This window comes from Pristis pectinata, chromosome 8 (assembly GCF_009764475.1).
Source record: "Pristis pectinata isolate sPriPec2 chromosome 8, sPriPec2.1.pri, whole genome shotgun sequence".
Taxonomy (NCBI): Eukaryota; Metazoa; Chordata; class Chondrichthyes; order Rhinopristiformes; family Pristidae; genus Pristis; species Pristis pectinata.
This window is the reverse complement of record NC_067412.1, coordinates 5,818,938-5,963,116: the sequence shown is the minus strand read 5'-3', so window position 1 is coordinate 5,963,116 and position 144,179 is coordinate 5,818,938. Positions and strand designations below refer to the sequence as shown.

At 47.3% G+C, this 144,179-nt stretch overlaps 1 protein-coding gene across 1 annotated transcript; it reads right to left on the bottom strand.

The window, feature by feature from the left end:
* Positions 1–37,469: 37,469 nt before the first annotated feature.
* LOC127573083 (extracellular serine/threonine protein kinase FAM20C-like) lies at positions 37,470–139,876 on the bottom strand. The gene is made up of 10 exons (XM_052020929.1): positions 138,483–139,876; positions 130,845–131,017; positions 108,859–108,937; positions 62,897–62,989; positions 61,904–62,019; positions 58,905–59,085; positions 57,450–57,559; positions 53,946–54,027; positions 39,257–39,316; positions 37,470–38,317 (listed from the first exon to the last, which is right to left on the bottom strand). Exons 1-10 carry the CDS (start codon positions 138,920–138,922, stop codon positions 38,065–38,067), a joined length of 1,587 nt encoding a protein of 528 aa, XP_051876889.1. The 5' UTR covers positions 138,923–139,876; the 3' UTR covers positions 37,470–38,064.
* Positions 139,877–144,179: the final 4,303 nt, after the last annotated feature.

Genomic DNA, 144,179 nt, shown 5'->3' with positions numbered 1-144,179 from the left:
TTATCCTGATGACATCCCACCGCTGCTCTCTCGTGCAATCAACTGCTCAGCAATAACTAATTCTGACCCAAGATAGCTGAAGCGTTAATGCATGCCTGGTATCCCATTACACAGACATTTGTTGAAGGTTTACTCAAAGTCACAGGGGTCTGAGATGTTGCCACTTAAAACAAGACTTTCAGAGGACTAGAGTTCTCCTTTTCCAAAACTCACTTGCTGGCCTATATTAGTAAGTGTCACTTTTGAATTTGTTCCCTTATGATCAGTTCCTTTAATTTGCTAGTTATCCACATAAAATAGTTGGAATTTGAGTCAAATTCCCTGCCCACTTCCGAAGGTAGGATTTGGATTTATCTGTGGCACAGCAGGTAAAGCAGCTGCCTCACAGCTCCAGCAACCCCAGTTCGATCCTGACCTCGGGCGCTGTCTCTGTGTGGAGTTTGCATGTTCTCCTTGTGACCGCGTGGGTTTCCCCTGGGTGCTCCGGTTTCCTCCCACATCCCAAAGGCGTGCAGGGTGGTAGTTTAATTGGCTACTGTAATTTGCCACTAGCATGTGGGGGAGTCTGAGGGCAGTTGATGGGAATGAAAAATAAATTGATAGAGAATAAAAAATGGGATAAATGAAGGATTAGTGTAAATGGGTGGTCGGCACAGACTCGGTGGGCTGAAGGGCCTGTTTCTGTGCTGTACATCTCCATGACTCTACTATGTTTCCAATTGAATGGCCTTGCCATGTGTTGTTGGACTGGGACTTCAAGAAGTTTCAGTCAGCCTTAATAACAAATGGCTGATATATTCCTGGTTCAAGTTGCTCAAATCCTCTGTGTTTTCTTTAAGGTGCCACTTTAATGTTGTACACCTGAGTGTTTTCATATCATATTCCTGGTCAACCTATATACGTCCTGGTCAACCAACACCTCCTCCCTCGCCGAGAAGGCACAGCAGCATCTCCACTTCCTACGGCGGCTGAAGAGAGCAAACCTGCCTCCCCCACCCTCACCACATTCTACAGGGGTACCATTGAGAGTGTCCTGACCAGCTGCATCTCTGCCTGGTACAGTAACTGTAACACCTCAGACCACAAGACTCTGCAGAGAATTGCGAGCACATCATTGGAGTACCTCTTCCCTCTATCCTGGACATCTATAACACACGACGCACACGCAAGGTCTGCAGAATCATAGATGACCCCTCTCATCCCTCCCACAACCTATTTGTCCCACTGCCGTCTGGCAAGCAGTACCGGAGCATCCGGGCCAGAACTACTAGACTGTGCAACAGCTTTTTCCCCCAAGCTGTCAGGCTCCTGAATACCCTGGAGGCAGTCTCAGACAAATGCCGCGTCAAAAGTCCTGGTTTGCACAACGGCGCATAAGAACTTTGGCTGCCGCTGAACATGTTTATACACTTAGTGCAATACACTGAGTTCTGTATTTTCTTTGTCCAGCTTGGTTTTGCACTAACCTTACACTAATTTTGTATCCTGTATATACCATTTTTTGCACTATTTGTACTTGGACAATTTTTCTGTCTGCATTTATTGTATGTCCTCTGTTCTATGTGTGTCCTCTGTTGTGTGAGTCTGTGGGAAACGACATTTCGTTCCTCCATGTGTTTTTCTAGCATATGGGGGAATGACAATAAAGTATAACTTGAACTTGAACTTGATATTTAACTCAATTATATGTGGCATAATTGTTCCTGTGGGGCACTTGCTGGTTCCACCTTAAGATGTGCATTCTTTACAATGACACCCCTAAAGTTCTGGATTAGAAAGCAGTCTTAACTTACTTTTGCCTACTCCTTGACTTCTTTTAATTTGCTCCATCTGTTTACATTGACTTTACAAGTGCTACTTGTTCTGACACAGTAGTCAAAACCAACTCTTCATCTTTGCTTCCTTTGCACTGAGAAGTCCAGCCAGATTATCTCACTTGGAAGTTTATCCAGTGCCAACTGCACCATATTCTGAGAGTCCCTGATGTTTGGAGTTTGCCTGCCTCCTTTGTCCTTCTTATGGGCAGCTATTTGTCTTCGCCATTGACTTAACCATAGTCCTGAGTTTTGTAATGCACTGCAGTTTGCAAAATGGTATAACCTCATTCCCACTCATCTTGTGAGTAATAGCTCGACTTCCAGAACATAGACCAGTCAAGCTTTCCAACATTCCTTTCTTCTTTGATCTTTGTGCTAATGTTAGCATTCATTTCCTTCCCACTGTCAGCTGTGGCAGAAGATGCAGACGTTGCAGGGGACCGCTAGCCAAAGGCCATTGGGCTATTCTGCAAGATGAAGTGCTCATTGTGTGAGCTGGGGGATTATCTAATCCCTCTGTGATTTGCTGCTCTCATCGGAACAAAAGAACTACAACACAGAAGAGTGCTGCTTGGGATGATAGTTCAGAGCGGGTGCCGATAGTTTCTTTAAAATAGAACATAGAACAGTACAGCACAGAAAAGGCCCTTCGGTCCACAATGTTGTGCTGACGTAGCTATTCCCTCCTACCTACAGAATGCCCATATCCCACTATTTTCCTCTCATTCATGTGCCCATCCAAGCCCCTCTTAAAAGCCCCCAGTGAATTTGCCTCCACCACCCTATCAGGCAACGCATTCCAGTCATCCACCACTCCCTTAGTAAAAAACTTACCCCTCACATCTCCTCTGAGCCTACCCCCTCTCACTTTAAATTCATGCCCTTCTTATTCCATTACAGTTCAATGGGTTGTAACGTTGTCAATTATGGCAAACTGAAGGGAAAGACTTGCATTTCTATAGCACCTTTCACACCAAATACTTTCCCTGAATTGCAGGAAGTTTCAATTTTAAAAGTGCTGCAGTCAGTTTGCACACTGCAATATCCCACAAGCAGCAGAGTTTTTTTCGTGTATTAAAACCAGCAAATGCTGGAAACACTCAGCAGGTCAGGCAGCATCTGTGGACAGAGACACAGTTAACGTTTCAGGTCTGTTTTTATTTCAGATTTCCAGCATCTGCAGTTTTTTTTATTTGTGGACATTGGTTAAAGGATAAATATTGACCAGGACACCAGGTCTCTTGCTGATCAGGATCTTGTGGTGTTTTCTTATACACCCAGCTGAGAAAGCAGGGGCGACTTTGGTTTAGTATCTCATTGAATCAGACAGCACAGAAACAGGCCCTTCAGCCCACCATGTTTGTGTTGAACATCAAGTACCCACTTACCAGCACTGGACTCATAGCCTTCTTTGCCTTGGCAATTCAGGTGCTCGTCTAGGTGCTTCTTATATGTTGTGAGAGTCTCTGCCTCCACCACCCCGTCAGTCAGTGTGTTTCAAACTCCGACCACCTTGGGTGAAGAAGTTTCTCCTCAGTTCCCCTCTAAACTTGTACCCCTTACTGTAAACCAATGCCCTCTAGATCTAGACACCTTTGCTAAGCGGAACAGTTTCCTGCTACTTACATGATCTTTGCCCTCAATAATTTTGTGCATCTCCATCAGGTACCTCCTCAGTTTATTCCATTCCAAGGGAAATAATCCCAGCCGATGCAGTCTCTCTGAAAGTCAGATCAGTATAAGGATTTCATCTTAACTGGGCACCATAATTTGTTATTTACCCAAAAAAAGCTCGAAAAGTGTGAAATCAGGCCATATTGTTTGAAATATCTCTGTCTGTGATTTATTGGCTTGTTCATCAGTTTATTTTGGGATTGGTGTCATGGAAATTTGCCACCATATTTATTGCATTTTCTGTGGCTTTGGCCCTGAACGGACTCTCTTCCTTCATTGTTTGACTTCCCCGGCATTTATTTTTAATCAAGGGCTTCAATAATAAACTGGAGTCTACACTTTGAAATGATAGATTTTATCTCCAGTTAAAATATACATCGACATCAGCACAGTTCAAAAGCGATGACTTGATTGGAGGAATAATCACTTTTAAGATATGCAGCCTTATTATTGGGGATTGGAGGTAAGGTCATGTCTTCTCTTTGTGTTTATTCTAAATAGTCCTATATTTATAGGTATCGCTTTTTGTTTCTTGAATCTGATTCAGATGACAGTAATGCCCAGTGAGAGAACAGAATGAAGCCATTGTCTGAGTATGAGTTATAAGAATACAAAGCACATAAAGATCTGTAGCCTGGGATGAGGCACTGAAATCATGCCAAGGGCTGTAAATGCATGAATCAGGAGTGTGGTGGAACGATTTCCATTTGCTTCGATGAGCACAGTTCCAACAAGACACGGTGCTGCAGCCAGTAGATCCACTGCCTCACAGCTCCAGAGAACCGGGTTCAATCCTGACCTCGGGTGTTGTCTGTGTGGAGTTTGAACATTGTCCCTGTGAGTTTCTTCCGGGTGCTCCGGTTTCCTCCCACATTGCAAAGACGTGTGGGTTGGTAAGTTAATTGGCCGATGTAACTTGCTCCGAGTGTGTACATTGTGTACATGAGTGGTAGAATCTTGGGGGGGGGGGGGGCGGGTGGTGTTGATGGAGGGAATAAAATAGGATTAGTGTAGGGTATTGGTATTGGTTTATTATTGTCACTTGTACCGAGGCACAGTGAAAAACTTGTCTTGCCTACCGTTCGTACAGGTCAATTCATTACGCAGTGCATTGAGGTAGTACAGGGTAAAAACAATAACAGAATACAGAGTAAAGTGTCACAGCTATAGGGAAGTGCATTGCAGGTAGACAATAAGATGCAAGGTCAAACAAGTCCATCTCATTGTATAAGGGAACCGTTCAATAGTCTTATCACAGTGGGATAGAAGCTGTCCTTAAGCCTGGTGGTACGTGCCCTCAGGCTCCTGTATCTTCTGCCTGATGGGAGAGGAGAGAAGAGAGAATGACCCGGGTGGGTGGGGTCTTCGATTATGCTGGCTGCTCCAGGCTAGTTGGGCTAAAGATTTGTTTCCACGTTCTATGCTTCTGTGTCTCTAAGACACCAGAAGGCCAACACCATCCAGGACAAAGCAGCCCGCTTGATTGACACCCCGTCCACCACCTACACATTCAATCACTCCACTCCCAGTGCACTGTGACTACAGTGTGTACCATCTACAGATTGCCAAGGCTACTCCAGCAGTGCCTCTCAAAGCTCCTTGGACCTTAACCTCCAAGACGGACAAGGGCAATTCCCCTTTGCTTCCTGAATGTATGATTACAGCTGGCAGAACATTTAGACTGCATGTTGCATGTGGATTAGTTTAACATCTCATCTAAAAGACACTCCCACCATGTGGTGGGACACTCCCTCAATACTTCAATGCGATGTCAACCAGTAGTGTAGCAGCAAGCATGACGCTATTACGGCGCCAGTGACCCCGGTTCAATTCCAGCCGCTGTCAGTAAGGAGTTTGTACGTTCTCCCCGTGACTGCGTGGGTTTCCTCCGGGTGCTCCGGTTTCCTCCCACATTCCAAAGACGTACGGGTTAGTCGGCTAACATGGGTGTAATTGGGCGGTGGGGGCTTGTTGGGCCGGAAGGGCCTGTTACCGTGCTGTATAAATAAAAGTTTTTGAAAGTTTTAATTCTCTGGAGGGGGGCTTGAACTTCTGCCCGATGGGTTAGTGCGCAGATCCTGAGCTACAGGCTACTATTCCAGGCTCTGTAGTCTGATGCTCTCCAATCACGAGAGTGAAGAACACTTTGTGGGAAGGCCAGCAGCCTGCTTTAATTAGCTGACAGACACTGGTGGGGCTTTTGTGGCAATTAACTCTGGCCCCTGAGGTCAATTGAATCTGGTCACAGATGCTGATTACTCAGAGGACCGTGAATCCGAGCAGAAGGTGGTGATGTTGTTCTTGTACAGCGAGGCTTTGACTTGAGCTATCCCATTGCCCGGGATTGTGACCCCTCCTTTGCTGTGTCCTTGCTGATAGATTCAGGAAAAGGCTCAATACAATGCACAGAGGGCAGCCTACTTGGACTGTGCTACTGATGTCTGAGTGCAGTTTGCATGTTCCTCCAAGTTTCCTCCAATATCCCAAAGTCGATAGGTTTGTGTAACATACCCCTAGTGCGTGGGTAGTGGAATCTGTGGGAGTTGATGGGAATGTGGGGAGAATAAAAACATTTGGATTAGCGGAAGAGGGTGGGTAACGGTTGATGTGGACTTGGTGGTCTGAAGGGGTTGTTTCCCTGTTGTATGTCTCTATGATGGCATGCCTCTGCACCTCCAGATTAGAAAAGGAAGCTCTCCATTTCCCTTCTGTTAATATGGACTGTGTTACTGATGCCTGTATAAAGCTTCAGGGAGGCAATTACAGATTCCCTCCCCAAAGCCCATTTTGGAGAGCACGTCCATCATCTCTGTGTGTGATATTCTGTCAAAGGCCACCTCCTGGTCCAAAGCGACCAGGAAACGGTCCACCTCACTGTCACACCTGTAGATGATCACATCCCTGAGCAGTGCATGCCATCTTCTCATTACTTCCATCGGGGAGGAGGTACAGGAGCCTGAAGACCCACACTCAACGATTCAGGAACAGCTTCTTCCCCTCCGCCATCAGATTTCTGAACGGTCCATGAACCCATGAACGCTACCTCGTTATTCCCTTTCTTTGCACTATTTATTTATTTTTGTAATTTATAGATTTTATGTCTCTGCACTGTACTGCTGCCGCAAAACAACACATTTCACGTCATATGTCAGTGATAATAAACCTGATACTAATTTTGATTCTGCAAGGCTGTCAGAGACCTTCCTGTTGAGCATGGCACAGGTCTAGTCCTGGTGGGTCAAAGCAGTTTTGACTCACTTGGCAATGGCCTTTGGACAGAATCTTGTAATCCACATTTAACAAGAGATAGGTGGCCATTTTTTAAAAAAAAACTTTATTTGTACAGTACGGTAACAGGACCTTCCAGCCCAACGAGTCCTCGCCGCCCATTTTAAACCTATATTATCCTACCATAGGTCTTTAGAATATGGGAGGAAACCAGAGCACCTGGAGGAAACCCACGCAGACACGGGGAGAACTTACAAACTCCTGACAGACATTGACGGGAATCGAACCCCGAATGCTGGTGTTGTAATAGCGTCATGCAACACTACTCTTGCCTTCTGCTTCTAGATGAGGTCAGCTCGGAAAGTTGTACAACATTAAAGATGCCATATAAATGCAAGTCTCTGTTGTTGTCAGTACACACTGTGAGCACTGATGCCTTTAACTCACACCAGGGTACAATAGAGAAAGCCCCAGTAAAAACAACTGAAAGAAATCCAGAGGTGGAAAGTTTTCCTGAACTTTTAATAGAAGTGTACCCATTTGCTTTAGTTAAAAAAAATTTAGTTCCTACAGATGTGCAGATCTGGGTAATGGAACTGAAACCTCGTCACAATATTCACCCTGGTGATGTTTGCTGGTTTTGTAGGTCAACATAATAAACAATCACATCTTAAAGTGATTTAAACCTTGGACTGGTAATGGGGTGTGTTCAGAACAGATTAAAACAGTTAACTGTCCATCTGTTCCACAATATTACGGAAACAACTTCATCCTCAGTTGGAAGTAGAGTCATCCAAATCAAAGGAACAACTGGCTTCTATAGTGCTTTGACAGAAGAGGACTTTACAGCAAAGGAGACACAAGAGACTGCAGATGCTGGAAATCTGGAGCAGCACACACAAAATGCTGGAGGAACTCAGCAGGTCAGGCAGCGTCTATGGAGGGAAATAAACAGAAAGTTCATGAAGGGTGTTAACCCAAAACCGCAACAGTTTATTTCCCTCCATAGATGCTGCCTGACCTGCTGAGTTCCCCAGCATTTTGTATGTGTGGTTTACAGCTAATGATGTTGTTCTGAAGCGTAATCATTGTCGTAATTCAGGAAGAAGTACAGTCAATACCACACAATGGCAACAGGAGTTGGGATGGCATGTTGCAACTGTACCGGTCGTTGGTGAGACCACACTTGGAGTATTGTGCACAGTTCTGGTCGCCCAGCTATAGGAAGGAAGTCATTGCAGAAAAGATTCACCAGGATGTTACCAGGACTGGAGGGCTTGAGTTATAAGGAGACGTTGGCTAGACTGGGGCTTTTTCCCTGGAGTGGGTGGCTGGGGGATGAGGTATATAAAATCTTGAGGGGAGTAGGGAAGGTGCTGGGCCAGCCTCCCTTCCATGGACTCTGTCCACACTTCTTGTTGCCTTGGTAAAGCAGCCAACATAATCAAAGACCCCACCAACCCTGGGCATTCTCTCTTCTCCCCTCTTCTACCAGGCAGAAGATACAAAAGCCTGAAAGCACGTACCACCAGGCTTAAGGACAGCTTCTATCCCACTGTTATAAGACTATTGAACGGTTTCCTGGTACGATAAGATGAACTCTTGACCTCACAATGGGCAGGCACAGTAGTGTAGCGGTTAGTGTAACGATTTACAGCGCCAGCGACCTGGGTTCAATTCCGGCCGCTGTCTGTAAGGAGTTTGTATGTTCTCCCCGTGTTTGCGTGGGTTTCCTCCGGGGTGCTCCGGTTTCCTCCCATGTTCTAAAGATGTACGGGTTAGGAAGTTGTGGGCATGCTATGTTGGCGCCGGAAGCGTGGCGACACTTGCGGGCTGCTCCCAGAACACTACGCAAAAGACGCATTTCACTGTGTGTTTTGATGTACGTGTGACTAATAAAGATATCTTAATCTACCTCGTCATGGCCTTGCACCTTATATCTACCTGCACTGCACTTCCTCTGTAGATGTAACACTTTATTCTGCATTTTGTTTTCTTCTACCTTGTACTGTGTAATGAATTGATCTGTACGAACTGTGTGCAAGACAAGTTTTTTACTTTAGACCAACTTACCAATTTTTTCCCAAGGCAGGGGAGTCTAAAACCAAAGGGCAGAGATTTAAGGTGAGAGGAGAAATACTTAAAGGGGACCTGTGGGGAATCTTTTTCACACAGAGGGTGATGGGTGTGTGGAACAAGCTGCCAGAGGAAGTTGTAGAGACGGGTACAATTAAAATGTTTAAAAGACAATTAAACAGGTACAGGGGTAGAAAAGGCCTAGAGGGATATGGGCCAAATGCAAGGAATTGGAACCAGGTGAGATAAAAAACATGGTCGGCATGGACGAGTTGGGCTGAAGAGCCTGTTTCCGCGCTGTATAACCCCATGACTCTAAGACACAGGGTGACCTCCTTCTCAGGTCTATCCAACAAAGTCACGAAGCATCAACGGAGACACAGGAGACTCTGCAGATGCTGGAATCTGGACCAACACACAAAAAGTGCTGGAGGAACTCAGCAGGTCAGGCAGCATCCATGGAGGGGAATAAACAGTCGACGTTTCGGGCCGAGACCCTTCATCAGGACTGGAAAGGAAGAGGGCAGAAGCCAGAATAAGAAGGTGGGGGGAGGGGGAGGAGCACAGGCCGGCAGGTGATGGGTGAGTCAAGGTGAGGGGGGGAAGGTAGGTGGGTTGGGGAGGGGGCGATGAAAGAAGCTGAGAGGTGACAGGTAGAAGAGGCAAAGGGCTGAAGAAGAAGGAGCCCGGTCGGAGAGGGCAGCGGACCATGGAATAAAGGGAAGGAGGTGGGGAATAGACGGGCAGGTCATGAGGGTGGGGGAAGGGGACAAAGAAGGGGGAGGGGACCACAGGAATGAGGGGGGGAGAGGGGAGGGGTTACTGGAAGTTAGAGAAATCGATGCTGAGGCCATCAGGTTGAAGACTCCCAAGGCGGAATATGAGGGTGTTGTTCCTCCAACCTGCGTCTGGCCTCAACGTGGCAGTAGAGGAGGCCGTGGATAGACATGTCAGTGTGGGAGTGGGATATGGAATTGAAGTGGGTGGCTGCCGGGCCTTTCCCTTGAGAATCATCAATGCCTTGGTAACTCAAGTGCTTATCTCAAGACTTCCTCAATGTGGTGAGACTCTCTGCCTCTGCCAACCCCTCAGGCAGATTCGAACCACCCTCTTGGGGAGAAGGTTCTTCTTCAGATCCTCTCTAAATCACTTACCTCTTACCCTAAACCTGTACCCTTCCACCGGCAAGAACAATGGTTCTGATTCCCCAGGTCCAGCAGAGTCGACAGTCAGACAAACCCTGAGGGCCCAGGTGCCCAGAGATGGGAGGTCCGTGGTTGATTTGCTAGGAAGGGCCTCAACCCGAGATGTCAACCGTCCACTTCCCTCCACAGATGCTGCCTAACTCACTGAGTTCCTCCAGCAGTTTGTATTTTGCTCAAGGAATTGAGGGTTATGGGGAACTGACATGGAAGATAAATCAGCCATGATCATATTGAGTGGCAGAGGTAGAGAAATGGAATTGGTTTATTATTGTCACTTGTACCAAGGTATGTATGGAGAAAGTTGTAGAACAAAAATTGGAGGCACTGTAAAATGCGTCAGACTGCATTAGAATTATTGAAACTATTGGGAAGATTGGATAGGCTCTTAGCAAATACACCAAAGAATGACCTTATGAAAGAGTCAATGGGTTAGAAGTAAGAAAGGCTTTTTTCCTGAGTGGAGAGAAAAGAATAGAAGCCATAAATATAGATTAGTTATTGATAAATCCAACAAGGAGTTCAGGAGAAACTTCTTTGCACAGGCAGCAGTGGGAATATGGAACACAGAGGTGTCCATGGCAGTCAAGGGACTGGTTGGCCATCTGGTCCATATCTGTGCCTGTGGATGTATTTCAAGTTCCTGGGCATCAACATCTCTGAGGATCTATCCTGGGGCCCAACACATTGTTGCAATCACGAAGAAGGCACGCCAGTGGCTCCACTTCATTAGGAGTTTGAGGAGATTTGGTATGTCACCAAAGACTCTTGCAAATTTCTACAGTTGTACAGTGGAGAGCATTCTGACTGGTTGCATCACCGCCTGGTGTGGAGGCTCCAATACGCAGGATCGCAAGAGGCTGCAGAGGGTTGTAGACTCAGCCAGCTCCATCACGGGCACAACCCTCCCCGCCATCGAGGACATCTTCAAGAGGCGGTGCCTCAAGAAGGCGGCATCCATCAGTAAGGACCCTCACCACACAGGACACTCCCTCTTCACATCACTACCATCGGGGAGGAGGTACAGGAGCCTGAAGACCCACACTCAATGATTCAGGAACAGCTTCTTCCCCTCCGCCATCAGATATCTGAATGGTCCACTACCTCATTATCCTTCTTTTACACAATATATTTACTTTTGTAACTTATAGTAATTTTTATGTCTTTATGTCTTGCACTGTGCTGCTGCAAAACAACAAATTTCCCGATTTATGTCAGTGATAATCAACCTGATTCTGATTCTGTGCTGTACATTCAACGCCATGTTTTTCTTCACATGGATGTTAACACAGTATCACCAACTCCTCCAGACGGCCACAACCAGAGGGCTGGATCTTCCACTGACCGGTCAACCAGCTGAGTTTGCTAGTCGTTGGCACTCAAAGCCCAGTGCCTCAGGAGAGCAGTCTTCTTCTTGCCACTTGGCTGACCAGAGAGCCCCAGTGTAGCTAACGGACTTGCCCCCAGAATTTCCCGAGAGATGGAGAGGCCCCCACTCCCAGGCTCACCGGCTGTCAAAGCTGCCAAAGAGGTTGGGTGTTTGTAAATGTCTCCGGCATTCATCAATTAAACAAATATTATTAAACATACTTAAAATTATTAAAGACACAAGGAAAACTGCAGATGCTGGAGATCTGGAGCAAGACACAAAATGCTGGAGGGACTCAGTGGGTCAGGGAGCATCTGTGGAGGGAAATGGACTGTCGACATCTCAAGTCGAGACCCTTCATCAGGACTGGAAAGAAAGAGGGGAGATAGCCAGGGTAAAAAAAGGTGGGGGGGGGATTGGTGGAGCAAGAGCTGGCAGGTGATAGGTGGATGCAGTTGAGGGGGGTGATAGGGAGGTGAGGGAGGGGGAGAGGGGGAAGCTGGGAGGTGATGGGTGGAAGTGACAGAGGGCTGAAAAAGGTGGAATCTGACAGGAGAGGGCAGTGGACCATGGAATGAAGGGAAGGAGGTGGGGATGGGAACTGGAAGGAGGAGTGTGTGGGTGATAGGTGAATTATTAAACATTTTAAAAATACTTGGAGATAATTAAAAATAATGGACCTAATTAAATTAGAAATGTGGGAATTACCTTGTACTTTTGACTGGAGGCATTTCTTTCTGTTGGCATCAATGGGCACGTTGGTATTGCGGTGGGTTAGCTTGGCACACCCTCAGTGGGCAGATTCCCCAGAGCAAGGGCTGGGTAATCGGTGAACGGGCAGAGATTGCAAATGGAGCCATTGTTGAGCATTTCACTTTCCCCCAGGAGTTCCAAAGATAAGATAAGATGAGATCTCTTTATTAGTCACATGTACATCGAAACACACAGTGAAATGCATCTTTTGCGTAGAGTGTTCTGGGCACAGCGCACAAGTGTCACCACACTTCCGGCGTCAATATAGCACGCCCGCAACTTCCTAACCCTGTACGTCTTTTGGAATGTGGGAGGAAACCGGAGCACCCGGAGGAAACCCACGCAGACACGGGGAGAACACACAAACTCCCTACAGACAGCGGCCGGAATTGAACCCGGGTCACTGGCGCTGTAATAGCGTTACACTAACCACTGCACTACCGTGCCTGCCCTCCCCTCAGATATGTCTGTGGAAACGTCAGCTTTTAGTTGAAAGACCTGTCCCATGTCTAGACGTTGTTGCATAAGAACGTAAGAAATAGAAGCAGGAGTAGGCCACTTGGCCCCTCAACACTGCCCTGTCGTTCAATAAGATCATGGTTGATCCAGTCTTGGCCTCAGTGCTTCTTTTCAACTCTCTCCCCATATTCCTTGATTCCCTTGTCGTACAAATGTCTGTCACCTTCTGCAAGGAACTATTCATGGATCATTCTATTTATGGAACTATTTTCAATATAAATCTGCAGCATGATGACTCATTCCTGACCTCTCAAAGTCTAATTTCACCTCTTTGCAATGTTGCTTATCATAAAGTATATTTAATGAGCAGCAGATAGAATTTATAGTTTACACTGAAAGTTTGTTAACATAATTACTTTCCTCTGATGCTTAGGCAATCGAATTTTTACTGGGTTTTCTGATAAAGATGCTCTTTAAGGTAGGTTTAACATAGGCTGAATGAGCTAGGGCTTTTCTCTTTGGAGAGGAGGAGGATGAGAGGTGACTTGATAGAGGTGTACAAGATGATAAAAGAGGCATAGATCAAGTGGACAGTCAGGGGCTTTTTCCCAGGGCAAAAATGGCTAGCATGAAGGGGCATAATTTTAATGTGATTGGAGGAAGGTATGGGGGGGATGTCAGAGGTAAGTTTTTTACACAGAGAGTGGTGGGTGCGTGCAACGCACTACCGGCAGAGGTTGTGGGGGCAGGCACATTAGGGACATTTAAGAGACTCTTAGATAGACACATGAATGATAGAGAAATGGGGGGCTATGTGGGAGGGAAGGGTTAGATAGGTCATAGAGCAGGACAAAATGTCGACACAACATTGTGGGCCGAAGGGCCTGTACTGAACTGTAGTGTTCTATGTTCCAATTGTTTTTTCAAAAAGTTGAGTTTAGCTTATTCTGCATATTCTCTGGTTTTCTGATTAACTTTGTACGTTCAGAATCTATTTTCAATCTTCTGACTGATTAGCGCTCAAGAATCTCTTGTGATTTCTGTTTCAAAGCTGGTGTAGTGGATTTCCCTGAGGTTGTTTGTCAAGCTTCCATTGAACACATCTTCCAAGCCTCACACTGTTTTGTAGTGAGTTCCAAGTATGTGCCATATACGTTTTGGCGCTATAACTCATTCTGTCAATGCAGCTTAGAAGATAAGAGGTGTAACATTTAAGGCTCTGTGGGGCCTTGACTGGGGAGCTGCTGCGTGCATGTTTCCTCTGATGGGGGTTCTAAATCAAGGGGCCTTATCATCAGGGATCAGCCAGTTGACTAAAATAAGGAGGAGGTTTTTCTCTCTGAGGGTTATGTATCTTTGGAATTCTGTACCCCAGAGGCTGAAATATCAACTACACCTAGGGTTGAGAGAGACAGATTTTTTGACTACAGAGGAGTTGAACTTTTCAGTGATGGAGTTGGAAAGTGTGGTCAAAGATCGATCACAATTTCATTGAATGGTGGAGTAGACTTGTTGCAACTTTGAGTGAGCCACACAGAGACTGGGGCTGTAGATGTTACTCAGCACAGACAGATGTTCGGGAGGAGACCTAGGGGAAGAATCGCCCGAGGGAAACTCTCATTAGAATCTCTCTGAACTCAAAGTACATCCAGTTTTTATACTCCTTAAGAGCAAAGATAATAGCTGGTGATTGAATGCAATTTCAATAGCTAAAATTACGAAGTTTAATATTTCAGGTGTAGGGGAATGGTTCCATCGAGGTTACAGTGGGAGCACATTTTAACTGACAAGACCATCAAACAATGTTGTTGGGGAAAGTAGCTCACATTAATGTTTGACAAACACCATGGACACTCAGAAAATTAGTATTGTGAGGGCTGACTTTCTGGGTCTGCAAATACCCCAACTATTGGTTGATCAAACAAATATGTCTGTATCCAAAATAGCCAGCTTTGAACCTTCCTTGATCTCTGTTCCAATGGTACAAAGTATCAGAAAGTACCCGATGCCTGGTTAGGTGTAGGCTAATTAAGAAAGCTATGTTGTCTGTATATTTGGCCAATGCATGTCTCCTGGTCATTCAGTTTCCAAACTGTATCTTCTGTGGTGAACCTGCTCTCTTCACTGACAGTGCTGTTTGTGATATTTGACATTTCTACCTTGGGAAAAAGATTCTCACTGCCTATCTATGCCTTTCATAATTTTATAAACTTCGATCAGGTCTCCCCTCAGCCTCTCATGCTCCAGAGAAAACAATCCTAGTTCATCCATCCTCTCCTTATAGCTCATGCCTTCTAATCCAGGCGGTACCTTGTTAAACATTTTCTGCGCCCTTTTCATAGCCTTGGTATCCTTCCTGTTGTGGGGTGACCAGAACTACACACAATACTCCATGTCTGGCCTAACTCCATGTCAGGACAGGCACGGTAGCATAGCGGTTAGCGTAACGCTATACCAGCGACGCGGATTCAATTCCCGCCGCTGTCTGTAAGGAGTCTGTACGTTCTCACCGTGTCTGTGTGGGTTTCCTCCGGGTGCTCCGGTTTCCTCCCACATTCCAAAGCCGTACAAGTTAGGAAGTTGTGGGCATGTTATATTGGCGCTGGAAGTGTGGCGACACTTGCGGGCTGCCCCCAGAACACTCTATGCAAAAGATGCATTTCACTGTGTGTTTCGATGTACATGTGGCTAATAAAGAAATCTTATCTTAACTGAAGTATTATATAGCAGCGTTGAGTTCTTTGAAAAAGCATCACGTGCTGTGGATAACGGAGAACCAGTAGTTGCACTATGCTTAGATTTCTAAAAGGCCTTTGATAAGGTACTACATCAAAGTTTATTGTGGCAAATAAAAGCCTGCAGTGTAATGAGGTGACATATTGCATTGGGTCGAAGATTAGCTGGTGAACAAAAAGGTGGAAGGAGGCAGAAAAGAGAAGGATGCCAAGATGTAACGAGAGCTGTGTCACGGCAATCAGCGCCAGTCCCTCACCTTTTTATGCGAATGGATGAAACTAAATTTGCCAATGTTACAAAGTTAGGCAGGAAAGTAAGTTATGCAAAGGGTATCAGTGAGCTTAACACTGGACAAATACTTGGTATAATGTAGATCACTGGCGACTGTAAATTACCCCTTGTGTTGATAGGTGGTAACAGAACCAGAGGCCAGGACCGCAAGAAACTACAGAGAGTTGTGGACACAGCCCAGCGCGTCACAGAAACCAGCCTTCCCTCCATGGACTCTGTCTATATCTCTCATTACCTTGGTGAAGCAGTCAGCATAATCAAAGACCCCACCCTCCCAGGTCATTCTCTCTTCTCCCCTCTCCCATCAGGCAGAAGATACAGGAGCCTGAGGGCACGTACCACCAGGCTCAAGGACAGCTTCTATCCCACTGTGATAAGACTATTGAACGGTTCCCTTATACGATGAGATGCACTCTTGACCTCACAATCTACCTTGTTTGACCTTGCACCTTATTGTCTACCTGCACTGCACTTCCCTGTAGCTGTGACACTTTACTCTGTATTCTGTTATTACTTTTGCCCTGTACTACCTCAATACACTGTGTAGTGAATTGATCTGTATGAACAGTATGAGAGACAAGGTTTTCACTGTACCTCGGTACAAGTGACAATAATAAACCAATACCAATACCAGTACCTCAACTCTGGAACGTGTTCTACCATTCTGTCTATGTCCCCACCCCTCTCTCCTCATTTGAGACATTTCTTAATATCTAAGGCTTGGACTAAATTAAATTTGTATTCTTTGGAGTTCAGAAGAAGGTGAAATCTTATTAAATCATAGAAGATCCTGACTGTGCATGACAGGGTAGATACTGAGATGTTTCCACCACTGGGAGAATCTTGAATGTGGGGATGTACTTACTGAAAGGCCTGGATAGAGTGGACGTGGAGGGGATGTTTCCATCAGTGGGAGAGTCCAGGATCTGAGGGCACGGCCTCAGAATAAAGAGACGTCCCTTTAAAACTGAGATGAGGAGGAATCTCTTCAGCCAGAGGGTGATGAATCTGTGGAATTTGTTGCCACAAGAGGGCAGTGGAGGCCAAGTTATTGGGTGTATTTGAGGCAGAGACTGATAGGTTCTTGATTGGTAAGGGGGTTAAGGGTTACGGGGAAAAGGCAGGAGAATGGGGTTGAAAACATTACCAGGCATGATTGAATGGTGGAGTAGACTCAATGGGCTGAATGGCCTCATTCTATATCTTATGGTCTTATGGTCTCAGGATTTGGGGCATTCATTTAAAATTGAGGTGCGTAGGGACTTCTTCTCATGGAGGGTGGTTAATCTCTGGGACTCTCTACTGCAGAGGGCTGTGGAGGCTACTTCATTGGAGACACTTAAAGAGAAAGTAGGTAATGCTTTTTTTTTAAAGACTGGGGAATTGAGAACGATGGAGAACTGGCACAAGTCTTTTACACAGAGAGTGGTGGGTGTGTGGAACGCACTGCCAGCAGAGGTTGTGAGGGCAGATACGTTCGGGACATTTAAGAGACTCTTAGATAGACACATGAATGATAGAAAAATGGAGGGCTATGTGGGAGGGAAGGGTTAGATAGGTCTCAGAGCAGGATAAAATGTTGGCACAACATCGTGGGCCAAAGGGCCTGTACTGTGCTGTAATGTTCTATGTTCTAGAAGAGGAGAGATCTGGGGCAGGCAGATCAGCCATGATGGTGTTGAATGCTGGGACAGGCTTGGGGAACTGAGTGACCTCCTCCTGCTCCGATTTTCTTATGTTCTGACACATGTAGTTCTGGTCACCACACTGCAGGAAGGATATGATTGTGCTGGGGAGGGTGCAGAGGAGATTTACCAGGGGAGTGGAATGGTTCACCTGGGAGGAGAGAGTGAATAGGCTGGGTTTAGTTTCCATGAAACTGAGGAGGAGGCTGAGGACATGACAGAGGTATACAACATAGGTAGGACAGACAGGAGGAAACATTTTCCCAAAGCAGAGGTGTCTAAAACAAGGGGGTGGGTCAAGATTTAGAGTAAAAGGTTTTGAGGGGATCTGAGGAAGGATATTTTCACTTAATGGGAGGCAAGAATCTGGAACTCACTACCTGTGTGGCTGGTGGAAGTAGAGGCTCTTGCAACACTTACGAAGTATTTATGTGGACTCTATGTGGCATAGAAAGCTGCAGATCAAGTGCTAGAAAATGGAATAAATGTCAATAGCACTTGATGGTTGACAGAAACATAATGGGCTAAAGGGCCTGTGTATGTGCCGTGTGGCTCCTTGAGTCTAAGATCATATTGAAATATATACATAGAGGTCTCTCATTTTTTTCTACATGCATTACTTCAAATTTGTCATAATCCAAATGTTGAATCATATTGCTAGCTGAAATCGAATCCTAGATCTTTAAAATACCTTGCGTTGACCTCTAAGTAAGCTGTTAGTCTTGTAGACACAAGGGAGACTGCAGATATTGGAATCTGGAGCAACGCACACAAAGTCCTGGAGGAACTCAGCAGGTCAGGCAGCATCCATGGATGGAAATGGACAGTTGACATTTCGGGTCGAGACCCTTCGTCTGGACTGGGTTAGTCTTATACCGAGCCTATCAAAGCCTCTCCGTTTGCCGGTTCCTCTATGTGCTGGGATTTGGATTTTGGTCAGTGGGTGCCCATTTCTGGATGTAGCTCTAGATGGAGCTATCTGACTGCAGTTTCACTGAAGAGCCAACACTCACATCCATCGACCAAAGACATTGATCCTCTCCCAACGGACTCTGAAGAGCAGCAGGACTTTTAAACGCCCACGCTTACAGAAGCAGAGAGAAAGGCGCCTTTCAGTCATAGAGTCTTGAAGTTATACAGCATGGAGGTAGGCCCTTTGGCCCAACTCGTCTATATCAACTGCATTCTCATCCAAGTTGTTCATATCGATGACGAACTGCAGTGGACCCAGTGCCGATCCCTGCTGCACACCTCAGTCAAGCAAACCTAAGTCCCCAGACCTAAGTCCATCAAGCCTGTGCTGACTCTCTCAAAGAGCTGTTCAATCAGTGCAACTCTCCTGCTCTTGATAGCACGGTAGTGTAGCAGTTAGCGTAACGATTTACAGCACCAGTGACCCGGGTTCAATTCCGGCCACTGTCTGTAAGAAGTTCGAACCTTCTCCCCGGGTCTGCGTGGGTTTCCTCCGGGTTCTCCGGTTACCTCCCACATTCCAAAGATGTACGGGTTAGGAAGTTGTGGGCGTGCTATGTTGGCGCCGGAAGCGTGGCGACACTTGCGGGCTGCCCCCAGCACACTCTACGCAAAAGATGTATTTTTCTGTTGACTAATGCATCGTGTGACTGTTTCGTGTGACTAATAAAGATATCTCATCTCATCTTTCCCTAAGACCCCACAATTTAAAAGATATTTGGACAGCTACATGGAAAGATTTAGAGGGATATGGGCCAAACAGGACTAGCTTAGCTGGGCGTCTTGGTCATCATGGACAAGTTGGGCCGAAGGGTCTGTTTCTGTGCTGTATGTCTCTAATTTATTTCCTATGTTTAGTATGTACTTAATATCAAATCACAGGCCATGTTTTCCATATAACAAGCAAATAAAAAGACTTATAGCCGCATTTTGCCTTATTTGAGTTGGTTTGTCCATTTTGTGCAGTGAAGGATCTTGCCAGGAAATCTCCCCGGGTTCTTTGTTTCCCATTAATTTTGGTTAGGAACTGGTGCCATTGTAATTTGGAGGCCCCAGAGGAGACTGCAGATGCTGGAATCCGGAGCAAAAAACAAAGAGAAAAAGTGGGACCTCAGGTTAGTATCTCCCATGAAAGGTGGCACCTCTGACAGTGCATTCCGGGCCATGCCCTCTTTTCGCAGTGACCATCGGGCAGGAGGTACAGAAGCCTGAAGTCCCACACCACCAGGTTCAGGAACAGCTACTTCCCTACAACCAGTTGGTTCTTGAACCAGCCAGTACAACCCTAATCACTACAGGTTAGCAACACTATGACCACTTTGATCACTTTGTACTAAAATGGACTTCGTTTTTTTTTGTTCTAATTGTGTTCTTTCTTGTAAAAATCGTGTTTAATTTATGTTTTTCTTGTGAATGTTGCTTATCTGATGCTATGTGCCTGTGATGCTGCTGCAAGTAAGTTTTTCATTGCACCTATGCATACATGTACTTGTGCATATGACATTAAACTTGACTTTGACTTTGCTCTCTCAGTACAGTCTCTGAATTTATGGCTCTACTGGATGACAAAAGTCGCAGCCAATACCCCAATCTTTGGGGTGTAACTTGAACTCATGACCCCCAGGCTAGATGGTCCATGACTGACCACAAAGCCTGGCTTTGAAGTCTCCAAAAGCTTTGTGTGTTTGGATGTTATTCCCTCTCTGCAAGGTTCAAGGACACCACAGGTGGTTCATGTCCTGTTGACAAACCACCTGGTGCACATTCAGTGGATTCACCTCATTTTTCCAGTTCCTGGGGTGTACATTTTTTCACAGCCGTGTGCTCTGAACACGCGCCAAGATAATGTTTCTGTGTTAAACTCTGCTTCCAAAATTCAGCTCCACTGAGTACAATCGAGACAAATTTCAGGAGCAGAAATACTAATTTATCGCACTTGGCTAACATTGCTATTTCCTGAGACTGACCCTTGTACCTAATTACCTTCCATAATCATAAAATAAAAGTTAATGGTCTAAATTTGATGATCTTCTAGATTTATCTAGCTCATTGTGGCTACCTTTCCTCCCTTTGTCGATTGTCTTCTTGGTATTGATGCTAACTTGAGATCTTCCTTTCTACAACTGGAGGCTGTAAATTCCTGGCTGGGGCTTCTTCTCACCTGCTGAGTCCTTGGAAGACTGGGGAGTTACTCTCCTCCCTTTCACTCCTGCCTTTATATGAGAGTGTGAGTTAGTTGTACAAGACGCTGGTGAGGCTGCGCTTGGAGTCTTGTGTTCAGTTTCCTCCCCACCATCGAGGACATCCTCAAGAGGTGGTGGCTCAAGAAGGCGGCATCCATCACTAAGGACCCTCACCATCCGGGACATGCCCTCTTCTGATTACAGGAAGTCCCCGGGTTACGAACAGGTTCCGTTTTTGAGACTGTTCGTAACCCGATTTTGTGTGTAACTCGGAACAGTGTCTGTGCATGCGCACTTGGCCCGGTGATCGCGGCCGCACATGGCCCCGGCCGCACATGCGCACTTGGCCCAGGGACCACGAAGGTCGGTTCATAAGTACGGACGTTCGTAAGTCGGGTGTTCGTAAATTGGGGACTTCTTGTACTACCATCGGGGAGGAGGTACAGGAGCTTGAAGACCCACACTCAACGATTCAGGAACAGCTTCTTCCCCTCCGCCATCAGATTTCTGAACCGTCCATGAACCCATGAACACTACCACGTTATTCTCCTTTTGCACTATTTATTTATTTATGTAATTTATAGTAACTTTTATGTCTTTATGTCTTGCACTGTACAGCTGCCGCAGAACAACAAATTTTATGACATATGTCAGTGACAATAAACCTGATTCTGATTCTGAGTTTTGATTCCCCTGCTATAGGAAATCTGTTATTCAACTGGAAAGAGTGCAGAGAAGATTTACAATTTAAATTTACAATATAAATCTTCTCTGTCCAAACTCTCCCTATAACTCAGTCCCTCAATGTTGCCAGGATTTGAGGCACTGAGTTACAAGGAGAGGTTGCACATGCTAGGACTTTATTCCTTGGAGCGTAGGAGACCAAGAGGTGATCTTATAGAGGTGTATAAAATCACAAGGTGCATAGATAGGGTGAATGCACACAGTCTTTTTCCCAGGATTGGAGAATCAAGAACTAGAGGGCATAGGTTTAAGGTGTGAGGGGAGAGATTTAATAGGAACCTGAGGAGCAATTTTTTTTACACGGAGGGTGGCCTGTATATGGAACAAGCTGTGGTTGAGGCAGGTACAATAACAATTTTTAAAAGATATTTGGACAGGTACACGGATAGGAAAGGTCCAGAGGGATATGGGCCAAACATGGGCAAATGGGACCAGCTTCGATGGGTATCTTGGTCGGCATCGATCAGTTGGGCCAAAGGTCTGTTTCTATGCTGTCTGACTCTATGACTTTATATATATATGTGTGTGTGTGTGTGAGATAAGAGTCATAGAGGGATACAGCATGGGAACAGGACCTTCAGCCCACTGACTCCATGCTGACCACCAGCACCCACTTACACTAATCCTGCACTAATCCCATTTTATTCTTCCCACATTCCCAGCAGATTCCACCGCTCACCTCCACATAGAACCATAGATCCATAGAACACTACAGCACAGAAAACAGGCCATTTGGCCCTTCTAGTCTGTGCCGAAACTTTATTCCACTAGTCCTATTGACCTGCACCCAGTCCATAACCCTCCAGACCTCTCCTGTCCATGTATCTATTCAATTTATTCTTAAAACTTCAGAGTGAGCTCCCATTTACCACGTCAGATGGCAGCCCGTTCCACACTCCCATCACTCTCTGAGTGAAGAAGTTCCCCCTAATGTTCCCCCTAAACCTTTCCCCTTTCACCCTAAAGCCATGTCCTCTCGTACTTATCTCTCCTAATCTAGGTGGAAAGAGCCTACTTGCATTAACTCTGTCTATGCCCCTCATAATTTTGTAAACCTCTATCAAATCTCCCCTTATTCTTCTATGCTCCAAGGAATAAAGCCCTAAGCTGTTCAGTCTTTCTCTGTAACTCAACTCTTGAAGACCCGGCAACATTCTAGTAAATCTCCTCTGCACTCTTTCAATCTTACTGATATCCTTCCTATAGTTAAGTGACCAGAACTGCACACAAGAGTCCAAATTTGGCCTCACCAATGTCTTATACAACCTCACCATAACATCCCAACTCCTATACTCAATACTTTGATTTATGAATGCCAGGATGCCAAAAGCCTTCTTTACAACCTTGTCTACCTGTGACATCACTTTCAGGGAATTATGTATCTGAACTCGCAGATCCCTTTGTTCCTCCGCACTCCTCAGTGCCCTACCATTTACTGTGTATGTCCTACCTTGATTTGTCCTCCCAAACTGCATGAAGTGCAATTTACAGTGACCAATTAACCTACCAACCTGCATGTCTTTGGGATGTAGGAGGAAACTCACACCATCACATGGAGAATGTGCAAACTCCACACGGACAGCCCTGGAGGTCAGGATTGATCTGGGGTCACTGGAGGTGTGTGCACATGTGTGTGTGTGTGTGTGTGTGTGTGTGTGTGTGTGTGTGTGTGTGTGTGTGTATGGCGCTTGTGTGTAACGCAGAGGTTTATCTCCAACTGCTCTTCATGACTGACAGCTCTTGGCCTGAGTGTCGTTGGACGTCCTGCCTTTCCTTCCCTCCAGCTGGAAATGCACAGAGCCTGGGGGGAGTGTGCCCAGCCCACACTCCCTGTCGTTCCACTTCTCCGCAGACGTTACACTGCAGGAACGCACTCAGCAGAACAATGGAATGAGAATGCGTAAAGCACGCCAGCTACTCATTCTCACGGATTACCCCTGTCCACACACCTGCACACAAACACACACACACATGCATATGCATGCTTATTTGCACACATACACAACACACACATTTACACACAAATGAAATACATACATACAATACACACAGGCACAACATACATGTCACACATATACCATATTCACACAAATACTAACATGCATAATTCACAGACAGCACACAGTATCCACATGCAATATACACTACATCCCATGCATAATCCTGACAAACATGTGAATCGCATAAACACACACACACACACACACACATGTTTTACATATACATATTAGCCACACACTTGGATATTATTCACACACAATACACAAACATTTCATGCAGAAAGTGAACACACACTTACAAGCACATACAGCACATTACACACACACATACACGCTACCTGGGAATACAGTTGTATTACATGCACATATATACTACATTCACACATTGCTCTTGTGTATGTTACCCACACATTATACACATGTAGATTAGCCACACACACACACACACACACACACACACATGAACACGTGTCTCCCCCTGTGTGCACACACAATCCTCCTCCACAGGGGAACTTGTCATGTTGTTGAAAACCTGGTCCCTGTATGTGTGTGGAAGCAGTGGATGCATAGAGCTGGTCTGCACTGCAGGAGCCATCATGTGAAGTGCTTCATCCCTTAAATTACACTTTGAAATAACAAGAGTTAGCAAGGTTTTCCATTTATTGTGTTCATTAACATGAGTGCGAGCAGATTTGATAAATCTGACCTGGGCTCAAGTACATGAATGCAGGTAAACAAAATTAATCAGACCTAGGCAGAAATAGATAGTCACAAATAAATGGAATAAATCAGAGCAGGGTACCAACAAGTCAGGCACAAATTAATGAGACTAATGCAGTGTCAACACATGGATAAGAATAAAATAAATCAGTCCCCTCCTTCCAAACGTTAGCATTTTGTTTTGCAAATAAGTTTTTTTTTTCTCTTTTTAAGGACATAAGAATATAAGAAACAGGAGTAGGAGTTGGCCATTTGGTGCCACATTCATTTCCACCGTTTAATAATGACGGGATCTTTGCCTCAGCTCCACTCTCCTGCCTGTTCCCTATCGATTCCTCAATAGTTCAACAATCTGCCAACCCTCACCTTAATATCCTCAGTGGCTCTGCCTCCACAGGTCCCTGGGGAGAGAGTTCCTAAGGCTGATGATGTTCTGGGAGAAGAAATTCCTCTTCGTCTCCGTGTTAATTGGACTACCTCTTGGTCCTGAATCTGAATCTGACTAATTCTGAATCAGAATTCTGATTCTATTTCTTATTCTGAAACAATGTCCCAGGTTCTAGATTCTCTCAGGAAGGGAAACATAGAGTCATGGAGAGATATAGCATGAAAACAGGCCCTTCAGCCCACTGAGTCCGTGCTGACCATCAACCACATCAACAACCCAATCCGACATTAATCCCATTTTATATTCTCCCCACATTCTCACCCACTCTCCCCAGATTCTACCCCTCACCTACGCACCAGGGGCAATTTACAGTGGCCAATTATCCTACCAACCTTTGGAACTCCTGGGGAAACCCACGCAGTCACAGGGAGAACGTGCAAACTCCACACCAACAGCACCCAAGGTCAGGATCGAACCAGGGACACTGGACCTGTGAGCCATTGGTTCCATCCACTGTGCCACTCTGGGATAGTGCCAACCATTTTTTTCCATCCAGTGGGGGAGCAGACAGGGCCTCTGTCCAAAGCCTCACCTGAATAACAATACAGGCCTTTGTCAAGTCCCTGCTGATGTATCTGCCTGAATTCCAACCAATAATCTTCCTCAGCATCCAGTTTGTCTCTCAGAGTCCTGTATGTCTCAATATGTTTGCCTCTCATTCTTCCAGTGAAAACAGGCTCAACCTGCTCAATCTTTCCTCACAAGAACTCCACTTGATCCCTGGAATCACTTCTTTGAACTGCCTTCAATGGAAGTATATGCCTTTCCCAAATGAGGAGACCAAAATCGTACATCATACTCCAGGGGAGATCTCACCAGCACCCAGTACAGTTGCAGAAAAACTTCCCAACGGTGATACTCCTTTGCCGATGTTACATTTGCCTCTTAATTACTTACTGTACGTACACTGTAACTTACTGTGTCCCTTGCACAAGGACATTCAGATCCATCTGCACCACAGCATTCTGTAGTGTCACTTCATTTATATTATTCTGCTGTTCTGTTCTTCCTACAAGATGGATAACATCACATAGAGTCCTAGAGGGTCACAGAGTCCTACAGCACATTCACGGGTTCTTCAATCCTTCATGTCCATGCTGACCTTTTTGCACATTAACAATAATACTATTTGCCCACATTAGAACCAAATCCTATGCCTTGCCTATTTAAGCACCTGAGGATCTATCCTGGATCTATCACGTTACTACCATCGGGGAGGAGGTACAGGAGCCTGAAGATCCACACTCAACGATTCAGGAACAGCTTCTTCCCCTCCGCCATCAGATTTCTGAACGGTCCACAAACCCATGAACACTACCATGTTATTCCTATTTTTTTGCATTATTTATTTATAAGATATCTTTACTAGTCATGTGTACATCGAAACACACAGTGAAATGCATCTTTTGCGTAGAGTGTTCTGGGGGCAGCCTGCGAGTGTCGCCACGCTTCCAGCGCCAACATAGCACACCCACAACTTCCTAACCCGTACGTCTTTAGAATATGGGAGGAAACCGGAGCACCCGGAGGAAACCCACGTAGACACGGGGAGAAGGTACAAACTCCTTACAGACAGCGGCCGGAATTGAACCTGGGTTACTGGCGCTGTAATAGCATTACGCTAACTGCTACAGTACACTATTTTGTAACTTACAGTAATTTTTATGTCTTTGCACTGTACTGCTGCCGCAAAACAACAAATTTCATGTCATATAAGTCAGTGATAATAAATCTGATTCACTTGTCTAAATACCTCTTAACGGTAGTAATTGTATCTGATTCCACTGCCGCCTCTGGCAGCGTGTTTCGGATATCAACCACTCTGTAAAAAACATCAGAAGTCATGGCCACACTGCAACTGGTCCTTTTAGCCAAGGAATGAATACAGATTACAAATAGTTGAAGCCTCAGCGCTGATCTCTGTGGCACCCATTAGTTGCAGCTTGCCAACCTGTAATTGGGTCATTTATCCTGACTCTGTTTTCTGTCAGTCTATCCTCTCATATATTAGCCCCAATGCCTTGTGCAGTAACCTTTTAAATGGTACCTTATTGAAAAACCAAATATACTACATCAAGGGGTTCCCCTTTGTCCATCCTCTTTGTTACAGCCTCAAAGAACTCTAATGTATTTGTCAAACATTTCCCTTTCATAAAGACCTATTTGATTATATTGTGATATTCTAAATAGAACATAGAACATAGAACACTACAGTACAGTACAGGCCCTTCAGCCCACACTGTTGTGCTGACATTTTATCCTGCTCTAAGATCTGTCTAACCCTTCCCTCCCACATAGCCCCCTATTTTTCTGTCATTCATGTGTCTATCTAAGAGTCCCTTAAATGTCCCTAATGTATCTGCCTCCGCCACATCTGCTGGCAGTGTGTTCCACACACCCACCACTCTCTGTGTAAAAACCTACCCCTGACATCCCCCTTATACCTTCCTCCAATCACCTTAAAATCATGTGTCCTTGTGTTAGCCATTGTCGCCCTGGGAAAAAGTCTCTGACTGTCCACTCGATAAAATCTCCTCCTTTCATAGGTATCAGGCTAACTGGCCTATAGTTTCGTAGAGTCATACAGCAAGGAAACTGGTCCTTCAGCCCACTGAGTTCTTGCTGATTATCAAGCACCCAATTTAACTAATCCTATCCTAGTCCTATTATGTTAATTAGAACTCAAATGATGGTCATTAAGGAGTCTGATGGTGTTTAAACTCAGACCATAGCCTTAATGGGATCACAAACAAGGACCAGACAGAAACTGGACAGAATTCATACTCCCTGGAATAGAACATACAGCAGTACAGTGCAGTAACAGGCCCCTCCACCCATTGTGTCCACATCAACCATGATGTCAATTTAAGCTAAGTAAAATACTTGCCTTGCAGATCTCCATTAAGCTTTCCCCTCTCACTTCAAACCTTTGCCCTCTGGTATTTGACATTTCTACATTGGGGAAAAGATTCTGACAGTCTACCCTATCTATGCCTCTCATAATTTCATAAACTTCTATCAGGTCTCCCCTCAGCCTCCAGCGCTCCAGGGAAAACAATTCAAGTTTGTCCAACCTCTCCTTATACCTAATACTCTCTAATCCAGGCAGCTTCCTGGTGAACCTCTTCTGCACCCTCTCCAAAGCCTCCACATCCTTCCTATAGTGTGACAACCAGAAGAGCATAGAATTCTCCAAAGGTTTATTCAGCTGCAACATGACTTCCCAACATTTATATTCAGTCCCTTGAACAATGAAGGTGAGCATGCCATATGCTTTCTTTACCACCCTATCCATTTGTGTTGCTACTCTCAGGAAGCTATGGACTTGTACGCCAAGATCCGTCTGTACATCAGTGTTCCTGAGGGTCCTGACATTTGTACACTGTATACTCTCCTCTTACATTTGACTACCCAAAACGCAACACCTCACACTTAACATAGAACATAGAACACTACAGCACAGTACAGGCCCTTCGGCCCACAATGTTGTGCCGACATTTTATCCTGCTCTAAGATCTATCTAACCCTTCCCTCCCACATAACCCCCCATTTCTCTATCATTCATGTGCCTATCTATGAGTCTCTTAAATGTCCCTAATGTATCTGCCCCCACAACCTCTGCAGGCAGTGCGTTCCATGCACCCACCACTCTCTGTGTAAAAAACTTACCCCTAACACCCCCCTTATACCTTCCTCCAATCACCTTAAAATTATGTCCCCTCGTGTGAGCCATTGTCACCCTGGGAAAAAGTCACTGACAGTCCACTCGATCTATGCCTCTTATCATCTTGTACACTTCTATCAAGTCACCTCTCATCTTCCTTCTCTCCAAAGAGAAAAGCCCTAGCTCACTCAACCTATCCTCATAAGACATGCTCTCCAATCCAGGCAACATTCTGGTAAATCTCCTCTGTACCCTCTCTAAAGCTTCCACATCCTTCCTATAATGAGGCGAACAGAACTGAACACAATAATCTAAGTGTGGTCTAACCAGAGTTCTATAGAGCTGCAACATCACCTCACGGCTCTTGAACTCAATACCCCGACTAATGAAGACCAACACATCATACGCCTTCTTAACAACCCTATCAACCTGTGCGGCAACCTTGAGGGATCTATGGACATCGATCCCAAGATCCCTCTGTTCCTCCACACTGCTAAGAGTCCTGCCATTAACTTTGTATTCTGCCTTCAAATTCGATATCCCGAGGTGTATCACTTCACACTTTTCCATTTCTCTGCCCAAGTTCCCAACTGATCTATATCCTATGACAACCTTCTCCACTATCTACAACTTCACCAATTTTCCTGTCGACTGCAAACTTACTAATTAGCTCACCTACATTTCCATCCAGATCATTTATACACATCACAAATAACAGAGGTTCCACCAGTGATCCCTACGGAACACCACTGGTCACAGACCTCGTCAGAGATGCACCCTTCCACTACAAGGCCAACTTGGGCATCTGTTGTTAATGTGTTTCTGTGCTGTAAATGATTCCAGTACAGCGAAGGATTGAATCAGAATCAGAATCAGGTTTATTATCACTGACGTATGTCGTGAAATTTGTTGTTTTGCAGCAGCAGTACAGTGCAAGACATAAAAATTACTATGTTTCAAAAATAAGTAAATAGTGCGAAAGAGGAATAACAAGGGAGTGTTCATGGATTCATAGACTGTTCAGAAATCTGATAGCGGAGGGGAAGAAGCTGTTCCTGAAACGTTGATTGTTCTGAGTCTTTGATAGGACAAGTATATATAAATATTTAAATAGCATTAGCCAAGTTACATTTGTACAAAAGGTTGGTTTGGCCGCATTTGGAGTATTGAATGTAGTTCTGGTCACCACACTATAGGAAGAATGTGATTAAGGTAGAGAAGGTGCAGAAAGGATTCACGGGGATGTTGCCGGGACTGGAGGGCTTGAATTATCAGGAAAGGTTGGATCTCTCCTGATGATGGGCTGAAGGTCCTCTTTCCGGGGCTCTCTGAAATGCAGCTGGAGATACAAAATTTTAAATTTTACAACGAGTCCGCGCCGCCCATTTTAAACCCCCAAATTAACCTACCCGTACGTCTTTAGAATGTGGGAGGAAACCGGAGCACCCGGAGGAAACCCACGCAGACACGGGAGAACGTACAAACTCCTTACAGACAGCGACTGGAATCGAACCCCGATCGCTGGTGCTGTAATAGCATTGCGCTAACCGCTATGCTACCGTGCTGCCCCACACTGCTTCAGGGTACACTGTTACTCATGTACACATATCATGCACATACGGCCTTATCTCTTCCAGCCCAGAGAAACACAACAGGAGAAGATGCACTAAATGTTTCTCAGCCAGGATTGTAAAGAAAATCACTGCTGGAGGCCATTCAGCCCATCAGATCCATGTGGCTCCTAGTGCAGCAATCCCTTCTGTCCCATTCCCTTGTTCTCTGCTGAGAGCTCGGCGAATTATTCTCCCTCCAGTCCTTATCCAGTTCCCTTTAGAAGACCGTGACTGACTGTGTTTCCACATCCCTTGCAGAGGGAGCATTCCTGATCATGCATGTCAAAAAAATGTTTTCCCTCGTACATTTTGTCCAAAATTTTAAACCGGAGCCCCTGGTCCCTGAAGCACCCTCGAATGGGAACTGTGTCCATCCATTTGCCCTGTGATCTCTCGTCAGCTGACAGAAGCTGTTCCCTCCGCTTATCTCTCCCCAGGTGATGCCTGACCCATTGCATTTCCCCAACCTTTGCTTCTTTGACCTTGGGTTTCCAACATTTGCGGTAGTCTTGCCTTCATAAGGAACAAAGTCAGAATCAGATTTATTATCACTGACTTAGATGACATGAAACTTGTTGTTTTGCGGCAGCAGTACAGTGCAAAGACATAAAGTTACTATAAATTACAAAATAAGTAAATAGTGCAGAAAAGAAGGAATAACAAGGTAGTGTTCATGGGTTCATGGACCGTTCAGAAATCTGATGGCAGAGGGGAAGAAGCTGTTTCTGAATCATTAAGTGTGGCTCTTCAGGCTCCTGTACCTCCTCCCCGATGGTAGTAAGGAGAAGAGGGCATGTCCTGGGTGGTGAGGGTCCTTAGTGACGGATGCTGCCTCTTGAAGATGTCCTTGACGGTGGGGAGTGTTGTGCCTTTGATGGAGCTGGCTGAGTTGGATAGTGAGGAAAGACTGGCCTGGAGTGTGAGTAGTGGGAATGGATTAGGCAACAGAGCAATGAATGCTCTGTGGAGTTGATAGCCAACCTTTCCAATCACACTTCAATGCCGTGGCTTATGCTGGACATCAGTACGGGAGATCATCAGGGACAGGCTGAACGGAGGTTGTGGTATGTATTTTAAGATATAAATGAGTAGACAACCCTGAGGGGGATATGAAGATTATAATTCATCACTGAGTTCAGATGACAGTAATAAACTGCTTAAACTCTCTAGTTGTATTTCGTGGTATCAGTTGTACTGTACAATTAAATTATTGCCTGGTAATCAGTCTTAATTATATCCATTATTCTCCATATAAATCAACTGAGCTACTGCCAGTAATTTACAACAAGCCATCTGATGCTCTCCATTAGATTTGAACCTGTAACTCACTCCGAGAGATCTATTACGTTTTAAACTCAGTGTGTCAAGTTCCTTCATTAGATGCTAAGCTGGCCACTGGTCCAGTGCATGTTGCAACTAAGGGATGCAAAGTGTTCATCAGCGAGCTAACCCACACGTAGGCAGGAATTTCTTCCCAATGGTGGCTGAGGAAGGCCCGATGCATCTCCTCTTCCTTATCACTGGGCTGGAAGGGATAAGTACAAATGTGTGTGACATACGTAGATGCAAGCTCATTAACAATATGTCCCAAAGCAATGTTTTAAAAGGCCCTTTATATCCCCTTTTGACTAGCTTGAGCCTAGTTCTATGTGGTTAATGTTAAAGAGACACAGAGTAACACTGCATTGAAACAGGCCCTTCGGCCCACCATATCCATGCCAACCATTAAGTACCGATCTGTACTAATCCCACTTACCAGCACTTGGTCCATAGCATTGCTTTGGTGGTTCAAATGGTTGTCATGGATTGATAGAGCGATACAAGATGGAAACAGGCTCAAGCCGACCAAGGTTCCCACCTGAGCCAGTCCCATTTTCCTGCAGTTGGCCCATATCCTCCTGAATCTTTCCTATCCATGTACCTGTCCAATTTCCCCTTTAAAAGTTATTAATGTACCTGCCTCAACCACTTCCTCTGGCAGCTCGTTCCATCTACGGACTACCCCCTGGGTGAAAAAGTTGCCCCTCGGGTTTATATTAAATCTCCCCCCCCCCTCACCTTATGTCCTCTATTTCTTGATTCCCCAACCCTGGGGAAAAGACTGAGTGCATTCACCCTATCTGTGCCCCTCGTGATTTCATACAACTTGTTGTCTAGATACCTCTTAGAGATCACAGGCACGGTAGCATAGTGGTTAGCATAATGCTTTACAGCGTTAGCAACCCAGGTTCAAATCCGGCCACTGTCTGTAAGGAGTTTGTACGTTCTCCCTGCGACTGCGTGGGTTTCCTCCAAGTGCTCCGGTTTCCTCCCACATTCCAAAGACGTACAGGTTAGGAAGTTATGGGCCGGAAGCGTGGCGACACTTGCGGGCTGCCCCCCAAATCACTACGCAAAAGATGTATTTCACAGTGTGTTTCGATGTACATGTGACTAATAAAGAGATCTTATCTTATCTTAAATGCTGTGAGAGTACACTCTCTCCAACACCAATGCCGGCAGTGTGTTCCAGATTCCAACCACTCTCAGGGTGAAAAGAATTCTTCCTCAGATCCCTTCTGAACCTCTTATCCCTTATGCTGAACCTATGCCCTCTGGTCTTGGACACCTGCTATGGAGATAAGTTTTTCCCCTATCTTTGCTCCTCATAGTTTATATATCTCTTTCAGGTCCCCTCTCAGCCTCCTCCGCTCCAAGGAAAACAAACCCAGCCACTCCAGTCTCTCCTCATAAGTGAAATGCTCCATCACAGGCAGCACCCTGGTGAGTCTCCTCTGTATGGACATGAAACAAATTTTAGCCCCCAGCTGTTTTTGATCTTCTGCATGACAGGGAATTATATTTTGCATCCCCTTTCTTTAATATAGCGTCAGTCAAAATCCAAAGTCACAGGAAAAGAAAATGCCTTAGTATAGGTGTCCATAGTCAATGAGTGCATACAAGACTAATATCTATGGATTTTTGGACACGTGATGTCATCACAATAACCTTTCTCTCAATGTCAACAAAAGAGTTGGTCATTGACTTCAGGAAAGGGGGCGGTGTACATGCACCTGTCGACATCAACGGTGCTGAGGTCGAGAGGGTGGAGAGCTTCAAGTTCCAAGGAGTGAACATCACCAACAGCCTGTCCTGGTCCAACCACGTAGACACCACAGCCAAGGAAGCTCACCAGCACCTCTACTTCCTCAGGAGGCTAAAGAAATCCGGTATGTCGTCTTTGACACTCACCATCTTTGATCGATGCACCATAGAAAGCATCCTATCTGGATGCATCACAGCTTGGTACGGCAACTACTCTGCCCAGGACCACAAGAAACTGCAGAGAGTTGTGGACACAGCCCAGCGCGTCACAGAAACCAGCCTCCGCTCCATGGACTCTGTCTATACCTCTCGCTGTCTTGGTGAAGCAGCCAACATAATCAAAGACCCCACCCATCCGGGTCATTCTCTCTTTTCTGCTCCCGCATCAGGCAGAAGATACGGGAGCCTGAGAGCACGTACCACCAGGCTCAAGGACAGCTTCTATCCCACTGTGATAAGACTATTGAACAGTTCCCTTATAGGATGAGATGGACTTTTGACCTCACAATCTACCTTGTTGTGACCTTGCACCTTATTGTCTACCTGCACTGCACTTCCTCTGTAGCTGTGATACTTTACTCTGTACTGTTATTGTTTTTACCTGTACTACCTCAATGCACTCTGTACTAACTCAATGTAACTGCACTGTGTAATGAATTGACCTGTACGATCGGTATGCAAGACAAATTTTTCACTGTACCTCGGTACAAGCGTCAATAATAATAAACCAATATCAATACCAATACAAAGGGAATCTGAGGGTTTGGGGACTGACAGGACAGTGATCCCGAGTAATGACCTTAGAGGCAGCAAGTATGAGCTCTTTCTTCTTAATTTACTCGCACAGTAAGCTCCCGCAAACGAGAACATGATAGTGATCGGATAATCTGCTTTGCAGTGATATTCATTCTTCAAACTGCCAGGGTTGTGTTTGAAGGTAAGAATGCTTTTGAAAAGTGTTGATGGGGAGGAACTGTCCTCTGTGATAGTGGAGGTGAAGATGGGTGGAGGAGGAGCAAAACTGACGCTGGGCAAGGAATCAGAGGGTGGAGATGAGGACTTATTTCATTTACTGCGAGCTTGTGATTTGGAACTTAAAAGGGGTGGAGGCAGACTCAATGGGAACTCACAAAACGGTATTAGATTTATACTGAATGGGGCTGTGGGGAAATAATTTCATTGTTAATGACTATAATTCAGTAACTTTACCAGGATGTTGCCAGGACTAGAGGGCCTGAGTTATAGGGAAAGGTTGGCCAGGCTAGGTCTTTATTCCTTGGGACATAGGGGCAACCTTACAGAAATGTTTAAAATTATGAGAGGCATAGATAAGGTGGACGGTAACAGTCTTTTCCCCAGGGTAGGGGAGTCCAAAACTAGGGGGCACAGGTTTAAAGTGAGAGGGGAAAGATTTAAAAGGGACCTGAGGGGCAACTTCTTCACGCAGAGGGCGGTGGGTATATGGAACGAGCTGCCAGAGGAAGTGGGTGAGGCAGGTACGATAGGATCATTTAAGAAGCACTTGGATAGGTACATGGAGGGGTGGGGCTTGGAGGGATATGGGCTGAACGCAGGAGATTGGGACTAGCTGGGTGGACACCGTGGTCGGCATGGACTGGTTGGGCCGAAGGGCCTGTATCCATGCCGTATTGCTCTATGACTCTGTGACTCTAATTAAATGGTTATCACACAAACCTTTTTATTTCAGAGGTCACTGTATATGTCCCGTCCTATTTTATTTTATTAAAAATGAAACTTTACTGTCAAATAAATGCAATGATTTAAGGCAAGCAAGATTTATCTCACCTCAGCCATTTGTAATTTTACAGGCGATTTTATAAGGTGGTTCATAGTCATTGAATGATTACTGAAAGGCTTGGCAGAATTTTACTGAAAGGTGGGCCGAAGGGCCTGTTTTGTGCTGTATGGTAATTCACCTTCTCCCACAAAGCCCCTAAAAACTTAAATTAACAAAAGACAACGAGAATGCTGAAAAGTAAGCATTGCTTTTGTCGGTCCATATGTTAGAGGAATGTGAATTCTGCCAAACCGTAATGGAATGGAGATCTTCCCATCATCTCGCAGGCTTTCTACTTTCCCCACGCTGGTTTGGCTAAGGGGCACACAGTTTAAGTCTGGGATTAACACAGTGGGCTGTGTGGCCTTATCTAGTGCTGTAATGATTCATTGATGGTGAGTAGTCTCAGGTGATTTGGCAGATAGATCGGATTTTATGTACTTCTCATGAATAGGTACACCAAGCTTAGTGTGAGTCTCTTCTGTCTGCACATTAAACAAATTTTAGCCTCCAGCTGTTTTTGATCTTCTGAGTAACAGTGAATTATATTTTGCATCTCCTCTCTTTAGTAAGAACTTGAATTTGCATAGCTTCTGTCGAAATCCGAAGTCACAGGAAGATATAGTGTACTCACTGCTTTAATGCAAGAGTCCCCTGTCCCCAAGTGCATACCGAGCTCATTGTCTCTGGGTTTTTGGACACAAATGCAGTCTGAGGATTTGGCGGTTGACAGTAAAGTGGTCCTGAGGCACAGGATCAGCCATGATCTTAGACGCGGCAAGTACGAGCTCTCTCACAGACGGAGGACTTCTATGGAAGGCCTCCACTATAATCCCTTCTATGTAATCTGCTCCAAATGATTCCCAGAGTCTGTGTTGCAGGGATGCGGACAATCAGCTAACTTAGACTAGAGTAACACAGCATGGAAACAGGCCCTTCGGCCCAACTTGTCCATGACGACCAAGATTCTCATCTAAGCTAGTCCCATTTGCCCGCGTTTGGCCCATATCCCTCTAAACCTTTCCTATCCACGTACCTGTCCAAATGTCTTTTTAAACATTATTGTACCTGCCTCAACCACTTCCTCTGGAAGCTTGTTCCTTCTACCCTTTCTGTGAAAAAAGTTGCCCCTCAGGTCCCTTTTAAGTCTTTCCCCTCTCACCTTAAATCTATGCTCTTTAGTTTTTTTATTCCCTTTTGCTTGGAAAAACACCGTGTGCATTTACTTTAGTGATGGCCCTCGTGATTTTGTACACCTCTTTTAGGACACCCCCGCCTTCCACACTCCAAAGTTCTAGCCTTAAGACCATTAGGGTGGTACGTATGTGGAATGAGCTGCCAGAGGAAGAGGATGAGGCCGGGATGTTAACAACTTTTAAAGACATTTGGACAGGTACAAGGATAGGAAAGGTTTAGAAGGTTATGGGCCAAATGCTGGCAAATGGGATTAGCTTGGATGGGGCATCTTGGTCAGCATGGACCAGTTGGGCTGAAGGGCCTGTTTCTGTGCTGTATGACTCTGTGACCATATGGGAACATAATTAGGCCATTCAGCCCATCGAGTCTGCTTCACCATTCAATCATGGCTGATTTTTTTTTAATTCTCCCGCCTTCTCCCTTTAACCCTTAACCCCTTTACCAATCAAGAACCTATCAATCTCTGCCTTAAATACACCCAATGACTTGCCCTCCACAGCCCTCTGTGGCAACGGATTCCACAGATTCACCACCCTCTGGCTGAAAAAATTCCTCCTCATCTCAGTTCTAAAGGGACATCCCTTTATTCTGAGGCTGTGCCCTCGGATCCTAGACTCTCCTACTGATGGAAACATCCTCTCCACGTCCCCTCTATCCAGACCTTCCAGTATCTGGTAAGTAGCCTGCCCAACCTATCCCTATAACTCAGGCCCTCAAATCCTGGCAACATCCTCGTAAAACCTCTTTGCACTCTTTCCAGCTTCGTGTGGTCTTCCCAGTAACATCAGGGGAAGAGAACCTAAGGCGCTGAAGAGAGAGAGCTGGTGATTGAGGTTGAAAGCTCCAAAGGCTGGTGCACCAATGATAGAACAAGGTCTGAAACCCAGTGGCAGGGGGACTCCGATTTAAGGGGTTTGGCAGAGAAAACAGGGGAGGTGTAGAGACAATGTTCGGGCTTCAAGTGTTCGCGCAGAAACGGTAGTGTAGCGGTTAGAGTAATGCTTTACAGCGCCAGCGACCCAGGTTCAATTCCCGCTGCTGTCTGCAAGGAGTTTGTACGTTCTCCCCGTGACTGCGTAGGTTTCCTCCGGGTGCTCCGGTTTCCTCCCACTTTCCGAAGACGTACGGGTTAGGAAGTTGTGGGCATGCTATGTTGGTTCCGGAAGCGTGGTGACACTTGTGGGCTGCCCCCAGAACACTATGCAAAATGATGCATTTCACTGTGTGTTTCAATGTACATGTGACTAATAAAAAAATCTTACCTTACGATTTGGAATGCACTGTCCGTCTGGTGGAAGCAATCCAACAGAAGAATTGGATTAGTATGTGTTGGCGAAACGACTGTGGGTAGTGGGGAAGGAGCAGCAGCAGCAGGATGGGCCGATTGGCCTCATTCTGTGCTGTGAGATTTTCATGGCCGTCTCCCTTCCTCCCAGTCTACACAATGGACAGATAAACAGCCCAGGATCTGATCCGCGAGGGAGCTCCGGGAGAGGAACGCCAGCATTGGACCGAGCCTGCGCGTAACACACAACGCGCAGGAGGACCTACGGAGTGACGTGGAGAGTCTACGTCTTGGGTCAAGAGCCTCGTCGCTTGTCCCTTTCCCTCCACAGACACCGCCGTGCATTGTGTGTTGCTCCAGACCCCGGCATCTTCAGTCTCCCGTGTCCCCGTTGCGGAGGACCACTGCCCCCGCACGCTACCCTCCCATCTCGCCGCAGACCGAATCGCAGAGACGCAGGGCAGAAGCAAGTTGTTGCCAATACCTTTATTGCACTTTCACCAGGTCGCAAAACAATTACCACAAAAGTAAAACCGAGGAACATCGCTAAAGGGATAGGCCGGAGCCACGAATTGCAGCCACGCCGTCCCTACCTGTACACCAAGAATTAAGAACAAAGCTGGTATCCAGTGAACTGTCGAGAAGATTCCCCACACCATCGTTGTCACTTGTCCTCAAAAGCCAGCTCAGTTTGCTCAAAGCAATGCAACCAACTTTCAAGTTTTCACACATCGGGAAGAGTCCTTTTTTTATTTTTATATATATTTAAAGATTTATATATTTTAAAGTCTTTCGTTTCTTCTGTTTTGGGATTGCACAACTGTTCAGTATTCACATTTTAGGATTGGATTCCATTGTGAAAAAAAAACAAATAAGTGCCTTAACTTAGAAACTTTTAATTATAATCATCTGCGATGGAGTCTATACTTTACATATTTGGGAACAATTACATCTCTGTTCTGAATTCACTGAATTCAAAAAGTAACATAGATCACCAGTCTCTGCAAGACTTTCTATTTCTCACTTAGACGAGTAAAAAAGAGAGGGAAATTTCTGGGTCCCTCTACTACCTGTTGGTGAAGGCTAAATTGGTTTCGAAGTCCATGTCATTTGCCACCACGTTGCTGTGACCTTCTTTTTCCACACAGTCACTGACCATCTTTAAAATGATCCTCACTCTCCTGTCCATTGCTTTCAGGTGGGCCTCGATCAGAATGGGCGAGAGTTTGTCCTGCATCAGCGACTCTGCCATCACGTCGCTCAGCTTGTACTCTTCCTTCGCCAGGAGCTGCAGTCGAAGGTAGGTCGATTGCTTGATTCTGTACAGGCGGCAGAAGGTGGAGGTGTTAACTGTGTGACGATTTACGCCCCTGTCCCCTATCGATGACGAAGCTCTTCCGCATCTCTGGACGACATGTCCCACCCCGCACCAAGCCTTTTCTCCCACCTCCCCCTGTGCTCACAAACTCGGACTGGTCCCTGCATTGGCTTACCTCCATTTTAAAACCCTTGCCCTTATTTTCATATCCCTCCATGGCCTTGCTCCCCAGGGCCATTCATGTAACCTCCTGTCCTGATCCAGGAATGTGGGCACGGTGGTCAAAAAAAGCAGACCAACGCCTCTACTTCCTCAGAAGGCAACAGAAGTTCAGCACGACCCCGATGACCCTCACCAATTTTTACAGCCGCACCATAGAATTCATCCTGTCCGGATGCATCACGGCTTGGTATGGAATATGCTTGGCCCAAGACCGCAAGAAACTGCAGAGTTGTGAACACAGCTCAGTCTATCAGGCAAACCAGCCTCCCTTCCAGTGACTCTGTCTGCACTTCCCGCTGCCTTGGAAAAGCAGCCAACATAATCAAGGACACCTCCCCCCCTGGTCATTCTCTCTTCGCCCCCCTCCAGTCAAGAAGATACAAAAGCTTGCGAGCATGTACCGCCAGGCTCAAGGACAGCTTCTATCCTGCTGTTATCAGACTCTTGAATGGACGTCTCATACACTAAAAGATCAAGTGTTCATCAGTCTCCCAATCAACCTCGTCGTGGCCCTTGCACTTTATTTGTCTACCTGCACTGCACTTTCTCTGTAACTACAACGCTATATTCTGCATTCTGTTTTTCTTTTTACTACCTCAATGTGCTTATGTATGACGTGATCTGTCTGGATGGCACGCAAACAAAAGCTTTTCACTGTGTCTCAGTATATTTGGCAATAATAAACCAATACCAACGCTAATACACCCTCAGTACTCACCGACAGCACTGGCTCAGTGGCACCAGGATGGAAAGCTCGTCATGAGAATGCTTGCCAAACCTGTGGAGAGAGCAAAGCAAAAACGTGAGGAAGCGCCTGCGCAGTTCCAGATGACGTGCAGGAGCGCTGTGTCTTACACGCGGACCCTGAAGCAGTCATGCAGCCTCATTCCCAGCTGTACTGCAGGGACTGACTTCAATGAGTGCTCCCCCTGCAACTCTTACTGCAACGTTGCAGGCGCAGTGGCAGATCCTGAGGAAGTTCCATTGCTCCCCCCAAGCCTGCAGAAGATCTTGCTCTTCGGTTCAGTGTTCCTCTTTCACTCAGAGAGACCCGTTAGAGGTTACACTGGTACTGTAATGTGAATCCAACATTCAGTCAATGGGTTTTCACACTGGAGCACACACATGCTTCACAGTTCAGACAACCGACTGCAAAACCACCCATCACAGCACAAATGCAAAGGGTGGACATCTAATGACACTGCGCTAGAAATTCAATGGTGCTGGTGGAGTTGTGCTAAAGGGTTGCTGTGTGGTGTGCCAATGACCACTAGGGTTGTGGACACATTCCAGTGCCAATGCCTCTACTTTCTTAGAAGTTTAAGGATCGGGTTGTCACAACATACTCCAACAGACTTCAACAGATGCACTGTTGAAAGGATCTGGACTGGTTGCATCATGACAATTCCAACACACGGGAAACACAAGAGGCTGCACGGAGTAGTAGACACAGCCCGGTCCATCACGGGCACAGCCCTCCCCACCACTGACAGCATCTACAGGAGGTGCTGCCTCAAGAAAGTGGCACCTACCATCAAGGATCCCCACCATCCAGGCCATGCGCTCTTCTCGCAGCTACCATCAGGCAGGAGGTACAGAAGCCTGAAGTCCCACACCACCAGGTTCAAGAACAGCTATTTCCCTTCAACCATCAGGTTCTTGAACCGACCTGCACAACCCTAACCCTACTTCAGCAACGGAACACTACGGACCACCTCTTGCACCGCTGTGGACTTTAGTTTTACACTAATGTCTTGTTTTGCATTGTCTTTTTTCTTCACTGACTTGTATAACTTATGTATAATTTATGCTTGTGTGTTGTCTGTACCTATGTGCCTGTGAGGCTGCTGCAAGAAAGTTTTTCATTGTACCTGTACCTCCCTGGACTTGTGCACATGATAATAAACTCCACTTGACTTGACAACCTCTTTCTTGGATATGCTGCTGTTGGGACTGACTTGAATAAGAAGAGGTTGTGCTCCGCATTCACTTTTAATCTGCAGGTTGTACTGGAAGCCAAGGCCCGGTTTCCATGGGCTGAGACCTGAGACACGGCCTAAGTTCCAAGCCCGGGTCCCCAAAGCCTTTTTCCCAAGGGCTGATACCCAAGTCCCAAGGCCAAGCCTGAGTCCCATGATCCAAGGTGCATCATGTGACACTCAAGGCCCTTGCAGACTTTCTTTGCACTGGGAATGTGGGGAGACTAAAATGAGTTTGGGGCAAGATTTGTGTAAAAAAAGGGTGCTTGCTGGTCAAAGACTCTTTTGGCCAAGGGACCTGTTTCCATGCTGTATGACTCACTGGACATGTACAAATTTCCAGGCCACTGACCAATGGTGAGACAGCCAAAAGCCTTCTTCACTGCCTCGTCTACCTGTGACGCCACTTTCAGGGAACCATGCACTTGTACTCCTAGGTCCCAGTCATTGTCTCTTCTAGCCTCTTCCGTTGGGTAGAAGATACAGGAGCCTGAGGCCACGTACCACCTGACTTAGGGACAGCTTCTACCCCACTGTGATAAGACTATTGAACGGTTCCCTTATATGATGAGATGGACTCTGACCTCACGATCTACCTTGTTGTGACCTTGCACCTTATTGTCTACCTGCACTGCACTTTCTCTGTAGCTGTGACACTTTACTCTGTACTGTTATTGTTTTTACCTGTACTATCTCAATGCACTCTGTACTAACCCAATGTAACTGCACTATGTAAATGAATTGATCTGTACGATCGGTATGCAAGACAAGTTTTTCACTGTACCTCGGTACAAGTGACATTAACAAACCAATACCAATACAACACTCCCCACAGCCATACTGTTCACTGTGAAAATCCTACCCTGGACTGTGTCATGTAGTCTCTCAGTCTCGACACTATCACAAATACCCCCCTTGATCTCCCTACCTCTCCCCTTCTCTGTAACTTAAATGTTTAACTTTCCCCTGTTCTCCTGATAGCTCATTGACCTGAAATGTGAACTCTGTTCCTTTCTCCACAGATGCTGCCTTACCCCCTGAGCACCTCTGCTTTTACCTCAGTTGAGGTTCACTGGCTGGGAAGCCAGTTGGAATGTCATGAACATGCTAAAAGTGTACGTTACGTTTGCTTTTCCTTTCCCCTAAACCTCCATCATCTTCCAGAGGGTGGGGCCGAGGTACTGCAAGCCCCAAACCGGCGGTTTTGTGAAGATTTCTTGGAAGATCCTTACCTTGGTAATTTGCATCCATGCATAAAACACAAGATTCTGTTCAGGGAGAGAATGCCACAGGCTGTGAGGTGTGGCAAGGGTGTCACCAATGGGTAACTCACTGCCGGAGAGCTTGTGGAAACACAGGTTTTCCTTGAGTTACATACATTTGACTTTTTGTTGCAACACCACTGATCCAATCTTTCCCACTGTGAAAATTTTGTTCAATGAAATGGCACCCACGAACTCAATCCTTCTGTGAGTCAAAGAATGGCTTTCAAGAGGGGATGGGATTGGCACTTGAAGAACTCACTGGGGCTACAGGGAAAATGCGAGGGATTGGATCTGATGAAATTAGACTTCGAGCAGCTGGCACTGACTCAATGGGCTGAATGGCCTCATTCTCTGCTGTAACATTCCCACATGTCTAAGGTTCGAGCACCCAGTTTTATTCCCAGTATCCGTGCCTGATTAGGCAGCACCTTTATTCAGAGGCTCAAACTAGTCTGGAGATGGGAAATGCTTGGTCTAGAATGCCTTTGTGCTAGTAACTCCAGTGACAATGCCAAGGCAGGTTAGATTAACCAGCTGGGCAGCACAGTGGCGCAGCAAGTAGAGCTGCTGCCTCACAGCTCCAGCGACCTGGGTTCAATCCTGATCTCCGGTGCTGTCTGTGTGGAGTTTGCACGTTCTCCCCGTGACTGCGTGGGTTTCTTCCAGTTTCCTCCCACATCCCAAAGACCAGAAGACATAGGGACAGAATTAGGCCATTCGGCCCGTTGAGTCTGCTCCGCCATTCGATCGTGGCTGATTTATTTTTCCCTCTCAGCCCCATTCTCCTGCCTTCTCCCCGTAACCTTTGACACCCTTACTAATCAAGAACCTATCAACCTCTGCTTTAAATACACCGAATGACTTGGACTCCACAGCCGTCTGTGGCAATGAATTCCACAGATTCGCCACCCTCAAGCTGAAGGGTGTCAGGCAGTGCCCTCTGGTCCTATAGTCTCCGCATCCTCTATATCCAGGCCTTTCAATGTTCGGTAGGTTTCAATGAGATCCCCCCTCATCCTTCTAACCTCCAGCGAGTACAGGCCCAGAGCCATCAAGTGCTCCTCATACGTTAACCCTTTCATCTCATTCTCGTAAACCTCCTCTGGACTCTCTCCAAAGCCAACAAGCCCTTCCAATACCAGAGGGCATGCATTTAAGGTGAGGGGGGTAGGTTCAGAAGAGATGTGAGGGGTAAGTTTTTTTACTGAGAGAGTGGTGGATGCCTGGAAAGCGTTGCCTGATAGGGTGGTGGAGGCAAATTCATTGGGGGCTTTTAAGAGGGGCTTGGATGGGCACATGAATGAGAGGAAAATGGAGGGATTATGGGCATTCTGTAGGTAGGAGGGAATAGCTATGTCGGCACAACATTGTGGGCCAAAGGGCCTGTTCTGTGCTGTACTATTCTATGTTCTTAGATATGGAGCCCAGAACTGCTCACAATACTCCAAATGTGGTCTGACCAACACCTCAGCAGTAACCCCCTGCTTTTATATTCTAGTCCTCTCGATGTGAATGCTAACATTGCATTTGCCTTCCTTATGACCTACTCAACCTGCAAGTTTAGGGAATCCTGTACTAGGACTCCCAAGTCCCTTTGCACCTCGATTTCTGAATTCTCTCCCTGTTAAGAAAATAGTCTGCGCCTTTATTCCTTCTACCAAAGTGCGTGACCAAAGATGTCCGGGTTGGTGGGTCAATTGGTTAATGCAAGTGACCTGTAGCGTGGGTGAGTGGAAGGTGAACCAGGGCTGAGTTGAGAGCCGGGTGACAGAGAGCCGATGAGCTTGTGTGTAGGTGAGGGGTAGAACTTGGAGGGAGTTGATGGGAATGTGGGGAGAATAAAATGGGATTTAGTGTGGGTTAATTGGCCACTGTAAATTACCTCAAGTGTGTAGATGAGGGTGAAAAGATGTTTGGTACGTTAATAAGCTGCTGTAAACTGCCCACAATAAAAGCAGAAAAACATTGGAAACACTCAGCATCTGTGGAGGGAGAAACAGAGTTAATGTTTCAAAACTGGCCCAAAATTTTAACTCTGTTTCCCGTTCCAATATCTCATTGATTTCCAGGTTTTTCTTTTCATTTACTGCAGATTGTCCCGAGTGTAAACAGGAAAATCAGGGGGAGGTGATGGGTGTGTGAGTGAGTATCGGCTCCAGGGAAATCAGTTGGGGAATGAGGATGATGAGAGCCAGCAGAGATTTGATGGGCCAAATGGCCTTCTTCTATGTTATAAGAGAACATAGCATGTAGTATCAGGGAGCAGCTCATTGCCCAAAGCCTGCTGAACTCACTCAGATACAGCAGAGTATATTTAACCAATGACGCACCACGTTGGCTGCTTGGAAGCGTCAGGGATTGAACAATGTGTGGGCCGTCCTTCAAAGGGCAAGAGCAGTTTGAGATACGATCCTAATTCTGTCCTGTCTTGGGATTGGTTGGAACGGGGACAGAACAAGCCCGAGGGCAGAAGATGTAAAGGATAGAAATGACCCCGGGGATTACTTTCCCAGTGGTCGGGTGGAGATTCAGGCCAAGTAGTTGTGACGAGCCTTCTGTGTTTATGAGCCTGCTGCTGTGAGTGGTGTTATACAGGATCAGAAATCCTCCAGGCAAGAGCTTTCAATCCCTGCAGCGGCCCCGTGGCCCTCAGACCAAGCTTCCTTCACACAAGGAATTTTAAGAGTATTCCTTGAGGAAAATGTCCAGTGAATTCCTTTCCCCAAGTGAGTAGCTCGGCAGAGACTGCCACCAGAACGCGAGCTGTGTGGGTCTGGTTCACACAGGGTCACTGCAGTCACCTTTCATCCAGTTTTGCAGACTTGTTCTTGAGGTAAACAGTGACTAAGTCCAAACCATTAGGATAAGAACATTAAACATCGATCTTATCAGCATTCACAAACACACAGAAAGGCATATGCCGTGTGTAGAAGTATGAGTGACCTCTAAAGGCTGACTATACCTTCTGCTGTGACCTTGACATGTTGTTGTACCTGATACCACTCTTTAGTCTGGGGATTGCTGGCTTCAGTAAAGTCTGTTTCACCCTGTCTAGTCTGGGAGATGATCGTTGCCTCAACAACAAAGAAACCTGCAGACACTACACTGGCCATGAATTTGGGATGCTGCACACAAAATAGAAAAATAGGAGGAGTAGGCCATTCTGCCCTTTGAGCCTGTTCTGTCATTCAATGGGATCATGACAGATCCTTTATCACATTCCCAATCTCTCTGTGCCTTGCTTCTACTTGCTTTGGAAATATGTTCAGAGACTTGACCTCTACAGTCTTCTGTGGCATATAATTCCACAGGACCTCCACCCTCTGAGTGAAGATGTTCCTTATCACCACAGTCCTAATGGTAAGGGCTACTGGCGCAGCCGGTAGAGCCGCTGCCTCACAGCTCTGGTGACCCGGGTTCGATCCTGACCTCCGGTACTGTCAGTGTGGAGTTTACTCGTCCTCCCTGTGAGACTGTGTGGGGTTTCCCCCGGGTGCTCCGGTTTCCTCCCACATCCCAAAGACGTGCGGGCTGGTAGGTGAATTCCCCCTAGTGTGTAGGTGAGGGCTAGAATCTGGGGGGGGGAGGTTGATAGGAATGTGGGGAGAATTAAATGGGATTAGTGTAGGGTTCGTGTCAATGGGTGGTTGATGGTCGGCATGGATACGATGGGCCAAAGTGCCTGTGCTGCATCACTCTAAAGGCCTTATCCCATATCCAGAGGCAGAGACCCCTGCTTCTAGAGCACCCCCCAACCAGAGGAACCATCTTCCTTGCACCCAGTCTGGTGAACCCTGTTAGAATTTTCCATGTTTCAATACAATCTGCTTCCTGTAAACTCCGGTAAAACCAGGCCGAGTTGATCCAATCCCTCCTCCTATGACATTCCCATCACCCCCGTGCCCAGTCTCGTGAACCTTCACTGCACTCCCTCTACACCTTTTGCTGAGAGAAACAGATCAAAACTGAGATAAGTACACAGTACTCCAGGTGCGGTCTTAACAAAGCCCCAGATCAACGTTGCTGCTCATGAAAGCAACAGGCGAATGAGATCCAAGGCAGAGAAATCCCAGAGGACGTGTAACTAATGTCATGGAGGGTCCCTGTTCCACCTCTTCCTCCTCCGACTCCCCAGTATGGACAATATCCCTGACGGTCCATTCCAGAGATTGGCCTCACTGCACACAGGTAGTTCTCTCACCGCTGGCTGAACAGGAGCACACCAGGTGAGTGACATGGGGAACGGGCGCGCAGGATGGACTGGAGAGCTCGAGGAGTGTGAACCGGCGCAGCCACAGACTGGCGAGGCTGTTCCTTGACATCACTGGAGTCTGGGGAACAGAGGAGCGAGGTGATACATGAGGAAAGGAAGGTGAATCTGTCACTGGCGGTAGGGCTGGTGATGTATGAAACGCTACTGCGTCTACAGCTCCACGAGCCACTGCTCAGGAGTGGTAGAATCCAGAAGAAGTTGGTGGGAATATGAGAAGAACAAAGGACAGGTATAAGTCAGACCACCTTGGTCACCCTGTTATAGGAAAGATGTGGTTAAAGTGGAGAGGGTACAGAGAAGATTTACGAGGCTGTTGCCAGGACTCGACGGCCTGAGTTATAGGGAGAGGTTGGCCAGGCTGGGTCTTTATTCCTCGGAATGTAGGAGAATGAGGGGTGACCTTATAGAGGTGTCTAAAATTATGAGAGGCATAGGATGGATGGTAACAGTCTTTTCCCCAGGGTAGGGGAGTCCAAAACTAGGGGGCATAGGTTTAGGGTGAGAGGGGAGAGATTTAAAAGGGACCTGAGGGGCAACTTTTTCACGCAGAGGGTGGTGAGTACATGGAACGAGCTGCCTGAGGAAGTGGTTGAGGCAAGTACAATAGTATCATTTAAGTAGCACTTGGATAGGTACATGGAGGGGCAGGGCTTGGAGGGATATGGGCTGAACGCAGGAAATTGGGACTAGCAGGGTGGGCACCATGGTTGGGCTGAGGGGCCTGTATCCATGCTGTATTGCTCTGTGACTCTATGACAGTACAGCACAGGAACTGGCCCTTTGGCCCACGACGTCTGCACTGACCATGATGCCAAATTAAACTAATCCCTTCTGCCTTTGTATGGTCTGCACCCCTCCATTCCCTGCCTGCCATGTGTCTGTCCAAATGCCTCTTAAACATTACGGTCGTACCCACCTCCACCACCACCACCCCGGCAGCATTTTCTAGGCACCCACCCCTCTCTGTGGGCAGGCACGGTAGTGTAGCGGTTAGTGTAACGCTATTACAGCGCCAGTGACCCGGGTTCAATTCCGGCCGCTGTCTGTAAGGAGTTTGTATGTTCTCCCCGTGTCTGCATGGGTTTCCTCCGGGTGCTCCAGTTTCCTCCCACATTCCAAAGACGTACGGGTTAGGAAGTTGTGGGCATGCTATGTTGGTGCTGGAAGCGTGGCGACACTTGCGGGCTGTCCCCAGAACATTCCACGCAAAAGATGCATTTCACTGTTTGTTTAGATGTACATGTGACCAATAAAGAAATCTTATGTTATCTGTGTCAAAAAACTTGCCTCGTAAATCTCCTTTAAACTTTCCTCCTCTCACCATAAAGCCCTGCCTTCTGGGGTTTGACATTTTCATACTGGGATAATGACTGTCTATCCCATCTATGCCTCTCATTATTTTATAAACTTCAATCAGGTTGTCCCTCTGACACTCCAGAGAAACCATCCAAGTCTGTCTAACAATAAAATGGGATTAGTGCAGGATTAATGTAAACGGATGTTCGATGGTCTGCACGGATTCAGTGAGCTGAAGGGCCTCATTCCGTACTTTGTGGCTCTGTAATTTGGACTCAGGGAAGAGAAGGGTGGGTCCCAGAGTTATAACAACTTCTGATCTATTGAGGGATAGCTGTAAATGTGCACGACACACACTGGGATAAGAAGCAGAGATGGTGAAAGTGACTGCAAATTGTGGGCGAGAGCTGTCAAAACCCAGTGAAGACTTCATGAATGGGAACAGTATCGTAGACTCTGGGCCAGAAAATGTTCGAGGCAAGTGAATCTGATGACAGATGTTGGTGGAAACAAGAGGAGAGGTGAAGGGGTCTCGACCCGAAATGGCGACTGTCCATTTCCCTCCACACCTGCTGCCTGACCTGCTGAGTTCCTCCAGCAGTTTGGATTTTGCTGGTGGAAAGAGACGGGGTGAACAAGGGGATTTAAAAGGGAACATGGCTCGAATCATTCGAGTTAAAAACCACATGGGTTGGATCGGTGTTGCTCAGGGAAAGAACTGAGGCTGGACAAACTTGGGCTCTTTTCTCTGGAGGGACGGAGGCTGAGGGGTGATCTGTTGGAAGTGCATAAAATTATGAGGGGCATAGATAGGGTGGACGAGCAATATCTTTTTCCCATTATTGAGTGATCCAATACCAGAGGGCATGCATTTAAGGTGAGAGGGGGAAGGTTCAGAAGAGATGTGAGGGGTACGTTTTTTTACTGAGAGAGTGGTGGATGCCTGGAGTGCGTTGCCTGATAGGGTGGTGGAGGCAAATTCACTGGGGGCTTTTAAGAGGGGTTTGGATGATGGGGGAAATGGAGGGATATGGGTATTCTGTAGGTAGGAGGGATTAGCTATGTCAGCACAACATTGTGGGCTAAAGGGCCTGTTCTGTGCTGTACTGTCCTATGTTCTATATGTCAATTAGCAAGTGAAATATTGGCCTAACAGTTTTATTCATTGCAAGATCGAGTGCCAGGCAGTCAGTGGATTCACTGGTCCTCTCAATGTGTCGCCAGCACAGTGGGATGGTGGGTGGAGTGTTGGGAGGAGGGAGAGCCGAAGGTACGTGCCTCAAGGAAAGTAGTGGATGGGTCCACAGCAAAAGCGAGGAAAGGAAAGCACAGCTTCGGAATGGAAGAGAGGAAGGAAGTATAGACGGGGTAGACAGGATCTTTTCCCCAGGATAGAAATGTCAGATATTATAGGTTTAAGGTGAGAGGGGGGGAAAGTTTAAAGGAGATGTGCAGGGCAAGTTTTTTTACACGGAGTGTGGTGGGTGCCTGGAATGTGCTGCCAGAGGTGGTGATGGAGGCAGATACGATAGAGGCGTTTAAGAGGTTTTTAGACAGGCACATGAATATGCAGGGAATGGAGGGATACGGACCCTGTGCAGGCAGAACGGATTACTTTAATTTGGCACAGACATCATGGACTGGATGACGTGTTCCTGCGCTGTACTGTTCTATGTTCAAGGCTGAAGATACCAGGTATAAAAACAGATAATGCTGGAAATACTCAGCAGGTCAGGCAGTATCTGTACAGAGAGAAACAGTTAATGTTTTAGCATAGAAACCTCTGTTTAAACTGAGGTGTAGATCTGAAACGTTAACACTATTTCTCTCTCCACAGATGCTGCCTGACCTGCTGAGTATTTCCAGGGTTTTCTCTTTTTGTTTCAGCTTTCCAGCGTCTGTGGTTTTTTTATATCTTCACACACTCAAGCAGGCCAGGTGGCTGGATAAAGGCAGGTAGACTGGGAGTGTGAAAAGGCATCCAAAGAAGATTCTTTTTATCACACGATCATGATCTTCAGTGCTGCGCTAATGCAATGTGCAATTGTATCTGATGCACATCAATCATAGTTATTATATGTTCATGTTAAGCTTTATGTAAATGGTACTGCAAACAGGTGGTGTCAAGGAAATGGTGAACCAGAGCAGGTAATGGGCTCACAGATATGGGGATAATCATGTTAATACAATGATTATAGAACAGGATGCAGACCCAGTGCGTGTGAGACTGATATGAGGAGGTGATTTACTGCAGTCGCCAACAACTAAAGTAGACACTTCAGAAATATTAATTACATCTCATAGTGAAGAATTTTGCCACTAAACACCAGGTGAATTTATGTTAGATTGAATTTATAACTGTGTGTATATCTTTGTAATTAATTATAGGTGAATAGTTAACCCATGCTGTAATTTTAACAATGAAGGCAGCTCTAGTTCTGTATGGATTTGGTACTAATTTGGAAGGGGAAGTTGTGCAAGGCAGTAAGTCTAAGAACTGAGTCTGTCACCTTGATGAATTGTTCTATTAGACACTGCTCTTGTGTTCAAAATGTCTGTTTTCAATAAAAGCTGTTCTGTTGTTAACTCTGGATAGTTTGAGTGACATTTTTTTCCACTGACAACAAAGAAACGCATGCACTACATCTTACCCATGTTTGTGCAGGTGTACACATGCTTCTGCACATGTCCATACATCTCACTCACATGAAAACAATCACTGTTCACCCACAGCTACATAAACACACACACACACACACACACACACACACACACACACACACACACACACACACTTACATACATGTATGCACTCATGAACACACACAGTCCATAAGACCATAAGATATAGGAGCAAAATTAGGCCATTCGGCCCATTGTGTCTGGTCTGCCATTCAATCATGGGCTGATTTTTTTTTAACAACCCCATTCTCTGACATTCTCCCTGTAACCCTTAACCCACTTACCAATCAAGAACCTATCAATCTTTGCCTTAACTACATAAGAAGATAAGAAATAGGAGCAGGAGGAGGCCGTCTGGCCCATCGAGCCTGCTCCGCCATTCAATAAGATCATGGCTGATCTGGCTGTGGACTCAGATCCACCTACCTGCCTTTTCCCCATAACCCTTAATTTCCCTACTATGCAAAAATCTACCTAACTACGTCTTAAATATATTTAATGAGGTAGCCTCTACTGCTTCCCTGGACAGAGAATTCCACAGATTCACTACTCTCTGGGAAAAGCAGATTCTCCTCATCTCCGTCCTAAATCTATTCCCCCGAATCTTGAAGCTATGTCTCCTAGTTCTAGTCTCACCTACTAGTGGAAACAACATTCCTGACTCTATCTTATCTATCCCTTTCATAATTTTATATGTTTCTATAAGATCCCCTCTCATTTTTCTGAATTCCAGCGAGTACAGTCCCAGGTGACTCAATCTCTCCTCATAGGCTAACCCCCTCATCTCCGGAACCAACCTGGTGAACCTCCTCTGCACCGGCTCCAAAGCCAGTACATCTTTCCTCAAATAAGGAGACCAAAACTGCACGCAATACTCCAGGTGTGGCCTCACCAGTACCCCGTACAGTTGCAGCATAACCTCCCTGCTCTTAAATTCAATCCCTCTAGCAATGAAGGCCAACATTGCATTTGCCTTCTTGATAACCTGTTGTACCTGCAAACCAACCTTTTGCGATTCATGCACAAGCACTCCCAACTCCCTCTGCACAACAGCATGCTGCAATCTTTCACCATTTAAATAATAATCTGATCTTCTATTTTTCCTTCCAAAGTGGATGACCTCGCATTTACCAACGTTGAACTCCATCTGCCAGACCCTTGCCCACTCACTGAACCCATCTATATCTCTCTGCAGACTCTCTGCATCCTCTGCACAATTTGCTTTTCCACTCAATTTAGTGTCATCAGAAAACTTAGATACGCTGCACTCGGTCCCCTCTTCCAAATCGTTAATGTATATCGTGAACAGTTGTGGGCCCAGCACCGACCCCTGCGGCACCCCGCTCACCACTGATTGCCATCTAGAGAAACGCCCATTTATCCCAACTCTCTGCCTTCTATTGGTTAACCAATCCTCTATTCATGCTAATACATTACCCCCAACTCCATGCATCTTTATTTTATGGATAGATCTTTTATGCGGCACCTCATCGAACGCTTTCTGGAAATCCAAGTATACAACATCCACCTGTTCCCCTCTATCCACTGCGCTCATTATATCCTCAAAGAACTCCAGTAAGTTTGTCAAACAGGACCTGCCCTTCCTGAATCCATGCTGTGTCTGCCATTTCTATCCAGATGTCTCGCTATTTCTTCCTTAATGATAGCTTCAAGCATTTTCCCGACTACAGATGTTAAGCTAACTGGCCTATAGTTACCTGCCTTTTGCCTACATCCTTTTTTAAACAGTGGCGTGACATTCGCTGTCTTCCAATCTGCCGGGACCTGTCCAGAGAATTTTGGTAAATTATCACAAAGCCTCTACTATAACTTCCGCCATTTCTTTCAGTACCCTGGGATGCATCTCATCAGAACCAGGAGACTTGTCTACCTTTAGGCCCATGAGTTTGCTCATCACTACCTCTTTAGTGACAGCAATTGTACCGAGGTTCTCAACCCCCCCCACTCCCCGCCCCCCCATCACATCCATAACACAGGCCACTGAATCTCTTTGGCATGTTAGACGTACCGTCCACTATGAAGACCAACACAAAATAGTTGTTCAAGGCCTCGGCCATCTCTGCATTACCCAATATTAATTCCCCTTTCTGATCTTCCAAGGAATGTACGTTCACTTTAGCCGCCCTTTTCCGCTTTATATAATTATAAAAACTTTTACTATTTGTTTTTATATTTTGGGCTAGATTACTTTCATAATCTATCTTCCCTTTCCTTATTGCTTGCTTAGTCGTTCTTTGTTGCTTTTTAAAGTTTTCCCAGTCTACTACTCTTGGCGACTTTGTATGCGTGAGCTTTTAGCTTGATGCCTTCTTTTATTTCCTCAGTTATCCAAGGCTGGCTCTCCCCACCCTTACTCTCCTGCTTTTAACTGGAATATACTTTTGTTGAGCACTGTGAAAAATCTCTTTGAAAGTCTTCCACTGTTCCTCAACTGTCCCACCATGTAGCCTGTGTTTCCAGTCTACGCTAGCCAACTCCTCCCTCATCACGTTGTAGTCTCCCTTAATACACTGGTTTTAGATTGAACCATTGCACCCTCCATTTGTATGAGAAATTCAATCATACTATGGTCACTCTTTCCAAGAGGATCCCTAACTGCAAGATTGTTAATTTTACCTGTCTCGTTGCACAGGACCAGATCTAAGATAGCATGTTCCCTTGTAGGTTCACTAACATGCTGTTCAAGAAAGCTATCACGGATGCATTCTATGAAGTTCTCCTCAAGACTGCCTCAACTAACTTGATTCGCCCAATCTATGTGGAAGTTAAAGTCCTGCATGACAACTGCCGTTTCATTCTCACATGCCTCAAATATTTCTTGGTTTATTGCCTGTGCCACTGTAATGTTATTATTCGGTGGCCTATAGACAACACCCACCAGTGATTTTTTCCCTTTTTTGTTCCTAATCTCTGCCCAGATGGACTCAACATTCTGCTCCTTAGATCTTATATCGTCTCTCACTATCGCCCTGATCTCATCCTTAATTAAGAGTGCTACCCCACCTCCCTTACCTTCCTGCCTATCCTTCCGTATTACCTGATACCCTTGGATATTTAATTCCCACTCATCTCCACCCTGCAACCACGTCTCCGTAATGGCCACTAAATCACACCCCTTTCTACTGATTTGTGCCACAAGTTCACTGACCTTGTTTCAAATACTATGGGCATTCAGATAAAGTGCCCTTACACTCATTGTCCTTTCAGAATCCAGTAACCTTTGTGTCCTTTGCATTTGACTTTTCTGTTCTCCACTCTTACTTTTCTCTTTTCTAACCTTTGCTCTGGTCTCTGCTTTGCTTCCCTCTGTCTTTCTGCTCGGATTCCCACCCCCCTACCGTATTGGTTTAAACCCTCCCCAATAGCACTAGCAAACAATCCTCCTAGGACATTGCTCCCAGTCCTGCTCGGGTGTAGACCGTCCAGTTTGTACTGGTCCCACCTCCCCCAGAATCGGTCCCAATGCCCCAGGAATCTGAAACCCTCCCTCCTGCACCACTGCTCAAGCCGCATATTCATCCTTACTGTGCTGCTATTCCTACTCTGAATGTACGCCCAATGACTTGGCCTCCACAGACCTCTTGTGGCAATGAATTCCATGGATTCACCGCCCTCTGGCTGAAGAAATTCCTCCTCATTTCAGTTCTAAAGGGACATCCCTTTATTCTGAGGCTGTGCCCTCAGATCCTGGACTCTCTGAAACATCCTCTCCACATCTACTCTATCCCATCGCACAGATTCACACACTCAGATATATGCACACACAAGCACGGCATGCACATGCATGTAGACTATGCACCTGTGCACATGCATGCATGCACACATATAAAAACATGCACACACATATTTTTGCACTTCCAGTTGGGAGACAGTACGTTTCTTACTCCTTACCCTCTTCCATTGTCCAGATGGATAATAAATGAATCGTTTCCAAACTTCTCAAAGGTTTCGTAATGGTGCCGATCCATATTACCTGTGGAGGGAGCAGGAGGAAACCAGTCAGCCTGAAGACCAGACCTGACCTAACCCAACTCCCCATTGCTTGTCCTCTGTTCATCCACTCTTGGTCATACACACGAGGTGGACACTGATTGCCAGCCAGCTACTTTACCTTGGAGGGAAAGTCACTGAAGCTACATTTTCAGCAAGTGGATGTGACCTTGCAACAGCACCCACTGCCTCGCCATTGAACGTCTGGCATGTCCGTCCTAGTTGAGCTCCGCCTTCCCACTGGTGTCCATCCTCCACGGAGGGGACCTCGTGGAGAAGCGGAAGACTTGGAGAGGATTGAGCAGGGTGGATGCTGAGAGGACGTCTCCTCAGTCTGAGAGTCTGAAGCAGACACTGCAGAGTTCAGCTCCATTTACTTCTTCATCTCCTGTGCCAAGCAAGGAGATTAGTGTAGCAAGACCTGCATGTATTGGTATTGGTTTATTATTGTCACTTGTACCGAGGTACAGTGAAAAACTTGTCTTGCGTACCGATCGTACAGGTCAATTCATTACACAGTGCAGTTACATTGAGTTAGTACAGAGTGCATTGAGGTAGTACAGGTAAAAACAATAACAGTACAGAGTAAAGTGTCCCAGCTACAGAGAAAGTGCAGCGCAATAAGGTGCAAGGTCACACCAAGGTGGGTCATGAGGTCAGAATCCATCTCATCGTATAAGGGAACCATTCAGTAGTCTTATCACAGTGGGATAGAAGCCTGGTGGTACGTGCCTTAAGGACAGCTTCTATCCCACTGTGATAAGAACACAAGAGGCTGCAGATACTGGAATTTAGAGCAACACACAAAATGCTGGAGGAACCCAGCAGGTCGGGCAGCATCTGTGGAGGGAAATGGACAGTCGACATTTCGGATCAAAACCCTTCATCTGAACTGAAAGATGGAGGGGAGCTAGCCAGTATAAAGAGGTGGTGGGAAGTCGGCGGGGCAAGAGCCGGCAGGTGATAGGTGGATCTGGTGAGGGGGGGGGGGGGGTGATAGGCAGATGGAGGAGGGGAGAGTGGGAATAGCGACAGAGGGCGGGAGGTGATAGGTGGAGGCGACGGAGGGCCGCAGCTGGTGGAGTCTGATAGGAGAGGAAGGTGGAGCATGGAATAGAGGGAGGGGGGTAGGGAGGGGAGGGGGGATTGGTAGGACAGGGGAACCAGTGGGAGGAGTTGAGTGGGTGACGGACATCCCCCCTCCACCTTTTTAGACCTTTCTAATTTAAAAAAAAATTTATATCTTCCAGTTCAGATGAAGGGTCCCGACCCGAATTGTCAACTGTCCATTTTCCTCCATAGATGCTGCCTGACCTGCTGAGTTCCTGAGAGTCTGAAGGCAGGGTGCCTGGTCTCAGGGTAAGGGTTCTGGCCAAGTAAGGCAGAGGGTTGTGAGTCTTTGTATCACCCCACAGGCAGTGGATGCTTAGTCACTGACCTAAAGGTGGAGACTGATGGATTTTTGAACTGCTAAAGGAATCAAGGCGCGTGGAGTTTGAACGGGAAAGTGGCTGAGGTGCAGGATTAGCCAAGATACTAAGTGGGATAGCAGACGATGGACCAAAAAGCCTGCTCCTGTATCTAAAAATCTCAAGGGTGATCCTCTTGTCAGATGATCAGCACTTTTATTCCCAAATCCAATGGCTTCACACATGATGAGCAAAATGCCATAGAAAAGGGAACAGAGCATTAATTTGAGGCAATATTGCCCGAGTTCATCCCTGTCTCGAGAGTTGTTTAGACCAGCGTCAAGGAGATTCTCTTCCAATTCCTGCAAGCCCAGCCAATCCTGGGATCTTGTCAATTGCAAACGTCCGGGAGGAGTGGGAAACCGGGATTGAGGGATGTACGTTAAGCAAGGGGACGGGAGAGTGAGAGGTGAGGTGGTTGGTGGAACACAGAACAGTACAGCACAGGAACAGGCCTTTCGGCCCACAACGTCTGTGCGGACCATGATCCCAATCCAAGCTAATCCCATCTGCCTGCACATGGTCTATACCCCACCATCCACTGCCTGTTCATGTCCCTGTCTGAATGCCTCTTAAATGTTGCTATTGTATCTGCTTCCATCATTTCCCCCAGCAGCGCGTTCCAGTACCTACCACCCTCTATGTAAAAAACTTGCCTCATAAATTTCTTTTAAACCTTCCCCCTCTCACCTTAAACCTCTGCCCTCTGGTATTTGATGTTCCCACCCTGAGAAAATGACTCTGTGACTATCTACCCTGTCTATGACTCTCATAATTTTATAAACTTCTATCAGGTCTCCCCTCAGCCTCCAACGTTCCAGAGAAAACAATCCAAGTTTGTCCAACCTCTCCTTATAGCTCATGCCCTCTAATCCAGGCAGCATCCTGGTGAACCTCTTCTGCACCCTCTTCAAAGTCAGCACATCCTTCCTGTAATGGGGCAACCAGAACTGCACACAATACTCCAAATGTGGCCTGGCCAAAGTTTTATAATGGAATTATGGTGGAATTGGGACTTGTGATCTGAATGGAGGGATAGTCTTGGTGGGCTGAATGGACTCCTCTTGATTCTGCTCTGCCTAACATCTGAGCCTCATTGTGCTTCTCGTCCAACCCCAAATGTTCTTACAACCTTAGAATTGTGAGGGTCCAATAAGCCATTTGGCCCATCAAGTCTATGCTGGCTCCTGGTGGACCAATCCTACAGTAATGTTCTCCTACTCTTTCCTGAAGCCACGCAATTTATTCCCTCAAATGCCTGCCCATTTCTCTGCATGTCCCAAAAACTATCAAGGACTGAGCAGCGAATGGCCTGTCCCTGCTTCTATCCCTTCGTAAGTCAGATGATATACGGGAAGCAAGAAGAAACCATTCTGCCCGTTGATACTGTTCCTCTCAGGTCTAAATATACCAACCAGCTGATCGCTGCCATAGAACCATAGAACACTACAGCACAGAAAACAGGCCATTCGGCCCTTCTGGTCTGCACCGAAACTTTATTCCGCTAGTCTCATTTACCTGCACCCAGTCCAAAACCCTCCAGACCTCTCCCGTCCATGTATCTATCCAATTTATTCTTAAAACTTAAGAGTGAGCCCGCATTTACCACATCAGATGGCAGCTCGTTCCACACTCCCACCGCTCTCTGAGTGAAGAAGTTCCCCCTAAACCTTTCCCCTTTCACCCTAAAGCCATGTCCTCTTGTACTTATCTCTCCTAATCCAGGCGGAGAGAGCCTACTCGCATTTACTGCGACTGCAGAAGTTCAGCTAATTCAGTATGGGCTGGCCATCAGCCCTGGGCTCTTCCTGCCCAGTGCCTTTTCTGACTATGCAGGAATGCCATGGTTTACTGGAAGTGCAGGGTGCTTGGAACTGTGGGCTGAAGGGCATGTTTCCATCTTGTATGACCCTATCACATGGAGAACCTTCCTTACCCATGAGAAAGTCAAAAATAGTCATGTCGATGAGGTCGAGGAGCCGTGTGCCGGAGTTGTAAGGTGCGGTTTGTTTGACTTCCTCGCAGTAGTCAGGATCGACCTCCCATCTGCTCAGAGGAAGCAGAAAGCCCTGTTAGTGATGGCAATATCTGCGCAAACCTCCCTCACACCGAGACTCCTCTCATCCAGTGACGAAGTCTCTGTTACTCCCAATGCTTCTCCAATTCCCTAATCCCAGGGTCTTATTACCATAGCATCTGCTGTATAAGTCACACTGGTATATAAATTAACCCATCTCTGTCCAATAACAACTGAAACCCATGGTCTATGTTCTGTAATATCTGCTGTATAAGTCACACTGGTGTATAAGTTAACCCCTGTCCCTGTCTAACAACAGCTGAACCCCAGGGTCTATATACCATAACATCTGCTGTATAAGTCACACTGGTGTATAAATTAACCCGTCTCTAACTAACAACAGCTGAAGCCCAGGGTCTATGTACCATAACATCTGCTGCATAAGTCACACTGGTGTATAAGTTAACCCACACTCTCCATCCAAAAATGGCTGATCCCAGGGTCTATTTAATGTAACATCTAGTGTATAAAAGTTAAGGTATATGAGTTAACAATTTATTGTAACACCGTAATATCTGGTGTATGTCACATTGATGTATATAGGATATTTTTGTCTCCTCCGCTTCCAAAACAAAGTTCTAGTTTTGAAACCGATAGATTCCAGTAATCATCCACGGCGTTACCCTTTACAGTTTCCCAGCTTGAAGTAAAGTTTTGTAAAATATGCATCAATAATGAAAGATCAATGAATGAAAATAAGGTGTACAAGATGATAAGAGGCATAGATCGAGTGGACAGTCAGAGACTTCTTTCCAGGGTGACAATGGCTAACATGAGGGGACATAATTTTAAAGGTGATTGGAGGAAGATATAAGGGGGATGTCAGAGGAAAGTTTTTTACATAGAGAGTGGTGAGTGCATGGAACGCACTGCCGGCAGAGGTTGTGGGGGCAGATACATTAGGGACATCGAAGAGACTCTTAGATAGCGACACATGAATGATAGAGAAATGGGGGCTATGTGGGAGGGAAGGGTTAGATAGATCTTAGAGCAGGATAAAATGTTGGCACAACATTGTGGCCGAAGGGCCTGTACTGTGCTGTAGTGTTCTGTGTTCTAACACTGAATTGTACAACGTCTAACTTGTTTAGAACATAGAACAGTACACCACAGGAACAGGCCCTTCGGCCCACAATGTCTGTGCTGGCTGTGATGACAAATTAAACCAATCCCCTCTGCCTGCCTCCATACCTCTCTGACCAGTGTGTGTCTAAATGCCTCATAATGGTGGATAATTCAATCTCACCTCCCCTCCCCCACCCTTTCGTAACTGCCCAGAAGGGAGACGGGCACCATATCCCGCGCCCGACTTACTCTGCCCGCTTGCGTTTGTGGTAAGAGCGCCGCCACGGGTTCCTCCAAGTTTTCCTTTTGGCCAGGGCCAGGTCTGGCAGGAAGGCGGCCAGCGATCCTTCGATCTGGTCGGGCTTCCCGCACAGAGCGTGCTCGGTGGAGCAGTAGTAGGAGCACTCTCCGTAGAAGCAGACGTTGTTGGCTACACGGGGAGAAGAGGGGTGGTGGGGGGGGGGGGGGGGGGGGCGTGGGGGAGACAGAGAGAGGGTGACAATTAGCCAGGTAATGACAGGCGGCGCGTCGTGGGATCGAGCACGTTGCGGTATCGAGCGTGTCGCGGGCTGCCACATGCGGGGAGTGGGTGAATTCCAGCATGGGACTCAGCAATTATAGAACATGGAACAGTACAGCACAGGAACAGGCCCTTCGGCCCACCATGTCTGCGCTGACCATGATGCCAAATTAAGTTCAGCTTATCTGCCTGCACGTGATCCATACCCCTCCATTCCCTGCACATTCATGTGCCTGTCTGGATGCCCCTTAAACGCCTCTGTCGTATCTGCCTCCACCACCACCCCTGGCAGCGCATTCCAGACACCCACCGCTCTCTGTGTAAAAAACCTTGACCCATACATCTCCTTTGAACTTTCCCCCCTCTCACCTTAAACCTGTGCCCTCTAGCATTTGACATTTCTACACTGGGAAAAAAGACTCCTATCTCTACCTCTCATAACTTTATAAAATTTTATAAAGTCTTCATTGAGGGGTCAGCGGTGGAAAGGGTGAGCAGCTTCAAGTTCCTGAGCGTCAACATCTCAGAGGATCTTTCCTGGGCCCAACACATTGATGCAATCACAAAGAAGGCACACCAGCAGCTCTACTTCATTAGGAGTTTGAGAAGATTTGGTAAGTCACCAAAGACCCTTACGAATTTGTATAGATGTACGGTAGAGAGTATTCTGACTGGTTGCATCACCGCCTGGTATGGAGGCTCCAATGTGCAGGATCGCAAGAGGCTGCAGAGGGTTGTAGACTCAGCCAGCTCCATCAGTGACACAACCCTCCCCGCCATCGATGACATCTTCAAGCGGTGATCTCGCAAGAAGGACCTCATTATTCCTCTTTTGCACTATTTATTTATTTTTGTAACTTATAGTAATTTTTATGTCTTGCACTGTACTGCTGTCGCAAAACAACAAATTTCACGACATATGTCAGTGATAATAAACCTGATTCTGAACTTCTATCAGGTCTCCCCTCAGCCTCCGCCGCTCCAGAGAAAACAATCCAAGTCTGTCCAACCTCTCCTTATAGCTCATACCCTCTAATCCAGGCAGCATCCTGGTGAACCTCTCCTGCACCCTTTCCAAAGCCTCCACATCCTTCCTGTAATGGAGCAAACAGAACTGCACACAATGCTCCAAATGTAGCCTAACCAATGCTTTATTCAGTTGCAACAAGACTTTCTGACTCTTACACCCACTGCCCCGACCGATGAAGGCAAGTATGCCGTACACCTTCTTTCCCACCCTATCTACTTGCCAATAATCAGGTGGATGGTACACTTTGGTAGCACCTCGAAGCAAGAGCACAGGTCCGCAGCAGAGTCTTGTGGTAACAAAGGAAAGATCTTGAATCCCAAATTGCCTCTTGGTAAACCTGAATTACAGTGCACGATTAGTATTTTCACCGTGCACCGCTTCCTGCACTGCTTTCAAGCTAGCCAATACCATTCTGACTGGGCATGGCGATGTGACTGCATGTAGAGCAAAACTACCTCCACTGAGTCCAGATGAAGGGTCTCAACCCAAAATGTTGACTGCCCATTTCCCTCCACAGATGCTGCCTGACCTGCTGAGTTCCTCCAGCGCTTTGTGTGTTGCTCCAGATTTCCACTATCTTGTGTTACTCAGCCACAGTCCTTCTTAATCGCCACTCCTGTGCTTGCTGAGACGCACTGGCTCCTGGACTGTTACTACCTTGATTTTAAAAATTCTTATCCCCTCCACGCCGTCCCCCAAGCCATCTCTCTAACCTTCCCCAGCCCTACACTGCTCCAAGACGTAAAACACTACGATGATGGAGGAACTCAGCAGGCCAGGCAGCATCCGTGGAAAAAAGCAGGCAGTCAACATTTCGGGTCAGGACCCTTCTCCAGGACTAAGGGTGCTGGGATTCTCCATGTTAAGGGAACAAACTTCACTGGCAACATATTGGATGTGCACTGGGTGCTAGAGAGATAGATAAATTGGTTTATTATTGTCATGTGTACTGAGATACAGTGAAAAGCTTTGTTCGCGTGCCATCCAGGCAGACTATTTCATACATGATTACATCAACATAGTAAAAAGAAAACAGAATGTAGAATATGGTGTCGTGGTTACAGAGAAAGTGCAATGCAGGTAGAAAATAAAGTATCAAAGGAGATCGCGAGTTCATCTTTTAGCATATATGAGGTCCACTCAAGAGTCTGATAACAGTGGGATAGAAGCCTCCTTGAGCTTGGTGGTACGTGCTCTAAGGCTTTTGTATCTTCTTCCCGACGGGAGAGGAGAGAAGCATATCGGGGGTGGGAGGGTTCCTTGACTATGCCGGCTGCTTTCCCGAGGCAGTGTAGACAGAGTCCATGGAGGGGAGGCTGGCTTCCGTGATGGACTGGGCTACGTCCACAACTCTACAGTTCATTGCGGTCCCGGGCAGAGCAGTTGCCATACCAAACCACGATGCATCCAGATAGTATACTTTCTATGATGTGTCTGTAAAAATTGGTGACGGTCATCGGGGACATACCGAACTTCCTTCGCCTTCTGGGGAAGTAGAGGTGCTGGTGTGCTTCTCTGCAATTTGCGACAGCTTATTCTGCAAGACCAAGGCCACTTCAGGCATTTCCTGTATGGTCTTCGCTCCAACAGCCCCCTGCCAACATCAAGCACCCTTGAGCAAGGAGATTCACTGTTAAAAGGGCGCAGCGCAGAGGTGGGAGGTGGGATTGTGAGGCCCCACTGTATCAAGTTGCCTACCTGGCGAGATGAAGAAGGTCCTCCAGAGCTTCTTGTCACGCGTCACGTCTCGGATTTCCCTCGTCATGTTGATCAGTCTCCCGGCAACCGGGGGCACACGTCGGAAATCCAGAATCCTTCAAAGGGAAAAGAGCCTTAGTGCATCGTCAAGACAGCAACACGAACTCTCGATAGGGTGGTAAAGAAGGCGTATGGCATGCTTGCCTTCATCAGTTGGGACACTGAGTATAAGAGTAACAAAGTCACGTTGCGGCTGTATAAAACTTTGGTCAGGCTGCCCTTTGGTCACCCCATTACAGGAAGGATGTGGGGGTTTTGGATCTTGGCGTACAAGTCCATAGCTCCCTGAGAGTAGCAACACAAATGGATAGGGTGGTAAAGAAAGAACATGGTACGCTCACCTTCATTGTTCAAGGGATTGAGTATGAGCATTGGGAAGTCATGTTGCAGCTGAATAAAACTTTGGAGAATTCCATGCGCTTCTGGTTGCCACACTATAGGAAGGATGTGGAGGCTTTGGAGAGGGTGCAGAAGAGGTTCACCAGGATGCCGCCTGGATTAGAGAGTATTAGCTCTAAGGAAAGGTTGGACAAACTTGGGTTGGAGCTTTGGAGGCTGAGGGGAGACCTGATAGAAGTTTATGAAATTATGAGAAGCATAGACAGGGTAGACTGTCAGAATCTTTTTCCCAGGGTAGAAATGTCAAGTACTAGAGGACCTGCATTTAAGGTGAGAAGGGGAAAGTTTAAAGGAGATGTGTGGGGCAAGTTTTTTTACACAGAGAGTGGTGGGTGCCTGGAATGGGCTGCCAGAGGTGGTAGCAGAGGCTTTTATGCAAGCACGTGAATGAGCAGGAGATGGAGGGAGATGGATCATGTGCAGGCAGAAGAGATTTTGTTTAATTTGGCATCGTGTTTGGTGCAGACATGGTGGGCTGAAGGGCCTGTTCCTGGGCTGCACTGTTCTATGTTTTCACCTGCACAGAGGCCTTACCTGTCCAGATGGAAGGCAGCAATCTCCGCGTTGTGCCGTTCATAGTCGGAGAAGTAGAAGAAGTCGGGAGGTGTCTCCTGCTCCCTGGTTTGCCTGGAAAAGACACAATGGTTTAACGAGGCTGATCTGCTGGTAACCAGTTAACCCAGCTTACCATGCACAGAACCCCTGAGCACCTCCACCACAGGAACGCCTCACCTACACAAGAGTACTGTGGCTCAGGAACCAGCCCTCCTCAACTCTTGAGGTCAAAGGGTTCAACTCCCACATTGGACACCAACAATTCAGGCGGGCACTCCCAGTGTTGGACTGGGAAATGTCGTGCTGTCAGCGGTGAAGACTTTTAGATCAGATGTTAAACCCAGGCCTCATCTAACTTCTCAAGTGGGTGCAAAACATCCTCACTGCGCTCTTGGGATCCTTCTGTGCACAGATTGTCCACCAAAACCAGATGGAGTGCAGGGGCTACACTTCAGACGTATTTAATTGGCTGATAAATGTTTTAGTGGGCCGTGCAGAAAGGGTGGAGTATAAACATCAGGATTTTGCTTTCCACAACCTTAGCCAGTAAATACTTCTGAAATAAAGTCAGTGGCAAGGCAGAGCCGGTTCAATCCTGAACTCTGGTGCTGCCTGTGTAGGGTTTGCGCCTTCTCCCTGTGGCTGCATGGGGATCTCCTGGCTGCTCCCGTTCCCTCCCACATCACCAGGACATGAGGGTTGGTAGGTTAATTGGCCGCTGTGAACTGCCCCCCGGAGTGCAGATGAGCGGTAGAATTGAAGGGAATGTGGGCGGCGAACAGTTTGCTGAGAAAAATAGTGGGAAAATGGAACAGTGAGCTGACACAGACTCAATGGGCTGAATGTCGTAAGGAAATTTGCGCACAGCAAGCTCCTAGACCCAGCAATATGACAAGGACCAGATTACAAGGAGAGGTTGCATCGACTAGGACTTTATTCCCTGGAATATATGAGATTGAGGGGTGACCTGATAGAGATATACAAGATCATGAGGGGCATAGACAGGGTGAGAGCACACAGTCTTTTTCCCAGGGAGAGGGAGCTACAAACAAGAGGCCATAGGTTTAAGATCAGAGGCAAGAGATTTAAAAGGGACATCAGGGGCAGCTTCTTCACCCAAAGGGTGGTGCGTATTTGGAATGAGCTGCCAGAAGTAGTGGTTGAGGCGGGCACATTAGCAACGTTTAAAAGCCATCTAGATAAGTACATGGATAGGAGAGGTTTAAAGGGCGCTGGGCCAAACGCGGGCAGATGGGACTAGCTCACTGGGCAACACAGTGGGCATGGACGGGTTGGGTCGAAGGGCCTGTTTCCGTGCTGGGTGACCCTACGACTCTATCTGATCCCTTAGTGATGTTGATTGTGGGATCGATACTGGCCGCTGGGAAAGAACTACGCCGGCCTTCTTTTAAGACGACGCTGAGGCATCTTTTTCATCCTCTTCATAGGGCAGACTGGCCTTGCTTTGACAATGCAGCCATTCCCAACACTACACTCGCCGGGATTCAGTGCCCAAGCCTGAGAGTTGTTTCCTCATGAAGCTCGAGGTCACAGTGTCACAGACAGACAAAGCACAGAACCAGGCCCTTCAGCCCATCGAGTCCGTGCCAACCATCAACCACCCACTGGCAATAAACCTACATTACTTCCATATTTTTTTTTACTATTCTTAACATGCAGATTCTACCAATCACCTACACACCAGGGGCAATTTACAGTGGCTAATTAATCTACCAGCTCGCACGTCTTTGGGATGTGGGAGGAAACCGGAGCACCCGGGGGAAACCCCCACAGTCACAGGGGGAATGTGCAAACTCCACACAGACAGCACTGGAGGTCAGGATCAAAGCCGGGTCTCCAGGTTTCTGGTGCTATGAGACAGGAGTCCCCTGCTTCCTGAAGTGGGGAAGCAAGCCTTGGTGGGATGAGGGCATGGAGAAAGGGAACACCCTGATCAGGAACACACGGATTAAGAATCTGCACCGCTATTTAATAAGGTAAAGATGACCCAGCCTCTTCTTCAAGAAGGAGAGCAGAAGCAGGAAACGAGAGCTGGTTTCAGTGAAATTATAAACACATCAAAGTTCCCTCCTGTGTGGCAAAGACAAGGCTGAAATGTCAAGTTCACAACAGGAGCTGCCAGTAACATCAACTCACCTGGGATGTCATAATTACCCTGATAATTTGGGGGTTTGTAACCAATGTAACAGAACAAATGTGACAAGGGATGTGGCAGGGATCACCATTTTCCATCAGATTAATGAAACTGAGCTTTCTACTTGCAGAATCCAAATATATAATTTCTTGCTGAACAAAACTGTTGAAATTCCTGCTTGCTGCTCTCCAGTGTGGGATGGGGTCACCTGCCCATCGCACTCTGCGTCTGAAATCCAAACGTTAACTGGACCACATTTGGAAGCTGAGAATAAGGAGGAGATACTGCTGAACTGAGTCTCAATCCGAGGCACATGGACATAGGAATTAGGAGAGGGCCACTTGGTCCCTCGAACCTGCTCCACCATCCAATGAGATCATGGCTGATACGGTTGTAACCTTAGCTCTGTGTTCCTGCCTACCTTTCACATCCTTGCTTTTCAAGAATCCCTCCACCTCTGCCTTAGACATATTCAATGAAGAGTTTGAGGAAGAGATTTCCAAAGACATGTGTCCCTCTGAGCGAAAGAAAGCTCGTCTAATCTTGGAATTGGAATTGGTTTATTATTGTCACTTGTACCGAGGTACAGTGAAGAACATTTGTATACCGTTCGTACAGATCAATTCATTACACAGTCCATTGAGGTAGTACAGGGTAAAACAATACAGAATGCAGAGTAAAGTGTAACAGCTACAGGGAAAGTGCAGTGCCGGTAGACAATAAGGAACAAGTCATAATAAAGTAGATTGTGAGGTCAGGAGTCCATCTTATTTACTTGGGAACCGTTCAATAGTCTTATAACAGCGGGATAGAAGCTGTCCTTGAGCTTGGTGGTACGTGCTTTCAGGTTTTTGTATCTTCTGCCCGATGGGAGAGGGGAGAAGAGAGAATGTTCTGGATGGGTGGGGCCTTTGATTATGCCGGCTGCTTCACCAAGGCAGCGAGAGGTATTGACAGAGTCCATGTAGGGGAGGCTGGTTTCCGTGATGTGCTGAGCTGTGTCCACAACTCTCTGCAGCTTCTTGCGATCATGGGCAGAGCAGTTGCCGTACCAAGCCGTGATGCATCCAGATAGGATGCTTTCTATGGTGCATCAGTAAAAATTGGTGAGAGTCGACAGGGACGTGCCAAATTTCTTTAGCTTCCTGAGGAAGCAGAGGCTCTGGGGAGCTTTCTTGGCCGTGGCGTCTACATGGTTAGACCAGGACAGGTTATTGGTGATGTCCACTCTTAGGAACTTGAAGCTCTCAACCCTCTCGACCTCAGTACCATTGATGTAGACAGCAGCATGTGCACCGTCCCCCACTTCCTGAAGTCCATAGCCAGCTCTTTTGTTTTGCTGACATTGAGGGAAAGGTTGTTGTCATGACACCTGTGTCTTAAATTGGGGCTCCTTTATTTTGAAACAGCGCCCCCCCCCCCCCCCCCCCCCCAGTTAGAGTCACAGAGTTGTATAGCACAGAAGCAGCCCTTTCTTGTACCATGTCCATGCCAACTATTGTACTTATCTACACTATATAGTCCCATTTACCTGCATTTGATCCATAGCCTTCTATGATTCAAGTACTTGTCTGCATGCTTCTGAAATGTTATGAGAGGATCTCCCTCCACCACCTCCTCCAGAGGCACGTTCCAGATTCCAACCATCCTCTGGTTGAAAGAATTCCCCTTCAAATCTTGACTAAGCCTCCTACCTCTCACCGTATACCTATGCCCTCTTCTTTTGGACACTTGCACTAAGAGAAACAGATTCTTACTATTTACCTTAATCTATCTCCCTCGTAATTTTACATACCTCTATCAGGTCTCCCCTCTGCTCCATGAAAAACAAACCCAGCCCGTCCAGTCTCTCCGAACTGAAATGCTCCATCCCAGGTAACATCCTGGTGAAGACACAAGAGACTGCAGATGCTGGAACCTGGAGCAAAAAACAAACTGCTGGAGGAACTCAAGAGGGTCGAGCAGCATCTGTGGGGGGGGAAAGGAATTGTCGATGTTTCAGGTCAAGACCCTGCTTCAGAACTGATCCTGCTGAATCTCTGCCTCACCCTCTCCGGAACAACCACGTCCTTCCCATAGTAGGGTGACCGGAACACTCTGTGGGAAAGACATCATTAAACTGGAAAGAGTCCAGAAAAGATTTACAAGGATGTTGCCAGGATTCGAGGGCCTGAGTTATAGGGAGAGGATGGACAGGCTAGGACTTCATTCCTTGGAACATAGGAGACTGAGGTGTGACCTTATAGAGGTGTATAAAATCATGAGGGGCATAGGTAAGGTGAATACATACAGTTCTTTTCCCAGGGTGGGGGAACTAAAACCTAGAGGGCGTAGGTTTAAGGTGAGAGGGGAAAGATTTAAAAGGGACTTGAGGAGCAACTTCTTCACGCAGAGGGTGGTGGGTGTATGGAATGGGCTGCCACAGGAAGTGGTTGAGGCACGCACAATAACAACATTCAAAAGATATTTGGATAAGTACATGGATAGGAAGGGTTTCGAGAGAGATGGGCCAAACGCAGATAAATGGGACTTGCTTGGTGAGCACTATGGTCGGCATGGACCAGTTGGGCCGAAGGGCCTGTTTCCGTGCTGAGCCTCTAACTCTACACAATGCTCCAGGTTTGGCCTAACCAATGGTTTATAAAGCTGTAACATGTTGTTCCTGCTTGTGTATTCTGAATCACGGTCGACGAAGATTGAAGCATTCAATCTTAAGATATCTTAAGTTAAACATCCCATTTACCTTCTTCACCATCCTGCCTTTGTGCTGCCACTTTCAGGGACCCCAAGATCCCTCTGTTCATCAACAGTCCCGAGGGCCCGACCATTTACTGTGGTCTGTCCTTTGCTTACTTAACCTTTCAAAGTCCATCACTTAGACACAAGAGATTCTGTAGATGCTGGAATCTGGAGCAACACTCACAAAAAATGCTGGAGGAACCCAGCAGGTCAGGCAGCATCTACGCTCTGCCCTCTCTGACCGGATTCCTCCTCCAGCCCTTTGCCACTTCTACCTATTACCTCTCAGCTTCTTACATCTCCCCCCTCCCTCACCCACCTACCTTCCCCCTCTCACCTGGACTCACTTGTCACCTGCCAGCCTGTGCTCCTCCCCCTCCCTCCACCTTATTCCGGCTTCTGCCCTCCTCCTTTCCAGTCCTGATGAAGGGTCTCAGCCCGAAGCGTCGACTGTTTATTTCCCTCCATAGATGCTGCCTGACCTGCTGGGTTCCTCCAGCACTTTGTGTGTGAAAGTTCAGCACTTCATGCTTGTCAGCATTAAATCCCATCTGCCATTGCTCAGCCCAATCTTCCAGCTGATCAATGCCATGTTGGACCCTCAGACAATGGTCCTCGCTATCCACTACACCACCGACTTTTTGTGTCCTCAGTTCTGGCATGAGAGGAAGTATCCTCTCCACATCCTCCCTGTCGAAAACATCAGGATCTCGTGTGCTTGAGTCTCCTGGTTCCAAATGCCCTGTGGGGTCAGTTTCCTTGCTCAGTGTGGAGTGCTTAACCAACCAGTATAGCTGAAGACCTGAAAACGGTGCAAGGCACCAAGCTCCTGTGAGCAAGGGGTACCAGAGACAGTGTGTAGGACTGAAGGCGATTGTGGAGGCACAGCACTTGTTGAATCCCCATAAATAGACAGGGCTACCAAATTAGAGTCATTCATTCATAGAGTTATACAGCATGGAAACAGGCCCTTCGGCCCAACTCGTCCATGCCGACCTAGATGCCCATTTACCCGCATTTGGTGCGTATCCCTCTAAACCTCATGAAAACCAGCCTCCCCTCCATGGACTCTTGTCTACACTTCCCGCTGCCTTGGGAAAGCAGCCAACATAATCAAGGACCCCTCCCACCCCGGTCATTCTCTCTTCTCCCCCCTCCCACTGGGCAGAAGATACAAAAGCTTGAAAGCACGTACCACCAGGCTCAAGGATGGCTTCTATCCTGCTGTTATAAGACTCTTGAATGGACCTCTTGTATGATAAAGACAAACTCTTGATCTCACAATCTACCTTGGCTAGTCATGACCCTTGTACCCCATTGTCTACCTGCACTGCACTTTCTCTGTATCTGTAACACATTATTCTGCATTCTATTAGTGTTTTCCCTTGTACTCCCTTGATGTACTGATGTGATGAAATGATCTGCATGGATGGCATACAAAACAAAGTTTTGCACTGTACCTCGGTACATGTCGCAATAATAAACCTGTTTCAATTGCATGCACCTGTCCAACTGTTTTTTAAATGTTGTTATTGTACCTGCCTCAACCACTTCCTCTAGCAATGGATTCTGCTGGTTTAGTTGATTCCAAAAATGTATTCCATGGAACAGAGGTGGGTTTTGCCTTACTTTTGACAACTGACAAGCCACACCAAAGTGCCTCACAGCCGACTTTGAACAGTGAGACCAGGGGGGATAGGGAGGGGAGGAAGAGACCATTCAGCCCTTCGAGTCTGCTCTGTCATTCAGTCAAAGAGTGTGGTTGATCCATTGGGCAGGTCATGTTGTTTACACTCCCAGCACTAGATTCCCAAAACAGGGACTCTACTTCAACCTCTGTCATGGGAAGAGATCACCGAGCTCAAAGCCTCTATGGACAAATGTAACATAGAATATAGAACAGTACAGAACAGGAACAGGCCCTTCGGCCCACAATGTTGTGCTGAACTAATTAAACCAGTAGTTAGATGCCTAACTACACTAATCCCTTCTGCCTACACAATGTCCACATCCCTCCATTCTCTGCACATACATGTGCCTATCTAAGAGCCTTTTAGACGCCTCTATCGTATCTGCCTCCACCACCACCCCTGGCAGCACATTCCAGGCACCCACCGCTCTCTGTATAAAACTTACCCCGCACATCTCCTTTGAAGTTACCCCCCCCTCACCTTAAATGCATGCCCTCTGGTATTAGACATTTCGACCCTGGGAAAAAGATACTGGCTGTCTACTCTATCCATGCCTCTCATAATCTTATAAACTTCTATCAGGTCTGCCCTCAGCTACAGAACAGCTCATCACCCTTACCCCTAATACCCCTTACACCAAAACAAACACACTTCATCCCACAGCTACAGTAAAGGTCTGATAATCTGCCACCTTTGGCACTGGTGTGCCAGACTAGCAGATTTTCTGGACTATTGGATGTACCTTCTATTAAAGTCAAAGTCGAGTTCATTGTCACGTGCACACGTACATGTATGCACAGGTGCAATGAAGAATTTAACATCCTCGCCGACTTCTTGGAATCTCTGGCCCACTGGTGTATTTGGAATGGTGTTGAGAACCTCGAGGCTGCGCATTGGGAGCTCACAGAGCCCCTGTGAGAGCAGCAGCTGGAGTCCACCACTTCACAAACTACGTGCCCATCCCATGGGCAGCCTCCTGCCCCATCTGAGGATGGATCTGTGATTCTCACGTTGGCCTCATTAGTCGCCCCAGAACACATCCGATCAGAGTGGAAATTCTTCATTGCTGTCGAGTACTCACTTTGCACTACAATGGTCATTGTGGTTGTTTTAATTTTAAATGTGTTCCTTCCTGTCAAAAATGTATATAATTTATGCTTAATTTATGCTTTTCTTGTGACTGTTGCATATCTGATGCCGTGTGCTTGTGATGCTGCTGCAGGTAAGCTTTTCATGGCACCCGTGCACGCATGGACTTGTGCAGATGATAATAAACTCGACTCTGACTTTATCCTTTATCCTTGCTTAACAAGATGAAGGCTGATTCTGTGCCTCATTAATTCCCCCCTCCCGACCCCCAGATCCTTTCAAATCATTTGGCGCCTAAAACCTAGGCACCTCTGTCTTGAACAAGCACAATGACTGATCACCCTCAGTCTCCGAGGTAACCAAGCACCTCTTTGCTTTCTGATTGGCTGGAAGGCAGAACTTTATGAGGATGGACGTCTTGTGTGACCAATAGGGAGTGTGGAGGCAGGACGCCTAGATATCATGCAATGTCATCTCCAGGAACACTTCCCACCCTCACCACCAATCCAAAGGACAGATTCTCGGACAGGGTGCCAGGATAAGCACCACTGGGGGTTTGCTATCCCTCTTGGCAAAGGTTCATGAATTCCACTTAGTCCTGCTTCTGACTGTTGGAAGTGTGGGAATTGTGTTATAGCATCAAACAGCAGTGAAACAGGTCCTTTGGCCTGCCGATTTCACACTGATAAATCAAACACCAAACCTCACCAACCTTTATCGATGCACCATAGAAAGCATCCGACCTGGATACATCACGGCTTGGTAGGGTAACTGCTCTGCCCGTGACCACAAGAAACTGCAGAGAGTTGTGGGCACAGCTCAGCACATCAAGGAAACCAGCCTCCCCTCCTTGGACTCTGTCTATACTTCTCGCTGCTTTGGTAACGCAGCCAACATAATCAAAGACCCCACCCACCCCGGACATTCTCTCTTCTCCACCCCCCCACTGGTCAGAAGATACAAAAGCCTGAAAGCATGTACCACCAGGCTCAAGGACAGCTTCTATCCGACTGTTATAAGAATATTGAATGGTCCCCTAGTATGATAACGTGAACTCTTGACCTCACAATCTGCCTCGTTATGGCCTTGCACCTTATTGTCTGCCTGCACTGCACTTTCTCTGTAATTGTAACACTTTATTCTGCATTCTGTTATTGTTTTCCCTTGTACTACCTCAATGCAGTCATAGTGCATAGAATATAACAGTACAGGCCCTTTGGCCCACAATGTTGTGCTGACATTTTATCCTGCTCTAAGATCTATCTAACCCTTCCCTCCCACATAGCCCTCTATTTCTTTATCATTCATGTGCCTATCTAAGAGTCTTAAAATGTCCCTAATGAATCTGCCCCCATAACCTCTGCCTGCAGTGTGTTCCACACACCCACCACTCTCTGTATAAAAAACATACCCCTGACATCCCCCTTATAACTTCCTCCAATCACCTTAAAATTATGTCTCCTCGTGTTAGCCATCGTCGCCCTGGGAAAAAGTCTCTGACTGTCCACTCGATCTATGCCTCTTATCATCTTGTACACCTCTATCAAGTCACCTCTCATCCTCCTCCTCTCCAAAGAGAAAAGCCCTAGCTCACTCAACCTATCCTCAGAAGACATGCTCTCCAATCCAGGCAACATTCTGGTAAATCTCTTCTGCACCCTCTCTAAAGTTTCCACATCCTTCCTATGATGAGGCGACCAGAACTGAACACACTACTCCAAGCGTGGTCTGACCAGAGTTCTATAGAGCTGCAATAGTTCCTCGCGGCTCTTGAACTCAATATGCCGACTAATGAAGGCCAAGACACCATACGCCTTCTTAACAACCCTATCGACCTGCATAGCAACCTTGAGGGATCAATGAACGTGGACCCCAATATCCCTCTGTTCCTCCACACTGCGAAGAGTGCTGCCATTAACCTCGATGTGATGAAATGATCCGTATGGATGGCATGCAAAACAAAGTTTTTCACTGTACCTTGGCACAAGTGACAATAATAAACCAATTTACCACTAAACTTATACTAATTTTATTCTCCTCACATTTAAGTCAACTCTCCCCAGATTACATAGAACAGTACAGCACAGGAACAGGCCCTTCGGCCCACAATATCTGTGCTGACCATGATCCCAATTTAAACTGCACATCTGCCTGCATATGGTCCATATCTCTCCATTCCCTGCTTGTTCATGTGTCTGTCTAAATGCCTCTTAACCACTGCTGTCGTATATTCCACCACCACCCCTGACAGTGTGTTCCAGGCACCCACCACTCTGTGTAAAAAACTTGCCTCATAAATCTCCCCCTCTCACCTTAAAGATATGCCCTCTGGTATTCGATTCTAGCACTCACCGATGCACGGGGAGGGGGGGAATTTAAAGTGGTTAATTAAACTATCAATCCACATATCGTCGGGATGTGGGAGGTAACGGGAGCACCTGAGCGGGAAACCCACGGGGTCACAGGGAGAACGTGCAGACTCCGCACAGATAACACCGGGGGCGGGGATCGAACCGGGGTCACTCGGGCTGTGGGGCAGTGGCTCTACCAACCGCACCACTGTGCCCCTGTTGACTTCTGTGACGTGGGCGGCGGGGAATGATGGCAAGTGCCTCCTTGCCACATCCCCCCCTCCTGGAACAGCACAAGGGTTTCCAAACAACTGTTCCACTGTGGAGGAGTTAAGTGCTTGCAGAGTAATTGCACTCTTTAAATGAAAAACTGATGCAGCTGGCTTGGTGTCAGCTGCGGGTCGAGTAGTTAGCACTTTTTTTCTTCTGAGTCAAAAGAGAGCAGAGTATAAAATCCGGAGTGGCACTCTTGGACTGAGAGACCACTGCACTGTAGGACGTGCTTGCTGTGAGCCGAGCTTCTGTCTGCATGCTTGCGTGGTCCCGGAGTCTTCCCCTGACGGAGAGCAGGGGACGTCTCCCTCCCCTGTGTCCCGGCCGACATTCACCCCTCATAGCAACAGTTAAGAGGCATTTAGACAGACACATGAACAGGCAGGGAATGGAGGGATATAGACTGTGTGCAGGCAGATGCGGTTTAAATTGGAATCATGGTCAGCACAGACATGGTGGGCCAAAAGGTCTGTTCCTGTGCTGTTCTAAGTTCAATCAACATCACCAAATCTGTTGACCACACGGTGCCAGTTTTGGAGTCTGCTGTGCATAAATTGGCTGCCACGTTACAACAATAAATACAGTATGAAGTACTTAGTGAGCTGTGAAGGGCCTCGGGGAGTACTGAAGGATGTGATATAAACGCAAGTTCTTATTTCTTTCAGTTGGGAAGTGGAGGCCGGAGTGACTTTGGAAGTTACAATCCAGTAACTGCCAGTGGATGTGCGGTGTAGTGGGACACAGAACCCAGCCAGGAATGTGCTGACTGAACTGATCTCACTGATCTCAACCAAGCCGGAATTGGGGTCAGTGTGATTATCCTCAGACGCAGCCTGTCTGCAGGAAGGGAGGGGGTGGGAGGCTCAGCCTGTCAGCAGGCGGTGCTGTTGAGTCAAGCAGGGCAGTGGTCCCCGCCAGGGGAGCAGTCTGGCTGTGACTCACAGTCGGCTGCAGTCATTCGGGCTGTTTCTCAGGCTGCAGGCTGTGTGCATTGTCTAGTCACTGTGTGTGTGTGTGTGTGTGTGTGTGTGTGTGTGTGTGTGTGTGTGTGTGTGTGTGTGTGTTTGTGTGTGTGTGTTTGTGTAGGTGTGTGTGTTTGTCGTGTGTGTGCAGGTGTGTGTAGGTGTGTGTGTGTGTAGGTGTGTGTGCCAGTGTGTGTGTGTGTGTGTGTGTGTGTGTGTCGGTGTGTGTCTGTGAGTGAGAATGTGTGTGTGTGTGTGTGTGTGTGTGTGTGAGAGAGAGAGAGAGACAGACAGACAGACAGACAGACAGACTCTGCTGCACAGATGAGGAATCAGCACACATCACGATGTTGCTCCTGCCATCTCCTGTCTCCTCCCAGTTTCTGACAGCAGGAGCCTGAGGCCTGAGGTTGCCGCAGAACCCGGGAGCCAGAGGCTGCAGGCACTCCTGGGTACAGCTCAGGCCGGAGACACTTCCGACATTCATGAACTAAACCTTACGCAGCGGACAGTGTATCCTGGAAATATCAAAATGTAAAAAAAATGTAAAGTAATGGTTTGCAAAACATGGAATAACAGTTCCGGGAGGTGGTGCGAAAGCTGGGGATTAAACATTGGGTTTCTGACTGTTTCTCATTTTAAGCAGAACAACTCGATTGAGAAATTAAAGTCAAACTGCTTATCCACCAGGGAGCTGAATAGCCTGTCCTCGTGCTCTGAAGGTTCCTCACACTTGCTACAAAGTACAACCAGAGTTATCTCCATAGCGGAGGGATCCCACAGTGTCCTCTTCGTCTGTCTCACCCACTTAATGTGTGTGCATTTTGAAGGACCATTGCACAGATTTTGTTCAGGTCCCACGTCTCTCAAGTCAGAAGGTTGGAGGGGAGGGTCAGACATCCCACTGGTTCTTTGCGATAGCGCTGTGGGATCTTTCAGTGCCTGAGAGGCCAGGCTCAGTTTATTGTGCTGATCAGCGGGCCCTTGCACTGTCAGCCTCAATGTCCCCACTAGGAGGTGGGGAGGGAGGACTGCCTGAGGGACCTCTTCCTGGGAATGCTCCCAGGCCTCGGGGTCCATCCTTCCTGCTGTTCCTCCAACGTATACGTGTCTGGTTGTCCTGAAAACACCAAGCCCCAGAGCTGGCACTGTGGACCAAAAAGTCATTGAGTGACCACCAGCATTAAACATGAGCAAGAGAGTCCACATCCCCCGTGTACGTACATCCACTGAAATCTCTCCTCCTTACAATGTTCTTCATACCTTCCACCTCACCAGCTCTCTCCTTGTGTGGATCTACTTTAACATTACAATAAAGGCACTATATAAATGAAAGTTGCTGAGTGTAACAAGGGCCAGAAAGGTTTCTGGTTCTTTGCATTGCCTGAGTTATAGGGAAAGGTTGGGCACGCACGGTAGCGTAGCGGTTAGTGTGATGATATTACAGTGCCAGTGACCCGGGTTTGATTCCCACCACTGTCTGCAAGGAATTTGTGCGTTATCCTCGTGACTGCATGGGTTTCCTCCGGGTGCTCCGGTTTCCTTCCACATTCCAAAGACGTACGGGTTAGGATGCTGTGGGCGTGCTATGTTGGGGCCGGAAGCGTGGCGACACTTGCGGGCTGCCCCCAGAACACTCTGTGCAAAAGATGTGTTTGTGTTTCGATGTACATGTGACTAATAAAGACACCTTATCTTATCTTATTAGGACTTTATTCCTTGGAGTGTGGGGGTGTATAAAATCGTAAGGGGCATAGATAGGGTGAATGCACACAGTCTTTTTCCCCCGAGAAAGGGAATCAAAAACTAGGTTAAAGGGGAGAGGTGAAAGATTTAAAAGGGAACTTAGGGGCAACTATTCATGCAGAGGGTGGTATCTATATGGAAAGAGCTGCCAGAGGAAGTGGTTGAGGCAGGTATAACAACAACATTTAAAAGACATACATGGATAGGAGAGGTTTAGAGGGATGTGGGCCAAACATGGGCAAATGGGACTCGCTTAGATGGGAATCTTGGTTGGCATTGACCAGTGGGCCGAAGGGCCTGCTTCCGTGCCGTATGACTCTGGACGCTGTCCGGAGTGCATCTGTGGCGGAGAGAAAGCCGTGTGGGAATTGGAATGAAGGCAGTGAACCCCCCCAACATTGCAGCACTGAACCTGGAGAAGAGGACTCCGTCAGCAGTGCTCACGGCCCTGGAGAGACAGGCATCTTCCAACGGGGCCGCTCCTGCCAAACCCCCCCACACATCTCCCCCAAAAGCTCCCTCTCACCCTAACTACACCAACAGCCCTCAGAACAATCCCCGTTTCCCCCTCCCCACTTTGTACCGTCTGTCTGGGTCAGCAGACTGGGGTGGAGCTGCGGCCCTGGCATTACCCTCTTGGCAGTGAGGCAGTCCTGCCACACATTAAAACACACACACATGGTCCTTGGGCTTAAAGTTCTCTGGCATTTGGACAGAGTCCTCCAGTCATTCTCCTTCTTGCTTGGAGTTCCAATCCTCTGTATATCTCGCCTCCCTCTCACCTACTTTGTTTACAATCTTCTCTGCCCTTGGTTACGTGTGGGAGACGCCCTCCTGGCTTGTAACCTGGCCCAACAGGAGATCAGGTTCTTGTCTCTGATCTAGACAGAGAGGGGCACGGATCCACTGCACTGGTTCTGATGGACTCGCAGTTACGTTACTGACCGAACACTCCAACGAACTTCGACAGATGTTCTGTTGAAAGTGTCCTGACTGGTTGCATCATGGTCTGGGACGGCAATTCAAATGCACAGGAACGTAAGAAGCTTCAGAGAGTAGTGGACTCTGCCCAATACATCACAGGCATATCCCACCACACCACCGGGAGTATCTACAGGAGGCACCACCTTAAGGCGGCAAAATCCATCATCAAAGATTTGCACCATCCGGGCCATGCCACCTTCTCACATCTACCATCGGGCAGGAGGTACAGAAGCCTGAAGTCCCACACCACCAGGTTCAGGAACCGCTACTTCCCTTCAACCATTCCGTTCTTGAACCAACCTGCACAACCCTAATCACTACAGTTTAGCAACACTGTGACCACCTTGATCACTTTGCACTAGAATGGACTTTGTTTTTTTTCTAATTGTGTTCTTTCTTGTATAAATTGTGTTTACTTTATGTTTTTCTTGTGAATGCTAATTATCTGATGCTCTGTGCCTGTGATGCTGCTGCAAGTAAGTTTATCATTGCACTGGTGCACACATATACTTGTGCATATGTGACAATAAACTCAACTTTGACTTTAATCTTGCAAGTTCTCTACGTGACCAAATGGCGAAACACTGTAAATGAGAGGCCCTCCTGTTCCGAGACCAATTCCCCTGCACTGCTTGGTTACACACTGACCACCTACGCTGCAAACCACACCAGGGTAGTGCAGCCAGTAGAACCACCGCCACACAGCTCCAGCGACCCAGGTTCGATCCTGACCTTGGGCGCTGTCTGTGCGGAGTTTGCATGTTCTCCCTGTGACCGTGTGGGGTTTCTCCCGGGTGCTCTGGTTTCCTTCCATAGCCGAATGATGCGCAGGTTGGTAGGTTAATTGGCCACTGTAGTGTGTAGGAGAGGGGTAGAATCTGGGGAGAGTGTAGGATTAGTGTAAATGGGTGCTTGATGATCAGTGTGAACTAACTGGGCTAAAGCAATGTTTAATGTTTTATGTGTCTGCGTGGGTTTCCTCCGGGTGCTCCGGTTTCCTCCCACATTCCAAAGACGTACGGGTTAGGAAGTTGTGGGCGTGCTATGTTGGCGCCGGAAGTGTGGCGACACTTGCGGGCTGCCCCCAGAACACTCCATGCAAAAGATGCATTTCACTGTGTGTTTCGATGTACATGTGACTAATAAAGATATCTTATCTTATAAAGTTGTAACATTGTAAAGTTCTTACATTCTACGCCACGGCTGATGAAAGCAGGTACCCCATTTGCCTTCTTCACCTGCCACTGTCTCCCAACTCCACACCCCCCTCCCCTCCCTGACACAACCTGTCATTGTACACCCCTTCTCAGCCCACCAATCACCTTGGACTCCTGTCTCACCACCAACCCCCCGCGCCCCCCCCCTTCATGCCGGCCGTCTCCCCTCTCCACTCTCAATCCTGATGCAGGGTTTTGACCCGAAACGTCGACAATTCCTTCCCTCCACTGTTTCCCTTCCCCCCCCCCCCACCCCACCCCACAGATGCTGCTCGATCCGCCTGAGTTCCTCCAGCAGATGTTTTGTTGCTCCAGATTCCAGTGTCTGCAATCTCTCGTGTCTGCTTCTCTACCACCCTCCTTGCCCGTAAGGTGCTTTGGGATGTGCACGAATGGATGGGAAAGGCACTACTGAAATGCGAGCCTTTATTTCAACTAGAATCACGATCCAAGGTGCTAATTCTTCTGACTGAAATCACTACCAGGCCAAAGCTGTAACCTGGGAGATCCAAACAATGGTCCCTTGGTTATAATTGTGCCATTTGAATTTAACGAAACCCATCACGATGCCAGGCATTTTGCATAATTTAATTGAACTGCTGAGAGTAAATGCCCATTATCCTGCTCTAGACAATCCGAAGGCACCATTTATCAAACAGTATGGCTTAATTAAAGTGCTGCAAATTTGCCAGAGAGATAATGTTTCAGCAAAGACACACTTCCTCTTCCTTTTTAATGTTTCAACTTTGTTTTCATATATATATTTGCAAACTTTGAGTCAAACATAATTTTAATTCACGGAAGAGTTGATCAGACTCTGGCGAGGCATTCTCTGGACTTTCACGGCTCACAGAACAGAACACAGCATAGCAAAAGGCCCTTCGGCCCACAATGTTGTGCTGAACTGATTAAACTTGTAATTAGGTGCCTAACTAAACTCATCCCTTCTACCTACACAATGTCCATGTTCCTCCATTCTCTGCACATTCATGAGCCTCTTAAACGCCTCTATCACATCTGCCTCCACCACCACCCCTGGCAGCACATTCCAGGCACCCACCACTCTCTGTAAAAAACTTACCCTGCACATCTCCTTTGAACTTTCCCCCTCTCACCTTAAAATGCATGTCCTCTAGTATTAGACAATTCAACCCTGGGAAAAAATACTGGCTGCCTACTCTATCCATGCCTCTCATAGTCTTATAAACATCTATCAGGCCTGCCCTCAGCTACAGTACAGTTCATCACCCTTACCCCTACTACCCCCAGCATTAAAATAAACACACTTCACCCCACAGCTACAGCAAAGGTCTGATAATCTGGCACCTTTGGCGCTGGTGTACCAGACTAGCAGATTTTCTGGACTATTGGATGTACCTTCTATTAAAGTCACAGTTGAGTTTGTTGTCATGTGCACAAGTCCGTGTGTGCACAGGTGCAATGAAAAACTTACTTGCAGCAGCATCACAGGCACACAGCATCAGAGACACAGCATTCACAAGAAAAACATGAATTATACAAAATTATACAAGAAAGAACACAATTAGAACAAAAGAAACGGAAAGTGGTCATAGTGTTGCTATAATGAGGTAGTGATTAGGGTTGTGCAGGTTGGTTGAAGAACTGAATAATACCATAAGATATAGGAGCAGAATTAGGCCATTCAGCCCATCGAGTCTGCTCTGCCATTCAATCATGGCTGATTTTTTTTCAACCCCATTCTCCCGTCTTCTCCCCCTAAACCCCCTCACCAATCAAGAACCTATCAATCTCTGCCTTCAATACACCCAATGACTTGGCCTCCACCGCCCTCTGTGGCAATGAATTCCACAGATTCACTGCCCTCTGGCTGAAGAAATTCCTCCTCATCTCAGTTTTAAAGGGACGTCTCTTTATTCTGAGGCTGTGCCCTCGGATCCTAGACTCTCCCACTGATGGAAACATCCCCTCCAAGTCCACTCTATCAATATTCGGTAGGTTTCAATGAGATCCCCCCTCATCCTTCTGAACTCCAATGAGTACAGGCCCAGTACATTACAGTACAGGCCTTGTACATTAACTCTTTCATTTCCGGGATCATTCTTGTAAACCTCCTCTGGACCCTCTCCAATGCCAGCACATCCTTCCTTAGATATGGGGCCCAAAAACTGCTCACAATACTCCAAATGCAGTCTGACCAATGCCTTATAAAGCCTTACGTCCTTGCTTTTATACTCTAGTCCTCTCGAAATGAATGCTAACATTACATTTGCCTCCCTTACTGCCTACTCAACCTGCAAGTTAACCTTTAGGGAATCCTGCACTGGGACTCCCAAGTCCCTTTGCACCTACGATTTCTGAATTCACTCCCCGTTTAGAAAATAGTCTACGCCTTTATTCTTCACCTGCTGTTTACAGTCACCCCCTCACCTTCAGAACGCAAGAGAATTGAGGCAGGAGAAGGTCACTCGGCCCTTCAAACCTGCCCCATCATTCAATATCTCCATGGCTCATCTACCCCGATCTTCAACTTCTCCTCTGTGCCAGTTCTCCACGATCCTCAGTCCCTGATCTTTCACAATTTTTATCTCCTCTCTAAATACCCCCAGTGATTTGCTCCCTCAAGAGTAAGCAACTCTCGAAATTTAGCATCTCTGTGAGAAGTTCCCATGCGCCTCATTTTTAAACTTTTTGTAACTACGTCCCTTTAACTCAAGACTCTCCCACAAGTGCAAACATCTCAACATCTACTCTGTCACACCCACTCTGGATCTTACATGTCTCAATACCATCACCTTTCACTCTTCTAAACCCCAAAGAATACAGACCAACTGGTTTTAACTGTTTGGGGTAATCCTCCTCTTTGAGTGAATCTTTTCTGGACTGCTTCAGTGCTCGAGGTGTGGCCTCGTCAACACCCTCTGTAGAACTTCTCTCCTTCTATACTCCAAGGGACCATGTGCCTTCCCAACCACTTGCTGCACCTGTCTGCCAACCTTTGGCAGCTTTTGCACAAACACACCTCGATCTCTCTGTACTCCACTCAACTGCATCCTCTTCCCATTTAGTCCATAGTTTGATTCTTCCGAACAAAATGCGTGACCTCACACTTTCCTACATTACATTGCTTGCTTCCTCCGCTCTCTACATCCTGTTGCAGTATCCAAATATCCTCATCGCAGCGTGCCCTTCTGCCTACGTTTGTGCTGTTGGGTCTGCTGAGGTCAATGTCAAGTGTAACCCAGTCATGTAGAAAGAGGCACGGCCAATGGCTGGTGCTCACGCACGTGTTTGGCGCTGGGGTTCAGAGCATCATAACACCATTTAGACACCACTCCTTGGTGTCCTGGAGGTAAAGTTCATCACCCAACCAGTCCCCAAGTCGGGTCATCTGGCCATTTTCATTCTGCTGTGTTACTGCGTCTCCCACAATACGACAGGGAATCTCTTCAGAAACAGTTTACTGGCTGGAAGGACATTTGAGCCACTTTGCGGTACAGTTCTTCCACTTATAGTAACACAGAAGGAGACCATTCAGACCATCAGGACCATGCTGAACAATCCCATCAGACCTATTCCCTACTTCCCATATTTCCCTGCAGCCTTGTAACGTTTCCTCTCTCCTCCCATGCCTATCAGCTCCCTCTTTTGCCGTTTACTCACACTAAGGGGGCAATTAACGTGCCTAATTAATTTACCAGCACATCTTTGGAATGTGGGGGAAACTGGAGCACTCCAGGAAAAAACCCACCTGGTCACAGGGAGAGTGTACAAACTCCACACAGACAGCGCCGGAGGTTGGGATCGAACCTGTGTTTTTGGAGTTTTGAGGCAGCAGCACTAACTTTTACCAAATTTTTACAGCTGCACCCCAGAAAGCATCCTATCTGGATGCATCGTGGCTTGGTACAGCAACTGCTCTGCCTGGGACCGCAAGAAATTGCAGAGGGTTGTGGACACAGCCCAGTCCATCACACAAACCAGCTCGACAGCATGTACCACTAGATTCAAGGACAGCTTCTGTTACCAGACTCTTGAACGGACCTCTCATACGCTGAAAGGTGAACTCTTCATCTCCTAATCTACCTCATCTTGGCCCTTGCACTTTATTTGCCCTTGCTTTGCACTTTCTCTGTAACTGTAACACATTATTCTGTAATTATTTTCATTTCTACTACCTCAGTGTACTTATGTAGGGAATGATCTGTCTGGATGGCAAGCAAACAAAAGCTTTTTCACTGTATCTCAGTACATGTGACAATAATAAACCAATACCAATAATATATCATTAAAAACCAAGCAAAATATTAACTGCTGCACCACCATACCTTCCCAGCTGCTGAGAACCGATGAAAAGATAAGGTAAGATATCTTTATTAGTCACATGTACATCGAAACACACAGTCAAGTGCATTGCTTGCGTAGAGCGTTCTGGGGGCAGCCCGCAAGTGTTGCCAGGCTTCCAGTGCCAACATAGCATGCCCACAACTTCCTAACCTGTACGTTTTTGGAATGTGGGAGGAAACCGGAGCACATAGAACATTACAGCATAGTACAGGCCCTTCGGCCCACAATGTTGTGCCGACATTTTATCCTGCTCTAAGATCTATCTAACCCTTCCCTCCCACATAGCCCTCCATTTCTCTATCGTTCATGTGTCTATCTAAGAGTCTCTTAAATGTACAATAACAACATCTAAAAGACAGTTGGACAGGTACATGGATAGGAAGGATGTGGAAGCTTTAGAGAGGGTGCAGAGGAGATTTACCAGGATGTTGCCTGGATTGGAGATTACGTCTTATGAGGGTAGGTTGAGCGAGCTAGGGCTTTTCTCTTTGGAGAGGAGGAGGATGAGAGGTGACTTAGAGGTGTATAAGATGATAATCGATCGAGTGGACAGTCAGAGACTTTTTCCCAGAGCGACAATGGCCAACACGAGGGGACATAATTTTAAGGTGACTGGAGGAAGGTATAAGGGGGATGTCAGGGACAAGTTTTTCATACAGACAGTGGTGGGTGCATAGAACGCACTGCCGGCAGAGGTTGTGGGGGCAGATACATTCAGGACATTTAAGAGACTTTTAGACACACGAATGATAGAAAAACAGGGGCTATGTGGGAGAGAAGGGTTAGATAGATCTTAGAGCAGGATAAACCGTTAGCACAACATTGTGGGCTGAAGGGCCTGTACTGTGCTGTAGTGTTCTATTCAGTTCATGAACCAACCAGCACAACACTAATCACCACAGTATAACAAAACCATGACCAGTTTGATCACTTTGCACAAGAATGGACTTATTTTTCGTTCTCATTTTGCTCTTTCTTGTAAAAATGGTGCATAATTTATGTTTAATTTATGTTTTTCTTGTGAATGCTGCTGATCTGTTGCTATGTGCCTGTGATGCTGCTGCAAGTTTTTCATTGCACCTGTGTACACATGGACTTGTGCATGTGACAATAAACTCGACTTTGATTTTGACTGAGCACATGTTGAAGGAATTTCATATTAAAGCATGAAGTATCCAGATAGCAGTAAGTATACAGCCTCCTTTCCAAGCTCCTGATTGGTGCTTAACAATATTCGCAATCTTTTCAGAGTTCATTGCTCGTTTACCTGCTGTCTGCTAGTCATTGAGAAATTAGCTAACTAATTAGCAACCAGCCAAGCTGACGGGAATCGATTTTACCGATCAACAACGTTACCCAGACAACCATCGATTCTTGATTGGAAGGATTCCTATTGCCATGAAGGCACAGCAGCGCACTCTACAAGTCATCTACAAGTACAAAACAGGCCCTTCAGCTCATTGAGTCTGTGCTGACCATCAAACACCCATAACACACTATAAGACCATAAGTTATGGGTGCAGAATCGGGCCATTCGGCCCATCAAGTCTGCTCCGCCATTCAATCATGACTTATCTTTTCTCTCAACCCCATTCTCCTGCTTTCTCCCTGTAACCCTTAACCCTTTTACCAGTCAAGAACCTATCACTCTCTGCTTTAAATACACCCAATAACTTGGCAATAAATGCCACAGATTCACCACCCTCTGGCTGAAGAAATTCCTCCTCATCTCAGTTTTAAAGGGACATCTCTTTATTCTGAGGCTGTGCCCTCAGATCCTAGACTCTCCTACTGATGGAAACATCCTCTCCACATCTAGTCGACCCAGGCCTTCTGGTATTCAGTAGTTAGTCCTAATCCTACACTAATCCCATTTAATTCTCCCCACATTCCCATCAACTCCCCCAGATGCTATCACTCACCTTCACATTTGGGGCAATTTACAGCAACTAATGCACCCAAACCACATCTTTTGGGAGCAGACCTGAACACTCGGGGGAAACCCATGTGGTCACAGGGAGAATGTGCAGACTCCACACAGACAGCAGCGGAGGTCAGGATTGAACCGAGGTCTCCGGAGCTGTGAGGCAGCAGCTCTACCAGCTGCGCCACTGTGCTGGCCTGAATTCATGAGAGTAACTCAGCTAATGAAAGACACAGCCACCTTCTGGAGCAGAGTTCAGGTGCTGGTCTTTTCAATTTCCAGGAGTAAATATAAAAAGATGTGCCCATAACTGAGGATTCACACAATGCCGCAATGTCTGCTCTAAAACTTTGACCTCTCCTGTTGCCTGGAGAGAACTGTCTGGCTGCTTGTCATTTTGTCACCGAACCATTCATGAAAACGAACAACACACTTGCATTTAGATATCACCTTTATTGTTGCCTCTGAGTGCTCAGGAGACTTTGAAGGGTAACGTTCCAATGTAGGAAGCCTGACATCTGGCTTGTGCACAGTAAGCTCCCATAACACCACATATGATCATGGAAATGGTCCCACACCTGGATGTTTGAGACAGGCAATGTGTTGGAGTGGTGTGGGTGAAGTGTGTTTTGAGCATGGGTCCTGTGCAATGATATTCAACTGCTCTCAAGGCCTGGGGACGCGCATAGATTCATGGAACACAGAAGCAGGCCCTTCATCCCAACTTGTCTGTGCCAACAAAGATGCCCATCTAAGCTAGTCCCATTTGCCTGCACTTGAGCCATAACCTTCTCAACCTTTCCTATCCATGTACCTGTTCAACTGTCTTTTAGATGTTATTATCGTACCTGCCTCAACCACTTCCTAGGGCAGCTCGTTCCGAATATGGACCACACTCTGTATGAAAAAGTTGCCCCTCAGGTTCCTGTTAAATCTCTCCCCTCTCACCTTAAATCTATGCCCTCTAGTTCTTGATTCTCTTCCTTGGGAAAAAGACTGTGTGCATTCACCCTATCTATGCCCCTCATGATTTTATAAACCTCAGAGCATAAGAGAATGAGGGGTGATCTTATAAAGTCCTAGCCTGCCCAATCTCTCCCTATAACTCAGTCCTTCAAGTCCCGGCAACATCCTTGTAAATCTTTTCTACACTCTTTCCAGCTTAATGGCATCCTTCCTATGGCAGGGTGACCAAAACTGAACACAGTACTCCAAGTGTGGTCTCAGCAGCATCTTGGAAAACTACTACATAACATCCCAACATCTACACACAATGCCCTGACTGATGAAGGCCAGTGTGCCAAACACCTTCTTCACCACCCTGTCTACCAGTGACACCACTTTCTGCGGACAAGGTACTTGTACTAGAGTGAGCATTGCAGATGCAAACACGCACAAGCCCCTTCATACTTCTCTGCCCTGTGTGTGTGTGTGTGGAGCTGCTGGGGTATTGTTGAGGAGGGTAGTGAGAAGCCCAGGGTGGTGGGGGTAGGGATGGTCATCACTTCTTTCGGGGTGGAGGGGGGGTGAATGGTTGGTGGGGGCAACAGATGGGAGGGTAATGAGGATGTGGGGAGAGTCATGAGCCATGGGGAAATCAGAGGTATGAAAGGACTGGGGCAGTGGATGGCAGATTGTAGGTGTCCACAGCGGCTTGGATGGAAGGTGTGGAGATGGACATCCCCAGGAATCACTGCCTGTCCAACTGTGCCCTGTAAAAAGCATTGCAACAGCCTCAGCCGTGGGTGGGATCGTACACAGCTCGAGGGCCGATATGTGTAACCAATATTTGCATAATGGTTGTCACAATAACCAGCCTCTCCTCTATTGACTCTGTCTACACTTTCCGCTGCCTCGGAAAAGCAGCCAACATTATCAAGGACTCCTCCCACCCTAATCATTCTCTCTTCTCCCGTCTCCCAAAAGCTTGAGAACACGTACCACCAGGCTCAAGAACAGCTCCTATCCCGCTGTTATCTGACTCTTGAACAGATCTTTAGTACAATAAAGATGAACTCTTGATCTCCCAATCTACCTTGACATGGCTCTTGCACTTTATTTGTCTACCTGCACTGTGCTGTCTCTGTAACTATAACATTATATTTTACATTGTTTTTCCTTTTATACTACCTCAATGTACTTATGTATGGAATGAACTGTCTGGATGATATGCAAATAAAGCTTTTCACTGTATCGTGGCACATGACAATAATAAACCAATTACCAAATCACACACTGAACAGCATTTAGCACTACACATGCCTAGACTAACACCACTGAGCATCTGAGGCAATTCCTTTGCGTAGTACCTCTAAACATTGTGCAATGCTGACAAAAAGCAAAGAAATTCTGGACACACTCAGTAGGTCAGGAAGCATCCATGGACAGAGGGAGAAAGGGAGAGAAGGGAGAGAGAGAGACCCTTATATCAGAACCCTTTGTCAGCTCTGCTTATTCCGGTCAGTGAGGAATAGGCAATTCTGACCAGTTTGTTTGTTTGTCTATTTATTTATTTTGTAATTTATGGTAATTTTATGTTCAACCACAAATTGCACGACATTCAAGTCAGTGATAATAAACCTGATTCTGATTCAGTGCTGTTGTGCAGGGATCGGTGCTGGGGCCTCTGTTGTTTGTGAGGTATATAAATGACTTGGATGAAAATGTAGATGGGTGGGTTCGTAAGTTTGCAGAAGACACAAAGGTTGGTGGAGTTGTGGACAGTGTAGAGGGCCATCAAAGGTTACGGCAGGACATAGATCAGTTACAGACAGGGGCAGAGAAATGGCAGATGGAGTTTAATCCAAGCAAGTGTGAGGTGTTGCACTTTGGGAGGTCAAACGTAAGGGGAAAGTATACAGTTAATGGCAGGACCCTTAGCAGCATTTGTGAAGAGGGATCTTGGGGTCCAGGTTCATAGCTCAATGAAAGTGGCCACACAAGTAGATAGGGGTGGTAAAGAAGGCATATGCCATGCTTGCCTTCATTGGCTGGGGCATTGAGTCAGCAAATCACGTTGCAGCTGCATAAAACTTTTGTTAGGCTGCACTTGGAGCACTGTGTGAAATTCTGGTCACCCCGTTATAGGAAGAATGTAGAAGCTTTGGAGACGGTGCAGAAGAGGTTCACCAGGATGCTGCCTGGATTAGAGGGTATGAGCCATAAGGAGAGGTTGCACAAATTTGAATGTTTTCTTTGGAACGTTGGAGGCTGAGGGGAGACCTATAGAAGCTTATAAAATTATGCATGGCATACAGACCGAATCTTTTATCCCCAGGGTAGAAATGGCAAATACTAGATGATAAGCAATTGAGGTGAGAGGGGGGAAAGTTTAAAGGAGATGTGCGGGGCAAGTTTTTTTACATAGTGCCTGGAACAGGCTGCCAGGGGAGATGGTGGAAGCAGATATGATTGAGGCGTTTAAGAGGTTGTTAGATAGACAAGTGAATATGCAGGGAGTGGAGGGATATGGATCACGTGCAGGCAGAAGAGATTTAGTTCAATTCGGCACAGACATCGTGGGTTGAAGGGCCTGTTCCTGTGCTGTATTGGTATTGGTTTATTATTGTCACTTGTACCGAGGCACAGTGAAAAACTTGTCTTGCATACTGATCGTACAGGTCAATTCATTACACAGTGCAGTTACATTGAGTTAGTACAGAGTGCATTGAGGTAGTACAGGTAAAAACAATAACAGTACAGAGTAAAGTGTCACAGCTACAGAGAAAATGCAGTGCAATAAGGTGAGAAGATTTAAAAGAACATTATTAGTAATAGTAAGTGACATAGAATTTAAATTTAAAAGTGTAGAATGATTATAGTAAAGGTAATGAGTAGATCTGTAGAGAGCAGCTTGCAATGAATCGCCACACTCTGACGCCATCTTACTGTTCTGTGTTCTGCTCCCTCCTTCAAATAGTGCCATGGGGTCTTTATTGCTCACCACTAGGGGTGGACAAGGCCTCGGTTTAACAGCCAAGGTCTAGCACTTCCAGTAGTGCAGCACCTGTCTCTGGAGTGGATTCGAACTCTGACACTGCTGCCTCAGTGGTGAGTGCACTGAAAACATAGCATACAAGCTCACCCACTGAGTACTCAGTGAGCTATTCACACACTCCATTCTGAAAGTTAATGAGGCAGCATGTGAGAGAAGTGAATATTTTTAGAAGATATTAGAAGCACCGCGTATAACGAACCTCTGGCTGAATCACGCACAGGCAGCTGCTGTGTGATTCGTACATCCACCACAGATTGAGGTCAGGAACACACAGCCGGGGAGTAGTGGAGACAGACTTCATTGCAGCTTTTCAAAAGGGAGCAGGTCGAGCTTCGAAAGGAAGGAGCCTGCAGGGCTCTGGGAAAGAGCTCGCGGAGGCAGGGAGTCTGCAGAAGGACTTGGACAGGTTGGGAGAGTGGGCAAAGAAGTGGCAGATGGAATGTGATGACCATCCCTACCCTCGCCACTCTGCAGAGAATTCGGAAATCGGAGGTGCAAACGGACTTGGGAGTCCTAATTTGGGATTCCCTAAAGGTTAACTTACAGGTTGAGTCGGTAGTAAGGAAGTCAAATGCAACGTTAGCATTCATTTCGAGAGGACTCGAATATAAAAGCAAGGATAGAGTGGATGTGGAGACGATGTTTCCATCAGAGGGAGAGTCTAGGATCCGAGGGCACAGCCTCAGAATAAAGGGACGCCCCTTTAGAATTGAGATGAAGAGAATTTCTTCAGCCAGAGCGCGGTGAATCTGTGGAATTCGTTGTCACAGAGGGCTGTGGAGGCCAAGTCATTGGGTGTATTTAAGTCAGAGATTGACAGATTCTTGATTGGTAAGGGGGTTAAGGGTTACAGCGAGAAGGCAGGAAAATGGGGTTGAAATAAAAATCAGCCATGTCTGAATGATGGAGCAGACTCGATGGGCCAAATGAACTAATTCTTCTCCTACATTTTATGGTCTTATCTTCTGGAAAGTGGGACTGGACTTATTTCTTTTATGTAGAGCCAGTATAGACACAATGGGTTGAATGGCCTCCTGGATACACTACTAGCATTTCTCATTTAAGGACGTGCACGGTTTTACTTAAAAAGAAAATGTAAGCGTTCAGAGAGCAGCACAGCCACTGTGAGTTTTGGATTCTGTGTACAGCTTTCACAACCAACGTTTTTGAACACATGGGGAAAAAAAATGATCAAATGCTTCACACCAGAAAGCAGAACAAAAACACTGCTGCCTGTATCCAAAACACCAGATTCAGGCCCAGTATCCTGGCTCCAGATTTTGGCTCAGACTGGCTGCGCATTTACAGAAAGGAACCTGACCCCAGATTCAGGCGTAGTGTCCTGGCTCCAGATTTTGGCTCAGACTGGCTGCACATTTACAAAAAGGAACCTGGCTCCAGATTTTGGCTCAGACTCTGCACATTTACAGAAAAGAACCGGGTTCCATATTCAGGCTGCAGTTATGTTGTAACTGCAGCTCGAGCACAACGAGAGACCTCTACACACCAACAGCACAGCTGCTGTGCCAATACAGACCTGAATTGCTTAACGTGCTGACATTTTAGAGGCCATTGCTATTGCGGGCTTTAGGTTTGGGCCGGGGAGCGTGCAGCCGAATATCTGGGCCTCATTGCTCTTCCTGGAATATTAACAACTTGCCCGATTTGTCTGATCCTCTCTGAACCTGCCTATAATCTGCATTGATGAATATTACCCTGTACAGTCATGAGCCAGAAGATAAAAAGCCTGAAAGCATGTACCACCAGGCTCAAGGACAGCTTCTATCCCACTGTTATAAGATTATTGAACGATCCCCTAGTGCAATAAGGTGGACTCTTGACCTCACAATCTATCTCATCATGGCCTTGCACCTTATTGTCTGCCTGCACTGCCTCTGTAACTGTAACACTTTATTCTGCATTCTGTTGTTTTTCCTTGTACTACCTCAATGCACTGTTGTAATGAAATGATCTGTATGGATGGCATGCAAAACAAAGTTTTTCACTGTACCTCGGTACATGTGACAATAATAAACCAATTTACCAAATTTACCAGTAGAAATCCTGACGAGGTACTTGCATTATCAATCAATGAATAGAAAAGTCAGCGATAGAGACAAGTTACTTTGATCTCAATCCTCATTGCATCCAATGTGAGGAACAACACCTTATCTTCCATCTGGGTGCATTTCAGACTGCAGGAATCAATACTAAATTCTCCAACTTTGGATAAATTGCCCATTTCCTTTCCCTTTGTATCCGGACTGGCCACTTTTGCCTGCCGTTCCTCTCACCTATATCCCTTTCATTTCTATATCCTGACCTGCTGGGCATTTCCCACTAGACCAGACTGTGGAACATTACCCAAACTTCAGCTACAACAACCACCTCTCGCTCAACATCAGTAAAACTAAAGAGCTGATTGTTGACTTCAGGAAGGGGAAGGAGGACGATCATGCGCCAGTCTACATTGGGGGATCAGCAGTGGAGAGAATCAGCAGCTTTAAATTCCTGGGCGTTAACATATTGGACGACCTGTCCTGGGCCCAGCACACAGATGCAATCATAAGGAAACCGCGCCAGCATCTTTACTTTATCAGGAGGTTCAGTTTGTCACTTGACACTAACGAACTTCTACAGATGTACTGCTGAAAATATCCTAACTGGTTGCATCGCTGTCTGGGACGGCAATTCAAATGCACAGGAACATAAGAAGCTGCAGAGAGTAGTGGACTCTGCACAGTACATCACGGGCACATCCCTCCCCACCATTGGCAGTATCTACAGGAGGCGTTTCCTCAAGAAGGCAACATCTATCATCAAAGATCCCCACCATACGGGCCATGCCACCTTCTCACAGCTACCATCGGGCAGGAGGTACAGAAGCCTGAAGTCCCACACCACCAGGGTGCTGCAAGTAAGCTTTTCATTGCACCTGTGCATACATGTACTTGGGCATATGACAATAAACTTGACTTTAACTCTCTTTCTCAGTTCAGATGAAGAATCTTCAACCTGAAACATCTGTTTTCTCTTTCTACAGATGCTGCCTGACCTGCTGAGTCTTTTTCCAACATTTTGCAGCTCTATAGAACTCTGGTTAGACCACACTTGGAGTATTGTGTTCAGTTCTGGTCCCTTCATTATAGGAAGGATGTGGAAACTTTAGAGAGGGTGCAGAGGAGATTTACCAGGATGCTGCCTGGATTGGAGAGCACGGATGAGGATAGACTTTTTCCCCAGGGCGAAAATGGCTAACACGAGGGGACATAATTTTAAGGTGATTGGAGGAAGGTATAAGGGGGAAGTCAGAGGTAGGTTTTTACACAGAGAGTGGTGGATGTGTGGAACACACTGCCAACAGAGGGTGTGGGGGCAGATACATTAGGGACATTTAAGAGACTCTTAGATAGACACATGAATGATAGAGAAATGGAGGGCTATGTAGGAGGGAAGGGTGAGATAGACATTAGAGCAGGATAAAATGTCGGCACAACATTGTGGGCTGAAGGGCCTGTACTGTGCTGTAGTGTTGTGTTCTATTTTCTGTTTTTACTTCCAATTTTTAGCCCTTTCACAAGAAAACAGGAGCAGGAGTAGGCCACTCTGCCCCTCAATCCTGCCCCACCAGTCAATATGATCACGGCTGGTCTGTGCTGGCCTCAACTCCTCTTCTGTGCCAGTCCCCCACAACCCTCAACTCCTCAATCTTTCAAATAATCATCAATCTCCACCTTAAATATATCTACTGATCTGGCCTCCACCACCCCTCAGGGGCAGAGAATTCTTGAGATTCACTGCTCTCGCAGAGAAGAAATTTCTACACCCCTCAGTTTTAAATCACTGGCCCCTTAGTTTGTAGCTACCTCCCCTTATTTATGACTCTCCTTCTCATGAAATCATTTCAATATCTCCCCTGTCAAGCCCCCTAAGGATCATAAACATTTGAATAAGGTTACTCCTCATTCTTCTAAGGAATACAAACCCAAACTACCTTGCCTCTCTTGATAGGGCAATGCTCTCATATAATATGAGAGGTATAACATGATTAGGAATAGTCAGCATGGCTTTGTTAAGGGCAGGTCCTGCCTTACGATCCTGATTGAATTTTTTGAGGATGTGACTAAACACATCGATGAAGGGAGAGCAGTAGATGTAGTGTATATGGATTTCAGCAAGGCGTTTGATAAGGTACCCCATGCGAGGTTTATGGAGAATGTGAGGAGACATGGGATCCAAGGGGACATTGCAGTGTGGATCCAGAACTGGCTGGCCCACAGAAGGCAAAGAGTGGTTGTTGAAGGGTCGTATTCGGAGTGGAGGTCGGTGACCAGTGGTGTACCTCAGGGATCTGTACTGGGACCCTTACTATTTGTGATTTTTATGAGTGACCTGGATGAGGAAGTGGAGGGGTGGGTTAGTGAGTTTGCGGATCACACGAAGGTTGGGGGTGTTATGGATAGTTTGAAGGGCTGTCAGAATATAGTCTTAATGGTAGGACTCTTGGCAGTGTGAAGGATCAGAGGGATCTTGGGGTCCGAGTCCATAGGACGCTCAAAGTGGCAGTGCAGGTTGACTCTGTGGTTAAGGCGGCATATGGTGTATTGTCCTTCGTCAATCGGGGAATTGAATTTAGGAGCCGTGAGGTATTGTTGCAGCTGTATAGGACCCTGGTCAGACCCCACTTGGAGTATTGCGCTCAGTTCTGGTCACCTCACTACAGGAAAGATGTGGAAGCCATAGAAAGGGTGCAGAGGAGATTTACAAGGATGCTGCCTGGAATGCAGAGCATGCCTTATGAAAGCAGGTTGAGGGAACTCGGCCTTTTCTCCTTGGAGAGACGGAGGATGAGGGGGGACCTGATTGAGGTGTACAAGATGATGAGAGGTATTGATAGTGTAGATAGTCAAAGGCTTTTCCCCAGGGCTGAATTAGTGGCCACAAGAGGACATAGGTTTAAGGTGCTGGGGAGCAGATATAGAGATGTCAGGGGTAAGTTTTTTTTTACTCAGAGTGGTGAGTGCGTGGAATGGGCTGCCGGCAACGGTGGTGGAGGCGGATACGATAGGGTCTTTCAAGAGACTGTTAGATAGGTATATGGAGCTGAGTAAAATAGAGGGCTATGGGTAAGCCTAGTAATTTCTAGGGCAGGGACATGTTCAGCACAGCTTTGTGGGCCAAAAGGCCTGAATTGTGCTGTAATTGTTCTATGTTCTAAGAATTAGCTTGGTGAATCTGCTCTGGATGGCTTCCAACGCTGCTATATCCTTTATTAGGTTAAAGGAGCAAAACAGGGTGCAGTATTCCAAGTGTGGCCTTACCAACACCCTGTATAACTGCAACAAAACCATCCTGTTCTTAGATTCCAACTCCCTTGCAATAAAGGTCACGTCGTTTGACTTTTTAAACTACTTGTTGGACTTCCTGCTAAATTTGTGGTGGGATTTGGAGGCACGATGCTTATTGCAACATTGCAAACCCCTTGCTTCGTAGGCTGTCAGGTGGAACTCCACATGTGAAGTTCACTTAGAACATAGAACAGTACAGGAACAGGCCCTTCGGCCCACAACATTGTGACATGCTAATTAAGCTAATGATGCCTAATTGCTCTGACCCTGTCTGCCTGCACATGGTCCACATTCCCCCATTCTCTGCATATTCATGTGCTTGTCTAAGAGCTTCTTAAACACCTCTGCTGTATCTGCCTCCACTACCACATTCCAGGCTAAGTGAAAAACTTTTCCCCTCACCATTGTGGGGACGTAAAAGACTGTGTGTGTAGGGTGGAGGTGGGTTATGAGTTTAAAATAGCTGCCATCTTGAGTGAACCTCCTGCACCCCAAAAACCTCTGAAGACTGGCCTCAGCCAAAACTAGGTCAGGCCATTTTTTTTTAATCCAGTTTCTGCAGTGACCACCCAATGTAGGAGTAATGCCAATAGGGTGGGTTTAGGGATTGGAAGGGGCGTGAGTTCCTGTTTCACAGACCCTCGAGGGAAGTCAGAAATTTAAGGAACGGGAGGCTATTCAGCCCATCCTGTTCATGCCAGCCAAAAATGGACATCCTAGGATCAGTCCACTTTCCATCTCTCAGTCCACTTTCCATCTCTCAGTCCGTAGTCCTGCAGGTCACCAGCATTCCAGCTCCCATGTAACCTGGTTCCCTTTCAAACCACGGGTTCTAGGTCCCAAACACTCATTGAATGAGCTCTCTTCTCTCTCAGCTCCCCTCTACTTCTGCCAATTATCTCTGCTGAGGGAACACAATAGGAGTAGGCCACTCAGTCCTTCAAACCTGCCCCACCATTGAATACGACCATGGTTGGTCTGCCTCAGCTCTCAACTCCTCTGCTGTGTCAGTTCCTCAGCCTTCAAATCCTCGATCTTTCAAATATTTATCCACCTCCTCACGTACTTCTAATATCCAGGCTCTGCAAACCTCCAGAGATTTTGCCAGCCCTCTCGTTTTAGACGCTCCTGCCATGGGAAAAAGACTGACCATTCACCTTATCCGTGCCCCTCATGATTTTATAAACCTCTATAAGGTCACCCCTCAGCCTCCTACACTCCAGGGAAACATCCCAGCCTATCCAATGTCTCCAAAACTGCTGTACAAATCAATACTAAAGCAATAAGGAACTGGCTCCTTATTGACCTCAAATGGAACTGAGGGATTTCAGTTAGACTGAAATTTCTATGCAGCTCAGTTTAAAATTACCAGCCCCTTGTAGAACATAGAACAGTACAGGAACAGGCCCTTCTGCCCACGATGTTGTGCCTGACCAATTAGTAAGAGAAATTAATAGTAATGAAATTAGTAGTAAAATGCCCAACTAAACTAATCCCTTCTGCCTACACAATGTCCATATCCTACCATTTCCCTCACATTCATGTGCCTATCTAAGAGCTCTCGAACACCCCTATCGTATTTGCCTCCAGCACCCCAGGCAGCACATTCCAGGCACCCACCACTCTTTTAAAAAAAAAAATTTGCCCCTGTACATCTCCTTTGAACTTCCCCCCCATCACCTTAAATGCATGCCCTCTGGTATTAGGCATTTCAACCCTGGGGAAAAGATACTGGCTGTCTATTCTATCTATGCCTCTCAATCTTATAAACCTCTATCAGGTCTCCCCTCAGCCTCTGCTGCTCCAGAGAGAACAACCCAAGTTTGTCCAACCTATCCTCATAGCACATGCTCTCTAATCCAGGCAGCATCCTGGTGAACCTCTTCTGCACCCTCTCCAAAGCCCCAACATCCTACTTATAATGGGGTGACCAGAACTGAATGCAATACTCCAGATGCAGCCTAACTAAAGTTTTATAAAGCTGCAACACAAATTCCTGGCTCTTGAACTCAGTGCCTTGACTAATGAAGGCAAGCATGCCATATGCCTTCTTTACCACCCTATCAACCTGTGTAGCCACTTTCAGAGAACTTTTCCCCCTTGTACAAGTCTCTCCCACTTGTGAAAATTTGGGAAATAAGTCAGGCCTGTACACCTCTGAGTGTTAAACATCAAATCTCCTTTCAGCCTCGTTCACTCCACAAATAACAACCCCATCCAGACAGTCTCTCCTTGTAATTATTATTCTCCAACCCAGGCAATGTTCTTGGAAACCTCTGCACTCTTGCTGATGCCACAACATCCTTCCTGTTAAGGCCTTAAGCAGTGGGCCAAGTTGCCTTGGCAACAGATGTCACCAAACCAGTGGAAGAGCAAGTCAAATAAACTTTTTTTAAGCACACTTGGAGCCTGGAAGAGCAGCTGCTTCCCTCTCAGAACAAGAGCGCAATCAGTTTCTCTTGTCCACACACCAATCAGAATTGCCTCCAGAGCTCCATTTGAAAGGAAACCAATTCTAGATTCTGTCTGGCAACATCTACAAATTCCCCTTGTGGGAATGTCTGGCAAAGTTACCAATTTAGAGGCTTCCCAGATGATGGAAGACCTGACCTTGTAGAAATCTGACTTCATGCAAATTCTCCCATAAATTTTTTTCAACGCATATTTCAAGACCAGAAAGTTAGTTGCAGAAGTGCAAACATCTTCAGAAGCTCTGGAACAGGAGTAGCAGCTAGTTAAGTCCAAAAGACAACCAAAAAACCTTTATAAGTAACTTTCCTGCAGTAATCAAACAGATACAGTGTCTTTAAGAGCAACACACAAGGCACTTGGAGGAATTCAGCAGGTCAGGCAGCATCTATGGAGGGAAATGGGCAGTCGTCGTTTCAGATTGAGAACTTTCATCTGGACCCCGAAATGTCAACTGCCCATTTCCCTCCATAGATGCTGCCTGACCTGCTGAGTCCTGCAAGTGCCTTGTGTGTTGCTCCAGATTCCAGCATCTGCAGTCTCTTGTGCCTTAATATCTTTAACAACTCAGGGCTGCCGGGTCACAGCAGGAGGCCACTTGAGATTTGATCTGGAAACTGACACGTCAAATCTCTTCTATTGGCACTTGTAAAATACTTTGTCAAACAATGTAACATCCATTGACACCTTAAGGCCATTGGACCTGGGAAATTCTGATTGTATACCATTGTAATTATACAGAGGAAGGCAATAAATAAATGTTCATGTTAAGCAACCCTCTTTTTAATAGTTTGTTTTTGACTTACAGTAAAGTTAGTTCACCAATATTTCACAGGAGCAGGACCCTTGCATAACCCTGTACTGAATGGAGTCTCGATTTCAGTTGGGCATTGGTTCTGGCAACCCCTCTTCTGGGTCCATTTTAGTCCCAACACAAGCTAATAGAGTCAGAGTTATACAGCACAGAAGCAAGCCTTTCAGACCAACTGGGCCATACTGACCAAGTTGTCTACCTGAGCTAGTCCCATATCCCTGCATTTGGCCCATATCCCTCTAGACCTTTCCTATCTATGTACCTGTCCAAATATCTTGGAAATGTTGTAATTGTACCTGCCTCTATCACTTCCTCTGGCAGCTCATTCCACATAACCACCATGGAAAAGTTGTCCCTAAGATCCTCTAATTTTTTCCTCTCTCACCTTAAACCTATGCCCTCTAGTTTTAGGCTCTCCTACCCCAGGAAAAAGACTGACTAGTCACCATAACTATGCCCCTCATGATTTTTATATACCTCTATAATGTCTCTCCTCAGCCTCCTACACTACAGGGAAACAAGTCCCAGCCTATCCAATGTCTCCATAAGCACTGTACAAATCAATACTAAAGCAATACAAGGAATTGGCTCAAGTGTAACTGAGGGGTTTCAGTTAGACTGGGTAAGAAGGGATTGTTCTCTCTGGAGCAGGGAAGGTTGAGGGAAGATTTGATTGTGTCACAATGTCACACAAAGAGCAAGATCACAGAGGACCCACATGCAGAACACCAGAACAAGACTGGAGTCAGGATGCTTCCTCAGTACAGAACACAGAATGACAAACAGAAGGAATCTTGCCTCAGGACTCTGAGACAGAGTCCCAACACAGAAACAGGGGTTTTCTAGGAGAAACCAGGACTGCTCAAGAGCTAACAGCTCCAAACAGCCTAAAGACAAAGTATACCCAGAGATAGACCAGTAATCTGGCAACCAGTGTTTGTGAAACCAGGGTTCTTGTACTAGTCTCCTGATGGAACTCAGGTGTGTGTCATTAGGCAAATAGGAGTGCATGGAAACCATGTGCTGCACAACAAGGCCCCATCAATGGGGATAAGGGGCAGAATGAGAACCAGCACTTGGAACCATGACAGATTGAGGTTGATAAGGTCAGGACTGGGGTGGGTAGTGTCGACAGTGGGAAGATGCTCCCAGAGGTCAATGGTGCAATGAGGAGCATCGATTGATTGTGACAAATATAGGAGTGGTGTGCAGATAAAGATTTTTCACGAAACAAGTGGTTAAAGAAAATGAAACAGAACAGTACACCACAGGAACAGGCCATTCGGCCCACAATATTGTGCTGAACCAATTAAGCTAATGACACCTAATTAAACTAACACATTCTGCCTGCACGTGGTCCACATCCCTCCATTCTCTGCACATCCATGTGCCTATCTAAGAGTCTCTTAAACGCCTCTATCGTATCTGTCCCCACCACCACCCCTGGCAGAACATTCCAGGCACCCACCACCCTCTGTGTAAAAAAACTTGTCCCGCACCTCTCCTTTGAACCTACCCCCTTTCACCTTAAATGCACGCCCTCTAGTATTAGACATTTCGACCCTGGGTAAAGGATACTCGCTGCCTACTCTGTCTATGCCTCTCACGATTTTATAAACTTCTACTGGGTCTCCCCTCAGCCTCTGGCGCTCCAGAGAAAAGCTATGACAGGAGAGTGTAGTTCATTTGCGGCTTTCCGAAGGGAAATGGATAAACAGGTTACGGAAATGAGCTGGAGAATGGGATAGATTGAATGGTTATAAAAAGAGATGGCATAGACTCAATGGGCCGAACAGCCGTCTGTGCTGCAGCAATTCTATAACATTAGATGTATGCTTGAGTGGTGTCAAAATATTAGTCCAAGCATCTTAGAGTTAAAGTTTTGAGGCGTTATTTGAAATGCTCTGGCTCTGTGCCCACACTAACCCCAGGGCACTTGGCTTACAACGCAATCTTTTATATCTGAGATTCCTGCTCCACAGTAACACACTGGCGTTTCACTGAGGCCGTGCAGTGCAATTAGACCATTGCTCACTTAGCTGGTTCAGAGGGGCAGATTCTGAGCAAGAAATGGGAAACCTCTCCAGAACATCTTCTGGTTGGTTGCTCGGTGAGAACGTGGCGCCATTGTTGTCCTCTTGCCATCTCCTTTCTGCGCATTGTTGATGCCCTTGGGATCTAGAGTCATACAGCGTGGAAACAGGCCAAGACGCCCATTTAAGCTAATCCCATTTGCCAGCGTTTGGCCCATAACCTTCTGAACCTTCCCCCTCCATGTACCTGAACTGTCTTTTAAAAGTTGTTATTGTACCTGCCTCAACCACTTCCTCTGGCAGCTTGTTCCACATACGCACCGCCCTCTGTGTGAAAAAGTTGTCCTTCGAGTTCCTTCTGAGAGAGAAGGCAGGAGAATGGGGTTGAGGGAAAAGAAATCAGCCATGATTGAATGGTAGAGCAGACTCGATGGGCCAAATGGACTAATTCTGCTCCTGTATCTAATGGTCTTAAAGGATCACTTGCCGCCATTTCTAAATAAATTGCCCCTGAGTGTGTAGATGAGTGGTAGAGGCCGGGTGGAGCTAATGGGAGTGAGGTGTGAATAAAATGGGCTAGGGTAGGATTAGTGCAAAAATGGGTGGTTGCTGGTCAGCACAGACTTGGTGAGCCGAATGGCCTGTTTACATTGCTGTATCTCTCTCTACGACTAAAAGCCCCAGCCAATCTCTCCCAACGTCCTGAAAGAACAACAGGCGTTGTCTTATCTCCGATTATGGGAGCTTGCTGTGCACAAACTGCCTAACTTACAGTGATGGCTGCACTTTGGACGTATTTTATTGGCTTTAAATATGTTCCAAGGCTGAGAAACACATTACACGTGTAGGAAACAAATGATGTAAGCATTAACCCAGCCCCACTCCCTCTCAGATAGTGTGCTCAATGCTTTTCATTCCTGTCTGATAACCTCTGTCAACACAGAAGCTCGTGGTCGTCTTAGTACTAAGGTCACCCTGGAAATCTCTAAACCTTGGCTTATTTGAGATCTTTGAAGTATTAAGTTGCGGGAGGAGCTGTTTCTGCAAATTAATAGGACTTGATAATTCCCCTCCCTGAAGACAGCACAGTGGCATAGCTGGTAGAGCTGCTGCCTCACAGCTCCGGCGACCTGGGTTCGATCCTGACCTCCAGTGCGTTCTGCGTGGAGCTTGCACGTCTCCCTGTGACCGCGAGGGTTTTCCCCAGGTGCTCCGGTTTCCTCTCATATGCGTGCGGGTTGGTACATTAACTGTCTGCAATAAATTGCCCCTAGTGTGTGGGTGAGCGGTAGAATCTTGGGTGGGGGCAGTTGGTGAGAATGCAGGGAGAATAATTTGGCGTGAGTGTAGGATTGGTGTAAATGGGGTGGTCAATGTGCCGAAAGTCCTGCCGCCATGCTGTATCTCTCTCCGAACCTCCTCGGTCTCCCCCCTACCCTTCGCTTCTCCACACTGAGCGAGTACCAGATGGAAACTCCTCCCTTATAATCTACACCACAGGCAGTAGATAAGGCAAGTCTGAACTGTAGCCAAGATGGGAGAAGGAGCACAAAGTGAGGCAAAGTAGAAGGAATAAAAGAAACCAAAGACTGATGCACGGGTTAAAGTGACTGCCCTGGTGCAAATACGTTGACGTTGCTGATCTCAGTATCACCTGGAAGTTATGCTTTGGGTCACTTTAGTTCATACGCTCTGCTGACATATGGACTTCTCATGAATGAATGAACTGTGCCTCCACAGTTCACAGACTCGACATCCAGTCCCGATGTGCTGTGAAGCCTCACTCTGCCTCACAGCAGGGTTGGCAGCGTTTCAGAACACAATAGCTGATTTGAGCACAGCAAGCTCCCATAGACGGCAGGGTGTTAGTGACCATTACATTGTAGATGGCAGGCACGGTAGTGTAGCAGTTATTGTAACGCTTTACAGTGCAAGTGCCCTGGGGTCAAATCCGGTCACTATCTGTAAGGAGTTTGTACGTTCTCCCCGTGTCTGCGTGGGTTTCCTCCGGGTGCTCTGGTTTCCTCCCACATTCCAAAGGACATACGGGTTAGGAAGTTGTGGGCATGCTATGTTGGTGCCAGAAATGTGGCGTCACTTGCGGGCTGCCCCCAGAACACTATGCAAAAAGATGTATTTCACTGTGTGTTTCGATGTACATGTGACTAATAAAGATATCTTATCCTTTTCTGCTGGCGTCAGAACTGGCCGGTTCTCATGCGAGATCACCAATGTGTCATGGTAGCCCAAGTTTTTTCTCCTTCCACAGAAGCTGCCTGAACTGCAACGTTCTCTCTTCCAGCATCTACTGTGTTCTGCATCTCATAGTTCTGGACCCTCGGTCTCCAGCCTCTCACGGACATTCCTCTCTACCCTTGTCTTAAAACACCTGTCTTTTCACTTTTCCAGTTGGAGCCACATACAGTACAGAAACTGGCCCTTTGTGGCGAATGGTCAGATGGAAGGGCCATCCACATGCGACGTTAACTGTGTTTCTCTCTCCACAGGTGCTGCCTGACCTGCTGAGTATCCCCTAGAAAACTTCTCCTTGCTCAGCTGTGGTTGGGATACCTGGGCAGAAGTTAAAGTGACGAAACACAAAGTTCGGATCTCGACACGTGGGTTGAAGGTCTGGAAGTCTGCCAGGGGTTAAATTCCTGGCATTGGATGGATGCTGCGATTGGGAGGGGTGAATATCTGGATGAATAATCATTGAAATCTGAGGCAGAACTTTGGAATTCCATAAATGCCAAATTGAACTGTCAATCTTAAATCTGAGGCTGGCTTTTTGTAAGCAGGGACATTTGCGGAGATGGGAAGGAGGCGGATAGACAGAGTTAGGTCACCAATCAACCATGATCCCATTGATCGGTGGAACAGCCTTGAGGTTCTGAACAGCCTTCTCCAGTTTCTGTGTTGCAAGGATTGCTTATCACCTTGTCAAATAGAGGGGATGTTGTAACTCTGTGTAGAGCAGGGAGTGAAGGGGCTTAAGGGAGGTGACTGAACATCCAGGGGAATTCTTCAAAGGTGACAGGCACCTTCTTAGTGCAAAAGGTTTAGATGGGGCGGAATTTGTTAGCTGCATCCAGGAAGGGTTCCTGACACAGTATGTAGACAGGCTGACTAGAGGAGAGGCCATACTGGATCTAGCACTAGGCAATGAACCTGGTCAGGTGACAGACCTCTCGGTGGGCGAGCATTTCGGAGATAGTGACCACAACTCCCTGACCTTTCGTATAGCCATGGACAAGGATAGAAGCAGATGATATGGGAAAGATTTTAATTGGGGGAGGGCTAATTACGATGGTATTAGACAGGATCTTGGGAGCGTAAATTGGGAACAGATGTTCTCAGGGAAATGCACAGAAGAAAATTGGAGGCTGTATAGGGAACACTTGCATGGGGTTCTGGATAGGTTTGTCCCACTGAGACAGGGAAAGGGGGAAAGGATGGCAGGTTAAAGGAACCATGGTTGACAAGAGAGGTGAAATATTTAGTCAAAAGGAAGAAGGAAGCATACTTCAGCTTTAGGAAGCAAAAAATCAGGCAGGTCTCTTGAGAATTATAAGGTAGCCAGGAAGGAGTTTAAGAAGGGACTCAGGAGAGCTAGAAGGGGAAATGAGAAGGCCTCGGCGAGTAGAATAAAGGAAAACCCCAAGGCGTTCTACAGGTACGTGAAGAACAGGAGGACGACTAAAGTGAGGATAGGACCGCTCAGGGATAAAGGAAACGTGTGCCTCGAGGCACAGGAGGTGGGGGAGGTTCATAATGAATAGGGATAGTCAGCATGGCTTTGTGAGGGGCAGGTCATGCCTTACAAGCCTAATTGAGTCTTTTGAGGAGGTGACAAAACAAATAGATGAAGGTAGAGCGGTGGATGTGGTGTATGTGGACTTTAGTAAAGTGTTTGACAATGTTCCCCATGGTAGGCTCATCCAGAAAGTCATGAGGCATGGAGACTTGGCTGCGTGGATTCAGAATTGGCTTGCCCACAGAAGGCAGAGAGTGTTTTGTAGATGGAGAATATTCTGCCCGGAGGTCGGTGACTAGTGGTGTTCCGCAGGGGACCCCTGCTCTTTGTGATTTTTTTAATATAAATGACTTGCATGAGGAAGTGGAGGGATGGGTTAGTAAGTTTGCGGATGACACTAAGGTTGGAGGGGTCGTGGACAGTGTAGGAGGTTACAACAGGAAATAGACAGGATGCAGAGTCGGGCGGAGAAGTGGCAGATGGAGTTCAATCCGGAAAAGTGTTAAGTGATTCGCTTTGGAAGAATGAACATGAAGGCGGAGTACAAGGTTAATGGCAAGATTCTGAGCAGTGTGGAGGAACAGAGGGATCTTGGGGTCCAAGTCCATAGATCCCTCAAAGTTACCGCGCAAGTTGATAGGGTGGTTGAGAAGGTGTATGGTGTGCTGGCCTTCATGAGTCAGGGTACCGAGTTCAAGAGCTGCGAGGTAATGTTGCAGCTCTATAAAATTCAGGTTAGACCACACTTAGAGTATTATGTTCAGTTCTGGTCACCTCATTATAGGAAGGATGTGGAAGCTTCAGAGAGGGTGCAGAGGAAATTTACCAGGATGCTGCCTGGAATAGAGGTCATGTCTGATGAGGAAAGGTTGAGCGAGCTAGGGCTTTTCTCTTTGGAGAGACACAGGATGAGAGGTGATGATAGAAATGTATAAGATTATGAGGGGCATAGATAGAGCGGACGGCCAACACCTTTCCCCCAGTGCGGCAATAGCCAATACCAGAGGACAACCATTTAAGGTAAGAGGAGGAATGTTCAGGGGGGATGTTAGAGGTAGGTTCCTTACACAGAGAGTGGTGGGTGCCTGGAAAGCACTGCCGGGGGTGCTGGTAGAGGCTGATACAATAGGGACATTTAAAAGGCTCTCAGATAGGCACATGGATGTAAGAAAATTGGAGGGTGATGGGCTGTGCAGGAGGGAAGGGGTAGATTGATCACGGAGGAAGTGTACATATAGTTCAGCACAGCATTGTGGGCTGAAGGGCCTGTACTATGCTGTACTGCTCTATGTTCTACGAATCAGGAGGGCTGTCATCAGAAATGTTCAAAGTGCTCAACAGGCCAGGCAGTATCCGTGGGGAGAGACACAGAGCCAACATTTCGGATCAAGGACCCTTCATCAGAATGGGAAGAGTGAGACGACAATTTCAAGTAAACTCACACCCTGTCTTTTTATTCTCACGGATGTAGCTGTACGTTCTGACTTCATTTTGTATTGTTTAATCGGTCTCTGTACCATTTTGTTGTCCAGTTTTTAAAGTAATTGTTACTTTGACAACTTTGTTTTGCTGCCTGTCAGTTCATCATTAGAGAAACGGCTGTAATTTAAAAGTCATGCCCCAATATTCAGTAGGTTGCAAGTGCAAGGTGACCACTCAGCCCTTCTTAGATAGAAGCCGATCTTCATTCTAACTTCATTTATTGGCCAAGACTCTGATAAAACCCTCACCCAGCAAATATTTACCAATCTTAGCCTCAATTGCAACTCTATGGGAGCTTGCTGTGCCTAAATTAGCTGTGGTAATCTGAAACACTGCCTGCCCTATTATAGATAATTCTCTCATTCTCTCCAACATCCTGGTGAACCTCTTCTGCACCCTCTCCAAAGCCTCCACATCCTTCCTATACTGTAGTGACCAGAACTGCACAAAATATTCCAAATGTGGCATTCTGATTGGTTGCATCACCACCTGGTCTGAAGGCTCCAATGCACAGGATTACAAGACGCTGCTGACGGTTGTAGACTCAGCCAGCTCCATCATGGGCACAACCCTCCCCACCATCAAGGACATCTTCAAGGGGCAGAACCTCAAGAAGGTGGCATCCATCACTAAGGACTCTCAACATCTGGGACATGCCCTCCTCTCATTACTACCATTGGGGAGGAGGTACAGGAGCCTGAAGACCCACACTCAATGATTCAGAAACAGTTTCTCCCCCGCTGCCATCAGATTTCTGAACGGTCCATGAACCCATGAACACTACCTCATTATTCCTTTGTGTTTGCACTATTTGTTTTTGTAATTTATGGTAAGTTTTTACCTTTGCATTGTACTGCTGCCACAAAACAACAAACTTCACGTTATATAAGTCAGTGATAATAAACCTGATTCTGAACTAAAGTTTTATACAGCTGCAGCATGACTTGCCAACTTTTACACTCCAACCGATGAAAGCCAGCATGATGTATGCCTTCTTTACCAACCTGTCCACCCATGTTGCCACTTTCAGGGAGCTATGGACTTGGATACCAAGATCAGAAATTCCAGATGGTAATGATTCACTGCATAATAAAAGGTTCTTCTCATATCCCCCTTGTATTTTTTCTTAAAATTTTAAATCTGTTCCCCATGGTCCTTGAACCATCTGCCAATGGAAACAGCTCCCCTCTACCTAGGAGACGCAAGAGACTGCAGATGCCGGAATCTGGAGCAAAAAAACAAACCGTTGGAGGAAGTTCAACTGAAGAACCTCGACTAATATTCAAGAGGTTGACAGATTTTGAGCTATTAAAGGAATTGAGGGATATGGGAAATAGGGAAGTGGTACTGAGGTAAAAGATCAGCCATGATCTTAGAGAGCAGAGACAAAAGGCCAATGGCCTTCTAGTATTTATCAGCCCATTGAGGGATGCTGTCAAAATGCTTCCCTTCACAAAGAGGGCAGTGGATTTCTGGAAGATATTTTAGCTGAGGCTAAGATTGGTAAATATTTCCTGGTAAGGATGCTATCAGAGATAATAGATTCTCAGCCAGTAACTGAAGTTCGAATGAATATTGGCTTCTGTCTAAGAAGGGCTGAGTGGCCACCTTGCACTACTAACCCACTGAATATTGGGACATAACTTTTGTTTTAAACACAGAGAGGGGTAGGTGCCAGGAGTGCGCTGCCGGGGGAGGGAGTGGAAGCAGATACAATAGCAATGTTTAAGAGACATCTAGTCAGATACATGAACAGGAAGGGAACAGAGGGATATGGACCATGTGCAGGCAAACGGGATTCATTTAGATTGGCATCATGGTAGGTACAGATATGACGGGCTGAAGGGCCTGTTCTTGTGCTGTACTGTTCTATATTCCACGTTCTAACTCCTGATACCTGAAATGTCAACATACACCTTTTGCCTCCATAGATGCTGCCTGACCCACTGAGTTAGAACATAGAACACTACAGCACAGTACAGGCCCTTCAGCCCACGATGTTGTGCTGACATTTTATCCTGCTATAAAATCTATCTAACCCTTCCCTCCCACATAACCCTCCATTTCTCTATCATTCATGTGTCTATCTAAGAGTCTCTTAAATGTCCCTAATGTATCTGCCCCCTCAACCTCTGCAGGCAGTGCGTTCCACGCACCCACCACTCTCTGTGTAAAAAACTTACCCCTCACATCCCCCTTATACCTTCCTCCAATCACCTTAAAATTATGCCCCCTCGTGTTAGCCATTTTCGCCCTGGGAAAAAGTCTCTGACCGTCCACTTATCATCTTGTACACCTTTATCAAGTCACCTCTCATCCTCCTTCTCTCCAAAGAGAAAAGCCCTAGCTCACTCAACCTATCCTCATAAAACATGCTCTCTAATCCAGGCAGCATCCTGGTAAATCTCCTCTGCATCTTCTCTAAAGCTTCCACATCCTTCCTATAATGAGGCGACCAGAACTGAACACAATACTCCAAGTGTGGTCTAACCAGAGTTCTTCCAGTGGTTTGTTTTTTTGCTCCAGATTCCAGCATCTGCAATCTCTTTTATCACTGCCCTCTGCCTCCTATCACCAGGCTAATTTTGGATCCAATCAACCAGCTCGCTTTAACCTTCTGGATCAGCCTACCATGCGGAACCTTGTCGAAAGACCACATGGGCAACGTCTACCACCCTGCCTTCGTTAGTCCTCTGAATTACCTCCTCAAAAAATTAAATCAAATTAGTGAGGCAGGATTTCCCCTGAACAAAGCCACATTGACTATCCCTGATCAGCCCCTGCCTTTCCAAATAAATCCTCTCTCTTATGACTTTATTCAGTCAGATCCCTACCACTGAGGTAAGGCTCACTAGCTTATCCCTGCTGCTGCTTTTTTTAAAAAAGGAACAACATTACCAATCCTATAATCTTCTGGCACCTCACCTGTGACTAACGAAGATGTAAAGATCTCTATCAGGGTCCCAGCTATCTCCTCCCTTGCTTCCCATAGTAACCTGGGATAGATCTCATCTGGCCCGAGAGATTAATCAACCCTTATTCATCCCATGATATCGAACGTCTCCTCCTTCTTAACAGTGACCTCGCGCAGAATATCTCTGTGAACTCATTATCGTCCATGTCCATCTCCTTGGTGAATACAGATGAGAAGTATTCACACCTTCAAGGTAGGACCATGCCCACAAACTGGCTTGACACATTGATTATTCCTTTGGTCCTTCAAACCCAGTTGCTTATACCTGCCACGTGTTTCATTTTTTCCTCATCAAACCTTTGTCATCCAGGTTTCCCAATCTTGCCATTTTTGCCTTACACCCTTACCGGAACATGCTGTCCTTGAACTCTTGCTAACTCTCTTTTTAAAAGACTCCCAGTTGTCAGCTGTCAGTTTACCCCCAAGCATCTGCTCCCAATCTACTTTCACCAGGTCCTCTCTTATGCTATTGAAATCAGCCTTCCCCTAGTTCAACATTTTAGCTGTGGACCAAGCTTATCCCTTTCTATAGCTGCCTTGAAGCTTGCAGAATTATGGTCACTATTCCCAAAGAGGTCCCCCACTGACATTTCCACCACCCACCCAGTTTCATTTCCTAAGATAAAGACGAGTACTGCCCTGTCTCTAATACGACTCTACATATTGTCTCAAAAAACTTTCTCGGATGCGCTTTAACAAATCCTGTCCCAACTAAGCCCCTTGGACTAAGACAATCTCAGTTAATGTTAGGAAGGTTAAAATCCACCACTATGACAACCCTATCACCCTTACACCTTTCTGAAATTTGCTTACATATCTGTTCCTCTAATTCTCGCTGACTACTGGGAGGCCAATAATATAACCCCAGTGAACTGATCGCCCTTCTCTTATTCCTAAGTTCTACCTATATAACCCCATTGGATGATCTCTCCAGGATATCCTCTCTTAAGCACCACTGTCGTGTTCTCCCTAATCAGTGGTGTGACTCTCCCTCCTCTTTTGCATCCCCTTCTGTCATGCCTGAAACTTCTAAACCCCGGTTTCAACCTGAAACATTGATAATTCCTCTCCCCTCCCCACAGATACTGCTCGACCCACTGAGTTCCTCAAGCGGATTGTTTGTTGCTCCGAATCCTATTTTCTTCTCCCCACATTCCCATCAACTCCTCCCCGAGATTCTACCCCTCACATACACACTAGGGGCAATTTACAGCGGCTAATTAACCTGCCAGCTCACACGTCTTTGGGATGTGGGAGGAAACCGGAGCATCTGGAAGAAACCCACAGTCAGAGGGAGAGCGTGCAAGCTCCACACAGACAGCACTGGAGGTCAGGATTGAACCTTGGTCTCTGAAGCTGTGAAACAGCAGCTCTGCCAGCTGTACCACTGTGTGATTTTCTTACCTCATGCAAGGCACTATACAAATGCAAGCTTTTGTTGTCAAGAAGCAAACTGTGCAAACAACTGGAAACGCAAAGAAAGCAGAAGTCTTGCTTGGTGAAATGATTGGATGAGTTATTGGGAGTGACCTCAAAGGAGCACATTTATTGTAATTTACATCTAATGACCAGGACATGTAATGACCAAATAGGTAACAATCAAATGTACTCACTTCATCGGTTTGAAGAGAGCCTGCCCGTAGTTTTGGAAAGTCATGATGAGTTTCAACTGTGTGCCTCCAGATTTCATCGCTGTAAAGAAAACACAAATAAACAGTCAACTAAAAGGCACAAATGGAAACTGCTATTTAGCAAGTTGAGAATGTAAGAAAGTGACTTGCATTTCCATAGCACCATTTACAGCACATCCCTTTCAGAACTTTCTTAAATGCCATACACCGATGAGGAACTTTTTGTTTGTGGTCTCTGATGTAATGAGGGTAAATTAAATTGGTAAATTGGTTTATTATTGTCACATGTACTGAGATGCATTGAAAAACTTTGCATGCCATCCATATAGATCATTTCATCACATCAGTACATTGAGGTAGTACAAGGGAAAATAATAACAGAATGCAGAATAAAGTGTTATAGTTACAGAGAAAGTGCAATGCAGGCAGATGATAAGGTGCAAGGCCATAACCAGGGAGGATAATGTGGGAAGTGCAAGTGCCAAATGGAACATAGCAAGATCCAACAAACAGCTATAAAGTTATTGATGAGCTTTTCTTTTGAAGAAATGTTGATTATGGGATAAACATTACCCAAATGACTGGGGAGGGCTCTCTGATCCAATTCAAAATGGTACCATGAGACCTTTAATACTTACCTGAGGTGGCAGGAAGGGCTTTGATTTAACTTTTCATTTGAATGACAGTACTTCTGATGGTGCAGCACTCCCTCAGTACTGCACTGGAAGATCAGCCCAAGCTTTTGTGCTCAGTTCTCTGGCTTGAGACTAGATCCCTAAATCTTCCCAACTCAGATGCAAGAGAGGGAGTTCCAATGACTAGGGAAAAGGAACAAGCTACACCACCCATTAAGCTTTTCCTGCCATTTAATAAGACCATGGCTGGATGTGTAGCTCATACAACCAGCCATTAGGAGGGACTGAGTTAGAACACAGAACAGTACAGCACAGCACAGGAACAGGCCCTTCAGCCCATAATGCTGTGCCGAACCAATTACCAGTTATAGGGAGGGGTTGGACAGGCTGGGACTTTATTCTTTGGAGTGTAGGAGACTGAGGGGGTGACTTTATAGCAGTGTATGAAATCATGAGGGGCATATATAGGGTGAAAGCACACAGTCTTTTTCCCAGGGCTGGGGAATCAAGTACTTGAGGGCTCAGGTTTAAGGTGAGAGGGGGGAGATTTAACAGGGGCTTGAGGGGTAACAGATGGTGGTACATATGTGGAACAAGCTGCCAGAGGAAGTGGTTGAGGCAGGTACGATAACAACTTTTAAAGACAGTTCGGCAGGTACATGGATAGGAAAGAGGAAAGGTTTAGAAGGTTATGGGCCAAACGCTGGCAAATGGGACCAGCTTGGATGGGCATCTTGGCCAGCATGGACCAGTTGGGCCGGAGGGCCTGTATGACTCCATTCAACCGGAGCAGCCACATAAATACTGTGTCCACAAGAGCAGGTCAGAACTGGGGAGCCTACAGCGAGTGACTCACCTCCTCACATCCCAAAGTCTTCCCACCATTTGCAAGGTGCAAGTCAGGAGTGAGGTGAAATATTCTCCACTTGCCTGAATGAATGCAGGAATGACAACTCTCAACAAGCTCAACAACATCCAGGACAAAGCAGCCCACTTGACTGGCACCCATCCACTGCCCTAAACATTCCCTCCCTCCACCAATGGTGTACTGTAAAGACAAACAGCTTCTACCCCACTGTGATAGGACTATTGAATGGTTCCCTTATACGATGAGATGGACTCTTGACCTCACGATCTATCTTGTTGTGACCTTACACCTTATTGCACTGCATTTCCTCTGCAGCTGTGACACTTCACTCTGTACTGTTATTGTTTTTACCTGTATTACCTCAATGCACTCTGTACTAACTCAATGTAACTGCACTGTGTAATGAATTGACCTGTACGATCAGTATGCAAGACAAGTTTTTCACTGTACCTCGGTACAAGTGACAATAATAAACCAATACCAATACTGTGGATGCCACGTGTACCATCTACAAAATGCAATGCAGTTACTTATCCACGTTACTCCGACAACACCTCCCGAACCAATGACCTCGACCACCAGGAGGACAAGGGTGCAAATATATATCTGAACGCCAGCACCTCAGGTTCTTCTCCAAGTCGTTCACCATCCGACCGTGAAAAGATATCACTGTTCCATTGCTGAATCTAACTCCTGGAACTCCCCAACAGCATTGTGGGAGCACTTCATTATAAGGACTGCAGTGTTTCAAGAAGGTGGCACACTTGTACCTTTTCAAAGGTGATTGGGATCGGACAAAATACTGTCCTTGCCAATGGCACCTAGTTTCCAAAATCTCCTTGCCCGACCTCCATATCCCTCGATTGCCTCATTCTCCAAAAATCCATCTGTCTCAGCCTTGAACACACTCGGAGACCAAGCCTCCACTGCTCTCTGAGGAAGAGAATTCTAAAGGTTTGCAATCTTCTGTGGAAATCAATTTCTCCTCTTCTCACTCCTAAATGGCCAAACCCTTCACGACACAGTCACTCAGACGTACAGCACAGGAACAGGCCCTTTGGCCCACTAAGTTCATACCATCCATTTTGTCCATCCACACCAATCCCATTTACGCCTGCTGGGATTGTATCCGTCGATGCCTTGCCTGTTTAAGTGTCTGTCTAAATGCCTCTTAAAGGTAGTAATTGTATCCGTTTCCACCAGCTCCGCTGGCAGCATATTCCAGATATCCCGGGATTTGGGAAAGTCTACTTGAGGGCTTAGGGCTGACACTTGCAGATTATATGATGGAGTCTACTTAAAGAGCTCTCTGTCCCTCTCTCTCTCTCCTTATTTTCAGCCACAGAGCAACACAGCAATTGGGAGGCCATTCACCTCCATGAGTCTGCCCCACCATTTATGGCTAACATTTACTATTTATTCATTTTTGGGGGGATTCTGGGCTCCATTGGCAAAGGCAACATTTATTGCCCATCTCTGACTGCCCTGCAACGAGTTGATGGACATGTGAGAGGGACTGGGACTGACAGGATTGCTTTGCTGGGAGCCAGAATGGTGCCTATGGGCTGAATGGCGTCCTTCTGCATTGTAATAAGGGGTGTGTGTGTGTGTGTGTGTGTGTGTGTGTGTGTGTGTTTTGTCACAGTACTCAGCATATTAGATGGGTGAATGCACACAGTCTTTTTCCAAGGTTTGGGGAATCAAGAACTGGAGGGCACAGGTTTAAGGTGAGAGGAGAGATTTAATAGAAACTTGAGGGGCAACGTCTTCATGCAGCGGGTGGTCAGATGGTGGAACGAACTGCCAGAGGAAGTGGTTGGAGCAGGTACAATAATATTTAAAAGCCACTTGGACAGGTACATGGGTAGGAAAGGTTTAGAGGGATATGGGCCTACCCCGGGCAAATGGGACTATCTCAGATGGGCATGTTGTTCAGCATAGACTGGTTGGGCTGAAGGGCCTGCTTCCATGCTGTACGACTTCCCTGGGAAGATCAGAGAAAGTTAAAGCTGGTGGGGGATTGTGAGGATTGATGATTTTGATGTAATTTGGACATTTCACAACATATGCTCAGCGTGCTTGCTACAGAGTTGCTGACGGGGTCCGAAGGACTGCCCTGTGATGTCACCGTGGAGGGGAGGGCTATGTGTTTCACTGAATATGAAAGTGAACATCACCAATAGCCTGTCTGGGTCCAACCACATGGACGCCATGGCCAAGAAAGCTCACCAGCGCCTCTACTTCCTCAGGAGGCTAAAGAAATTTGGCATGTCCCCTTTGACGTTCACCAACTCACCACAGAAGGCATCCTATCTGTATGCATCACGGCTTGGTACGGCAACTGCTCTGCCCGGGACCGCAAGAAACTGCAGAGAGTTGTGGACACAGCCCAGCACATCACAGAAACCAGCCTCCCCTCTATGGACTCTGTCTATACTTCTCGTTGCCTCGGTAAAGCAGCCAGCAATATCAATGACCCCACCCACCCAGGACAATCTCTGTTCTTTGGGAAGAAGATACAAAAGCCTGAAAGCACATACCACCAGGCTCAAGGACAGCTTCTATCCTGCTGTTATAAGACTATTAAACGGTTCCCTAGTATGATAAGATGGACTCTTGACCTCACAATCTACCTCATTATAACCTTGCACCTTATTGTCTGCCTGCACTGCCTGTAACTGTAACACTTTATTCTGCACTCTGTATTGTTTTACCTTGTACTACCTCAATGCACTGTGTAATGAATTGATCTGTATGAATGGTATGCAAGACAAGTTTTTCACTGTACCTCGGTACAAGAGAGAATAATAAACCAATTCCAATTATTCATAATGGTTGGAAACCACTGTGGAAAAGAATAAGAAGGTGGAGGGACACATCCTTGGTCTGACCGAAAGATAGGATAGACTCGAGGGGTCGAGCAGCCCCCTATTGGTCCGAATCTATTCAGCAAGAGTTTCTGGGGTGAATGGTGTGGAATGAGGAATTACATCATCGCAAAAAAGAAATAACAAGCCAGCGTGCCTTATCCTCAAACTTAACACAGTAAAACTTTGCATGAGGATTTTTAAACAGGATGTGAAGGTCACTGGCAGAAGCAGCATTTATTGCCCATCCCTAGATACCCTCAGGAAGGTGGTGGTAAGCTGCCTTCTCGAACTATTGCAGTCCTTCTGGTGAAGGTGCTCCCACAGTGCTATACGGGAGGGAGTTCCAGGATTTCGACCCAGCAGCAATGAGGGAATGGTGGTGTGAGGATGGTGTGTGATTTTGGAAGGGAATCTGTAGGTGGTGGTGCTCTCCCCCGTGCCTCCTGCCCTTCTCCTTCTTGGGGGCAGAGGTCATAGGTTTGGCCCGGGCCAGTAACTGCAGTGTGTTTTGTGGACAGTACGCACTGCAGTCACTGACGGAGACAGCGAACGTTTAACGTTGATCAGATTGCGTATCCGCTCTGTACTGGACGCTGCCCATTTTAAGATTAAAAAGATAGATTTTCATATTTAGAACAGGCTGATTCTGGCATTTTGCCAGTGTACATAATCTCTTATCTTCCATCAGTAACGATGGGAAAGATTGAGATCGGCTGCTGGGCTTTGTAAATTTTACAGCAGGTTTTTTCTCATTCTATGCACCGAATGATATTAACAGCTGACCTTAGGGGAGAGAAAAGCAATCTGTGCTCTGTTCTCCGGAGATGAAAATGTCATCTTGAATTAACTGGAGACACGTTGGATATTTCTGCAAAAATCATTGGAGCAAACCAGGCTGACGAGCACATGGCCTCCTGATTTGATATTATATCGGACGATTTATGTAATGTACTCGTGGTGTTAGTCCATGGTGCTAACTCCCTTCTTTTGAACAGATCCTTGTTCTCTATTTCGTCAGTATTTACCCTCATTTTCTCCTCTACCTTAACCTCCTCCACAACCTCTTTTCCTCTGTAATGCCCCAAATCCAGACTTCCCACTTTTATCTTGGTTATTACAGTGTATCATCAGACTCTTCAGAACAACAAGTCCCTGCCAACCATCAACCATCCACTTGCACCAATTCTACATTAATCCCATTTTCTTCTTCTCCCCACGTTCTCATCAACTCTCCCCCAAGATTCTACCACTCACCTACACACTAGGGGTAACTTACAGCAGCCAATTAACCCACCAACATTCACATCTTTGGGATGTGGGAGGAAACCGGAGCATCTGGGGGAATACCCTTGCAGTCACAGGGAGAACGTGCAAACTCCGCACAGACAGCATCGGAAGTCAGGATTGAACCTGGGAATCTGGTGCAGTGATGCAGTGGCTCCACTAGGCATTCCAGATATCAACTGGAATTGGACTTACCCAGCTACAGTGAAAAACTTGTCTTGCATACCGTTTATACAGATCAATTCATTACACAGTGCATCGAGGTAGTACAAGGTAAAAGATAAGATTTCTTTATTAGTCACTTGTACATCGAAACACACAGTGAAATGCATCTTTTGCGTAGAGTGTTCTGGGGGCAGCCTGCAAGTGTCGCCGCGCTTCCAGCGACAACATAGCATGCCCGCAACTTCCTAACCAGTACGTCTTTGGAACGTGGGAGGAAACTGGAGCACCCGGAGGAAACCCACGCAGGCACGGGGAGAACGTACAAACTCCTTACAGACAGCGGCCAGAATCGAACCCGATGCTGTAATAGCATTAAGCTAACCGCTACACTACCGTGCCTGCCACGGAATAACAGAGTGTAGATTAAAGTGTCACAGCTACAGAGAAAGTGCAGTGCAGGCAGACAAAAAGGTGCAAGGTCATAACAAGGTAGACTGTGAGGTCAAGAGTCCATCTTATTGTACTGTTCTTGTAGCCACAGTATTTATGCGGTTGGTTGGTGAATTTCTGGTCAATGGTTATCCCAGGATACTGACGGTGGGGGATTCAGTGATGGTAATGCCTTTGAAGGTCAAGGGAAGTGGTTAGACTCCTTGTGGGAGATGATCATTGCTTGCTACTTTATGCTACTTGACACATATCAGCCTAAATGCTGCCCAGGTCTACCTGATGGGACCATCTGCTCCTTTTGGCAATCTTGCCTGCTAGAGCTTGCAACCAAGAAGCCCAAGGGAAGTTAGATTCTGGGGGTCAGTTGAGTGAAACTGGAGATGGATGAGACGGAGGGGGGGGTGTGGTTGGTGGGGGGAGGTGAGGAGGAGGGCAGGGCACAGATTGGAACTTGAGTTCCCAAACAGCAGCAACTGCCTTTGTCTCACAGAGTCACAGATAGATACATTACTGAAACCGGTCTGTAGGCCCAGTAAGTCCACACAGACCATCAACCACCTACTTACACTAATCTACATTAATCCCCCCAAGATTTTACCACCCATCTACACACCAGGGGCAATTTACAGCAGCCAATTAACCCACCAACCTGCACATTTTTGGGATGTGGGAGGAAACCGGAACAATGTTCCATATGAAAAATTGCCAAGAGCAAAGGAGAAGGGGTAGTTGGGGCAGGGAATGAATTTAAAAAGGAAATAGTGTTTCATTTCCAATGATTTGCCAGGCAAAGGATTGCATAGGTACTTCCTTTTCCAAAAAAGATTGCATTTGTATGCAAAGCTCAGAGTATCGCTGTCCAAAGTCGATCTTGTGTCCCTTGATAAACAGGCTCAATGGTTGGATAATTTTACTGCTGATATGTAAATAAATCTGATTTCTTCCAAGGTCCAGCTGGGTAGGTTTCAGTGGGAGCTTAGAACAAACAGAAGCTTCAAATGTTACTTCACTCATCTGTGATGCCTTATCTCACTAGCTTTAAGGACCGTACTTGGCTCTGAGCCCTTCACAAACGATGGTAACCTTTCAATGTGAAATTTACTCCTGATGATTGCTGACAAGATTCACAGTTTGAGAGGCATGAAGGATAAAGGGTCGGAAAGTGCACTGTGCAGTGCTTGAAGCTGGTTCTGTCAGCTCCCACAGCAAACATGCATCTCGTTCTGATATTACACTCCCTTCAAGAGAGGCTCGGATTTCACTTCTCCCACTTGTGGAGACTCACTCCCTCCAGAACAAGCTGAGATCCAATGTTTCCTCATTCACAAATTTTCCATCAGCCCATCACAAAAACCAAACTCCCCTCCATGGACTCCATCTACACTTTTCACTGCCTTGGGAAAGCAGCCAACATAATCAAAGACCCACCCACGCCGAACATTCTCTCTTCTCCCCCCTTCCATCGGGCAGAAGATACAAAAGCCTGAAAGCACGTACCACCAAGCTCAAGGACAGCTTCTATCCCTCTGTTATAAGACTATTGAATGGTTCCCTAATATGATAAGATGGACTCTTGACCTCACAATCTACCTCATTATGGCCTTGCACCTATTGTCTGCCTGCACTGCAATTTTTAGCTGTTATACTCTATTCTGCATTCTGTTATTGTTTTACCTTGTACTTCCTCAATGCAGTGTGTAATGAATTGATCTGTATGAACAGTATTCAAGACAAGTTTTTCACTGCACCTCGGTACAAGTGACAATAATAAATCAATTCCAATTCCAAATACATCTACTGGTTCCCTCTTTCCACACGAGTTGAGACAGCCTCAAAAAAAAAACTCCAATGAATTTGTCAGACACAGTTTCCCCATTGTGAAGCCATGCTGACAACTTGAATAGATTATGATTTTCCAAATGTACTCCCTATACTTCCTTAATAATTCATTCTAACATTTCACCAACAATAGATGTTCTGTTAATCGGTCTACAGTTATTGCTATATCATCTCTTCTTTTCCCTTCCTCTTGAATAGAGATGCCACATTGCCAGTTTTTCATTCCTCTGGCCTTCCTCCAGATTTTTGGAATTTTACAAATAATCTATCCAGTATTTCGATAGTCAGTTCCTAAAGATCCTGGGATGGAAGCCACCTGAGCCAGGGCAATTAATAGCCTTAAGTCCTTCTGGTGCACCAAAAGTTTGCTTAATATCAATTCTCCAGTGATGGAGCTGGTCGTTAATTCACTGCCAGCATTATTCAGTATTAATGGGATGTTTGTCGTGTCTTCCAACATAAAGACCGATGCACGGTTTCTGTTTAACTTCTCTGCCATTTCGCTGTTCGGTATCTCCCCAGCCTCCTTCTCTGGGGCTCAGTGTTCACCTGGACCTCTTCCTTTTTGTAAGATAGAAGCTTTTCCTGTATTTTTTTTAAATATTACTCACTGGTTTTCCCTTATAATTTATCTTTATCATACTTTTTGTCTTTTGCTTGATTCTGAATCCATCCTTGGGTGTATCATTAACTTTTGCCTCCTTATATATTTTCTCTTTCAACTTGCCTTCCTTGGTAATAATGGTAGCTACAATCCTCCCTCAGAATCGTTCCTCCTTACAGGGACACATTCTTGCTGAGTGTCATCAATTGCCTCCTTAAATGTCTGCCACTGCTTGCCCGCTGCATTTCCTGCTAGTGTACTGACCCAGTCCACTTTTGCCAACTCTGTTCTCGTTCCACTGTAATTCCCGTCATTTAAGTTAAACACAGTCGTTTCTGACCCAAGTCTCTCCCTTTCAAACTGAATACAAAATTCTACCATGCCTATGGTCACTACTTCCTTGGGAATCTTTTCCTCTGAGGTCACTTATTCAATCTGCTTCATTATCAGACCCAAGATAATCTGTTCCGTTAGCTCCGTAGGGCAGGCACGGTAGTGTAGCGGTTAGTGTAACGCTATTACAGCACCAGCGACCCGGGTTCAATTCCAGCCGCTGTCTGTAAGGAGTTTATACGTTCCCCGTGTCTGCATGGGTTTCCTCCAGGTGCTCCAGTTCCCTCCCACATTCCAAAGACATACAGGTTAGGAAGTTGTGGGCGTGCTATGTTGGCGCCGGAAGCGTGGCGACACTTGCGGGCTGCCCTCAGAACACTCTACGCAAAAGATGCATTTCACTGTGTGTTTTGATGTACATGTGACTAATAAAGATATCTTATCTTATATATTGTTCTAGGGAACTATCCTGGATGCACTCTAAGTTCTCATGGTTGAACCACTCTCAGACACTATGAACAATTCAACCACATCTGGACACTGCAAACAATTTGACCAGACTTGGAAACTACAAATAGCTTGATCACACCTCGGCACTGCAAATATTGAGACCACATCTAGTCTGTACACACTTAGTCTAGCTTGACTACATCTGGACACTGCAGAGAGCTTGACCACACCTGGGCAAAGGGTGAGCAGTCAACTGCACCTAGACATTTTGTGTAGTTTGAACACAGCAGAACACTGAGTCGTGGATGCAGCCCAAGTCCATCACGCAAACCAGCCTCCCCTCCATTGACTCCGTCTACACTTCCCACTGCCTCAGGAAAGCAGCCGACATAACCAAGGGCCCCTCCCACCCCGGACATTCTCTCTTCTCCCCTCTCCCGTCAGGCAGAAGATACAAAAGCTTGAGAGCACGTACCACCAGGCTCAAGGACAGCTTCTATCCCACTGTTATCAGACTCTTAAACGGACCTCTCATACGCTAAAAAATGAACTCTTGATGTCCCAATCTACCTCGTCGTGGCCCTTGCACTTTATTTGTCTACCTGCACTGCACTTCCTCTGTAACTGTACCACTATATTCTGCATTCGGTTTTCTTTTTACTGCCTCGATGTACTTATGTATGGCATGATCTATCTGGAAGGCATGCAAAAGCCTCTCCTTGTATCCTGTACATATAACAATAATAAACCAGTACAATACAAAAGCTGGACACCGTGCCCAGGGTGACCACAACCGGTCACTGTGCCCAGTGTGTCCACAGGCAGTCACCGTGTCCATCGTGACCACAGCCGGTCACTGTGCCCAGTGTGTCCACAGGCAGTCACAGTGTCCATCGTGACCACAGCCAGTCACTGTGCCCAGTGTGTCCACAGGCAGTCACCGTGTCCATCGTGACCACGGCCGGTCACTGTGAACAGTCTCCTTCAGAACAGAACAGAACTGGAGAAGGTTTAAAACTGTTGCCAAGAAACATGATGACAATAGGAAGTCAAATCCTTCTGGAAGGATTAAACAGGCCGGGGGTCCTTGCTGTTAGAAGAGAAAGCCTGAAGAGGACCTGACGGAGATGTATACAATTATAAACGGGTTTGACAGGGCAGGTGGAGCGAAGTGTGTTGCAACATGTCATAAAGAATCTGAAGAGGAATTCAGGATAGTGTGAGGAGAGGGTGGGATGCACTCCCATGGAGAGGGGTGTGGATGGCTGAGGTGAGCCCTAAAGATTTATTAGAGAGGGGGGAGTTCAGCAGACAGGCGCGGTGTCAGAGGGGTATGAAGTAAGATGGAAGAAGGCGTGAAAACCAGCACAAGCTTGTTGTGGCAAAAGGGCCTGATTCTGTTCTGCTCTCGCTACGTAGAGGACAGATCTCATTCGTCAGACTGCAGAGATCTGTATGTGCTGGTTACCAACCACGCCAAGGGAGTGGTGTGCACTGCAGGAACAGAGCGAGGTGAATAATTACACGTGTGAGGAGAGGCTGAACATGGCAAATCCAAGAGAGGGGATGATTCGGGAAGGGTGGAAACTATTTCGGGACGAGTGACGCAGTTCATCGGGAAGAGAGGTTGCAGATGGAAGTGGTGCACGGTTAGGTGATGAATCAAAAGGCAATGATGGCGTTCAGTGTTTGTGGGACGTCACAGAGCCCTGAGGGCAGGGAAGGTGGGATTGCGGAGGTAGACAAGGCAGAGCTGATGGCCAGGCTGGGTGAGTAAAAACCAAAGGGATAACCCTTGTGGCTGGGAGTTGAAGGTGACTGGAGCACTCGGGGTGTCAGCCTCCAACTCTGCAACTCCCCATCACACCGCCGGTCGAGGTCTGTGCTGAAAACCCTCGCAAGAGAATGAAGTTCAAGATCAGTGAAGGGGAGGCTGAGCCTCGTCATGACTGGAGGGATTGGACGACGGCAGTTTCGGGCGCAGAGCGGGGATTGGACGATGGCAGTGTCGGGCGCAGAGTGGGGATTGGATGATGTGCATAGGGGGTGTGTGTGTGTGTGTGTGTGTGCGCACGCGCTAGGTGTCTGTGTGCGGGCTGTGTCTGTGTGCGGGGGGGTGTGCGCGGGGCGTGTCCGTGCATGGGGAGGGGTAGGAGCACGGGGCGAGTCTGTGCGCGCTGGTGTCTGTGTGTGTGGGGGGTGTCTATGGGCAGGGCATGTGTGTGCGGTGGGTGTCTGTGCGCGGGGGGGTCTGTGTGTGCAGGGCGTGTCTGAGAGCGCGGGGGCGTGTCTGTGTACGTACATTATTTCATCTTTCAGCCGTTAAATCCCAGTGTAACTGCCTAACCAATGAGTTTACGAGGACAGGTCTCAGGAGATGGCGAATGTGTGTGAGCAACAAAGACACAGCCACATCCGGACAGGACTGACAGTGTGGGGGGAGTGGGGGTGGCGGGGGTGGTGGCCTCACCGGCTGTCAAATCTGTTTCTGCAGTGCAGCTGCTTGTTTGTACTGGGACAGACCCCACACTGTCCCACAACACCGTGTACAGTCCCACACCGCCCTGTATTGTCCTGTACAGTCCCACACCACCCTGTACTGCCCTGTACAGTCCCACACCGCCCTGTATTGTCCTGTACAGTCCCACACTGCCCTGTACTGTCCTGTACTGTCCCACACCATCCTGTACTGTCCTGCACTGTCCCACACCGCCCTGTACTGTCCTGCACTGTCCCACACCGTCCTGTACTGTCCTGCACTGTCCCACACCATCCTGTACTGTCCTGCATTGTCCCACACCATCCTGTACTGTCCCTCACCACCCTGTACTGTCCTGTACTGTCCCACACCGTCCTGTACTGTCCCACACCGCCCTGTACTGTCCTGTACTGTCCCACACCGTCCTGTACTGTCCTGTACTGTCCCACACCGCCCTGTACTGTCCTGTACTGTCCCACACCGTCCTGTACTGTCCTGTACTGTCCCACACCGCCCTGTACTGTCCCTCACCACCCTGTACTGTCCTGTACTGTCCTACACCGCCCTGTACTGTCCTGTACTGTCCCTCACCGCCCTGTACTGTCCCTCACCGCCCTGTACTGTCCTGTACTGTCCCTCACCGCCCTGTACTGTCCTGTACTGTCCCTCACCGCCCTGTACTGTCCCTCACCACCGTCCTGTACTGTCCCTCACCATCCTGTACTGTCCCACACCACCCTGTACTGTCCTGTACTGTCCCACACCGTCCTGTACTGTCCTGTACTGTCCCTCACCACCCTGTACTGTCCCACACCGTCCTGTACTGTCCTGTCCCACACCGTCCTGTACTGTCCCTCACCGCCCTGTACTGTCCTGTACTGTCCCACACCGTCCTGTACCGTCCTGTACTGTCCCACACCGTCCTGTACTGTCCTGTACTGTCCCACACCGTCCTGTACTGTCCTGTACTGTCCCTCACCGCCCTGTACTGTACTGTACTGTCCCTCACCGCCCTGTACTGTACTGTCCTGTCCCACACCGCCCTGTACTGTCCTGTACTGTCCCACACCGTCCTGTCCTGTCCCACACCGTCCTGTACTGTCCTGTACTGTCCCAACGGCTGAAAACCACCTCCAGATTGTCCAAGGTGCAGATGATGGGTGAGTTCAGGCAGAGGATCAGCCCGAGTGCAATGAGCTCACCATAGTCTGCATTTATTTAGCACCTTTACATAATGTAAATCACCCCTTGGCATGGAGCGTGACTCCGCTCTCAGCCAGCACGAGCACTAGTGAGCAGAGGCTTGAGGTGTGTGAGAGTGGAGCCTCATCCAACAGTGAGGGGCAAGGTAGCCAAGGCTGTGTTCACTTCCAGTCAGCCCACATTACCCAGGTATTAGCCCGGGTGGGGATGGGACTGTGGGACCTTACCCAGGTATTAGCCCGGGTGGGGATGGGACTGTGGAACCTCACCCAGGTACTAGCCCATGTGGGGATGGGACTGTGGGATCTTACCCAGGTATTAGCCTGGGTGGACTGTGTGGGGATGGGACTGTGGGACCTTACCCAGGTATTAGCCCGGGTGGGGATGGGACTGTGGAACCTCACCCAGGTACTAGCCCATGTGGGGATGGGACTGTGGGATCTTACCCAGGTATTAGCCTGGGTGGGGATGGGACTGTGGGACCTTACCCAGGTACTAGCCACCCCGGGTGGGGATGGGACTGTGGAACCTCACCCAGGTACTAGCCCATGTGGGGATGGGACTGTGGGATCTTACCCAGGTATTAGCCTGGGTGGGGATGGGACTGTGGGACCTTACCCAGGTACTAGCCCATGTGGGGATGGGACTGTGGGACCTTACCCAGGTATTAGCCCGGGTGGGGATGGGACTGTGGGTGACCACAGTGAACCAAGACCATGAGATTTCAGTCATGAGAAGAGGTTGCACAAGGATCACAGAGATCAAAGTTCAGAGGATATTCCCAAAAACTCCAAGGTTCGATAGAGAGGCAATTCCTCAAAGTTCGGAGGTGGCGGGGAATCTGCAGTTCTCTCCACTAACGAGGGATAGTGGGAATGTCATTGGAAAATGTCAAAACCAGGATCCATCGAGCTATGTCAGGGACGGGACAGAGGGAGGGTGGCGAGCAGGGAGTTCTGTTGCCTCACAACTCCAGCGACCCGGGTTCGATCCCGACTTCCAGCGCTGTCTGTGTGGAGTTTGCACGTTCTCCCCGTGACCCTGCAGGATTCCCTGCCGGGTGCTTCAGTTTCCTCCCAGATCCCAAAGACATGCAGGTTGGTGGGTTAATTGGTGGGTAAAATTCCCCTAGAGTGTGGGTGAGTGGGGGAATCTGAAGGGAGAGTTGATGGGAATGTGGGGATAATAAAATAAATGGGATTGATGTAGAATTGGAGTAAATGGGTGGTTGATGGTCAGTGAGGACTTAATTGGCTGAAGAGCCTGTTTTGACTGGAACTAGCTCCTGGGATTGGTGGGTGAAAGGAGGGAAGGATCACAAGGATTTGATGGGCATGTGGGAGAGAACAGGTTACGAGGAAATAAATCGGGAAATGATACTGATGGGGTTGCTCTGCTAGCCAGCATAGACTGGATGGGCCAAATGGCTCCCTGCCATATCATAAGGTGGGGAAACGGTATTGGTATTGGTTTATTATTGTCACTTGTACCGAGGTACAGTGAAAAACTTGTCTTGCAAACCGATCGTACAGGTCAATTCATTACACAGTGCAGTTACACTGGGTTAGTACAGAGTGCATTGAGGTAGTACAGGTAAAAACAATAACAGTACAGGGTAAAGTGTCACAGCTACAGAGAAAGTGCAGTGCAATAAGGTGCAAGGTCACAACAACGTAGATCATGAGGTCAAAGTCTCACTGTATAAGGGAACCGCTCAATAGTCTTATCACAGTGGGGTAGAAGCTGTCCTTAAGCCTGGTGGTACGTGCCTTCAGGCTCCTGTATCTTCTACCTGATGGAAGAGGAGAGAAGAGAGAATGACCCGGGTGGGTGGTGTCTTTGACTATGCTGGCTGCTTCACCAAGACAATGGTGTTATAGTGGAAATCAACCATGATTTAGCTGACTAGAAGAACTACTCGAAGGGCTGAACGGCCCTCCTCCTGCACTCAAATTCAAGTTTATTGTCATGGGTGAACATACTCAGGGTATAAATGCTATGAAAATGAGTGTTTTGCAGTAGCAGCACAGTACATTGCAAACATAAATTACATGAACTTAACATAGTTAACGTACAACCTGCACGATAAAAGAAACAAAATAAACATAATGGCATTAGTGCAAGTTGAGGGAAATATAATCCGAAGTAGAATTAGTGTTTCTAGTCACCAAGACAGAGCTGACAGTAACTCAGGACAACGTCACTGTGAAACTGGCTCCTTGAACCTACCTGTCAATCACTAGCTGCAGTCTGTCCATCAGAAGGATGTTGAATCAAGCATTGTGCTGTGTCATTAACACCACAGAGTTAATGCTAGCCAATCCCAAAAGAGTGCACTGTAACAGTAGTACGCTTCCAATTTATTTTTTAATTCAAAATCATAAACGGCACCTATTCCATCAGATAGCATTGTGACCTGGGCTCTCACAGATGGGTGTGAAATTAAAATGTCCTGATTGAAATGCAACCTCCTAACTCCCATTTTATATCTATTACTTCGCTATTTAATATCTGTCCTTGAAGATAGTTTGCTTGCAATGTTGTTACCTAGCGCTGTGTGATGAGCTGCAGGCAAACAAAATGCACTTTTTTTAAACCATCAATGTGGCGAGGTTTTTTTTTCAGAAAAGTAGTTTACTGTGGTCAACACCTAATTCAGATGGAGTTGCATTCAATTGGAACTGCTTCCAATCAGTGCAACAAATTTATATAACAGCTTTAAAGAAGGCTAATGTCACAAAGTATATTGCAGGGGTACAACTGGGCAAGGATTCAACACCCCAGGTGAGGTACTACATGACTTGTTCGGGGGTTTCATGTGAGCTTATATTTCCTCAGGAGACAGGAGATCATAACAGCCCATCAGGTCTACATGGGTTCATAGAACATAGAACATTGACAGAACATAGAACAGTACAGCACAGAAGAGGCCCTTCGGCCCACAATGTTGTGCTGACATAGCCTATCCCTCCTACCTACAGAATGCCCATTTTCCTCTCATTCATGTGCCCATCCAAGCCTCTCTTAAAAGCCCCCAATGAATTTGCCTCCACCACCCTATCAGGCAACGCATTCCAGGCATCCGCCACTCTCTCAGTAAAAAACGTTCTATTCTGAATCTACCCCCTCTCACCTTAAATGCATGCCCTCTGGTATTGGATTGCTCAATAATGGGGAAAAGATATTGCTTGTCCACCCTATCTATGTCCCTCATAATTTTATACACTTCCAACAGATCACCCCTCAGCCTCCACCGCTCCAGAGAAAAGAGCCCAAGTTTGTCCAGCCTCTCCTGATAGCACAAGCCCTCTAAATCCAGGCAGCATCCTAGTAAACCTCCTCAATCCCACTCCCCATGGATTTTCCCCGTAACCTATTTTCCCCATATTCCCGTCAACTCCACCACTCATCTACACTCTGGGGGCAATTTTCAACGGCCAATTTACCCACCAACACGTAAGTCTTTGGGATGTGGGAGGAAACCGGAGCACCCAGGGGAAAGCCCCGTGGTCACAGGGAGAACATGCAAACTCCACACATGCAGCACCGGAGATCAGGATTGAACCCGGCTCACTGGAGCTGTGTGGCAGTAACTCTACCACTCTGCTTGATGTCCTCATCCAGTGTGAAAGAGACATGTACATTTCTATAGCCATCTTTTCAGAGTGTTCCAGAGCATCTTACTGCCTATGAAGTACAAAGTAATGTCACCTTTGCAATGTGGCAGTCAATCTGTGTACAGCAAGCTCTCACAAACAGTAATGTGATAATGATCCGAGGGATACTGGCCAGGACACTGTGGAGAGCAGTCCAGATCCACATCAGTTTTTGAAACAATGCCACATGTTCACCAGAAATGGGGTCTCAGTTTAATACCTCATCTGAAAGACGGCACCTCCAGGTGCCCATCTGTCCCTCTGCTGGACTCCACAGGGAGGCACATCCCTATTATTTTACCATTCCTAGGGTAACTTTTAACCGTACCCCAGGTCAGGCCTGTCTCAGGACTGGAGTCCCCATCATTGGAACAGGATACCCAACTTTCACATTTGGAAGTAAAAGGCAACTAAGGTGAATTCAGTCATTTAATTCTTATTTTATTTTAATTATTTCAGAGTATTTTAATTCAATTTTAGTTATAATAACTCTGGTTCTTTTAATTATTGAATGCAATCATAATAGATCACGAGGCTCTACCCATAGAAATGAGCTCTTTCCATTCATAGAGTCATAGAATTGCTATGGCACAGAAAGAGGCCATTTAGCCCATCAAATCTGGCACCTAATAGAGCAATTTCATTCCTCCACTCTTCCCTTATTGCCTTGCAAATCATTGTCTCTCAAATGTCTATCCAATTCACTGGTGATAATGTGGATTGACTGTGTTCCCACCAACCCTGTAGTCAGTACACTCCAGGTGATAGCTGTGCTCTGCTTAACAGAGTATTTTGTCCTTTTGTCCAAAATCTTAAATCTGTGCCCCTGTTCCCTAAACTATTAATTAATGGGAGCCACCTTGTTCTACCTACACCAGTAACATGAACTTGACATTCAACGAAAGCGGTGAATTGTACAAAGGGTCTGTGTCATTCAAGCATGTCACAGAATCTTCAGGATGAAGGGGGGAAGCAGACAACATAATCAAAGACCCCTCCCACCCCGGACATTTTCTCTTCTCCCTCCCTCCCGCCGGGCAGAAGATACAAAAGCTTGAGAGCACGTACCACCAGGCTCAAGGACAGCTTCTATCCTGCTGTAATCAGACTCTTGAACAGATCTCTCATACTCTAAAAGATGAACTCTTGATCTCCCAATCTACCTCGTCGTGGCCTTTGCACTTTATTTGTTGACCTGCACTGCACTTTCTCTGTAACTGTAACACGATATTCTGCACTCTATCTCTCTTTTTACTACATCGATGGACTTACGTCATTCTCTCTTCTCTCCTCTTCCATCAGGTAGAAGATACAGGAGCCTGAGGGCACGTACCACCAGGCTTAAGGACAGCTGTGATAAGACTATTAAACTGTTCCTGTATATGATGAGATGGACTCTCGACCTCACAATCTACCTTGTTGTGACTTTGCACCTTATTGTCTACCTGCACTGCACTTCCTCTGTAGCTGTGACACTTTACTCTGTACTGTTATTGTTTTTACCTGTACTACCTCAATGCACTCTGTACTAACTCAATGTAACCGCACTGTGTAATGAATTGACCTGTACGATCGGTATGCAAGACAATAATAAACTAATACCAAATACGGTGGAGAATTTTCAACTCTTATGTGTTTCTGATCTAGGAGGCAGTGCAGAGCAGTGAGCACAGACTGATAAATGGGTGGGATTTGACACAAGTTAGGATATGGGCAGCAACCTTAGAAACACCCTGCATAACGAACAGACCCTGGCACAGTTAATCGATATCAAGTAACTAAATGCATGAACTTAACTCTTTGTAATAATTTACACAAGGGAACACAAAGGAACTCCGCAAGTCACCATGACCAACAAAGCACACAATTATTGAAATCAGTAGTAGACGGAGCTTGAATTTAAATCGAAAAAAGAAAAAAAAAGCTTGCTGACGTAAATCCAATCTGATTATAACTTGATATAAATGTGTATAATTTAAAAGCAGATTATGCACAGTTGTTTTTGATCTATACCAGTATTAGAGGGGATTGAATACAAGTGTGTGAAGACCAACCTATAATGTAATTGGATAATTGGTCTGCTTCAGTGCTCTACCAACACAGGAGGCCAATTAGTCAAACGAGTTTGATGGCTCTCTGGTAGAGCTATTCAATTAGTCCAATCCCCTTCCCCTTCCCTGCAGCCCCATAATTTTCCCATCAAGTGAGTGCCCAATCGTCATTTGCACATTCCTTTTGAATGCCCTTCCGCTGTCCTTACAGTACAAGCAGTGCATTCCATATCACAACTCACTATTAGAAAGTGTTCCACAAATGTTGCCAATCACCTCAAATCTGAGTTTTTTCCTGTAACCATTTATTCTACTGCTCAAAACAGTTTCTCTATTGTTTACTCTATCAACACCAGATGGATTTCCACAAGGCATTTGATGAGGTGCGTTCAGTTCTGGTCACCCCGTTATAGGGAGGATGTGGAAGCTACAGAGACGGTTCAGGACAGATTTACCAGGATGCTGCCTGGATTAGAGGGTATCAGCTACAAGAAGAGGCTGGACAAACTAGGGTTGTTTTCTCTGGAACAGCAAAGGCTGAAGGGAGACCTGATGGAAGTTGATAAGATTATGAGAGGCATAGATAGAGTAGACAGCCGGTCTCTTTTTCCCCAGGGTTGAAATATCTAATACTAGAGGGCATGCATTTAAGGTGAGAGGGGTAAAGTTCCAAGGAGATGTGCAGGGAACATTTTGTTTTACACAGAGTGGTAGGTGCGCGGAACGCACTGCCGGCAGAGGTTGTGGGGGCAGATACATTAGGGACATTTAAGAGACTCTTAGATAGACCCATGAACAATAGAGAAATGGAGGGCTATGTGGGAGGGAAGGGTTAGATAGATCTTACAGCAGGATAAAATGTTGGCACAACATTGTGGGCCGAAGGGCCTGCACTGTGCTGTAGTGTTCTATGTTCTAGGTTCTATGTAGATACGACAGAGGCGTTTAAGAGGCTTTTAGACAGGCACATGAATGTGCAGAGAATGGAGGGATGTGGACCATGTGCAGGCAGAAGGAATTAGATGTCATTAGCTTAATTAGTTCGGCACAACATTGTGGGCCGAAGGGCCTGTTCCTGGGGAATACGGTTCTATATGATGCATAAAAGACAAGAGCTCATGGTATAAGGAGAGGTGTGTTAGCATGGATTGAAGACTGGTTTTCACACGGACAGATAAAATAGTAGGTCTTCTTCAGGATGGAAGGATGTAACTAGCGGAGTACCCCAAGCATCAGTTCTTAACCCACAGTTTATATTAATGGCCTGGACGAGGGGTGAAGAATATAAACTAAGTTTGCCAATGACACAAAGGTAGGTGAAAGGACATGTTGCGGTGAGGAATTAGGACTCTGTAACAGGATAGTGAGAGGTTGACTGAGTGGTTGAAAACTTGGCAAATGGAGCGTGAGGTCATGGACTTCGGTAAGGGGAGTGCAAAGGCAGATTATTATCTAAATGGAGAAAGGCTGCAGGTGAGTGACGTACAGGGAGATCAAGGTGTTCTTGTGTGCGAATCACAAATAGCAGGCAGGTGCAGCAAGGGTCTATGAAAGGCAATTGCAAGAGGATTGTTTTAGAAATAGGGAGGTATTGTTACAATCGTACAGGATACTTGCGAGGCCAAACCTGGTATACCGTGCACAGTTTCGGTCTCTTCATTTATGCAAGGATATACTGGTATTGGAGGCATCCAAAAGAGATTTACCAGCCTAATCCCTGGGGACGAGAGCAGCTACAGAACTTAGCTTTATATTCTTTTGATAATAGAAGAATGAGAAGCAATCTTATTGAGATATATAAGATCCTGAGGCGGCTTGACAAGGTAGTTGTTGAGATGTTTCCACTAGTGAAAGAATCTCACACAATGGGACAAAGGTACAAGTTTAGGGGTGGTCATTTAAAACTGAGGTTCATAGGAACTTCTCACAGAGGGTGGTGAACCTCTAGAGTTTTCTGCTGTGGAGGGTTGTGGCTGGATCACTGGGGGGAATTTAACAAGGATGTGGGAAAATTTTGGAACGTTCAGGCAATTGAGGGCTGTGTGTAACTGGTACAGAAGAGGCCTGAGTCAGATCAGTCATGATCATATTGAATGTTGGGGCAGGCTTGGGGGACCAGGTGGTCCTATCTTCTTATGTGCAGACCTCCATCGAGTCTCCTCTTAACCTTCTCTGCTCAGTGGCACACCCAGATTGTGCTCTCTCCCGGATCTCTAGTGACGTGGGTTCGATCCTGACTTCTGGTGCTGTCTGTGTGGAGTTTGCACATTCTCCCTGTGACCGCGTGGGTTTCACCCCTGGGTACTCTGGTTTCCCCCCACATCCTGAAGGTGTGCAGATTGGAAGGTTAATTGCCCATTGTAAATTACCCCTCGTGTTGATAGGAGGACCAGGCTGGAGTTGAGAAGCACGAGAGAGAGAATAATGGGGGAATGAGATTATTGGGATTGCTTTGAAAGCTGGCATCGATTCGATGGGCTGAATATCCTCCTATTTTGTACAAAATAATAATACAAAGGGAACAACACTTGTTTCTTCAGCCTCTCCATTTAACTGACCTCCTGAGTTAGCACTACCTTGGAATAAATAAGGTGGGCTCTTTAAGAAGATGGAAACGACTAATTTGACACAATCCCTGATGTTATTTAGAATATTGCATTGTGTAAATTGGAGGCATTTACATTGTTGTCTCAGCCGCCAGTTCTTGTTATCTAATCCACAATTTCAGTAAATTTACCTTAAGGTATGTTTGGAATGGTATTCTACTGTAAGCATCTGTTAGCACCTCTCCCTTGAGACATCAGTCTTTACTCAGTTGGACTGGTCAGTCCCAGAACGATTTCATTCACTTGCATCCAACTTCTTGCATTTCTTTATTTGAGGTAACAAGACAATGAATAATTTTCACAGAGAGATCTGTAATCTCAAAATCACATTCTCAGAGGGGCAATTTATCTCATTACAAAAATTCTATTTGCTGTGTTTCCCCAACTTTAGAAGCTATGGGAAAGGTCTAAGTGCAAGATGTGGAAGGTATTAGGAATATGGGGGTAGGGCTGGTATTTAGAGAGATTTGCTCACCTACACTGGAGATCTGTTGAGTAGCCAGATCCCCTAGCAAAGCCTCGATTGCCGGATTGTGTCGAGAATACAACTCGTAACGGTTTATCCCGATGTGGAATTTTAACCAGTTGGGGTATGAGTCAATAGAGGTTTCAGTGGGGGCTGAAAGGTCACCTTCCTCTTCGTTAGCCCTGAAACAGAAAGGATTAGCAGGTCAAACCCATCGATCAAGTTCAAGGTGCAGGCTGACCGAGGGACGTGGGGCAACAGAGACCCAGAGCAAGTAGACCTCACAGCTCCGGTGACCTGGGTTCGATCCTGAACTCCGGTGCTGTCTGTGTGGAGTTTGCACGTTCTCCCCGTGGCCAAGTAGGTTTTCTCCCACATCACTGCAGATGACACTAAAGTAGGTGGTATCGTTGACAGTGAAAAGAGTTATCAAAAATTAGTGCGATCTTGATCAGCTGGGTAAGTGGGCCAAGGAGTGGCAAATGGAGTTTAATTCAGATAAGTGCAAGGGGTTGCATTTTGGAAAGTCAAATTAAGGTAGGACTTTCACAGTGAACAGTAGGGCCCTGGGGAGATTTGTAGAACAGAGGGACCAAGAGATACAAGTAAAGCGTTCCCTGAAAGTGGAGTCACAGGTAGACAGGGTGGTGAAGGGGGCTTTTGGCATGACGACCTTCATCAGTCAAGGCATTGCGTATAGAAGTTAGGAGATAATGGTGCAGTTGTACGAGACACTGGGTCAGTTTTGGTCACCTTGCTATAGGAAGGATGTCATTAAACTGGAGAGTGCAGAAAAGATCTACAAGGATGTTGCCAGGACTCGAAGGACTGAGTTATCGGGAGAGGTTGGTCAGGACTTTTTTCCTTGGAGTGTAGGAGACTGAGAGGTGATATTATAGAGGTGTATAAAATCATGAGGGGCACAGATAGGGTGAATGCACTGTCTTTTTCCCGGGGTCGAGGAATCAAGAACTAGAGGGCACAGTTTAAGGTGAAAGGAGAAAGATTTAATAGGAACATGAGGGGCAACTTTTGTTTTTACACAGAGGTGGTATGTGTATGGATCGAGCTGCCAGAGGAAGTGGTTGAGGTAGGTATACTAACAACATTTAAGACAGTTGGACAGGTACATGGATAGGAAAGGTCTGGGAGGAAAAGGGCCAAACATGGGCAAATGAGACTAGCTTGGATGGGCATTTTAATCAGCATGGACCAGTGGGGCCGAAGGGCCTGTTTTTGTGCTGTATGACTCTGACTCTATTCCAAATACGTAGGTTAATTGGGCCTCTGTAAATTGCCCCAAGTGTGTGGGTAAGTGGTAGAATCTTGGGGGGGGAGGGTGGGGGGAATTGGTGGGAATGTGGGGAGAATAGATTACACGAAAGTTTAGTGGGGAATGGGATAACTCAGTGAGCTGCCATAGACACATTGGGCCAAATGGCCTTCTATTAAGGAAATGTGGGAACGACTCAGAGAGAAATGCTGGAAGAACTCAGCCAGTCAAGCAGCATCTGCGGAAAAGGAAAGCAGTCAATGTTTTGGGTTAGTAATTCTTCCTCAGAACTGGGGGACGAGTAGAGGGGACACAAGAGATTCTGCAGATGCTGGAAATCTGGAGCAACACACACAAAATGCTGGAGGGACTCAGCGGGTCAGTCAGCATCCAAGGAGGGAGATGGACAGTCAAGGAAGAGGGCAGAAGCCAGAATAAAAGGGTGGGGGGAGGGGGAGGAGCACAGGCTGGTGGGTGATAGGTGGGTCCAGGTGACGGGGGGGGGGGGTGTTGGGAGAAGGTAGGTAGGTGGGGGAGGAGGGGGGAGGTAAGTGGGAATGATGTGGGAAGCTGGGAGGTGACAGGTAGAGGAGCCAAAGAGCTGAAGAAGAGTTGAGGAGTTTTCAAAGCAGAGGTGAGGGTGAGGAGTGAGGCGCGAGACAGTGGACAGTACTGGGTTGAAACAGATCAAGGCGTATGAGTGCTGACCATCAGAGGGGCATCTTGTAAAGACAGGGTGAGAAAGGGACATCAGCATGATGATGGGAAACAAGGAGAGAGCAGTTTACCTGAAGTTGCAAAATTTAATATTCATTCCAGAAGGTTGCAAAGTGCCAGACAGAAGATAAAATGTTCTTCTGGTTTACATTGGGCCTTGCTCTGGCAACAGAGGAGGCTGCAGAGAGACAGTTCGGAGCAGGAGTGGGATAGAGAATTAAATGGGAAGGTCACGATCACCCCCGTGGACTGAGTGTAGGCACTCCGCAAAGTCTGGGACTGGTTTCTCCAATGTAGGGGAGACCACATTGTGAATAGGCAGGAATTGGCTTGCCCAGAGGTAGTAGATGGAGGATATTCTGCCAGGAGGTCGGTGACTTGTGGTGTTCCGCAGGGATCTGTTCTGGGACCCCTGCTCTTTGTCATTTTTATAAGTGACGGATGAGGAAGTGGAGGGATGGGTTAGTAAGTTTGCGGATGACACGAGGGTTGGAGGGGTTGTGGATAGTGTAGAAGGTTGTCGTAGGTTACAACAGGAATATAGACAGGATGCAGAGTTGGGCGGATTTTGTAAAAACAGGGTGAGAAAGGGACATCAGCATGATAATGGGAAACAAGGAGAGAGCAGTTTACCCGAGTTGGAAAATTTAATATTCATTCCAGAAGGTTGTAAAGTGCCAGACAGAAGATAAAATGTTCTTTTGGTTTACGTTGGGCCTTGCTCCAGATTGGGACGCAGATTGGGATGATTTTAAGGTGATTGGAGGACGATATAAGGGGGATGTCAGGGGTAAGTTTTTTTATACACAGAGTGGTGGGTGCGTAGAACACACTGCCAGCAGAGGTTGTGGGGGCAGATACATTAAGGACGTTTAAGAGACTCTTGGATAGACACGTGAATAATAGAGAAATGGAGGGCTATGTGGGAGGGAAGGGTCAGATAGATCTTAGAGCAGGATAAAATGTCGGCACAACATTGTGGGCTGAAGGGCCTGTACTGTGCTGTAATGTTCTATGTTCTGCATGTAAAACCTATCCTCCAGATTCCCTTTAAAATTTCTCCCCTCTCACCTTCAACCTGTGTCCTCCAGTTCTAAACTCCCTGCCCTGGGAAAAAGACTATCTTCCCTATCTATGCTCTTTTATAATTTTATAAACCTCGATAAGGTTACCGCTCAGTGTCCTACATTCTAGTGAAAATAAACCCAGGCTTTCCAATCTCTCCTTATAACACAGCCCTCCATTCCAGGCAACATCCTGGTAAATGTCTTGCCCTCTGGAAATCTAAAAGCAGAAAATGCTGTAAATACTCAGCAGGTTAGGCAGCTTCTGTGGAGAGAGAAACAAGAGTTGATGTTCCAGGTGTGAGAAGCGAGTTCCGATCAAGGGTGTCAGATCTGAAACATTAACTCTGCTTTCCTTTCGACAGGGGCTGCCTGACCCGCTGAGGTTTTCCAGCACTCTCCGCGTTTATACCTATGGACGGGCAGCTGCAACCTTACAGAGAACTGGGATGAGGGCGAGGTGAACAAGGATGAGGGGGAGAAAGAGGGAGGAAGGGAAAGGGGAAGAGAGTGGAAGACGGAAAGAGGCCAAGGGAGAAAGGGAAAGAAAAGTGGAAAAATAGGGAAGGGAGGATGAAAAAGAATGAGAGAGACTTGCACAAAGTCTCGTCACACCAGAAGGAAATAAAAACTTAAGGGGGTTGAATTGGCATAATGACCTGCCACTATGATATGTTCTCGGGAAAGGGGACGTGAGCTTGGAATGCGAGGCTGGAAGATCTGACAACCCATCCATGGATTCGAATGTCATGTCAGGTACAGAGTGCTCCTGCATTTCACTGCCGGGAAAATATCCTCACTGAAGGTGCAACACTTCCCCAGTTTCTCAGTCTAATCACAGAGGTTTGTCACCCCCTTGTTAAAATAATGCACATTAATTGGAGAGGGAAAACTTGATGTCAGAAAGTGGGGGGGGTGGAGGGGTTGAGAAGGGGGGGGTTGGGAGATGGATGGGTGAGGGGAGGGTGAGGGAGGTGAGGAGCGAGAGGGTGTAGAGGGGGCGAGGGGGGATGAGAAGCAAGAGGGGGAGGGTGAGGGGGGTCAAGGGAGGGAGGTGAGAGGAGGGTGAGGGGGTGAGAGAGTGGGGGCGAGAGAGGGGGGTCAGAGGGGTTGTGTGAGAGAGAGAAAGAGAGAGAGGGTGAGAGTAGGTAAGGAAAACAACAGGGAAGACAGAGAGAGGCCTGAGGTAGGGACAGCAGGCAGTCTGACTGCAGAGCTGAGTGACTGAAGGAAGTGACAGAGAGCAGGGAGTAAGAGTGAGAGAGAGAGAGAGAGATAACAGGGCAACGGGCACCAATACCCATAGGAAGCAGACTTGGGACTGGGGGGAGGGGGGAAGAGAAATGACGGTGTTCATTTAACCCAGAGATGAAGTGCTGTCGGTGGCAGGGGCTGACGAGCGGAGTCGTTCTCAGCTCGACTCTGCTGCCACCACCCTTCAGAATGTGGGTCTTTATCAGTAGAGGGAGTCGATCCAAGCGAGAACAATAGTCCCTTAATGGGGAGTTTTAAGGATGTGAGGAGTGACTAACTCAGGGTCAGAGCTTCACCAAGGGCAACACAGAACAAAAATAGGCTTGTGACAGACAATAGCTTGATGAAGGCAGAATATACGCTCCTCTCTCTGTTCCAACTGACAGCCCTCTCCTCTGTATCTTCTCATCCCCTTCTCCCTCTCTCTTTCTCCCGTCTCCTCTCTCATGATCTCTCTCTCTCTCCTCCCCTCCTCTTTTTTTCCCCCCCCATCTCTTCTTCACACACACACACACTCTCTCTCAGCACCCCTCCCCTGCCTCTCCCTCTCTCTCCCTGCCCCATCCACCAGCAGGGGAGGGTGATGCGCTGCTGCCTTGCTGCTGGTAAATTCTGGGGCTGACGGCCCAGCCCAGCGCAGCAAGGTTCCAGTACAACGCCCCTTCCTGACAGCACCGAGATGCAGAAGGATTGGAAAAACAAGGAACAGCCACAGAGACAGAGAAGGCCCCAGTTTAATGCAATGCCCAGCCTCTCTCAATGGAAATCACCCTGATCTAAAAACCTTTTTTAAAACCTTTATAATTGAAGGCAAATTTGGACAAAATCAGAAAAATTAAAGGCACAGAGGGGGGCCATTCAGCCCATCAAGTTCAATCAGTCTAATCCCAATTCCACGCAAAATACTGGAGGAATTCAGCAGGTCAGGCAGCATCTATTCAGGGAAATGGACAGCTGACATTTCAGGTTGAGACCCTCTAAGAGACTGCAGACGCTGGAATCTGGAGCAACACACAAAAATGCTGGAGGAACTCAGCAGGTCAGGCAGCATCCGTGGAGAGAAACGTGGACAGTTGACGTTTCAGGTCGAGACCCTTAAGGGGCCTCCAGCAATTTTGTGTGTTGCTCCAGAATCCAGCATCTACAGTCTCTCCTGCCTCCTGATCCCAATTCCAGCCCTCAATCCATGTTGCTAACCAACACATCGTGGTCTTTTGCCCTTCCAGGTCCCCACCTACCGCTGTGTGAAGGACATTTCTCAGCTTCCCCCTAAACGTCCCACCGTAGAATCATAGAAAGTTTACGAAACCGAAGTAGGTCGTTGGGCCCATCATCAGTCTCATCCCGTTGCAGATCATGGCTCTTCAAGTTCTGCTTAAACGTGGTGGGAGATTCTGCCTCCTCTCCCCTTCAGGCACTGAGTTCTCAACAACCACCACCCTCTGGGTGAAAACATTTTCCCTCATCTTCCCTCTAATTCCTCCACCAAGAACATCTCTGCCCAATGGATTTTGACCCTTCTGATCCTCCCCATGGATGGACTCTATCTACACCCTTCATTATCTCACACCCCAATTAAATCTCCACTCAGCATCCTCCATTCTGGAGAAAACAACCTCAATTTGTTCTCACTCTCAATGATCCTAAAACTCTGTGCTCACCTCGTTCACTGCTCCATACCTGGGTCCCAACTGACCTCCCTCCCTCCTCTGCTCACTGAATCACAAGGTTAAAGTAACAAAGGGGCCATCTGCCCATTGAAGCAGGACTGGTTCTATGTAAGAAAGAAATTTGGCATGTCCCCTTTGACCCTCACCAACTTTTATCGATGCACCATAGAAAGCATCCTATCCGGATGCATCACGGCTTGGTACAGCAACCGCTCTGTCCGGGACCGCAAGAAACTGCAGGGAGTTGAAAACACAGCTCAGCACATCATGGACACCAGCCTCCCCTCCGTGGACTCTGTCTATACCTCTCACTGCCTTGGTGAAGCAACCAGCATAATCAAAGACCCCACCCATCCAGGACATTCTCTCTTCTCCTCCCTCCCATCAGGCAGAAGATACAGCAGCCTGAGGGCACGTAGCACCAGGCTCAAGGATACCTTCTATCTCGCTGTTATAAGACTATTGAATGGTTCCCTCATGCGATAAGATGGACTCTTGACCTCACAATCTACCTTATTATGACCTTGCACCTTATTGTCTGCCTGCACTGCACTTTCTCTGTAGCTGTGACACTTTATTCTGCATTCTGTATTGTTTTACCCTGTACTACCTCAATGCACTGTGTAATGAATCGATCTGTACAAATGGTATGCAAGACAAGTTTTTCACTGTACCTTGGTACAAGTGACAATAATAAACCAATTCCAACCAGGCTCATTCAACTGCCCTCTCCCCAAACATTTTCCTTTCAAGCTCTTGTCCACATGCTCAAAACTGCCCACACCTCCCACACTCCTCTCACTCTCTCTCCCTCTCCTCCCAACCACTCACTGAATTAAGAAAACTTCTCCTTCCTGTCACTTTCTGTTCTTCTGCCTTCATTCTGCAGGGAGGGAGGCAGTTCCGCAACAGCAACCCTCACCCCATGGCCTTGCCAATGCTCTCCTCTCAGACCCTCCCCCTCCTGAATGCTACAGGTGCACAGAGGGTGGCACAGCTACTACCTCAGAGCTCCACAGGCCCGAGTTCAATCCTAACCTCAGGAGTTGTGTGTGTGTGTGTGGAGTTTGCACGTTCTGCCTCTGGCCGTGCAGATCTCCCCCACCCCGGTGCTCCTGTTTTCTTCCACCTCCCAAAAACGTGCGGGTTGGTGGGTTAACTGGCCACTGTAAATTACCCCTCGTGTGTAGGTGAGTGGCAAGAAAATCAGGGTTGAGATGCAAGAGAAAACAGACTAGGGTGTGTGCAGGTCAGGGGTAGAATCTGGGGGAAAGTTATGGGAATATGGGGGAGAATAAAATGGGGTTTAATGTAGGTTAATTGACCACTGTAAACTGCTTCTAATGTGCAGATGAGGGGTAGAACAGGGAGGAGTTGATGGAACCGTAGGTAGAATTAAATGGGATTACTGAAAATAAATTGGCCACTGTAACTTGCCCCCTCTGTGGGCGAGTGATTGAATCTGAGGGGAGTTGATGGCGATGAGTGTAGGTTAATTTAACACTGTAAATTGCCCCGAGTGTGTCGGTTAGGGGTGGAATCTGAGCGGATTGCCAGGCTCCGGGGAAGATTAGCGGGGAGGAATCGGATTGCCCCCCCCCCCGAGCTGGTCGAGACTCGATGGGCCAAACGTCGACAGTAGAGGGGTTGGGGGCTGGTTTCTACTCACCAGTTTCGGGGGTCGCTGGCCTTGGGGTTGAACCTGATGTCCGTGTTGACGTTGAAAAGGATGTCCGGCGGGCGGAGGGCCGGCGCCGGCCTCTGGTACAGCGGGTGCCGCAGGAGAGCGGCCAGTTTGGAGGGACGGCTGTGAGCGGCGGCCCGGGGCTCGCCCTCGGACACCAGCCGCTTGCCGCTGCGGTTGGCGGCCGGCGCCGTGTCGCTGCTGCTGAAGTCTTGCAGGATGCGCAGGGTGTGCTTGTTCCAGCCCGCCGCACGGTGCTGGCAGGGGCAGCCGGCGTCTGCACCACCTCCTCCCGCCCCCGGCCCGGCGGCGGATCCCCCCGCCGACCTCCTCTCCAACCGGGGCAGCAAGTCGGTCAGGATGTGCATGGTGCAGGCGACCAGGAAGACGGTAACGATCAGCACCCGGAATCTCCGCGGCAGCATTGTCGTCTGGTGGAGGGAGAGGGCGAGGGTAGGAGAGGTGAGGGAGGGGAGGAAGGTAAAAAGAAAGGAGGGAGTGGGGAAAGGAGGGAGTAAAGGGGAAAACGATGGGGGATAAAGGAGGAGAGGGGGGAAGAGCGAAGAGGAGACAGGAGAGGAGGTTGGGGGGCGAGGAACACGCGGAGACGGGATTCCAAGCCCTTGCCGGCGGCGCGGCGAGCTGCGATCAGCGCCGTGTCATTTGGAAGCGGCTCCACATTGCAAGTCTTGGAGCTCCCCGTTCATCTGCCTTGGCGCAGTGTGTGTGTGTGTGTGTGTGTCTCTCTCTCTCCCCCCTCGCTCTCAACCTGCCAGCGGTTCACCAACGCCGAGCCATTGATCCCAAGGAAGGTACATCAGGAGTGGAGCCACTGATCGGGAAGTCGGCGGTCGCTGCTCTGCAGTGTCGGGGAGAGTAGACGCAACACACACATACATACAGAGGCAGCCAGACACACTCTCTAAATCTTCTCCCCTCCCCTGGATGGGAGGAGTAATGGTGACTCCCCGCCACAGAGCCCCTCCCACCTTTCTCCACAGAGAGGGATTGGGGGGGGGGGGAAGAGAAGGGGGAGTCTGGGCGATCGGTACACCCCCGCCCCACCACCCAACCGACTCCCGTCCCCCCAAATGTGTGCGGAGTCTGGTCCCAGAGAGGCGGGGGGGGGGGAGGGGGGTGAGGAATCAGAGGGGGCTTCCGGGAGCTGAGGAACCCCTCGGCGACTTGCAAAGCCCACCGCCTCCAATCAGAGGGAAGGGGCGGCTTTTAATCCTCACCCACCGTCAGGGAATGAGGGGGGGAGAGAGAAATCACAATGTGGATAAGAGACGGACAACATTGTAGAGATGGAGAGAGAGAGAGAGACGGGGTGGTCACAGTGGCAGAGAGAATGAGATTAAAGAGAGAGGGAGCGATGGAGGAAAGGAGGGGGAGGGAGAGACATGGGGGAGACAGAGGGGAATCACAGCTGCGGAGAGCTAGACTGTGTTAGAGAGAGGGAAGGGGAGAGAGAGGGAAGGGGAGAGAGGGAAAGAGCAAGAAGGACAGAGAAAGGGAGAGAGGGAAGGAGGGAGGGGGAGAGAGGGAAGGAGGGAGGGGGGGAGAGAGGGAAGGAGGGCGGGGGGGAGAGAGGGAAGGAGGGAGGGGGAGAGAGGGAAGGAGGGAGGGGGGGAGAGGGAGGGAGGGGGGGAGAGGGAGGGAGGGGGGGAGAGGGAGGGAGGGGGGAGAGGGAGGGAGGGAGGGGGGGAGAGGGAGGGAGGGGGGAGAGGGAGGGAGGGGGGGAGAGGAGGGAGGGGGGGAGGGGGGGGAGGGAGGGAGGGAGGGGGGGGAGGGAGGGAGGGGGGGAGAGGGAGGGAGGGGGGGAGAGGGAGGGAGGGAGGGAGGGAGGGGGGGGGGAGGGAGGGAGGGAGGGAGGGGGGGAGAGGGAGGGAGGGAGGGGGGGGGGAGGGAGGGAGGGAGGGGGGGGGAGGGAGGGAGGGGGGGGGAGGGAGGGAGGGGGGGGGGAGGGAGGGAGGGGGGGGAGAGGGAGGGAGGGGGGGGAGAGGGAGGGAGGGGGGGGAGAGGGAGGGGGGGGGGAGGGAGGGGGGGGGAGGGAGGGAGGGGGGGGGGGAGGGAGGGGGGGGGGGAGGGAGGGGGGGGGGGGAGGGAGGGAGGGGGGGGAGGGAGGGGGGGGGGGGAGGGAGGGAGGGGGGGAGGGGGAGGGAGGGGGGGAGGGGGAGGGAGGGGGGGGAGGGGGAGGGAGGGGGGGGAGGGGGAGGGAGGGAGGGGGGGGAGGGGGAGGGAGGGAGGGGGGGGAGGGAGGGGGGGGAGAGGGAGGGAGGGAGGGGGGGGAGAGGGAGGGAGGGAGGGGGGGGAGAGGGAGGGAGGGGGGGGAGAGGGAGGGAGGGGGGGGAGAGGGAGGGAGGGAGGGGGGGAGAGGGAGGGAGGGAGGGGGGGAGAGGGAGGGAGGGGGGGAGAGGGAGGGAGGGAGGAGGGGGGAGAGAGGGAGGGGGCGAGAGGGAGGAGGGGGGAGGGAGGGAGGAGGGGGTAGAGAGGGAGGAGGGGGGAGGGGAGGGGGAGGGGGAGAGGGGGAGGGGGGCGGAGGGAGGGGGAGGGGGGGAGAGGGGGGGGAGAGGGGGAGGGAGGGGGGAGGGAGGGGGGGAGGGGGAGGGGGGGAGGGGGAGGGAGGGGGAGGGAGGGAGAGGGGGAGGGGGGGAGGGGGAGGGAGGGGGGGAGGGAGGAAGGGAGGGGGAGGGAGAGGGAGGGGGAAGGGGAGGGAGGGAAGGGGAGGGAGGGGGAAGGGGAGGGAGGGGAGGGAGGGGAAGGGGGGAAGGGGAGGGAGGGGAAGGGGGAAGGGGAGGAAGGGGGAAGGGGAGGGAGGGGGAGGGGGGAAGGGGAGGGAGGGGGAGGGGGGAAGGGGAGGAAGGGGGAAGGGGAGGGAGGGGGAGGGGGGAAGGGGAGGGAGGGGGAGGGAAGGGGAGGGAGGGGGAGGGGGGAAGGGGAGGGAGGGGGAGGGGGGAAGGGGAGGGAGGGGGGAAGGGGGAGGGAGGGAGGGGGAGGGGGGAAGGGGAGGGGGAGGGGGAGGGAGAGGGGGGGAGGGGGAGGGAGGGGGAAGGAGGGGAGGGAGGGGGAAGGGGAGGAGTGAGCGGGAGTGATTGAGAGGGTGGGCGGTGCAGAGAGTGGGTGAATGAGAGAGGGGCAAAGATCGGGTGAATGAGAGAGGGAATGTGAAACTCACAGGGAAGGGGAGAGAGTTGGAGAGGGAGTGTTTGGGGAGAGAGAAGGCGGCGGGGTGGGGGGGAGGGTAGCCTGAGAGGAAGGGATGGGGGGGGGCGGGGTGAAGGAGAGAGGAGGGGAGGCGGCAGGAGGGAGCCGGCGGCGGTCGGATCCTGACACAACCCTCCCGTTCCTGGAGCGTGGCTCCCAGCTGCTGTGTGCTTGCGTGCAGCCCGATCCAGAGCCAAGTCTCACCGCCAGCCTCCCGGCTGCTTGTCAGCCCGAATGGAGAGGAAATAACTTTCTGTCATCTGGATATTTTTAGTGGAAACCGAAACGCGGCCCGAGTACATTGCAGGCAGCGGGAAACGCCGGGCAGAATCTGGTCGCTAGACCGTGATGTCCCGTGTTCGCTCCCCAAGCGTATTGATTTTTGTAATGGCAATAACTCGGCACTGTCTGGTTGTTTGATTCCGTGCAAGAGGCACTGGACAACTGAGGCTTTATTTGCCTGCATTTAAAGCGGCGGAGAATGCAGTTCACTAGACAAGGGTAGGTCTTTTCGTTCTTGAACACACAGGTTTTGCCCCATTTTTCTAACCGCTCCGCTCGCTTCCTCTGACTTTTGGATACACCTCTATCCATTCCCTGTCCTCTTAACTCTTTCTTTCCTCCAACCCCTCTTGTTCTAATCAACATATCGAGCGAATTCTTCCAAGCGGAGCAAAACAGAATAACTTGCTGGAGGAAATCAGCGGGTCGAGCAGCATCTGTGGAGGCCGACGTTTTCAGGTCGAGATCCGGTCGCCCTCCCACTAGAGTCAACAGTGCCTCGTTAAGTTTCCAATGCGGCATGAATAAATGGAAAAGTTAAACTGCTCGCAGGGTCAGGGAGCTATCGGGTTAAAAAGGTTTTGCTATCTACGTAATCTCCACAGCGGAGAATCTTCCCCCTTTAATTATGTCTGAATCGACAGACATCATACATTTCATCTGTTCAGTAAGCTGCTCCATGACTCAGAGGTCTGGGCGGCTATGTCTGCACAAGATACTGAGCAAAGCGACAGGGTGTTCCAATCCTTCGCTTAGCAATGACCCACGTCTTAACTCATTAGAAGTCGTGTGGGACTCACTTAAAAACTTCAGAGGCTGACGTTTGGCACGTTGCCCCAGCTCGGCTGTTTGTAAACATACGCCACGATGTCAGGAAATCCATCAGCTTCTCACTTTGTACTTACGCAATCCTGATAGAGACATATTCACACAAATCTCTCTGATACAGGCACAAGATGAAAATTCAATACTAGCATAAATTATCCTGATGAACCTAAGTATTAGCATGTTATCCCAATGAACCCAGCAAACTTCCCTATATTAGCATAAATATTCCTGAATATTGACTCAGTATGAACATAAATTACCCTGGTTGACTCAACCAGCCCTTCAATATTAGCATAATTATCCCAATAACTCTAGCCGGCTCCTCAATATTAGCATAAATTATCCTGTTGAACCCAATCAGCTTCACTATCTTTGGATAAATTACCCTAATGAGGCCACACTCCTTTCTTCACTTTCTCAAGTTTCTCAATTTCTTAAAGAACAGGGAATCCCTTAAATAAAATATTCATATTGTCTTTTTAAAAAAATGTCTTAGGAAGAACCATTATTTTGTTTAAGAATGATATCTTTTGTTTATTCTGTTCAATGAAAATTGTAACGGCGATTGAAAGTTCAATGGGAAATCCTGCTTCATTGCCCATTGTACTCAGTGAGGGAGCAATAAATCCCTCCCCTATCTGCTACACTGGCAACCAGCCCAAAAGCAATTTCCAAAATTCCAGCTAACAGCATGGTATAGGCAGCAATAAATCTCATGGAATCATTAACCTCTTGCCCTTGCAATTGAACGAGGTGGGCTTTCAAGAGTTCCGTGCCTCTCTTAAAATTGCCCTGAGCATTTTTCTTTCTGTGCCCATGTACAACAGGCTAGGCTGTTATTGCTTTAGCACTTTGTGTCTTTATGGGGGAAAGAAAAATGATAGGAATCTTGCCTCACTGCCGTCTCTCGCAGCATACATCAGTTGCTGTAAATTTATTTACAGCATGGTAACAGGCCATTCCGGCCCAACGAGTCTGCGCTGCCCAGTTTAAACCCAACTTAACCTACCCGTACGTCTTTGCAATGTGGGAGGAAACCGAAGAACCTGGAGGAAACCCACACAGACACAGGAGAACGTACAAACTCCTTACAGACAGAGACAGGAATTGAACCCCAATCGCTGGCGCTGTAATAGCGTCGCACTAACCGCTACGCTACCGTGCTGCTACATCTTCCCAAAACCAATTGGTTAAGTTCTTCAGTAACCATTGTTATACAGGTCAGTTTTACATTGTGTTTATTAGCTGATGTTAATAGATGTCTGATATCCAGTTGTCTTGGACCTCCCCTTTATTGGACCGGATTTCTCTCTGCAAAGTCCATGTGGTCACTCTTGTCCAATGGCGATCCCATGCTAAGAAATT

Excerpts from the sequence above, each read along its gene's own strand:
- LOC127573083 (XM_052020929.1), bottom strand. The coding sequence starts at position 138,922 with ATGCTGCCGCGGAGATTCCGGGTGCTGATCGTTACCGTCTTCCTGGTC. Across the intron at positions 131,018-138,482 it reads GCCAGCGACCCCCGAAACTG|GGCTAACGAAGAGGAAGGTG; the intron begins GTGAGTAGAAAC and ends TTTCTGTTTCAG. Across the intron at positions 62,020-62,896 it reads GCTGCCTTCCATCTGGACAG|GATTCTGGATTTCCGACGTG; the intron begins GTAAGGCCTCTG and ends TTCCCTTTGAAG.